Here is a 115,798-nt window from a genome sequence, read left to right as displayed (position 1 = left end):
TCCCCACAGGAGTTTTTTTAATATATATATATGCACACACACACACACATTTTTCCAAAAGTAATAGCTCCTATTTATTTCCAGGGAAATTACAACAGGTACAAAGAACACAGTAATACCATTTGATAGAGCAAATTCTCAGGTGCAAAACAATATTTTTCAAAACCATTAGCTATGCATTTTTACTAGCAGTGAACAAGAGGCTGCATGTAAACATTGGCACCAGCGCAGGTGACTCACTGTTACCACTGCTGAAATGCATCACCCACTGCTTCATGGTGATCACAGCCTCTGGTTGGTCTCCATCAACATCCAGCAAGCATCAGTGAATGTCAGTAGGTGCATTTTTTTCTGCATGGAGGAATTCAGTGACACACTTTTGCTTCATGTGTACTTCAGCGTCAGACACCGTTGTGTCAGACTGCCCCTCTGTTGCCATCTGTCACACAGCAACAAAGTGTAATGGGACATTGGTGGAAAGGTTCACCCTCTGTGGCCATACCAACAACATCTGCCTCTGATGTCAGGGGTCAAAATAATAAAATAAGAGGCACTGCTTTTCAAACATCCCTTGTAATGCCCCAGCATTACCTTGCTGCTGGCTCCTGGGCGGCTTTTGGGATGGAAGTGACTTACACACATCTAAATTTTTGTCTTTGCCACCAGAACAAGAAAGCTGACCTTATGGCAAATCTACTGATTTTTTTTTTTTTTTTTTTTTTTTTAGCTTTTGAAAACATCAAGCAGTTATGGTCTGGCTGCAAGCAAGTATAATGGAGAGGGTAGAGAGTGAAAGGAAATGAACTAAAGCGAATACATAAAAAGAAAAAAAAGCAAAAGACATCAAATGGTAGTACTTTTAGGGGCAGTAGGGGAGATGAAACAGTAGGAAGGCAGCAGGGATTTGCCTTGATGGAAGCTGGGAGCGAAACTCAGTAGAAACTGATTAATTCAGATTCCAAATGTCTCTGTTACAAGGGTACCTCTCAGTGTCAAGGGTACTTCTGGTGTCTGGTTTTTTGTTTTTTGTTTTTAATCAATCCTGTCTCCTATTGATAACTCCATGTCTGTTCTTACTTTGAGGTTTGGCCAAAGCCTTCACAAAACTCGCTTTGGTAGGAGAATGCTGTGGGGGAAGCCTGCTTTACCTTGCTTTACATTTTATGTGGGGAAACCCTGGGCCATTATAGGAATGTGCATGTTAAAATCAGTGGAAACTAAAATAGCAGCTTCAGTGATCTATCTTAAGCACTACTCCCTTTTCTTACAACCTGTGTTAAGTAAGTGCACAATTAATGACTCCTATGACTAATTCTTAGATCCTGTGATTTGTCTTGGCATGAATTAGATCCTGTACTCATGCTGGTAAAATTACTCCCCTGAAGTCACTTCCTCTGACGGTAGAATTCGCCTTGCAGATGTTAGTCATTAAGCATGAGCTTCATCTATGAGGATTGCATTTGTTTTCATGCAGTAGATGTTTCTGAATTGTCCTTTTTTCAGCATTTTGAGACCAAATAAACACCAACGGAGGTCAAACTGTTGCTGGAACTTGTCTCTTTTTAATTTATTTTTTTGAAAGCAGCATTTTGGAAGTGCCTGATATGACAACTAAGTGTAGTCCAAATTATAATATTCTGCTTTTTGTGGATTTAATGTGCTTCCAGGCATTATTGTTGTATAGTTTCAAGTCACCATAGGGAAGTAGACTGTTGAAATTGCCAATTCCTAGTATCTGTCCTGATGGGAAATGTTGAGAAGCATCAAGCAAAAATCATAATGGTAAATGTCAATTAGTAATACAAAACAATAAAAATGTAGGGGGAGGGTTGTGACATGCCTCTGTGCTCTTAGAAGTGGATTATGCCATTTCTGTTCTGTGACACTGAATGTGCTTGTGACAAAACAGGGTGCAGTGATGCTCCTCCCTGAGGAGAGCCCATGGACTATCATTGTCCATCTGTGTTCATGACCGCATTCTGCACAAGGAAGGGGCCAGGTGACTGTAGGATGGAAGGTGACCAAAGAACCTCCAAAGCAATTTTCTAAATTAATGCTAAATGCCAAAGTCAAAGAGTTATTAAAAACTGTAAATGAGTCTTAATTGTGATTCTGGTAGATTTTAAACTGGAGCAGCCCTTTCTGGAGTGTGGTTGGCAGTCTTTCAGTCACAGCATTGGAGGGGCTTAAAGTTACACTTGGGATGGCAGGCTGCTCCTGGGCAACTCTCTTTGCTTTTGGGCTTCTACCATAATTCTTTAGATGAGGAAGAATTTTTCTGTGCTGGGTCAGTCACTATTTCATTAGTGTGTTTTCTAGCTTTGAAGCCTGGAGCTACAGAGCTGGGCAAAGCAGTTCCCTCAGGATGCAGTCCTTGCCTCAGGAAATGTAACATCTGTGTTGGAAAAGAGCAGAGGGAGAGAGTGGTAGAAGGGAATATTATGTTAATGATACAAGCAGCTGCAGTGTAATGTAAGCACAGGCGTTTCAGCTTGCTGCTTGCTTAACAAATATCAATGATGATAATTTGTAGAAAGAAAAGATAATTTAAAAGTCAGAGTAAATCTTCTCTGCATAGATTAGCAGGAACCAGACGAGAGTAACCCTAAGAAGGCAGGATTTCAAAACAGGATGATTTTTGTTGTTTAAGCAACTCTCAAAGAGGATCATCCTTAGAATTCACTCATGTTTTCAGAAAGACACTTTGAATATCCCATGTGAGGTTTCTGACTGTAGAGTTTAAAAAAACGAATTATTATGGGATACGGGAGTACTCCCATTTTTGACAGTAAGCATTTACTCGTAAATATAATAGGAAAGATTTCAATTTTGTGTGTTTGTTTTGTTAGCCTCCATCTTGGGGAACAAAAAGCAGATGAGAATTTGAGCAGCACAAGGTGGTAGTGAGGGGCTGCCTCATGAACACCGCCATGAGCTCCCTTGTGCACTGAATAAGCTTTTCCCAGCACAGCGATGGCAGACTGACTGCTGTCTGCCTGTCCTGCTGTCAGGCTGCACACCAAGCCGCACAGTGCAGGCCATAAGATTCGGGGTCCATCTGAGGCCTGCCAGTGAGCAAAGGCCATGCTGCGGCCTGAGCTGGCTTTCTAAAGCGCAATGGTACTGAGGGGGGATAATGCTCTTGGCTCAGTTTTGTTTGCAAAAAAGTTGAGAGGGAATGAAGAAGGTGCTACAGCACAAAGGTACTGCTACCTTTGAAGGTACAGGAACAGCTGCGCATTGCAGAAAGGTCTCGGCGAGTTGCTGCATGACCTTAGGCATGTGCACTGTGGTGCTACAGTCTTCAGTCTGTCCATTTCTGTAGGAAAAGCAGGGTATCCAGGCCTTTCTGTAGAGGCATATACCTTTCTCCTGTTGAATATGTAAGAAGGATAAGGAAATTACTGTAGCAAAATGGTATAGCTAAACCTAGGAAGATGTTCACCTTGTTCACCTTTCCTATCACATGGATTCCTGCTGTAGTCTGGCAGGTCAGATCAGTTCAGGGCCCAGCAATCATCTCTGTTCCAGACTTGTACTGCAAAAAAATCTTAGTCAGAACAAATCCGGAAAAGGTCTCAAGGGTATCAGATGTTGTTATAATGCTTGCAAGATCAGCATGGACATGCCATCTTTTGCCACCAAGTATAGCAGCCAGTGTGACCAGCTTGCTCTGCACTCCAGGTGATGTATTCAAAGGACAAAGACTCAAGAAAAACTTGAAGCTTCACAACTTCCTTTCATTTTCCTTATACAGAGGCTGCTAACAGCCAGTGAGGCTGTTTCTGCCAAGACTTCTCTGCTTGAGCACAACCTTGCATGGCTCCATAGGCTTGCTGGCCCCTTGCCGCAGAGAAGTGCTGATGGTGCAACCAGTGGTGGATGCGGGATTCCCCATCTGGCTCTCTCCTTCCAAGAAAAGTAAAAGCCAAGTTTTTACAGGCTGCAAAAAGAAACCTGTGCCATCATCTCTAACTTTTGTGAGCAAGGCTGAAGTGCTAGTAGAGGAGATGCAGTGTTTATCTCTTGAGAATACTGTTCTGTTTCCATGGCAGTAGACAGCTCAGTCCAGATTTGGGCAATCTTGTCTGCAGAGTGGTATGAAAAAAAAGTCAGAGAGAAAAACTTGACTGCAACTGAATGGAAGCAGTCAAAATTAATCAAGCTTGCATACAGTGAGACTGGATCTGCTGTATGAGACTGCAGATGCTGAAGAAACCTCTGCTTCCTGCATAGCTAAGGCATCAGATTTAAAATCTGCCTGCCTCAGTCACTGAGACTCTGTGTGAGACTTCTGCCACTTGCACCCCAGGGATTTTCTTCTGACAGATAAACTGTAACTGCTCATGATGAGAGAACAAAACCATTGCAAAACAGAATTGTTACTCCTTGGATTAATAGTGAAGAATGAATCATTATTAAAAAAATGAGTGATCAGTGAAAATGGCTGTTCCTCCAAGGATGCCTGAAAGATCACCAGTGCACATATCCTTAGAAGATAAGTTGTTAAAGCAGATCCCTTGTCTTGTTGGAGTAGATAAAGTGAGGTCTCTTATTAAACATTAATGAAATTAATGGAGTTGGTTAGTCACAGAAAAGAGGTGGGTTTCTAGTTCAGCTGTGATGGAACAAAAAAAAAAACTGGGTGGAGCAATGCTGGAGCTGTCTGAAAACAGTTGCGGTTCTTTTGTGTGTTTCCATTGATTTTGATGTCATCTGAAGGAGAGTTTGTTGACTTCCTCAGATAAATCACCATCTTATGCTAGTTCTATATCAGATTTGAATTGATTTCAGGAGAAGATCCCTTAAAATTACCATTAAATGAAACATAAAACCTCTCCTAAATTACTTTAGTAAGTGGTTCTATTCTTTTGAAAACATGGGCTAGCTGTTCAATGACAGCTGGAATATTGATTGATGGTTAAGTGGAGTGTGCATTGTGATGGGAGCTGGGTGTGATGAAGATTTGGAGCTGCACGGCGTAGAATGTGCCAGTCCCAGCTCAGTGAGCATGTTGCTTCCCAACACCCCTCTTTTGGAAAGAGAAACCAAAAGCCTATTTTAACATATGGAAAGCTATGGACTTTACCACTCTCTCCCCACTCTACATCTGGCAGTGCAATTAGCACACACCTGTGTTTCCAACATGTGCTGTGGCTTCTCGGTAGACCCCAGTCTTGAGTCCTCTACTTTTTCTTTCTTTAATATATATAAGAAGAATTTTTCCAGTTTTTTGTTTTCCAGTGAGTGACACCCCATTCATCAGGGCAGCGCAAAAAGCTGAAGACCTGTGATGGCAGAAGGTGGGTGGAACACATCTGTGTACGTGCACTGGCCCATACAGGGGACTTCTGCCTGCTCCTGTGGGACTGTTGGAGAGCACGAACACTTTCACATTTTGCTCATCTCATCCAATCTTAGTGCTTTTTTTTTGCTCATTTTCTACAAGGAGACCTATTTTCACCAATTCTGTGGTATTGATCAAACCACATTTACATTTCTCCTGCGTTGACTGAAAATGCAGTTGTGCTCTAGAAATGAAAAATGATGACATCTTTCTGCTGGCTCTGCTTCTAGCCTTGTGCGGTTTAATTACCCCATGGCTTCTAACAGTTGTATTTTACAGACATTTACTTAATCCAAGACTCCTTTTTTGTCCCCAAATTCTGAGTAGTGATTCTGATTTATCACCAGTGTACTTCAGTATAATGTGGCTGTCACGTTGCACAAGTTCTGGAATGAATTAGTACATGTAAACAGTGAGAATGATTATAAATAATAGGGAGAATGGAAAAATAAGCAAAAGAAATAAGTGGAACCTTAATAACATGCTAATGATGGCAAATATTTAAAATGATTACTTGCTTATTTAATCATCAACTAACCTGATATAAATTGATCATATTTTGGCTGTTGCACTATCTTCATTGTAATTCTCAATTACAAAATTGATTTCTTCACTCTCCAATTAAAACATCGTATGAAAAATAAGAGATGGTGCCCACACCAGAGAAATTCAGAGGCTTCTGCCTTGTGTTTCACCCCAGAAGGCAGCTGGACAGGTTAGCCCCCTCTAGTCAACTGAGCTCCTATGGAGGGAGGGGGATCCAGAGTGTGGCTTTGTGACTGGAAGGAGCGGTCCTTGAGAGCAGCCCTGTGGAGAAGGACCTGGGAGTCTTGATAGATGAAAAACTTAACATGAGCCAGCAGTGTGCCCTTGTGGCTCAGAAGGCAAATGGTATCCTGGGCTCCATCAAAAGAGGGGTGGCCAGCAGGGACAGAGAGGTGATTGTTCCCCTCTACTCTGCTCTTGTGAGGCCCCATCTGGAGTACTACATCCACGTCTGGAGCCCCCAGTACAAGAAAGACAGGGAGCTGTTGGAGAGGGTCCAGAGGAGGGCCACGAAGATGATCAGGAGACTGGAGCACCTCCCCTATGAGGACAGGCTGAGGGAGCTGGGCTTGTTCAGCCTGGAGAAAAGAAGGCTGCGGGGTGACCTCATTGCAGCATTTCAATAACTAAAGGGAGCCTACAGAGAGGGGGGGAATCGATTCTTTGAAAGGGTAGATAACAACAGGACAAGGGGAAATGGTTTTAAGTTGAGGGAGGGGAGATTTAGGTTGGATGTCAGGGAAATTCTTTACAGAGAGAGTAGTGAGGTGCTGGAACAGGCTGCCCAGAGAGGTTGTGGATGCCCCGTCCCTGGAGGTGTTCAAGGCCAGGTTGGATGGGGCCCTGGGCAGCCTGGTCAAGCATTAAACGAGGAGGTTGGAGGCCCTGCATGTGGCAGGGGGGCTGGAGATTCATGATCCTTGAGGTCCCTTCCAACCCTGGCCGTTCTGTGATTCTGTGGCTTTCTCCATCAGATCTGCTTTTCTTTTCTGCCTTGTCCTTTCTCCCATTTATTCCATTTAGACAGCTGCTCATTCAATGACTTTGCACTGCAGTACTCAAGCTTGAAAGAAGAATGATAGCTTCTAGTAGCTAAAATGCTCATTTGGCTTGTGTTTCTAATAGCATCTGATGTCACTGCTTCTCAGTTAAAGCAATCCCATAGGAACCCTCCTACCCAGTAGGGAAAATTGGTTGTGTACTGCTCAGTATCACTCAGTTCTTCAAGGAAAGTTCACAGTCCTGAGCTGCAGAAATGTTCCCGCTAAACTTCTACCTGAAAATGTTTGACAGTTTGTGAATAGGTTTAATTTGTTTTGTTTGTTTGCAGACACGTTTCATGGTAAGTCTAACCTGGCAGGCACATTTCTCTCGTACTTATGTCTAATTTGTTTCTGCTTCTGTTGCAAAATGGTGGTGCCAAAATTCTGTGTCCTGTGGGGGATGAAATTAATTCATAACTGTTAATTCTCCCTCCTATGTTGAATACTGTTTGCGTGTTCTGTGGTATCACTTAATAAAACGCTGGCTCTGGGAAGTCAATGTCTGACATAATTTCATCCTTCATTGAGAAATGTGCCACATGCTGGAAACACAGGGAAGAGTGACACAGAGAAATGAAAAGCATTATATTTAGAAACAGAGATTGAAGGATACAGACGCTTTGACTTGACTGACGGAATGCTATGCTATAGAAGAGACCATTCTCGTCTTACCAGTTAGAAAAATTATTTTTGTGGCTTATTCTTCCCCACACAGTAAAAAAAAAAAACACCCTATCTTTAGGAAGTCTGAAGCATAAGCTAATTTCTCATAACATGGGCCTTTCTGATGGCATCTGCATTATGGGGTACAACAGTAAAACTCTGCTTGTGAGATGCCATCCCTGTTAGTCCCTGTAATGGTGGCTGGTCCTTGCGAAGGAGTCCTTGTGCTGTACCCCGACATGGACATGGGCTTTGGGTGGCAGTGGCAGCCCAGGGGCCGTCCCAGCACTTGCACTGATACAGCCTGCCTGGTGCTCTGGCAGCTGCTGCCACCCCATGGCTTTCCATAAGGGATGAATGCTGCAGTGCTCCAATGTGTTGCATTTCTCCAGAAACCTCTCCTAGGTCAGAGGGAAGACGATGAATATTCATTTTGCTCTGTCCTCCCCTACGTCACCTTTTCTCACAATCCCCTCTGCAAAGAGAAGCAAACACTGCAGGAGCAGTGCTGCTCTAGTTTAGGATGGGTGAGTGCTTTCCACCGGATTTCCAACTCTATAATTGAATATTAATTTTGGCTCCCAGGAGTTTTCACTGACTGACTTTATCTGCCTTGGCAGGAAATATTCCAGCTTTTTTTTTTTTTTTTTTTTTTTTTTTATTAAGAACATCAAAACGTACATCAGCAACATGCTTTTGAAACTCGTTTCTGAAAGTTGCTGCTGCTCTGGGGGGGCATATTTACATCATGGATGCCACACAGAGACAGATCTGGGTTAGAGCAATCTGGTCAAAGCACGGTGTCCTCCGAGCAGCGCTGCCAGCAGAGCTCTGCCCTCCTAAGGCAGCAGCGTCCAGCCAGAGGCTCCGACGTGGAGGGGACACTTCAGACAGCCTTATCCCGTTTGTTACCGCGCCTTGTGCCAGGACTGCCCTGCGTGTGGAGGAAGAACTTTTTCCTGAGGAAGCGCTATGAGGAATCGCCTCTCTTTGCCTGCGGGGCAGGTACAGCCTCTGGGGCTGAAAGCCTTCTTCCCTTCGGCTAACTTGAGTAGAGCAGAAAGGAATATGCTGTATAAAACAATTCAGCCTCCCTGGAGGCAGCGCGCTTGACATAGGCACGGACAGGGGTCCAACTCGCTCCCCTATACGTTACAGGAGCTCTCACCTTCGACTGTCCCTTCTCCCCCCGCCTCAGCACACGGAGGACGGGGCGTACCGAGGCGTACCGAGGCGTCCCCCCGCAGCCACCCGCCCATCCCTCCCCGCTGCTTTCCCGAAGCAGACCCGCACACCGCGGCGGCGGCGGGGCCGAAGGCTGCGGGGGGCGGCGCTGCCCCCGCCGCGGGCGGAGCTTCGGCCCCGGCCGGGGTTCGGCTCTCGCTCGGCTCCCCGCGCACGGTGCCGGAGCGGCGCGGCCTCAGGTGTCCGCTCGCGGTGCGCGATGGCCGCGGGGTTCCCACGAGGGCGGCCGGAGCCGCCTCTCCGTCCGCCGGAGTTGAGCGCGGGGGGAGGCGGCGCGGCCACCTGAACGCGGAGCAATACAACAAGTAGCTCTCGCTCAGCCGCCGACGCCCGAGACGAGGAGCCGCCGCCGGGCCGCTCGTCCAGGTACCGAGGGGCGGGGGCCGGGAGCGGCCCTTCCCCGGCTCTCCCCGCCGCGGGCGCGTCTGACAGGCAGCGACCCCCGCCCCGCCTGCTGCCGCCGCCGGGGGTCGCGTCCCTTCGCACACGGCATCCCCCTCTCAGGGTTGAGCCGGGGGGAAGAGACGCGGATCGCCCACCCCTCTTTGTGTGCTCAGACCGTAGGCGCCGTTCGGTACCGGCTGCCCGCGCTCCGTGCCATCGGCTCGAGGAGGAACGGAGCCATTGGGGGCGGCGGGAGGCAGAGCTCGGCGCGGGGACATCGCGCCGGGAAACGGGGTGGGACGGAGGCGGCCGGGATAGGCGGGGAATGGCGCGGGGATGCCGGGGGGGCTTCTCCTTCATTCCTTCTCTCTGTCCGCGCTGAAGGCAGAAGCTCGTCCCGCTCCTCCGCCCCGCGCCGCCCCAGTCATGTCCCACCCGGAGCGATGGGGAAGCTCGAGGACAACGAGAGGGTGATCCTCAACGTGGGGGGCACGCGGCACGAGACCTACCGCAGCACCCTGAAGACCCTGCCGGGCACCCGCCTGGCCCTGCTCGCCGCCGAGTCGCAGGGCGAGTCCCCGGGCGCCGAGGAGCCGCCGCCGCCGCCGCCGCCCCCCAACGCGGCCCCGCCGGCGGGCGGCTGCCCCGAACCCGGCAGCGGCTGCAGCCCGCGGGGCGGCGGCGGGGCCAGCGAGTTCTTCTTCGACCGTCACCCGGGGGTCTTCGCCTATGTGCTCAACTACTACCGCACCGGCAAGCTGCACTGCCCCGCCGACGTGTGCGGGCCGCTCTTCGAGGAGGAGCTGGCCTTCTGGGGCATCGACGAGACCGACGTGGAGCCCTGCTGCTGGATGACCTACCGGCAGCACCGCGACGCCGAGGAAGCGCTCGACATCTTCGAGGCGCCCGATCTGCTGACGGGCGAGCCGCCCCCCGACGGCGACGACGACGACATGGCGGCCAAGAGGCTGGGCATCGAGGACGTGGCGGCGGCCGCCGAGGGCAAGGGTGGGCGCTGGAGGCGGCTGCAGCCCCGCGTCTGGGCGCTCTTCGAGGACCCCTACTCCTCCCGGGCCGCCAGGGTAAGCGCCCACCGACGGCGCTCTCGGGAGATGCATCGTCACCCCCGGGTGATGGCGGTGGTGGTGCCCCGGGAGCCTCGGGGTGCTGGCAGCGTGGGGTGTCTAGGTGGAGCTCGGCCTGCGTGGGGTGGGCTGTGGAGTGGTGCCATGGTGGGATGCTGTGGGGTGTGACACCAGCTCCTATGGGCTGAATTGCACCAGCCATCCTGGTCTCAGTGGGGACGTGGGAGTGCTACTGACTGGGGGACCACGCTGTGTGCCAGTGGGCTCTATAGTGCCTTTTCTGGGGGCCTGCAGGGCTGTATATGCACCGTGTGCTCTGGCTTTCAGGGAGGTGTTGAGTTGTGTGAGGTGGTGGCTGCCCACAGCCCTTCCAGGAGGGCTCTGCTGGCAGTTCCTGCTTGGCTCTCCTGCTCCTGCCCTGAAGAGCTTAGCGGGATCCAGGGTGGCCCTCATGGCTCTGCAGCTGAGGGCTGTGAGGGAACACCGGTCCTCAGCGAGTTCTCGACAGATGGGATTTTAGATTTTGGCTCTTTCTTCTGTGTTGGAGCACGGTGCGAGTTTCAGCCCTGACTTGTAGTTACTGCTGTGTGTGGTGATGGGTTTTGCTTTCTAACCCATGGAACAGGCAAACGGTTGTAACACCTTTGGGAGAAGTGTGCAGTGATGCTTTGAACTCAGCTGTGGGAACAGCACCCAGCAGCGAGTCCTGCCTGCAGCACATGAGAAAGAGCTCGTGGTTGAAATGGGCTTAGATTTAAAGCAGCAGGAAGCATTTCACAGTGCTTTCACTGGGTGTCCCTGTGAAGAACCCAGACCTCATCCTGTGTCAGCGATCAGTACTGTCCCCAACAGTGCCACTGGGGTCACCACAGCCTGATGGAGAATGGGGTGTCAGGGGGTGCTGAGCTCCAGCTGGTGCCCCAATTGTCTCTAGAGCAGGTTGCGTTCAGAATACACATCGGTAGTGTTTGTATTGTTGCTCGTTAAGGACACACGCGCAGCTCACACCTTGGCTGCCTGAATTCAGCAGAGTTCAGCTGTCGGTTCCTGACCTAACAGCAGTGTGGTGGTCCCACCGCTGCTGGGGAAGCTGCTGACAGCAGCAGATCTGCAGCTTTTACGGCGCGGAGCCTTTCACTGAACTTTGTGGAGCGCTGGCAGTGATCATCTATTAGAGAAGATATTTATCTTTTTAAAGTTAGGAAGGGGTTTAAAGTAATATATTCTGATTTCAGCCATGGGCAGGCAGAGCGAGGCAGTGCCAGAGCTGCAGCTCCGAGTTCTGGTTCTGTTCAGCTCTGCTGCTCTGTGCAGTGATTCTCCCCCCGCAGACAGGCTGCTCGGATTGCTGCTGGCAACTTGGAAGCATGGGGCACTTCTGTGCCTCCGGGCCAGCATACACCTGCACCCACACCCCAGTGTGTGATAGCTTGGGTGGTGGTACATCCAGCTGGAAGCTGAAGTGCAAATGTCAGTTCAGTATTTCCCCACACCTGAGATAGACACTTTGTTTTGTGAGTATTCTGACAAACGCAGCGTTGTTGTGTATCAGCTGAAATGATGACTAACTCTAAAAATATTTGGGTGAGATCCTTACTGAGCGCAAGAAAAGCTCCGTGAGCATCAATTGTGCCTCGCAGTGCGAGCTCCTGACTCATGTGCTGCTGGGATGGTGGTGAGACAGCTTGCTGGTAAACTTTCTTAATAACGGTGGTAATCCGTAGCAGTGCTGCCTGATTGAACTTCTGCACTGTCTGTTCGGAGGAACGTGATGTTGAGAAAAACTGGATGTTGGTTATTAATGGGGTGGCACTTAATATTTCTGTTCTTCTTTATCTTAAACTGTGATCTCTAAAAATAGAAATTTATAGAAATTCAAATATAAGTTGCCATGGTAACCTATTGGGGGATAGTGCACACACAGATTATTCTAGCAAGACCATCCAGCGATGTTATATAAACAGTGGAACTCATCTGTTGACAAAAAGGTGTACTGCATTAGGGACTTGAAAAAATCAACTTTAATATATGCAGTTTGATAGTTAGTGACATCTGCTAGCCATACTTTTTATAAATACAAAATGTAATGCGTATCGTATGCATGCGATTGCTTTGAAACCTGCAATACTTTTCTTTGTATCTCAAGTTCAGGAGTTGCATCTGAATATCGTTTGTTTTCATTTCACCATTTCGGACTGCTCTTTATGTGAACTGTAAGGAAGGGTGCAGTGGCACTGCTTTTGCTCCGGGCTCCCCGGAGCTGCCTCTCACAGATTGCTCTCTGGCAGAGCAGTGCTGTGTGGATGGAGAGGTCCCAGTATAAGGAGCACGAGACGCATTGGGCAGCCAAATCCTCCTGTGTGATGCATTTCCGTACCCAACTCTTATTGCACTGTGTGCGCTGTGCGTGTGACTGGTTAACAACGGTGGGGTATTTTGGAGTCCTCTGATGGCTCTTGGCTCATGAGTACAAGGGACTATGCTTTAGTAAGGTGCAGAGAGACGTCCAAATAGTTTGTAAGGAAGTACGAGAGATGTGATTAGCACTGAGTTTGACAGAGTGTCTGCGGATGCCCGCGGGACCCGGAATGTCAGCGCCAGTCTCAGATACCATATTTCAAATTAATTAAGCTTTTAAGGCCTTTTATTTTTGAATAATAGTTGAAATACGATGCTGTTTAAAGAAATAATTAGTGTTCATCATTGATTTTTGTTAAGGATTGTGGATTATTCTTGCACTTAGCACAGGAACCTAGAAACTGCACAGGGACTCGCAGTGTTCACGGCTGTCTGTCTGTCCCCAGGAGCAGCTTGTCTGTCCATGCACAGAGCAGGGATGGGACAGGGATGCCTGGCTGCGTGCTGCTGGAAAAGAGAAGCTCCTGTGTGCAGCTGTACCTGCGATGCTGCTTTTGGAGGCTGCTTGCAGTGACACTTCTGCTGGCCTCAAGCACTCAGAGAGGTCGGCTGCGGGAAGGGTTGGCGAAATGAGGGAGGCAAGCAAGGGAGAGAACCAGGTTAATGGGTCCCCTCAAGGCTTAGAGCCTCAGAAATCATACGGGAGAGCATTCTTAGTGAAGTTAACTTGCATCTTTCTTTGGTGGCTTGTGCACAGTTTTCCAGGTAGGTGGATACATGCTGGGTTCCAGGGTGGTTTATGTGGGCCGCTCAGGATGCAAACGGCTTTTATTTTTGGTGGAAGCAGTGCTGCTGGGATAGTCTGACAGGCACACCATGAATGGAGTGGGGAGGATACGGCAGGCTCAGAGTGTACATTAATAGTGAACTGCAGGGCTTATTTGCTTTATTAAAAATAGAACTGGCATTTAATTTCTAAGTGCAAGTCTTAGAAATTTGTAACTTACAAAGATTTTTCTTCTATCTGAAAATGGTTATAGGAATGTACAAAGAAGCCAGTAGAGATTACAAAGAAATTGAATGAGTGGGCTTTCCTCTTGCCATCTTGCTAATCAGAGTGTGTTTATTCTCAAGTGGGAAAAGAATCCGTTCATTTACATTGGCTGCTTTTAAAGCAGCAGCACCTTTGTGCCTGGGACAAACACCGTGACGCATCACTGCTATGGGTATTCGCACATTCCGTGGCTTCACGGGTGCACAGGCTGACTAAATCATATTATAAGTACTTTTTATTAATTCATTTCTGGAATGCTGGCTGTTAAAAGTCTTAATTGCAAGCAGTTGCTTAAGAAGTTACCCGCTCAAGGTAAGCCACTTTGATCTGCATTAAATTTAGATGGTATCTGGTGGCACTGACATAGCGGTGAGGTAAAATCAGAAAGATTTCTGCCTCCCTAACTTCTGCCTTTTTCTCTACAGCTGTTCTGCCTGCTGCTGCTACTGTTTCCATGGAAACAAGCCAGCTCTTGGCTTCCTTTTTCCATTGGAAACAGCCTTCTCTCTGTCACTTATTAATCTCAGAAAAGCATTCTGTCATGGCTCTGACATGAGCGCCACAGAGCTGATCTGCCTGAGCATCTCAGGAATGGATGCTGGTCCGTATGCACCCATGCACGTAGCCAGATTTATCCTCTGACTTAAAATAATTCGATTGATGGACTTGCTCTGAATTAGCTTTGGTATAACTGGAAGTGGAAATTAGCTTACCACACACAGCCCAAGATAATAACAGTATTGAGAATTATTCTTGGCTGAGAAATCTGGCAGACAGCATCCCGTTCCTGTGTGCAGTTCAGACATAATGCCCTGCTGCTCTCTGTCACGTTTTGTTTACAGCAGTGAGGTGCTGAAACGATACACTTTGGGATTAGAACGTGTCTTCATACCCATTCATAACCATTCATGTGGTGGTAGAGGAGCAGCCCACAGCTCTGGGGAATACTGCATAGGTTTCAGTGTTTCCTTTTGGTCAGGTGTCACGGTATCGTGCCGTCAAGTGATGCTGTCAGGATAAGCAAGAAGTGAATTTAAAAAAAATGGTATCTTCATGGTCCTTCTTATTCAAAAGGTGCCTAATGCCAATACCTTCTGAAGAAGATGACATTTTTGCTTGGCTTTTTTTGAACTCATTTTGAATGGTAATGAAAAAAAATCAAAATTCAGTCACATCCTTGGTTAGTGTTCCTCATTATCAGAACATGAAGATTTTTAAAGGAACTTCGTCTAGAACTTGGCCTTTTCTCCCGCAGCAGTCATTGCTGGAAGGTGTCCTCTCCTCAGGAAGTTACCTGTCAATCAGGGCAGAAGCATCAGAGTGCAAGTGAGGCATCTCTGTATATTTTCTTAACATTTTGTATCATTTCTGGTGGAAGAGCTGCTTTGGTGCTGTTCATTTTTGCAGAAGCTGCTGATCTTCCTTCACTTTGGACTTGGCTCATCTTGGGGAAGCATATTTCCTTCAACCAGCACGGGAGAGAAAGGGTTTGTGTTCTCTGTATTTGGCACCTGAGGGATTGGAAGTTCCCTTTTTGTTCTCATTACTGAAGTCTTCTTCAGACCTTTATGCTGGCAGCTTATCACTTACATAAGCTTACTGATCCCATGTAGGAGCTTGTGGGGGTTTCTGCAGTATACTTTTTACCATGAGTAAAGTAGGTAGGCCAGTAGAAATACAGAGAGGATAAAATATGGAATATCAAGCTGTCGCTTATAATTCTACAAAGGATATTTTATAGCAATACATCTTTATGTCTACTGTTACTTCCCAAGAGCCCTTCTTCTGGTGTGAGGGCTGGAACAAGAGGATATTTCTTGCATCAAAACCAATTTGAACTGGTGAACTCAATATGCAACTGCAGAAATGTGTATGAACATACTGATGTAAAGTTAGCATTATCAGTGTGATAAAAGAGACCGTAAGATGGAGTGGTGGTCTGGTATGTTCACTGCCCTATCGTGACATACTCATGGACATATTGCTGTAACTGAGTGATAAGATTGTCAAAAAAACACCTAGATGTAGCTATAGAGGGAAAAAAAAAAAAGTGATTTCACATTCTTTTTAGTCCTACAAATGTGTTTAATTAACATCATTGTTAGTACTTTATAATGACTACAGCATTTTTGAAGGAAAGACTCCCATCTGTTAATCAGAAGTGTTAAAAATAGAATGCCATCTAATCATACAATTTCTTGTGATTTGCTTTACAGATTTTTTGACTGAAGTGGTGACATGAAACTTAAAAACCAAATTATCCAATTACATATTATAACTGTATTTTATCCCTTGCCTTTAAGTTGTCTGAGAATTTTGAGATGCTGCTGTGTTTTTGATCTTTATACTAGTAGGTTAATTATTGCAGGGGTGTAATAATTCAGTCCTTTCTTACTACAGGCATGTAGATCCTTAGTATTTCTAGGTGAATCTGGGGTATCAGGTCTTTGATATGCTCCAGAAAAAACTGTAAATAGAGAACAGTCTGTTATCTTGGTTCACAAGTATGTACTGGATATAAAACACAGTATTGTTTATTTCTGAGATAAGTATAGTTTCTTAAATTTTTACATTGCAGCATACAAACCTGTATTTTTAAGCGTGCCTTCTCTCTAAAGAAGGCAGAACATCTCTTGGAGCTTGTTGCTGGTTTTGATAATGGGTTGAGTACCAGCTGCATAGCAGTAATCTTCTTCTTAAATATTTAATCCTTATCCTAAGAGAGAGAATTCTTGAGGAACGACTACCTCCAGACTAAAATGCTTTGTTTGGTAAAAGCAGAAGGTGACTGTCATGATAGGGGAATTTAAAGCAACAGAAATCATACACAGAGATGCAGTTTTAATGGCTGAGAAAACTCTCAGTGAATCATTTTGGAGAACACAAAGTTTAGTATGATGACGCAGAGGGCTACAGAACGGTGCTGTGAAATGCTGCATCATGTGGTTGCAAAAAATAAGGACTGTGAGCTGCAATCCTGATGATTTTACCTGGGAACACTGCTGGTGCCCATCCCTGTGCAGGGCTGGAGTGGTCAGCTGTCACAGCTGGCATCCTGCTGCTGATGGTGCTCCTAAGTGGGAGCAAGAGTAATGTCTCAAGTTGTATTTTGGTTGGCTTGCTTAAATTCTCAGTACATAAATGTTCACAAAATACTTTTATATGCTATCTACTGTGAGATGCTATCTACTGTGAGATACTGTGAGATATCTACTGCCTATTGGTATTTAACAGCCTGTGCAACTGCAGGTATATACTGCAAAGTAGTGGTAGAAATTCTTGTGGGATCATATAAAGGATGTTTTAAAGTATGCAAACACATTGCTATGAAATTTCTTTATTTTTTAGACAATACCACGGAAGACATCCTTGTCTGTCCTTATTGGTAAACAGGCGTTAAAAAATTCATGGTCATTTTCAAGTGAGTGGTCTGTTTTATCTTGGTCATTGGCACCTTGTAATCCTATGCTCATATGAACCATAATTATTCATCATAATTGGTTTCAGAATTATTTTAATTTGTACAGAATTATGATGGTTAAGAGGAGAAAATGTTAGTTTGGTTTAGTTAGTTAATTTTTAAGATCTGCTTTCTTTTTTTTTTTTTTTTCCTTCTTTTTTCTAACCAGAACTTTGCAGTATTCTAAACTTAATCCAGGTATGGTTTGGAGAAGATCTTCATTTCTTTTTAATTTTAAATTCTAGGTCTAGTATCTGTCTTCAATTTTTCATTTGAATTTTAGGACATAATTGATCTTCAAACACATGTGGATTTCATCTTGAACATTCTTGCATTGGTCTGGGAAATTACTTAAATAAATTAGGTGCATATTTGATTTCTTGTGTGCTTAAACTTATGCTTGTGCTGAAATGTTTTGTTGGAGTAGGAGCTGAGTTTGGACCACGTACAGAGTTAAGTTCTCATATTTCAGACTTCCCTTACAGTAGGAAACAAAGTGCTTTCACTATCAATATTTCTGAGTTTCATGTTTTCATAGTTTAAGTAAAGTGTATACAGTAAATGACATCAGAGGCTTTTCACTGAGTAGAATTCAAGCAGGACTGCAGTTCAGCCCAAGTACTGAACATCTGCGCTGCTATGTAACTCATTACCTGTTCATTATCTCTTTAATAATTGATGTTAAACAGATTTATTTAAAAACGTTGGATATCTCCATCCCTTGGCTGGTAAGTATCATTACTGACTCTATTCTAGGCTAGGTTGAAACTTCTGACAGCTGTCGGGAGTTAGTTTCCTGCTTACTTATGTGATATTGTACCTGTAAGGTGGAAGAAATAAATGGTAATGCTTGTCATTTGTTGCCAAAAAAAAAAAGGCAGATGAAGCTGATGTTTCACTGACCCATGAATGGTCAACAAAATTGGTTTGATGCATTGCAGCTACAGGGTCTCCTTGGTTAGTCATTGTGTGCTTTAAATTGATGCCTCAGTAGCAGGACAAACGAACTGGGGAATTTAAAAAGCAGAGAATATTTGATATGAAGGAGAAATTACATCTTAGTGGAAAATGAATCATTACAGATTGAAACAAGGAATGTAATTTCATTATTTTAGTTTTTCACGATATAGTCTATGAGATCTTCTAACATAAAATACCGTCTTCTCCAGTTTTGTGTCTATTTCTCTAATGAATGATTTTCATTAAGTTAAGGATGGAAGTTGTCAGTTGTCTTTAAACTGCAGGTATATCTAACAGATTGATGTTTTTCATTGCAGTTGCCTCTTCCTTAAAGTGCAAGGGAGCTTTCAGAATTACTGCTATAATGACGGGGTTTATTCCATTTTGAAAAGGGCTATTGCAGCAATTATGGTCATGATGCAGGTTTCCGCCTTAATCCAGCTACTGAGAAAGGTACAAGTGTCTCCCCAAATGTCTTCAAAGGCCCTCAGAGCTGATTTCTTAGTTATTCATGTCCTCTTTCTTTGTCCCCACCCCGCTGCACTCAACACCTTGCACTGCCACTGAGCCAGTATCTGACCTGATGCTTTCCAAACAAGGACTTTTCCAATGCATTTGTAATAAAATTAACCATTCTACTTCAGGTTGAAGTACAATGATAGTTATACATGCCTCTCTACTTTCATTGCTACCTTCAGTAATATCTATGCTAGCAGCTTTTCTTTGCTGGCTTTTCATTTCAGTGATTTTGAATTCTCAAGAATTTAAAGCATTCAGTGGTAGAAATGCACCCATTAGTCTTTAGAGAAGTGCGGATTCATTTCAAATTGGGTTTGTATTTCATCAGAGGAGCCTATCTTGTTCTTGAGTTCTGACAGATTCATGAGATGGAGGCAGTTTTCTTGGGAAAAATGACTGCTTTTGTTAAAAAGTATCAATAGCTAAATTTCTAAAACAGAGCACGGAAAACTGTTCAACTCCCACCTTTTGCTGCTGTTCTTTGTGTACTCCTTGAAGACACAGATCAAGAGATGTGTATTAGTAATTAAGATCAACAAACGTTGCAAAATCTTATTTTGTTTGTTTACTGGCAAAGCTTTTTAGAAGTAATGAGGTAATTGTCATGGTTTGTAATCTTAATGTGAGCAAAATCCTTTCTCCAGAAACCCAAGCGTTGTGATATTGTGGGAAGGTCTTGCAGTAGTGGCGACTAAAGGAAAATGCTGTGTGCTATAAAACCTTGTGCTATAAATTTTTCATTGAAATTCTACTGCTCGGACAAGTACCATGTCAGTGCAACAGCAGTGTACCTTGCAAGACCAGCTGTGAAGTGTGAATCTAACGGAGGGGAGAATGTTTGTGGTTGTCATGCTTTCAGACTTCAGGTGGTGTTTTTATCCATATATTTATATATCTGTATATCTCTCTATAAATATGAATGCAAGTTGTAGAATCAAGGAATCACAGAATGGTTTGGGTTGGAAGGGACCTTGAGGACCATCTAGTTCCAGTTCCTCTGCTGCAGGCAGAATTGCCACCCACTGGATCAGGTTCCCCAGGGTCCCATCCAACCTGGTCCTGAATGCCTCCGGGAAGGGGGCACACACAGTTTTTCTGGGCAATCTGTTCCAGTGTCTCACCGGTCCTGAAGTGAAGAATTTTCTTCCTGATGTCTCATCTAACCCCATTCTCTTTTAGTTTAAAACCATTCCCCCTTGTGTCTACAAAGTCACTCCCCAGCTTTCCTTTAGGCTCTCTGTAGCCTTCTCTCCTTCACACTTAACAGCCCCAATTTTCTCAGAAGCTCTTCATAGGAAAGATGCTCCAGTCCTCTGATGATGCTCGTGGCCTCCTCTGGACCTGCATCAACAGCTCTGCATCCTTCCTTTGTTGGGGCCTCCAGGCCTGAACGAAGTACTGTGGGTGTGGCCTCACAAGGGCAGAGCAGAAAGGGACAGTCACTTCCCTTGCCTTGCTGGCCACCCCTCTTTTGATGCAGCCCAGATGGAGCTGGCCTTCTGGGCTGCAAGTACACACTGCTGGCTCATGTCGAGTTTTTCATCAACCAGCGCCCCCAAGTTATTCTCCTTGGGGCTGCTCTCGATCCGTTCTCAGTCCAGCCTGTATTTGGACCTGGGTTTGCCCCGACCCAGGTCCAAGAACTCGCACTTGGCCTCACTGAACATCCTGAGGATCTTATGGGCCCATCTGTCGAGCCTGTCAGGATCCCTGTGGATGGCATTCCTTCCCTCCAGTGTGTTGGCTGCACCACAGAGCTTTGCACCCGTCTGAAAATATTGCACACACACACATTTCTAAATGTGCATTTCAATATTCCTAACCAGTAATTATGGTAGACAAGAATATTTTTCTTTTCTCCACCCTTTTGTTTATTTATTTATTTGGGTTTTTTGCCATCTGTTTGTCCTTAAAGACTTTAATGAAGAAGGCTGCATCCCAGTCTTGTGACTTAATTCTTCCACTTGTTTAATAGAGATTCTAACTGTTCGTTCAAGTAGAGTTTTTGGGATTGTCTGAGTATCTTGCTTTATTAAAATATGATAATTATCTTAGTGATATACATTTGTATTACTATACTGACACAGTATTTTGTTAATCATATTCTCATTATATTTGATGATAGAACTAGTGCTTTTTTCTTTGCAGTTTTTTTTCTTACTAAAGAATGGGAAAAATTTTTGAAGCAGTTCTGTGAGCTCTGAAACTAAGGAAGTTTTGCTTTCTGTGAATGTGTACCTCAGCTGGTGAGGTGACTCTCAGCTCCATTTACAGTTTTTCCTTACCTTGCCGTATTATGAAGTCTTGAGTGCAGATTTGTTGCTGTCAGGAGATTATGAGCTCATATTACAGCTTTTTAGTTTGGAAGGATTTCTTTGTCTATACTGCACCTTATTTTTACAATCCCATACAGCTTCAGTTCTTTTTAAGACCTCTATCCCTTGGTCCAACTTCATTATGAATGGCCAGCTGCTGCAGAGTTCTTAGATGCGAGACAGGTAAGTTTTTTAATTTTTAAAAGGTAAATCTGCTTTTGCCTTAGAAGTTCCAATAACAGAAGACAGGAAAGCCCTCGCCTTTCCATTTGTTGCATTGTCAGGTAGTGCAACTCCACAGCAGACCTCAAAAAAAGGAGAAAAGAACAAGCAGGGACTCTTTTACCAGGAGTGGGTTTTGCTGATACAGGCAAATACATCTGCACTTGAGAGCTCTGTTTTTTGTTCAGTAAATAATAAATCAAGATGGAAATGGTTTTAGTATTTCATACAGTCACTTCTGCAATATGACATGCATGATGTTGTTTAAAACAAAAAAATTATTCCAAAGCAAACCAATATTTTGTGGTGTCCATATTTATGGACAGTATCTACAAAATGTAAATAAGATCATTCTTTCCACAGGTTTGTTTCAAATATCCTTCAACGTTTAAGAGAATTTATAGAGTTAGACAAAATGGCTCAAAAACCTATAGGATGGTCAAGTTCTTCTAGTAAGTTATAGAGTTTTGCAATAGAACCCTACTCCTTTTTATACTGCAAAATTATGCATATATTCATTACATGGTAAAACATTTTAAGAAAATCATCTCTCCCAGGGATGTAGCCTTCCTTTCTACAGCTATTGGTAACAGGGAAATATTAAGAAAACCTCAGATTTGGCAGTTGTTTTCTTCGGATGATGCTGATAAACACATATTATGATTTTTCATTTCGTTTAAGTAATCTGGCCTCTTTTATTATTCATTTACTAGGTTGTTTTTTTTAAAGAAATTATACATTTAGTTATATTTTGTAGAAGTGAAAGAGGACAGTTGTTTTCATCTTATGATCTATGTTTGTTTGTTTGTTTTTGATACCTTTGTCTCATTCACTTCACAGCATGGATCTGCGCTGGGAATAAACTGGGATTGTGTCATTTGGATATAGGCATTTACCCTTTAATATATCAATAATTTTGTTTGGAGAAAAGTTGGAGGAACATATTCAAATAGGGTGTGTGTCACCTCAACAATCTGGAAAAGAGGAAACACTGAATTAAGTAAGCACTATTCACTCTGTGAGCTTACTGAGGCAGGGTCTGCATGGGAAGGAACTTTTCAGTCACATTTATGAAGGTTGCTTTGTAGTGTATGAAAGCAAGCAGATCAAATTAAGGCAGGGATTGGCTCAGTTAGGCAGACTGACAGTTTTTCCTTCTGAAACTTCCTGTTAGAATTTCTGAAATAAAGACTTCCAGATTTTAGTACACTTGAAAACAATGTTATTTTCAGTCTTCTCACCACTTGTGTAATGTTTGCGAAGCCTTTGCAGTTGAACGCAGGTGCATCAGAGTAGAGACTCTTAAAATGAGAAATATTGGCCAATCTGTACAGTTGGCTCTGCTACCAGTTCGATCTGCAGTATATTATAAAAACTGTTCAATATTTCCATTGATTTCATGTTGTTATGTTCCTTCAGGTTCCTTAAATGGTCTCAAACCTGATCCTGTCCTACAGTGAGAGATTCTTCATACTCCCAGTTCCAGCTTTTGCCTTCTGTGACTTGGGCAGTATGACTAGAGCACTTGCTGGTGACGACTGTGACAAAAATGTGGAGTACTTCACCTTCTCCACATCCCAAATAGACATTTGGGATCTCCCAAATGGGATCTCCCATTTCCTTCTGGTGAGAGCCCACATTTTCTCTTCCTTCTATTGCAGATGTGCCTACAGAAGCTTTTCTCATTGCTCTGGATGTCTCTGGCCATTTTTAACTCACAGCATTCCAGCTGGTCACTAATATGCTGAGTGACACCCCCTCCTCGTGTCCCTTCCTTATCCTTCCTAAAAAGCCTGCATCCCCATTACAACGCTCCATAGGAGTCACAAGAGTCAACTCCAACAATCACAGGAACCATCCTATCATGTCTCTTTGATCCCAGTAATATATCCCTGAAGGCATGCATGTATCTTCAACTCCTCTTGTTTATTACTCTGGCTACATGTATATGCATAGCAGCATTTAAGGTGGGCTCCTAATGAAGCCGCCTTACTGTCTGGAGAGGCTGAAATTCCTTCATGCTCCTTTGGATGTTCTCCCCCTGACCTGTGATCCTTCTCTGAGCATCTATTGCTGGCACTGGCATCAAAGTAGTAGGAACTGGATAACCTGAGGTTCCCTTCCCCAAGCAGCTGTAGTTTAAAGCCCTCCTCACCAGCTTCTCGTTTGTTCTAATTTGATAAATCAATTGCTATGTAAGTAGTGGAAGCCAAAGCAAGTTGCCACAAGAATTGCTGAAGAGTTCTGAAAGGCAGTGTTGTTGGTTTGATATTTTCTTCCCACCTCAGCAAAGACATTTACATTACTTTTACAAGTCTTGGAAGCCATGCTGAATTATTACAGGAAATTCATTAATAATTTAGCTGCTATGCTTCTATGCCGGAAATGACTTCTAACTCTATTTGGCCAAGACTTGAGGATGTGTTTGAAGCACATAACAGTGTTGGCTGAACTCAGCTCAGAATATGGCAGCTGACAAGTGTTTAGTCTTGCTCTGTCAGTGGAATGGCAAGCAATTTCTTCATTCAGTTAATTGCAGGATAAATGAGTGAACTTGGTTTCTTTTTCCATCTGAAATGATTGCTGCCTGCAGTCCTGACAGTGAAGAACTACGTTTTTGGAACAACTTCTGTTGCTTCTGAAGTTTGAAAAGTTCTCTGGAGTGCTGACAATAGCCACATAAAGTAGGACTGGATTTCAGCATGGCTCCTCATGCAGAATAATAAAATATTCAAGTTTTTATGTAGAATTGAATGTTTACTTCTAAGCAATAAATCAACTGTAAAGTAATTAGAAACAGAAAACACGTAGAGTTACAGCTCTATATGTCTGCCACTTACACAGAGGAGAAAGCATGTGTATTGTGCTGATTTTGTGCAAGGTTCTGAATGTGCTAGGGTGAACCAGGAGTATAGCACTGATCTTGTTCTACATTCACTGTGTAACTCTAAAAAACTAAATCCTCCATTATGGAAGTTTAGCATGAAAAAATAGTTGTGCGTCGTTCCTAGTGGTAATGGCTAATTGTTGGCATGCACTGCTGGTTTGGCCCTAAAAAGGCTATAAGCTGGAGGCTGTGCTAATGAGCTGAAGTTGGCACTAGAGGTTGAAAAGGTCCTCCCTCGCTGAGTGTTATATAGACATCACAGAATGAAACAAAGTGAAAGCGTCCTAATATTATAAAATATTGAGTGCTATCCAGCTACATAGTTCTTTTTGTTGTTGTTTTAAAATAAAGATTGGAGTTCACTGCAGTGTTTTTTCCATTTGAGAATATTTGTGTTTGAAAGAATGACTCTGGACTTTTCTCATTAGCATGGCAATCTCTGAATCAGGAAAGGACTTCCTAGAACATGCAATGAATCCTGTACAAACTGTGCACTGTCAAATTGATAGGCATGCCTGAGGGTTTGAGTGTTCCTATAAATACCTATAAGTAGGAAACCAATCTGAAAAAAATTACACTAAGTCCTTGAGGAGTCAGAACCACAAAGGTAACATCTAATCAGGAGCTGCTGAAGAAGAATGATACATTTGAAATATCAATTAATTTAAAAGGCCAGATGAGAGGAAAAAAGAAAAAGACCTGATAAAGGGAGTGGAGGGATTTTTTTATTTATATTTTTTAAGACCACAAAGTCTTAGGCTTAGAAAATTTCTTGTGTTGCCTTGAAATATAGGTTGTGTTGGTTGCTTCCACATTTGTTTTATTCTGCAGCCTAGGGAAGAAAAAAATATATGCTAACAGTTTTGTAGGGTGAAAATATTTGCATTTATCACAGTCCTTGGGAATTCTTTAGCTGATTAGAATTAAGTATTGGTAGGGAGGCAGGCAGGGAGAAGCCTCAGTGCCCATTTGTACAGAGCTGTGCAGTTGTCTTAGGCGTAATTATACATTTGGCTCTTGAACTTCTGAAAGAAATATTTAAAATCTTGCAGTTTACCATGAATCTGTCTGAGGCTTTATCCGAATGACAAAATTCAGTTTACCTCTGTGTTTATGACTGTGGTCCTGAATGTGGATTTGTTCTGGACGTTACTCATGTACACACTCTGTGTCAAAACTGATGCTTATTCTGTAGTATTTGTAGCTTCTTAGATAGGAGATATTGAAAACAGGTAGCATGTGGCATTGAGATACAAGTGCATTAGACAAAGCACTTCATCTTTGAGTTGGTAAGGATATATTTATTTACTAATGTTATGGACATTGTAACATGGTGATTTTTCAAAAAAATTGAGTGCTATTTTTTTCCATTTCAAAGGAAAGTGAAAAATAGGTCATGCTAAAGAGACAGAAGAGGCTAATAAGATAAATTTTTAATATCTGAAATTCAGTAAGTAGCATAAAGATTTTTTTTCCTTCGTAGAAGTTAATGGGCTAGAAATAAAATAGTCTTGAATGAAATTATCCTATGACAGACTGTATCAGTATAAACTGACCTACTCAAGTCAAGGCTTTTTTTTTCCATCTCCAATACTTTTTTTGGCTGTTGGACACTGGTCCTGCAGCACGAAGAAAACATACTAGCAAGGTTTTAGAGAATCTCCAGGTAATTCTTCTAATTCCTTAAACAAAGAGCATTTCTGAAGCTTTTGAACACTAGGAAGGACATGCATCCTGTAGGTCACTATGGAGTACTCTTCTGAAAACAGAGCATTGAAGTGGTATAAGCTAGCAGTGGTTTTTATTCTGTTGGGAGAAAATCCCCAAATACGGTGGCAAGAATGGTTAACAATGTGCTCTGCAGAGAAAAGGTGAAGACAGCCATAAATGATGGGGCAGAACTTCTAAAAGAAGATATAAATTTTTTTTCTGCATTTTTCAACACAGGCATCCCTTTTCATTTAATAAGGAAAATTAGGAATGAATTGGAAGCTTAATAAATGTTGTTTCCAAAGCCCTTATTCCCCCTTGATCTCGTCTCATGCTTTTCTTTGGCCAAAGATAAAGTCTAGAATAACTGTTTTTGCAAATAACCTCTCTTTTTTTGGCTTGCTTGTTTTGATACTTTTCTCTGTAGAATGAAAAAGGCTGCATTTTCTCTCAGTCTTTGGAGAACAGAAATGTGATGGCCCCTGAAGTTTGTACTTGGGCTTATACAAATTCCTGACTTTTAGTGCTTAAGAGCTATTGGGAGCTCTGTAGTAGAGTCCCGTTGTTTTAAATTTTTTTTCTTCATGGTAAATTTGTATTATAAAAATACAATTTTTTGGTGAAAGTTTTATTATTATTTTATTATAATATTATTTTATTATTATTATTATTTATGTATTATTATTACTTGTAATGTACCTTTATGCTCATATCAGTGAAGAATGGGTGATTTGCTTCCTTGCTGATATAATGTGCCTCTCTGTATCTGATACTAGTTAAACCAGTCATATATGTATGTAATACATACATGAAAATCTTTTGCTTGGCTGTAGGATTCTTATTTTCAAGGAGAGTTTCACCAAGTACTTTTCCTGCTATTTATTAATACCATAAGAGAAGTGGCATAATTGCCCTTGACTGTCATCAGTTTTCTGTCTTCAAAGGTAACACTGTTAATGCCATTAGCTAATGTGAGTTTGATATTAAGAAAGAGAGACAACAATGAGCAGAAGACTGAATGACTTGCAATAACATAAAATGCTGTGTTGTCTGATCTATAGGCATTTTCATTACTGGGTCTAGGAGACTTATTCTGTATCCATTCAATTAAGATGAAGGCTTGGAAAAGGAAGTGCAGTAAAAGTTGAAAATGAAGCCTTAAGATTTGCAGTATTTTTTTTCATGAATTATAGATGATGTAAATTAAAGTGTCAGACAGTATTGAAAAACTGCTTTGTCTGTGACTGTAGTAAGACCATTTAGTGAAAATTGGAAATATTTTGGAACAAACAGGAAGAAACAGACCCACTCAACATATGAAAATCAGTGTCTGTGAATGATGCATTTGTGACACCTTTCATAAAAGATTTGCTTGGAAGGCCTTACTGATAATTGTGTGGAAAGGATAACCCTTCCTAGGCACAATCAGAGATGGCTACAGTTCTCCATTAAACTTAGATTTTTCTTCACCTTCTTTTATTCAACTATGCATATGTTACATCATCCGTATTTCATAAATTTGTTTGGAACAAATTATTTTCCTTTTGGCTATTTCCCATGTTATTCCTAATTAATCTGTTTACCTTTTTTTTTTTTTTTCCCATTCATTTTTCTTATTACTTGAGGACTTAATGTATTGAAGTAGCCTATTGTTTCTCTGTAGAAAGATTCATCAGCAAGGCTTCATTCCATAAGTGCAGGTCTTTCCATTTGTAGAGTTGGTGGTATATCTTGTGGCCTTAAATATCTGATCCTGCAAACAAAATTTGACATTGGAGTCTGAATTCTTTTCCCCCACTAAGCTAGTAGGTAGTGTAAAAACAAATAAATCTCTATAGACTTAGAACTCTGTGCTATTAATATTACAAACAATTCTCTGTTTTCAAACACAGCTACACCTGCAAACTTAAAAAAGAAGGAAGGACTGCCTCTACTTTTTAAAAAAATCCTACATGCTGATCCATTTTATTTCAATTACAGAATCCTCTACACAGTTTCTGCTTGAAAAGTTGCCATGTGTTGTGGTATGTAATGCTGCAACTGGGTGCAATTCAGAACACCTAAAATTAATAGGAGTTTTAAGTTCTTTGTCTTCTGTGTAGTTAGAGATACAGGCCCAAATGATTAGAAACAAGATAGATACATACATTCAGACAGCATAAATCCCCTTTTAAGTGTTATCAATGCAATTCTGCTGTGTATGACCATTTTTGCTCACTGCATTTCATTGGAATCTCCTTGATTTCAAATAAGTTGTACAATTGAGAAATAGGCACAGGAAAAGTGGAAAAAGAGTAAATTGTTGTCTTTGTGTATTACATACAGAATTGGCACTGTTATAACTAAATTGCTTGCTAGAGCTGATTTACCTAAATTAGTATAGCAGGCTTGTACAACCATGGTTCAATCAAGTTAAGAGTGTGTCATGTACTCATTTAGCTTAGTTTGGCTTCCAAGCCAGTTTTCCCACACTTTACAGAACATGCCAGAAGGTTGCTCTAATGTAAATAAGTCAGTTTCCAAAATAGTTTAACCAAGTTGGTGCAATTTCTTTGTAGACCACTGGCAATATTAGGATGTTTAGACCTTAATTAGATATTCTAGGAAATCTCTTTTTTACACCTTGTGTTCTGCATCTGAATGCTTGGTATATCTGAAGTTTAGTATGTGGTACTACTCTAGAAATTAAAATATTTGAAAAAAATCAGATTGAAGTGATTCAGCTGCTCAAAGGCTTGCTTTGGAGCCACTCACTGCCTGTACTTGTTTAGTACTTTATTGTTCCTGTTCTTTGCCTTTATCTCTTTCAGCTCTAAGTTCTGTGCGAGCACAGAACTTGTGCACATTTTGGACTGTGCAGCTGGAGTCCTGATAGCAGCTCTAGGTTTCTCTGATTGTTAATGGAGTAGACAGAGATAGGTTCCCAATGGAATCTGAAGTTGAGTTTATAAGCTTGAATGTGTACATATTCATATTTATTTTTAGGAAATTAGTAAAATCACCTCAATTTCATTCTAGTCTGTTTTATTAGTGTTAATGGGGAAGAACTGTGACAGCTGCTAGTGTACATTATTACAACTTATGACATCACATAACCACCAAGTGGTTGTTTTTATCATTCTTTATCTGTGTGCTGCATTCCCCTTTGCCATGTTGTCCAGGCGCACAACACTGCATTGCTCTCTGGATGGGCTGTGGCTTCATGAGCCCTGCAGGGATAGACCTCTAAAGCTGTTATTTCTGCATTAGTGATTTCTGTTCTTCCCCACCCCAAATTCTCCCCTTCCAAGCAAGGGAGCAGAGGCCCAGCTGGCTGCGCTGCACAGGACGGCTGGCACTTGGCTGGACTATGACCAGTCACCATGACCAGATTTCATGAATATTCTGAGTTGGAAGGCTCACAAGTATCACTGCATCTAACTCCAGGCTCCACACTGCACCACACAAAGTCAAGCACTATTTCTAAGAGCCTTGTCCAGGTGCACCTTGAACTCTGGCAGCTTAGGACCATGACCCTGGGCATCCCGTTCCATGCCCACCGCCCTCTGGTGCAGACCCTGTCCCCAGCCCCCAGCTGCCCTCCCCTGACACAGCTCCATGCCGTTCCCTCGGGCCCTGTTGCTGTCACACAGAGCAGAGCTCAGCGCTCCCCTCCGCTCCCTGTGAGGACTGCAGCTGCCATCAGGCCTTCCCTCAGCTCCTCTGCTCTGCGCTGAGCAAACAGGCACCTCAGCTGCTCCTTGTATGTCTTGCACTCTAAAATCAGAAATTCTCCCTGAAAACAGTGGCTTTGTGTTTTTGTGGGAGGTCACATGCAGGAGGGTTGAAGGGTAGCTCTGTTTGTTCTTTGCCACGTAAGGCAAGGAGAACAGCGCTGAAGCAGAGCTGCCTGGATGAAGCTGTGGAGGTCCATGCAGGTGCAGCCTCAGTCTTTCTTGGCAGGGTAAGATAAGAGAGAGTTCAGAGCATCATCAACTTCAGAAGCTGTTTTTCAACAGTCAGCAGTCAATCAAAACAGAGGCCAGCCATAACCCAGCACGCTTTTATTTTAAAAGGTATGCAAATAGTCTCTGCTCACAGGGGAGGTAAAACAAAGGCTTCAGCAGGAAACCTCACACTGGGCTACAGTAAGTAGGCACCTGCTCAGCGCTGTTCAAATGGGAAGCACTATTTACCTGTGCAGCACTGTGGTAGCTCTGTTTAAATTGGTTGGTGTTTGTTTGTTTGTTTGTTTTTAACGTTGTGAAGCTGTGCAAATTCACTAATTGAAATTCTAATTTTGCTATTTTAATTTTTGATAGCAGTAGAAACTATTGGGATTGAACTAAATTGAGCAGGATGTGTTTTCATATTTCATATTGTGTGTTTTAGAGAAAGAGATTCAGAGGTTAGACAAAAGGTAATGTAGTGATGATGTAATGATCTTAGTTTCATCGTTGCATGCTGAGCTAGCCTCTCAACATTGCTGTGAGCATCACTGGGATTTGCATCCATCTAGGCTGAATTTTGGGTCAGGATGACTGACAAATGGACTGGTGTGAACGGAGAGTTTACTACCCTATGGTGTTCAGTGCTGGCAAAGAGGCTAGAGAACAAATACAGACCTTTGTCAAACACCACAAACTCTCCCCTAATATTGCCATAAATAATGTTCTGTTCTGAAGGGTGCCTGACCACTTTTATTTTGTTTTTCTAGTAGATTTTGTTTGCACCTGGAATCTGACTCCATTTGCTTGACTGAAATGAATGGTTTCACCCATTTCAGAAGAAACTGTCTTGTAGTGCATCAGAGTGAGATTGATTGTTTGACTAAATGTCACTGCAAATGTCATAAACATTAAAACAACTTACTTTACATTTCAAGGCAACAGGTATTGACAGAGGGAATCCAACCCAGCCATGCAGTATGTGGCTGCTGGGTATCACTTGATTCATATTTGATTTATAGCTTGTGTAGAAAGGTTGTAAGAAATAAAAGTAGCTGTTGGATGCTTTTAGGGTGTGTTGCATCGTATTGCCTTGAATGAGATCATCCATATCTTATTAACATTTGTACTTATTTTATGTTCTGTTCTTAATTGCAGAGTTACTTTATAATTTTTTAAAGCAGTAGAAATTATTAATATTTAGGAGGTGGTATATTTTATAGTCACATACATTTTAGTAATGTGTCTTTACCCGTTGATTGTGATCATACACTTGTAGAACAAGAGAGTTGTCTCAGATTATAGACTAAGGTTGGTGTACTCCAGATTTTTTAAAATTATTTTTTTGTGTGTGTGGGGGGCCATTATTACTTTCTTACTCTGTATTGTTTCTATCTCCTAAAAGAATCAAGTAACGAAACTAGTTCCCTGGGACAGAACTGCTGAGAGTGAAAGGAATTGTGCAGTAAGGCAATGTGGACTGACACTATTTTCACTTCATATTGCAATTGCTGCATTATCAGTAATGGGATGGGTGCAGTTCAGATGATAGGTAGGATAAGTCCACCAGCAACAGCAGAATGGGGACTTGGAACATTTTTGCTGTACAGCCTTAATTTGTAATCTTAAATTTCTGCTTTACTACCTCCAGTTGGAGTTTTGAAGCAAGCTTCAGTTTTTTATAAGTGGATTTTGGAAGGTGATAAAAAAGGTGCCAGCTCCTATTGTCTTGATCACATCAAATCCAGAGTCATCACTTAGAATTTCTGTGACACAAATCAGGATTTACAAGCCTTCCCTACATAACAGCAGATGCTGGCCAATTTATACCTCTATAGGTACACTCCATGAAAATTTACAGTAGTTTAGAAATGATGTATTGATAGTCCAGTCACGTATTTGAAGAAATGCAGGGAAAATTTATAGTGCGTGCTTGTGCCAAAAATACTTGATTGTTTTTAAGGGACCTATCCCTTTCTTATGGGAAGTGGTAGCAACATTTTTTCCTTAAAAGAGGATCAGAAAGTAGGTTTACGAAGACTTGAAAATAATTACAAAAAAATTTCTGGAATACTCTCCAAAACCTTGAATTCAACTAGATTTTATCTTGAATATATTTTTATTCATTCAACAGTTTCTTCTTCCAGTTTTGGTGTGCCTCTGTTGTTCTGCCTTGTGCTTATGCAGATAATTGCCTATTGAATGTGCTCTCAAACATTTCTGAATCAGAGCTGTATATTTTTTGTGTGGTATGTATGTTTCATTCAGATTTGTGTAAAGTAGTGGAAGTTCTCAGCAGTAGTTACTTCTGACCAAAAATTAAAATCTGGTCAGTAATACATTTGTCCAAACTGAAGCTTAAAAGAAACAGAAAACATTCTCTTTTCAGTGGTGCATGTGTGGAAAAGGAGATTGTGGGAAGAGACAACATTTTAAAAGTTCCGAAATAGTTTTGTCAGCTTTTAATTTTGAAACAACATTTTCAGTAGAAATCTCATTGTAGGTTGGAAAGAATGGTAAAACAGATATATTTTAATTTTAAACAAAAAATAATAGGTTTTCCCTACAAAAAAAGAAAAACACATATTACGGACTCATCCATATTAACTTCCAGTATTTCAATGTGTTCTCCAAACTGAGAAGTCCATTATTTTCATTGCTCAAGTCACTGGGCATGGCTGGGCATTCAGGGCTGTCTGAGATAGACAGAAACAGGAGTGTTTAGTACCTAGAACTCTAAATTTAGTACTCTATTAGTACTGCTGCTGGATAGAGTATTAAATGGCAAATATTGGCAAAACACATGGACATCAGACACTCAAAGCAAAGCTTACTGCTTTCAGTCTGAACTGTGCTCCTGGTTGTCAGGGCCATGTGTGCTCTGCCAGTAGTTTTCTGGTGAACGTTCACTAATTCTAGAGAAATCATTGTCTCCTGAGAGGGCAAATTGAGCCCCAGCAGAACTTAGATGCATGCAAAGAGTTAAAAAATAAAGAATAATAATAAAGAAAAGGCTTTGTGGTCTTGATAAGTGAACTAAATCTCAAGCTCAAGTATATATAAATAAAAAAACAAACACAAAAAACCGCAGCAGATGAGATATGTAAATTTGAATATCTTTCAGTAAAAGCCTGTGTAGGTAAAGACAGTGAGTCTTTATGAACATTTATTGGCTTTTTAACAAAGTTCATTACACAGAAATATGTCTCTTCTGCTCATTTTAAAGTTTTGAGCATTAAACTTAATTGATTCATAAGAAGGCGGCATGGCTAATAGGCTGTTATTAATGTGCATAACTTACTAAGATGAGCTTTGTTCTGTGTAGTTAATAAGTGAATTGTAACAGAGATGGCCCAATTATCAGCAGAAATGGCGTGGATATTTTTTGGTAGATGAAATATAAATATTATCAATTTAGATGAATTTTGCATGTTATTAAAACAAATAAAAGAAGTGGAAAAGAACAGTTGAAGTTTCAGTGTAAGAAATCATAATGGTTAACTTCTCTATGCCAGCAGCAGTCTGACTGCATGTGGGCCAGGGAGGGGCATTGCTCTTAGAGGAATTAAAAACCAGCATACTTAGATGCACCACTGGAAAAAAAGAAAAACAAAAACTCTTTAAAAAAACTCCTCAATTTTTTTCCTTCAAGGGAAATCAGTTGCTTGATCGGATGGCTGGAGCCTCTTCTATGAGGAAAGGTTGAGGGAACTGGGCTTGTTTAGCTTGGAGAAGAGAAGGTCTGGGGAGACCTCATTGTGGCCTTCCATTACTTGAAGGGAGCATATAAACAGGAGGGAGAATGACTGTTTACAAGGGTGGATAGTGATAGGACAAGGGGGAATGGTTTTAAACTGAGGCAGAGCAGGTTTTGGTTAGATATTAGGAGGAAGTTTTTCACACAGAGGGTGGTGACGCACTGGAACAGGTTGCCCAAGGAGGTTGTGGATGCCCCATCCCTGGAGGCATTCAAGGCCAGGCTGGATGTGGCTCTGGGCAGCCTGGTCTGGTGGTTGGTGACCCTGCACATAGCAGAGGGATTGAAACTAAATGATCATTGTGGTTCTTTTTCAACCCAGGCCATTCTATGATTCTACGATTCTATGATTTAGAGTGCCTACTCAAAACTGCCAGTAAGATGTGTGTGCAAATGTTGTCCAGGTGCTGCTGAGCTGTTGTACCAGCACTTGTCATTGAGTATCTAGCGACAGTAGAGTTGGATCCCTCTGTCAAGTCCCAGCTGCCTGGTATGATGTCAGCTTGTGGACTTCAGGAATACCATGTAGTGGGGGGCTTTGCTTTTCTGGTACATGAGAGAGCTGGGCACTATGTCCCACATGCTCTCTCTCTGCACATAATACAAAACCTTCGGCACAGCACCCAGTGTTGACTTAGTTCAGCTGAACCCAATAAGTCCCACTCCTATTTTTAAGACTTACATGGCTTTGAAAACTCAAAGCAGGAGAAATGCTGTATCTATTAAATGAAAATGCTCACCAAGTTAAGAAGCTAGAAACTAGTCAGAAATTTTGAACAAAACTTCTTTTCAAGATTAGCCACCAAGATTACTAGTTAGAGAAAAAAAGAATATATATACATGTAAAAATAATTTTTCTGTGACTAGAAATGATTTGTAGAACTTGCTGCCTGAGGATTGTCACTGCTGTTGCTTGAGTTCCCTGCAGCTGTATGGGACTTGTGTAACTATGATACAATGGACGTGTTGTGCAAAGGAATATCCACCTACCAATTGGTCCTTAATTGTCTTAAAACATTATTCTGGTATTAATAGAAAATATTTTGCAGGCCGTGTAAGCACTAAGCTCCATGCTGTTTCCCAACCACCACTGCACAAATTGAAATATGAGTTAACTCAGTTCAGCAAGCTGTTTTATGTTGTAATGAAGATGGAAGGAGTCTGAGGTGAAGGCCCTTTAGACAGGAATGCCGGCAGACACATGCCCATAGCTCAGGCTGATTTCGTTATTAATATTTCTGCTTGCAGGACTGTCAAGGTTAACTGTCTCCAGCAGATGTTTTACCAGGAGTGCTGGGTTCCTGATGCTGCTGGAGGGTTTGCAGCTGAGAGATGCAGCACTGTCTTTCTGGCACTCAAAATGTGAGAGAATGATTTCCTTTCAGAGCATTGTTGCTGAAGGGAGAAAGAAATGCTGAACTAATGAAAATATGTATCTTGAATATTTGATGTTAAAAAATTCTTTGAATGACTGAAGCAGTGACTAATTCAATCAAAAAAGAGGAGAAAAAAGATCTCCCCATCTGAAAACCCCAGACCCACCCTAGTAACTAAATGACTAGATGTTCTGAGTTCTCAACTCAGTCCAGAGCTTGAACAGTACCTGCATTGCACAGGGCCTCTCTGCTTTGAAACCAACTTTCCAGAAATGTGCAGTGCAATGGGTTTTGTAGGGCAACCTCATGAGAAGTGAGCTTGCCCTACACCTCATTTCTGACAGTGAAATGTGGTGAGGAAAGAGGCATGAAAAGTATCAAGAAAATGCATGTGTGTGGAGTATCTCTGCTGTCTGTTCTGTCCTTCCCAGGAGAAACAAGTGGTTGTGAACTGGTTTGCTAGAACTGATAGACAACTCTGATGCCTCTGGCTTATCTGTGATAGAAAACAGAGCTTTAAGATGCAATTTTATGTCCATCTCTCTTACATACAAAATTTGCATGTCATACAACAATGGGAACTAGAAGAAAGTTTTTGCTTTTCTCATTTTACTATCATAACTGAGACAGATAGAGTAAGAGGAAGAAAACCCAAATGCATTTAAAAACATATTCTCTGAATTCTCACTGTGTGTATATCTGTTTGTCTTGCTGTAAATAAAATGTGTCTATCAATAACAGTTTTGTTACCCAGATTTTCAGCAACTTCAAAACAAACTGTCTACTAATAATGGGAGTAGAATTTGGCAAATGACAACCCCAGCTAGGCAGTAACATTTGTTACATCTGTTGGTTTTTTTCTTTTTGCTATAATATAATAGAGCTTGTAATCTGAATACATTTGCTATTCAACAGAGAGTGATAACTACTATAATTATTCATACAATGCCAGTCATTTAAACATGTGGTATTCAGTATGAATAATAGTCTTTCTTTTAAAACAATCTTCACTCCTATGGTAATAATTTCATTACTTCCTTCATGTCATGTTATTATTAAATGGAGTATACCTAAATGTACTTTAGAGAAGATATTGCTGACACTTTCAGTTTAGTATTAGGTCTAATTAGACTTCTGCCATAACAGAGAGGGCACTTGGGGCTTTCCAGATTCTTTATTTATTTTACATAGCAGGTGAAATGCGGCTGGAAAAAGAAAAAAGCGAGTTGTTGTGAGACAACGTATTTGATCAGTATCAGCAATCCTTCCCTCCTTGTGGATGTGCAAAATGTAGAGTTCCAAGTCTCTCAGGGGGCACAGTGGGACTCAGCATCAAAACTATGACACTGTAATGCATCGTTGGTCAGATGGGATACTGCAAATCTTCATCAGACAAAGTAAGGGCATCTGGTGTGTTGAAGCCTACAAGAGTGTTAGAATCCATAAGAGAGTAGGAAAAACCTTGGTTTGTAACTTTTATCACTGTCTTCAAGCCTGTTGTTTCTAACGTAGAGTTTAGATCCGGCCACAGCCGCACTGAATGCATCCTGCTGAGGTAAAGGCGAGTGATTTGATCCTGCTGATGAGCATTTTAAAGTTAGTCTCAGGGTCATGCTAAAGCATGCTAAAGGGGATACCATCTCCTGTGAATTTGCAGGAAGGGTCACTTCGATTTGCATGTTTAATTTTCTTATGTTCTGAATGCAGCATTACTTTCTCATTTGTGGCACTTGTATTTTTTAGCCCTGGATCAGATGTATATACTGAGGAGAACTCTGGTTTCTTTAACACTAAAATGTTTGTGCAGAACAACTGAGGAGTGAAATTATGCATCTGGCTGCATCACAGCATTGGAGTTAATAAGTGTCACTAATTGTCTTTATCCTACAAGCAGTGAATAAAATTGGTATCAAGTGAGACTTTCTTTATTCCAAAAGAAGAACTAAGTGATGGTTTGGCTCCTTGTTGCTGAAATTCTCTATGGCTCACAGCTCCCATTTTCAAAGGAGAAGAGCTGTGTGCCAAATGGCATAGCGTACCAATATTTCAGTGCCTAACTTGTTAAAACTGCTATGCAAATCCTGGCTGACAGATGTCAATAGTCAAATATATCACCCGTCTTGTAATCTCTGTGTAAGCCATGCTGGTGTAGATCAGCAGAGTAACCTTGGTTTATACCACAATAGGATCTTACTTTTTTTCTTGAACAGATACACTACAAAACTGTTGTTGATATTTCTTTGTTTATATCAGGACTTTTTCCCTCAATATTACTATCCTTTCATTAAGTAGGAAAAGAGCCTCCATTTTTTTCATGTGAGACTTCCAAGGCCTTGCTTTTAATAAATACTCAATTTTTTTGCTGTTGGATCAGAAACTCCATTGAAAAGTAGTTACTTCCTTTAGTTATTCAGTTCAAAATGGCCTTGAGAGAAAAGCTTAGTTCTGTGAGAGAAAACAACATTTTTATTTTATATTATATCAAAATATGTTGCATGAGAGGCAATTGCTTGAGAGTTTGGCATGAAGTGCTGATGGGCATATCTGCAGTGCTTTGGAAAGTAATATGGGGTGGAAGCCAAAAGGTAATCCTGTTCTGGGGCCTATGAACAATTCCAGGTTTACTATCAACTTACTGCTTAATGTCATTGTCACAGCTGAACAGAGTATTTCCCAGACATGACTAGGATATTGATTTCATGCTCACTCTTCTTAGCATGATAGTTCCTTGTATAATTTGATGATACATCTTTTGTCATACTATTTATTTACGTTTTCTCCTAACATCTGGTTAGAGACTGAAGTCGCGTTTCATTTCCCTCATTTAATGCAGTCCTATTTAGAATCCTGGCCCAGGGGAAAACATGAAGGTACTTCCAAGTCAGGCTCAAACTAAAAGGCTTATTCACTAGCTTTGTTATTTAGGCTGGAGCAAGAGCTGTACTGATGACATGTATATGGAATAATATAAATTAGATCGTCTGTGCTTCCAGGAAGTCCTGGCAGATTTAGAGAACGTCAGAGGTAGGAAAGGGCCACGGGAGACCTCCCAACCCAACACCCAGCTTGAAGCAAGGCGCTTGAGGATCTCTCAGGGTGGAGAAGCCTCAGTCTCTCAGGGCAGCCTGTGCCAGGGCATGGCCATCTGCACAGTGAACTGCCCTATCTCTGAGATCACCTGAGATGGGTCTTGCTTAGCCTTCTTTGGGAAGAGCCATGTTAGCATCTTCTTTTATCTTCACTGATGCACAGCTAAGCAGGGTCAGGCCTACACCCAAATCGTCACGATGTACCTGCAGCAAACTGTATGCATGGAGACTCTCAATGCACTGATACACAGATCTTCTAGATTATTCGAAGAATAATGAAAAAACAATATTTCTAGTATTCCATTTGATGCCAGTTATTATTGTTGCATTTTGATGTGGTGTTGGTAATCAAGTAAACTTGATTAAAAGAAGCAGCTTTAATTTTACTGGAAGAGGAGTAAATCTGTTTAAACTTTTTTTTTGTTGTTTCTGAGAAAACAAAATTCTTATGACACAGATTACCTTCAGCTATTAGAAGAAGTCTTTAGCTCAGTGAGTAGAACAAATACTAATTTTTAAAACAATGTATTTCCACACTGTCTCTTTTGCTGGCAGAAAAATTGATAGTGCAGAAAGGCTCCTTTATAATGAGAGTCTAAACAATTGCACTCTCATTCACATGAAAATCTACTGTAAGTTTAAATTTTACAATACAAACAGCTGGTTTTAATTTTAAGCCAGCAAAAGCAGGGTAGCTTTTGTGTGGGAGAGCGGATATCTTTCTTTTCAGAAAGGCAGAAATAACAGCACAGAAAACATCCAGATGTCTGCTTCACAACATGAGAAGGAATCCTATTAATATTAGCCTAACTTGCCATGCCAAAGGGCAAGATAGTTTTTCTCAGCTAAAAGTTCTGCAGCCTCTGGGAAATGCATGTGAAATCTCTTGTTTTGAAGCAGCAAGCATTTCAGTAAATCTCCTCGAACTATGAGGACTGTGCACTAGCAATAGAAACCCAGATTGAATTAATGAGAGTTGCCTCTGTTCTTCTTCAGTGTGGAGGCATTTCTCCAATGTGGAGAAGGTTTAAGCCAGGTTCTGGGGGGCGCTGGACTCATGCTGCACATAGCTGTTGCCATAGATAATGGTATCTTTCATCTGGTGTGGTCAGTTGCCTTCAGAGATAGTACTGCCTGGCCACCCTTTGTGTATGATAGTATTATGCATAGCTACCACTCTTGAAAATTGTCCCTAAACTACTGAAATGACGCTTGTGAGCATTCTGTTTAACCATCACAATGCTACTTGTGGCCTCAATTTAGGATGTGTGAGCATGCCTGTTCTAAGCCACGTTTTTCAGAATTTAACTACACTAAGTAAATTTTTTCTGCTCTAAACCATGATAGACAAGGTGTGTTAGCAACAAGATTTGATTTTAATTAATTCGTTTTAGTGGAAAGCTCTTGAGAGTGAAGGAAATTGCCTTTAGCTCTGGTAGCAAACTTATGTGCTTCCCACGGGCTGCTGTGTCGCCTTGCTCCAGCCTTCCTGCATGGGCTCTGCTTTATGGTGGAAGGATAAAAGGTTGTTAGGAGTGCTTTTCTCCTTCAGATGCTAAGGTTAAGAGCAACAGCCTTAGTTTGATCCTTACTAAATGTCAAACTTGAATCCAGTTTTGTGGAAAATAAACAGCTCTGTCGTTAAGACATTTAAATACAAGGCTTGCCAGTTTGGCCAATTCATGTTCTCTGTTAAAAGGAAGATATTTACTCATGAAATGGCTCTTCTATAGTCATTTAGTAATTTGTTTACAAATACAATATTTTATATATATATACACATAATAATGGAATTATTATTGCAAATAAAAATTCTGTTTTTTTTTTTTTTTAATAAATAGAATTTTTTGGCTTGTGTATTATGTAAAGAGAAAGAAAGAAGACTAAATAGAAGATCAGTTTTCAGTAGCCTAGGCCTGCAGGTTTGTGTAGGGGCATCAGGCTATGGACAAATAATTTTTTGCTGTCCTAATGAGACATGTGTGCCTTTAGATGATTACTAATTGAGAAGAACACATACAGTCAGACTGTCTGAGAATTAAAACAATGAGAAATCCACTTCTGCAGTTTCTGGCCTGCAAAAAGTCTGCAGATTTTGCCTGTGGAGGATAATTACAGATCTTTTGGGAAGTAAAAATCCCCTCTCTTCAGCAGCTGCTGAATATGTGATTAGACATCATGGAGCACTGCCTGATTGCTGAGCCTGAAAATGTGCCTGCCATTTGATTACGCCTCTCTGTCAGTACATCAGATTAAAGGAAAAGGCTCCTAAGGGCAGAAGTACCAGAAAGAAATTGAATGGTGCCCTGAGGCTTCAAGATACACTCCCTAGGAGCTGGTCGGGACTGTTTGTGCATGTGGGTATGTGTACGAGGGGAGAATGAAAATCTTCTCTTTACAAAGAAATGTAAACAAAGCTGAGCACTCTTTGAGCATCTGTGCACCTGGGAGCAGTTGGAGATCTTTCATGAAGAGGACAGCTATGGGGACAGGTGCTCCGGAGAGCGATGCTTGGAGAGTGCAAGTTCGAGGGAAAAATATATCTTACAGTTTTCTTCCATTTGACCAATGTTTTTATGCATTTCAGCTTCTGTGGGCTCTAATGGCAAATCAGACACTGGTGTAGAGTGATTGGACTTCCCTGGAATTAGTAAAACTCTTGCCATCTAACAACATAAGACTTAAAACTCCTTTAATGCAGAGCTTGCTAAGTTTATGGATGTAACTGGGTGACAAGGCTGTAAGAAACTAATGACTAGTATGAGTCCTTGGGCGTCCAGCTTGCTTCTTGGTATCCCCAAGATGTTACTGGTGCTGACAGGGTCCATTTGTAGCATTGTTGTATTAATCCCAGCCCTCAAGTCTTCTGGTGTTTGCTTACTGACGATCCCTGACCTTCCACTGTGTATCTTGTCTTAGGCGTTTTTCATTTACATTTGTAGCATACAAGAGTGGCTGCAAGTACATAGACAGGAGACACTGCTGGCATCTGCTGATACTGTAAGCAGTACCTGGGTGTCATCAGTCCCTCTGCGGTTTGTCATGCTTACATGCTCAGGGCTGCCACCAGGTCTTTCTGGCAGGGCCAGGGTTTCTCACCCAGGTTTGAACATCCGGGCTTGGTTGGTTGGCTGGTAATCACTATAATTGCATTGCAGAAAGGGGTCTGGGGTACTTCCTCAGAGCTTTAGGTCTCTTGTATGAAAGAATGGGAGATTTTTTTTTTTTCAATGGGTATTTTAAAGCCCTTGGTGGGGATACTACTTAAAAAATAATAATAATAATAATAAATATATACATATCACCCAGTTGCCTGCAGTTATGAGGAATTAGTGTTGATGGCACTGTCACTGTGCTCTGAGGACAGAACAAGTGAGTCTGGCATTTCCAGCTTTTGAATGTTTTGTTTTTAACACCTAATTAACATTTTTTTATGTACTTCTGTATGAGTAGAGTCTGTAATATAGAATATTGTTTTATGCAAGGTTGCTTTTGAAAAACACTAAAGAGGAAATGAAAATATCTTATTCTTTTTTCAGAACAACGAAAAAATCCCAACTTTCTCATGTAGGAAATAATTATAAATATGATACCCAAAATGCTTTTTTTTAAATCAGGGTGGAAGATTTCTATTTTTTCTCCTGCAGTGCTACTCTTTTTTAGCCATATATTCATCAGGCAGTAATAATTATGAAAGACAAAGCATTTACAAACCAGAAAAGCAACAGGCATCTGCTTCAGCAGCAGTTTCATTGGATGTATTCCAGTCAGTCATGAAATTTATCCCCCTGAAAATATTTTCTATTACAGAAGTAGAAGAATCTCATAAAAGGTAAATCTCTACAAATCAAACTGATTCAACGTTCAGTCCTTTTTAAACATTTGCAAATTTACTTTGTGCCAAGATAGTGCACAAATATTTCACCTTCTCATTCGGAAGATCTTTTGTTCAAACATATTAACAGATTTCTGTGTTTAATAAGGAATTTGGGACTGCTGTTGTCACTGCATAGCCTGCAGCTATTACAAAGCATTGACTAATGATTGCTCTTCTATGCACATTAATGAAGGAATTTTTTACCTGAATGGCATTATCAATTATCTGTGAGCTGTGGAGTGCTAATCATTGAAAACTACTTCAAAATATTCCGAATGGAGCATTGGTGTGGGCTGAGAAATAAAGCCAGAATATATTGGAATATTATCTAACTGTTTGGAGTATTATCTAATCACCTAGCATACTGTCTAATTTCTACCTGTAAGGCTGCTGAGAATGGGCATCTTTGAAGTTGTCTGAAGTATGGGAAGCAGCATCGCATAGCTCCAGGGCTGAGGAAGAAGCGCGCTGTGACCTGACCTGAATTCACGCAGGCTGCAGATATGAAGGTCTTGGGAGGAGGTCTTGAGGATGAGATGGGTCAGAGATGGATCTGGACAGTGCTAGGATGGGCAGTTTAATAAAAATAAGCACCAAGGGCTTTTATATATGGGTAGATACAGATGGTAAAGTGAGAATTACTTTACTACTGTGTTGCTTATACCACTGAAATGCTCATCAGAGATAAGAGAAAGATAATTTAATTCTATAATTTTTGCAGTCTAAAGGGTTTCTAAACTTCTCAGCCTAAATTTCTTTTTTTTTTTTTTTATTACTTTAAATATTTATTCTTTTTTAAAGAGATGCTTTCTTTAGTTGCATTTTGCCCTTCTGTCTGACATAAATTCTGCCTTTTTAGCAGTGTTCCTGGCTGAAAAGAGAAAATTCTCCAGTCTTCTTTGCCTGTTTTCCATGTGATATAGTGCCTTTTGTGAGAGGCACTGGCAAGGAACTTTGGTGCATAAAACTGTGAAATACACGAAAAACCTAAAAGCATCATATAAAAAATTGAATGTCTAAATGTATAAAGCTCACACAGCATATCATCCTACTACATATTTAACAGTTTCTCCTGAGCGGTAGACAGCTAGTGTTGGGAAGTTCATGAATATTTTATTCTGTGAGATGAAAAGTAACCATGTAGCAAACATGCCAGATCTGCATTTTTTATTTTGTTTATTTTGTTTATTCCTTTTTTTGGGGGGGGGGGGGCGGGTTATTTTCATGTGGATGAATCAGCCTTTTGTCTCCCACAAACCTGAAGTTACTCCCATTGATTTAGCAGTCCTTGCTGCTGCTGAGGGCAGACCTCATCAGCTGGGAGTTGCCCTAGTGCAGAACTGAGCTAAGCAGCAGACAGTGAGGGTATCTTTAGCCTTGGGGCAGTTCATGCAAGGGGGGAAAAAAAAAGTCCAAAAACAGGAATTCTGAAGTGGTAATGCTGAATGGTAGAAGCAAGATGCAGTTTGAGACCTTTTTGCTGCTGTGAACTGTAATCTTCTGTAATGTCCTAACTTGAGAACAGAAACACAAATACGGATTGTTGGCAAATGTTTGTTGTTGTGATGGCTGGCCATTCTCTATGAGATGTTCATCCTCGTTCTGGCAGTCAGGTTGTTTTAGTTAAAGGATGAAGAGAAATACAACTTATAGGTAGAAATAACAACTTATCTTGGATCAAAAGGCATAGATAGAAGAAATAAACAAGGCTTTAGCTGTATAAGCTCATCTTCAGATGAGAAACAGGAAAAACAGAGATAGGCTTTGAAAACAGTGACTGTAAATTTAAATTAATTATACAGACCAGCTAGGCGAAAGGAAGAAAAGGGTTCTTCCTACCTGTGGTGCAGAGAGAGCTGTTGTGATAGATCATAGTTTTGATCTGGAGGAGGCAAACCTTAGGTGGGTGAGATGTGCTGACGTACAGGTTTTCCTTCAAGGCTACAGGTATGTTACGGGGAACGTGTGATCATCTCTGTCTAGGCAATTATTTTGTCACCACACAGGAATTTATTTTACTGCATGTTGGCAGGCATCTGTTCAAATTATTCTACTGCAATTTAAAAATATTGTTTTACAGTTTTTTTTTTTTTTTTTTTCCAGGACTTTTGAGAGTTGCTTTTGTCTTCTGTCCTTGTTTTTTTTGTTTTTTTTTTTTCTTTTCTTAAAGGATCGTTTCTTTCCTTCCTATTATAAATGTGCTTAGCTTACGTCTTACTATTATTTTTATATGTTAATCAGAAAGTTCTCTTTTCTGTGGGAAGATGTCAGGAGAATTAACTGAACATGCCAGTACAAGTTCCGTAGATGTCATATCACATGCATGGTGTCTAGAACAGAATTAAAGGGGCAATCTGCACGTATTGCAGTTGGAGGCAGCAGACAGGAAAGCCTTCAGCAGCTGCCAACATTTATTTATTACAGATGCTAAAACTAGGCAATCATTCCGCAGCTGTAGTTCAGAGGTGATCAGGAGATCTTATGTAGAAGGGCCAACAGCTGAATTACTGCCTTAAAAAAAAAAAAAAAGGGAAATATCACTAACTAGTAATCAACTTCCAAAATTGTCCCTTGAAGCAGAGCATAGATGCCCTAGGACAGCCAGGAGGACCTGAGCAGCTTGTAGCTGGTGGAAGAGGACTAGAAGTGCACAGAAAGGAGACTGTTTACAGCAGCAGCAGATTTGCCAGAAGCCTGTGTTTTATTTCTGTAAATCCTAAAATGCATAATAGTATCCTAAGTTGTGTTTACCCTGTTAATCAGAAGAAAGGATAAGCCAAAATGTATTCAAGACATGTACAGTATGCATAGCTCTTTTGAAACTGAGGATTTGAAGCGCTATTTATTGTGTAGTTGGAGAAAAAAATCAAGCTACCCTGTGAATTGTTTAATAAAATCTGTATGCCCTCATATATAGCAGTTGGAGGAGAGAAGCCTCCAACACAGCCTCATGAAAGGATAAAGTGTTGCTGAAACTCAAGGGGAGCAGGATAAGCACAGAACCTTCGTCCAGTCCAGTGGGTCTGAAGAGAAGACTGAATAAATGGGTCTGGGTTTGCCTCCCTTTAAGAAAGGGACTTTTGCTTGGCAGATCTATCAATAAAAAAGGAAGATAAAACTTAGAGTGAGAATACTATTTATTCCCGTTTGCACTTGTTTTGCTTTTTTTATGCACACCTTTCTTGGACGGGTGGACGAATAGACGTGACAATTAAATGGGATGCTGGAATATACTGAATTCTTCTTCAGGTTTTCAAGTCCTGATCACTTTTCCTTTTGCATATAAGCTTGAAAGTATTGCAAGTCTTTGAAACCTTCAGGCACTTTTCTTAGCATATATTTATACCAGCAGAGCACCACTGAGCATTCGCTCCTTCAGTGTGTTCATGCCCCTAATCAGCTCTGACTCCGAAGGTAAAACAGATGGAAATTGTTTGCTTATGAATTATGCAAAATTAAAGTTTATTGAGTTTCTGCTTTTTAATGGGCAAATGAGCTAATAGCTATGTGGGTGGGCTGGGTACTACACAGTGTATAGCTGTGTAAAAGGACTTCAATTGCTTCAATTCACTGACTGCATTCAAGTACACCTGGGCTCCATTGTGATTTTCAGCTGGAAAATCTGGATTCAAATCAATATTTGAACGAAAAAAGAGAAAGACTATAAATTTAGGTTAAAACTTTTTTTTTTAATGGAAAGAATACATGTTTTCATGGAATTTGATAACAGAAGCAACTATTTCTTGGGAAATATGAGGATAATTAGAAAGTGAAGATTTTCATATTGCATACTAATGAATGATGAAAGCTGAAAATGAAGGCAATATGTGAAATATGTGTATTGGCACCGTTTTAAATTTTGCAGACTGAATTTAATCAGAAACTGATTTGGCTTGAAATGGATGTTGAAATTCCATTTTTTTATGTTTTGAGGGACAGAGTCTAAAGCTCCATTGGCTTTCTTTTGTTGATTTAAAGGGAGCGGACTGGAAAATACAAGCAGCAGCAGATGACAGGTATTTATCCAACTTTATTCACATTATTCAGGAGATGGCCTGCTTCTTTTACTTTATTTGATAGCTGGACAAAGTTTGATGGAATAACTTCCTCCTGTTTTGCTTTTCAAAGACACTGCAGCAACAAAGTTTCATAATATTAGCCCAAAAGCACAATATATTACAGAGTATCCAGTAGTGTAGGAAAAGGAAAAAATAACTGTAGGAAAAATAATATTTTATATTACTTTGAATTTTCTTGTAAGCATGAAGACTTCATGGCTATATAGCTGACATTAAAAAGAACCAATATGTAACAGATCATCTTGAGTGTGAAGATATGGCATCTGTGGGACAACTGAGGGATGAGGTCCATCCAGCAAGGGTTCATGAAAGGCAGGTACTGCTTGACCAACCTTCTTCTATGATCTTCTGTGATCCGCCTGGCGGATGAAGGAAAGACTGTTGATGTAGTCTACCTAGACTTCAGTAAAGCCTTTGACACTGTCTCCCACAGTGTTCTCCTGCAGAAGCTGGCAGCCTGTGGCTTGGACAGGTACACTCTTTGCTGTGTGAAGAACTGTCTGCAGGGCTGGGCCCAGAGAGTGGTGGTGAATGGAATTAAATCCAGCTGGTGACGGTCACAAGTGATGTTTCCCAGGTGTTGGTATTGGGGCCTGTCCTTGTCGTTATCTTTACTGATGACCTGGATGAGGGCACTGAGTGCATCCTCAGTAAGTTTGTAGATGACACCAAGTTGGGGGGAAGTGTTGATCTGCCTGGGAGTTGGAAGGCCCTATGGAGGGATTTGGACAATCTGGATTGATGGGCTGTGAAGGATCTGGAGCACAAGTCTTATGAGGAGCAGCTGAGGGAGACAGCTTATTGCTGTCTACAACTGCCTGAAATGAAGCTGTGGCAAGGTGAGGGTCGGCCTTTTCTCCCAGGTAACAGTGATACAACAAGAGGGGATGGCCTCCGTTTATACAAGGGGAAGTTCCGGTTGAGATAATAGGAAAAATTACTTCTCAGAATGAGTGGACTGGCACTGAAAGAATTTGCCCAGGGAAGTGCTGAACTCACCATCCCTGGAGGTGTTTAAGGAAAGGACAGATATAGTACTTAGGGACCTGGTTTGGTGGGCAGAATTGCTGGTAGGTGAGCGGTTGATCTAGATGATTTGAATGGTCTTTTTCAACCTCAAAGATTCTATGATTCTAAAATTAAATAGGAGTCCTACCTATTAGAAAATTAATGGCTAGTGGTTATTAACTGTATAGATTCACTTTTTTGTTGGCATGGGAGAGTGAAAAACTAAAAAGATGAGCTTAATTTACCTCAGTGCCCATGAATTGACCTGAGTGGGATTGCACAGCTGTAACCAATGCAGAAATGTGACCATTAACTGGAAACCTGAATGACATACAGTTTCCTCCTGCATTTGGAGCAAAGACAGATTACTCTTTATTGCACATATCAAAGATGTTGTTACAATCACCTGTGTTGCCATGGAGATAGAGGTTATGATGACCAGAAGAGGCTAGATGAAGAGAATAATTATTTATCTATTTGTCATTTTGGTCTTCCACAATGCTTTAGGAAGGTATTTTAGAGCTAAGATGAAAAGCTTTGCTTGAAATGAAGTAAGGATGCTTACATCTATTTTTTTTTCCTGTGGGACTGGTAAAGAGAGGACAAATAAGCAGTTTGGGATAGTGGTAATGCTGAGATTCCCCAGGAGCTTTCAGAATAGTCATAGATATCTCTTCCCATCTGTACTTTGTGTGATTACTGCATCATCACACTATTTATATACCAGATAGAATGATCTTAGGTGTTGATTTCAGTGGTTTGGAGATACTTTTTCCCTTTCATCAGAGGTGTGTCTGTATGCCAGTACTTCATAATACATCCATGACAGGTGCTGCTGACAGCTGCTCGCTTGCATTTCTCATAGTATGCAAACCATAATATCTGCCAGAGCAGGGCATGTTCCACTGAGAAGTAGGGGCTCTACTGAGCACAGGCTGCTGGACCAAGCTGCAGTGACAGGGCTGGAGAAAGGTTGGGCCCTGGGCTCAGTGCCTTTCAGCTACATTGTTATTGAGGTTGGCTTTGGCCTAGTCATTGTGCATTGGCTGGCTGAGGTGCAGGCCCACTTTCTGGCAGCTGTGCTCCTAAATCAGTATTCAGCAGCACAGAACTAAGCTAGTGGTGGAAATTGTTGTAAATGTTGCCACTGGCGCAGGATAGCTTTTATATCACGTGTGCTGTGATCTGCAGTGTTATGTCTGGGAGAAAAGTCAGCCTACCTAGCTATTGCCTTCTTGAGAAAACAGATCTAAAACTCTGCAACTCACCAACTTGGAAAGAAGTAATGAATGTGGGTAGAATAAAATGGACAGAATAATAATTAATCTGATACAAGACAATAAAGCATTTTAGCTTTACAGTATAGCATAGTTTAGAAGAACGTCCAGTAGGAGATGACGGTTGAGAAAGTTTCAGTTTAAGCTTTTTAAAAAAACTTATGTCAGCAACAATTTGCCCTACAACCTCTTTGCTGTTCAGGTGCTTCTTTTACAAGTTTTCCTCCATGTTTTTGTGTTAGTGATTGGATAGGACTAGTTTTAGCCCAACAGGGTAACGTTCCACATTGGCCAGTGTACAATTGTATGGTAGGATCTACTCCAACTGAGACAGCTCCTACAATAAAAGGGATTTGTTTTTTTCACAGGCATTATGTTGCCTTAATGCTCAATGAGATTGATTGTACTAATGTACAAAAAAACCCCAAACCAAAACCTTGAACATCTATATTTTTTTTTTTTTAAACTCAACACATGAGAGCAGTTCTGTGACACTGTGAGGGATAATATACATACCTGCATTTGTGTATATTTATTTCTAAATGAAGGCAGTACTACAAGCTGCCTGCACAAGCAGGGCTGTGTCATGCTGTTTGGCCAAGGCAGGAAGCAGTTAGGAACCAGACCCTGTGTACTTGAAATTTTGCTTCTCCACAGTGACAGCAACACAGTGCGCTACTGCCTGTTCTTATCACAGGCCATTCAAAATGTAATTAGTGTGTTTAGTCAAAGCTTAAATAGAAAAAGAAAATAAGCATCTGTATAAAAATATTTGTTGAGTGTAATTTTTCCCCTGGAGAAATAAATTAGCCAGTAAGAGATTTCATGTGGTTTTGTGATGTATTAGCTACTGTGCCAGACCATACTTTAGAAAATTTAACTGTCTGCAGTTTTAGTAAGCTGTAGAAAAACCTCTGAACGGTTTGTGGGCAGATATCCCAAATGACGTGTCCAGGAAACAATAATTTTAATTTTTAATGTGTTTTCAGCTTTACTCAACTAAACAGAACGAACACTTTTTTACTGTAGCTTCCCCTTGGTCTCAGTTATCTGAGACTACAGATTTTGCTTCAATGACTTTGGAAATAAGAGGGCAGGAGTGTAGATTTTGTAGAGTTGGCCCTCTGGAGTGGAACTGAGAGCATTCATACTTATGGTGTCCATAATGAAGTCACTTCCAGTGCTAACACACAGCACTCCTAGTTTGTTCACTGTGGTCAGATTCTGTGTTCCACACCAGCAAGCATTAGTGGGTTCTGCCCCAAATGTGGACTCCTGATTGTCCTTCTCCCTGCTATTTAAAGCAAGCTCAGAGGGGGTAAATTTAGGTTAGATATAAGGAAAAAATATTTTACAGTGAGAGTGGTGGGGTGCTGGAACAGGTTACCTAGTGATGTGGTTGATGCCCCGTCCCTGCTTCCAGCGCAAGGCTGGATAAGGCCCTGAGCAACCAGATCTAGCTTTGGTGTCTCTGTTCCTTGAAGGGGAGTTGGTCTAGGCGGCCCTCAGAAGTCTCTTCCAACTGTAAGGATTCTATGATTCTACTGCCAAAGAGATATGAAGCCTTATCACTGTACTCCTGTATATTTGCATATATATTTACATTTTGCTGCCAAACGTTTTTCTAGGTTCTTCATAACTACATGGCTGACCTATTTATTCCATCCTTTGCCTTTGTGGGAAGGTGGAAGGCTGGAGGGCAGCTGTGTGTTTCTAACAGTACTTTCTGCTAACCTCTTCTATTCCTTTCCAAACTCAGGAAATCAGCCTCAGGCATCAACAGACAAAAAGACAGGTAGCGTTGGTGTTGATTGACTGGTCTACAACATCACATTGGGTGTGATGCCCCCTTAAAGAGGTCTGTGGATACTGTGCCCACATTGTAGTGTGTACTTTGCAGTTTGTGCTACCTTGGGGCTTAGGTTCACGCTCAGGCTCATACTCTGTGTTGTCTTTGCCGATTCATTCTGTTTCAGTGGACATAGTTCTCTTATCTTGGCAGGAGAAAAGAAAAAAAATCAGCAACACAACAAGTGAACAACTCCTGGTGTTTTTTTTCCTGGCTGGCACTCTGGTACTGTCTGCTTTATGGAAAACCTTCAGCCAAATTATGAGCATGGTGATTCAGCCTGTAAAGGATCTGTAAAGTATCCAGAACATTTCTAGCCCATGCAATGCCTTTTTCACTTGCTGTTTGCAAAGGATTTAGGATAAAAATGTGGAAGTAACAGCTGAAATAGATGTGTGAACAATTTGTGAATGTGCTTATGTAGTTAGATGTACTTGTGCCAAATATATATGTACTTGTGTACCTTCACTCCAAGTGATTTTGTCACATTCATGGTTAGAAATAAATATTTCAAGTACTTTTCCAGTATTAAATAGATCAAGAGTGGCCTTTTTTTTTTTTACAACACTCACAGCGGAGCAGCTTCTTTTGTGATGATTTTTGGTGTTCTATATTTATTCCTTTCCCTCTTAATTTTCACCTGTGAACCAATTCATACGATTTGTTAAATCTTTCTGTAATCTGTCACTTCTGGTCCAGTTTTAAGAACTGTTTAATCTTGCACTTGCTCCTGAGATAAAATAAGCAAGGGGAAAAAAGAAAAACTGCTTTGCAAAAATGTATGTTATTACAGCTTTGAGGAAATGACTCCATGATTAATGCTGAGGCAGAGTTTTATTCAAATTGCTCCTCTTCAGCTGTTCATAGCATATTGAAAATAATATTGTGATAATGTATCATATTTTATTTAATTGGCAGTTGCGGAGACAGTCTGTACTTAATTCTGAGAGAGAAATGGAGCTATTTCTGCTTCCTATATACAGACAGCTCTGAACTTTTACACAGAAGAACTTAGAAACTGGCTTTAAACTTCTCTTGTGTGTACAGTCCACATGTGCTATTCTGGTGGATGTTCCCACACTAGAGAATTCTTTTCCCCTCTAAACTCAGAAAACAGGAATTTGATTTTTGATTTTAAGACATATGATGCTCTGTAATGATTAAGAATTTCTTTTTGCCAGACTAGAAGTAGAAAGCAGAGAAACAAACAAACAAAACTTCCAGTACAACAGATGATGTTCTTAGTTCTTGCATTGCACCTATGACTGCCATCTGGAGACTTTCCAGATTTTGGAATATAGATAATATATTGTAAATTTAACTTGTAACTTTATATATTATGTGTATATATATATATATATATGTATGTGCATGTGTGTATATATGCTCATATTTATATACATCAATCACATCTATATATTTATACAGATATATATATGCAAATGAATATTTCTCTCCTTTCCCCTGCTCAGTTATGATACTTCTGGGCTGGAAAAGTCATGAGATCAGGCATTTTTAGTGATTTTGCCAGTATGGGAATGCATGAAGAGTTGCTGTCTTCTTTCTGTCATTTGCAAGTCAGTTCCAGTTAAGCAAATTATATGTCGATGCTTTTGGCCCCTCTCTTAGAAACAGCTACATGTTTTCCAGCCTGAAAAAAATAAAGAACAGTCACCATAGATGTTCTATACTCTTCCCCTTGTTCTGGTCAAAAGTGGCTCAGATTTTCTCACTATGGTCTTTTTTATGCTTTCTTTTCATTTATCAGCAAAAACAGTAGTTTTTCTGAAGACAGAATCAGTTCAGTTTTTCTGAACACGGTGAGAATCAAAGCAATCCATAGTTGTAACCTGCAGTTATATCGCCTGCTATTTTTCATTACAAATCCCTTTTTTCAGCTGCTTTTATTTTTGCAAAATTAACTGCATAGTAGAATAGAGCTACTTTACAGTGCACAGAAGGGAAAGTTTATCAGTCATACCATTTTCCCGAGCAGAGAGGAACTATATTTTTAAAATTTTTATGTTTAAATGTAAAGCAACTTTTATGTATCAAATATATTTCATGTGTACACACAGAAATATACAATAGCTGCAGACATGCATATACTCTTGCACGAATACTGTCACAGATACTTTTCAAAGAGAACTTCCACGGGCTGTATGCTGTGCTGGAAGAGATGTGTGATGCCATACCTGATTGGCAGCTCTTGGTATTAATTATTATTATCTGTCAGATAAGCAAAAGGGTGAACTCTTATCATCATCCTGATCAGAATGACTTGGGTTGGAGGGGACGCCAAAGATCATGAAGCTCCAACCCTCTCCTGCCACATGCAGGGCTACCAACCTCCATATCTAATACTAGACCAGGCTGCCCAGGGACCCATCCAACCTGACCTTGAACACCTCCAGGGATGGGGCATCCACAACCTCTCCAGACAGCTTGTGCCATCACCTCACCACTCTCTCTGTATGATGAATTCACTGGAGCTCCACAAGTTGTTCTAACAAAGCCTGTGCGTAGCGGTAGGTAGCTTATTTTTAATTCCCTGTGTTGGAGATGTGCTAAGATAACTATTAATAGCACCGTGCAGAAAGGTCTGTAGTGCTTCAAAGGGATGTTAACAACCCCAAGGGGATGTTAAGGCTTGCTACAGTGTATGAGTGCAGAAGAAAGGTGGGAGATGGAAAAGTTCAACCACAGCACACAGCTTCACCTCCCTGCTTCTGCTTGTGGATTATATTGTGTATAATTGTTCAATCAGTTTCATTTCTTCAGAGTGTTTTCTTCTAGCAGTTATGAGATTTGATGATGTAAGCATGAATGAAGTTCTTAAATAATGTTAAATGGTACTGAGCTTTTCAGCTAAAAAGAATTGCTACTGCTGCTTCTTTGCCTTCACAACCCATCTCTTGTTTTACCATGTGAGATCTCTCTTCCCTATCAAAGCAAGCCTCTGTTCTGAAATGCCTATATGATACATAGCTTACTGGTGTTATAGTCAGTGTGTAACTTTTTTCACAGTGCTTTATTTGAAAGAAAAATCAGACATGAACAATACCCTGTCTACCAATATTTAAATATAATCTATTAAAATATTTGATTTCCCTATAGAAAAAAGTGTTTCTTTTCAGATGCAGGGCTATGCTGTGGGCAAGGAATCGTAGCTCTGTGTGTTATGGAGCTCCAGTCCAACCAAATGACTGGTGCAGTGCAGATACACGGATTTAAACTCTCCTAGAAGAATAGAAGATGGGATACCAGTATCATAGTCAGGGCTGTTACAGGTTTCAGTTCGTGAGTATCAGATTATTCTTAGGTTTTAGAGGCTAAGATATGCACAGGGGCAAAAGCAGCTGTTTTTGCAATGGCTCATGTAGCATGCACTTTACCTTGTGCATGTTAGGCTTGAGTAAGGCTGCAATTAAGCCTTTGTATTATTATGAAATAAGCTGTTATGTTCTTATTATTAAATAAGATTTGAAGACTGAACACCTCTTTTCTCTGACAAAATAAAATTTCAACTTATCAAATGTGACCTCAAAACGAAGGAGTGTACTACACTGCCTTTGTCCATGTAGAGACAGTTAGTTTTGATTTAATGGCTGCAAACAGGTGCTTTTTGTTGCTGGTACTAAGCATATGTTGCACGGTACTTTTTGTAACATGACTGGCAAAATAATGCTTAAAAAAAAAAAAGTATTACTGCAGAAGATCTTTATGATAAGATGAAATAGTCTGAATAAATTAATAGTGTTTGAGTACTTCTTAGGCATAAGTGGCAAGTAAAATTTTGTAGATTTGACATGTGTGCTACTAACTGCCTCAGCATTAGCTATCACTGACTAACCAGACAGTAAAGACATACAGTGATGGCAAATCTGTGAGTAGAAGCTATACTAAAATACTTAAATTTATGTTCATGAATTGTTCTTTTCCCCTACATACTGAGCCAGTTTGCTTCCAATGCCTTTACTGCTGAACTGCCATGTTCTGGTGAAACTACTGCACTTTCAGGCTAAATTTCTTTAATAGCACAGGTTTTCTTTTTTTCCTTCCTGTCTCCCAAGACGGAAATTCTAAACCTAGTGGCAAACTGAAATGTTAACAGGGAATGAGAGAAATTCTGAAAGTGATTATGTAGAAGAATTTTAGAGGATAAAATGACTCATAATTACAGCAAAGAAATAAAGTCAGGCATGGTCTATATTTCCAGTACTGGCAGAAGCTTTAGGAAACCAAACTGTTTGATCTTTTTACAAGTCCTTGTTTCTTTGTCTCTAAAATGGCACAGGAAAGGTGTATGGGGAGGCTGAGTGAATGCAAGGCTGCAAAGTATGTGGAGTCCTGTGGATGTGTTGGAGGGGAATAGCTGCAACTTACTGCAGTATGAAATTTACCTTATTTAAATCAAATTCATTACTATGCTAGTTAATTTTTATGTAGAGCATAAAGCGCACTACTGAATAACTTGTGTATCAGAGTAGTAACTTCTAGAAAATTATGGAAGAACTGGAAATGACTTTCATTTTCATGGTGTACAAGAAAGGCTAGTTTGATGGTCTTTGTTTAGTTTATTCAAACTCTGAGATAATTTTGAATTTCTAATAGGAATATGCAACAGCAAGAATACTCAGACGTTATCCAAAGGAAGTAAATGATCATAGAATTTCTAATAAAGCAAAATCCTGATCACTTGAACTCAAAAAGTTTAATGGAAAACCTCTGAATTCAGCTAACTTACGCAGGATTTTCGTGGATGGTTGTCTCTGTTCCTTCATGGCCATCAAATCTATTTGATTTTGGAATTGCTGTTAGAGTTCCCCAGAGGTCCTGTCATCGGGAGGAGCAGAGAATGGAAATTCTTTTCTTTGGAGCCACTTTGGTTGAGGAAGTTGAAGCAAGGGTTTGTGTCTGAAATTTGAATCACTTTGAATTTCACATCAATATGAAGTGGAAAGTAAATGTTCTTTAATAGAACTGTCCTCAAGTAAGTACTTTTTCTACGGTCAAACAGCTTCATGTTTTAAAATATTCCTCCCATTAAGACTGAGCATACTGTTGTTTTTGATTTACTCTGAATTAGAACATTTATTGTCCCATGGTGAAATACCGAAGAACCAGTCTGTGCAAATGAAACAAACAGCTAAAATAAGTGAATAGTAAATTAATGTGATGCATATTACTTGTTAAAGTGTCTCTGAGGGTTTATTGCCTCAATGAAAAGAGAATGAAATGGTCTGTATATTTTCCTGGTGATGATGTGGAAAATCAGCCAGTGGGAAGATATTTGCCATGACTAACCTCACAGGGAGCAAATACCGAAGGAGGAAAACTGAAACCAGATCTATTCATCTAGGAAAAATACTGAAAATACTGGAATTAATTTTCTTCTAAGTAAATAATGAAGTTTTATTGTTGAGTTTGTCAAATGCTGCATATTTGAAAATCTTATCCTTAACATAGTTTATCATAGCAGGTGTAAAGAAGGAAGCAGGTAAACCAGGTGAAAGGAGAAAGTAGTTCAGGATCCAGAAGGAAAAACTTTTAATGTTTCTTTCCATGTCTGCAAGCATCTGAGGCACTTGATTGCAAGGTACAAAATAAAATAGAGAAACACAATCATTTGAAAATGGAGGCCTTCTGAATCCAGGTGTCGATTTCAGGAAGAAGTAGTTACCTGTGTAAGTGGTGACACTTTTTTACAATCTGCCTTTGTATAAAAATGGAAGTTTCTCCCATCTCTGGCACTAGCTTTGAATGAGTCTTAGGTTATATGATCCTATTCTATACATTGTGAGGGATGCGGAATGAATCTGTACAGTGAATTGGCTCAGCCAGTGCACTGGTGATAAGCATGATGGACTGCAACAATATATTTTTTTTAGATTAGAAGATATGACTTTGAATGTCATATCTAAGATTTTGCAAGACATTCCTACACGTTTGGTTTACTGTGTTGTCAGCATTGTCAGCTTCTAAAGGAAAAATGATCAAGTGTATTTGAGGCTTTCTCCTAACCGCATATTTTATTAACATCCTACATGCTTTTTTTGTTGGTTCTTATTATAGTTCTCACATTCCAACTTCAAAATGTGTTTTGGTGTATTGGTCAGATAGAGGAATTGTTTAATAGATGGAAGAGCCCTGTCTTATCAGAGCTAAGTCACTAGCTGCAACTAATGTAGAATCAAATAAAGATTTACAGTGTAAGTAGTAGAATAAACGGTTTGTGTAGCTCTCTACCTTAATAAATGTTTATTGAGAATAAATAGCAGAGACATTTCACCGTCTCTGTTCCTTGAGCACTTAGAATTGTGTTCATTCATCTCAGTTCTGTGAAGAAGCTAATGCTAACTTGGCTATATGTTTTCCTTCCTTCTTTTTCTTACATCTTTAAGGCTAACTGCGCAAAAGAGAGAAGTGTCCTAAAAATTATAGTTCACTAATTCTAATTGCATGAACTCTAGCATTGAAATTATTTCTGTCTTGTTTAGCACTGACTTGAAAGTCATAGGTATTTAATTTGAGGCAGAATAAGAACAAACAAACTTCAATTTGGCTTTTCAAAATGAATTTGAAAAGCTGTAATTCTTGAAAGAAAAACAAGTGTCATTTGCACATAGAAGTCTTTATCTGACCAGGACAGTTTCTATTAGCTGGGAATATATGGTTTCTTACTCTGACCTTCTTTTGACAGCAGCAACTTACTGGGAAAAAACAGGAAAATTGAAATACTTGGCAGAAGCCCTGTCTTTAAAAATGATTGAGAGTTCTGAAGTATGGGTGAAACTGCACCGGTTGTATGTTGTCCTGCCTGGAACTGTAGAAGACTCTCCAGAGAGGAAGATTTGAAAAACCACGTGCACCATCTTAGTATGAAAATTGCACTGAAAATTGACTGAATGTGGAATCATAGGTAGTTGCCTGTAGCTGCATTTTTGTATGCATCTCTAGAGAAATTCAGAATTCCATGGAGGAAGATTATCAATTTTCTCAAAAAGTGCCACCTTACATTTAAACAGAGGCTTTTGGGAGGTACTTAGACCCCAGGCAGGCCAGAGGGGTGCCTCTCTTTTTCCATTGTCCATGCAAAAACTTGAGGAGAAAGTTTTCCTAACTAGGTACTTGAATGAAGGTATTTGGTGGCACTGAGGTGAACCCAAGGATTGTGGAGGAGTTGAAATCACTGTTCCAGAGGAAGAAGAGGTTCGGCATGCTGAGAGTGTGATAATTTCAGCTATTTAAATCATTCTTTCTGGGGAGCTGGATGGGTGCTTCACGCTGTGCTGAGGATGAACAATTTCTGCCTGCAGAGATCTGGGATCTGCCAGTTCCTCCCAGGACTCCCAGCTTCGTGTGTCTGGGTTTCCTTCCTGGGGAAAACTTCTGGAGTAGGGGAGAGAGGGAACTATCACATGCCTGGATCTTGGCCACAGCAGTGTCAGTGCAAGTCAGAACAAATTTTTGGATCCACGAGCTCAGAAGAACTCCCAGGTCCAAGCTCAGCCACAGCTTTGATATGCAGGAGCTTTGTAATCAGATGGAGAATTATTCTTTAACACACCTTTAAGGTTATCAAACAAGCTGGATTATTTTTTTCTTCTGATTTAAGTTTTAATTGGCATTTACTTTTATGAAACTTTTCTTAGTGCTGATCTTTAGCTGAACTACAGTCTGCCAAGAAGGGGAACAACTGAGTGCTTTCTTGAAGTCCCTTAAGCAAATGTTAATTGTCTACAGTTGATAAGGACAATGAGTGCTGGAGGAGAGATGCTGCCTGCAGCCCTCATGGTTGCAAACCTAAGATTGACTAGAACACAAGGAAGGTAACCCTCGGCTAAAGTTAGAGTCAAAGTGAGATGCTGCCTGTGAAAATCTGAGCTTAAAGCAAAAAACACATGATGGCTGGGGATTTCTGCTAGCTAGAAAATCTTCCTCCTAAGAAAACAAGGACTGGCAGTGTAGTGTTGCTTTAGCAGGAATTCTGCTCCAAGGCTCAGACTTGGGCTAAAGATGAGAGCTGTGACTTTCACTGTTTTCTGTAGATTTTATGTTATTGAACTGCAAATGTTACATGTGAATAACTGGTTTAATGTTTCTTTCTGCCATTCCTGATGTTAGTTCACCCTCAGATAATCCTACAGAATGTATAAGTTTCAGGGCACAGATCTACTGCATCTTGGTATCTAAACACTGAAATGAGAGGACTTGTTGAAAATATATGAATGCAGGCTTTATAAATTGCCGTTTTTCTCCCTTAAGAAAACACTTCAAAATTGGAGATTTATTTCTAGGAATTGTCTCATTGAAATTTATTAAGATCTGTGCCATTCTCTCTGCAGATTCAGAGACTTCAATCTCAAACCTTTTAAAAAGTGGAGAGAATTTGGAAAATTTCAGAGTGGAGTGCTAATACAAAATCAAGTACCAGTCAGCCTGAAGAAATGTAGGAGCTGATGCAGTAAGTGTATGCAGTCAACTTGGGAAAATACTTGAACGACAGCTTGACTCATGGCTCATGCACGTGATTGCTTAGGTTGTGTTGATGTTCCTTGCTAGAATATTCACAACATCACATTTCAGCAGATCAAGCTATTCACTGGCCAGGGAGAGAAATCACGAAGAAAATGCGTGGAGTCTAAGAAATCTTGATTGAATTTAGTGAGTTTTTCCACTCTTTGAACATAGTGGAAAAAATCCTGCAGGAACTAGCAAGAAAGTACCTTTCCATACTCCAGGCTAGAACATACTCTTGAGGAAAAAGAGAGGGCCTTGAGCACTTCCATGTGCTAATAACAAATATTTTCTATTTCTTTTGCAGCGGCCATGCAGTGCACTTATCCAGCAAGAAACTAACTGGGTCTTTGAGCTCCCAAATGTATTTCCTCTCTTTGGTATGGCATGAGAAAAGAATGAGTGGTCTTATGTCGTCACCTATGTGTAGATTAAAGCACAAATGAAGGTGGAAACTGTACCATGCTTATCTCTTGATTTTGAGTTTTTCACTCTGAAACTTAATGCACAGTGTCTCCAAGTATTCCTGTCTGCATTGGTCATGTAAAGTGAACAAAGAAGTTTCAGTAAATTCTTAAGACTACTGTGTAATTGAAATGTCTTTTTTTTTCTTTTTTAATGTTACATGGAGCAGAGAAACTTCTAGACAGAAGTTGGTTACCTTATTGGCTCTGGAGAAATTAAGAGTCAGCACTGAACCTTGTGATGTAGGCCTTGAGATAGGTGAGAACTTGAAGCAAATTCACATGATGGAAGAAAAGCAGCATAACAGTTACACGTGGGCATCTATTAGCAACACATAAAAGCTCCTAACATAAAAGTTAGGAATCTGATGTTAGTATCAGTACCCCAAATGCCTGTCACTATGTGTCACGGCTGAGTAGTCCCAAGGATGAATTTAAAAGGCAGAATGGTTCCTGCTCTTATTGCTTGTTCATGGGAGACTTGTGGAATTACCCTCCTTGTGCTTGCCGGATCTTGTATGGAACGGAGAGAACCTCAGAGGGTCCATCTACTAAAAAATGAAAGGAAGTGCTAATGTTTTTGTTTTCATTATCAACTTACATCCTCGGCTCCTTCTAGCAGCCACTTTGGTGGTGGTTATGGGTACTTGCATTAGATTTTCTTTTGAGGAGGTGGAGAACAGCTTCTGCAGCTGATGAAATCAAACCACCCAGGACCTAGATTATGCTTTGCCCTCTCCAGTGTTTCTGTGGGTGTGAGTTTTTACACTGGGGCCACTTGGTTTATTCCTTCATGTCTGCTTCTTTTTGCTCATCTTTATGTACCTTTTGTGCACATAAGAGGATGTCTCCAGCAAAACTTCTCACTTCTCCCATTTGATATTTTCCTTCTCTATAGAACTAAATATGTCAAACAGTGTATTTGTTTCCAGTCCGTGATATCACATCCACCTGGACTGCAGTGGGAAGAGAAAATCTCTTTGGGCATAGATGCAATGCCTGTTAAGAATGTCTGTTTCTCTCCACTGTCTATGAAGGAATGTGTATGTGTATGAGACAGGCACCTAAATTTGATCTTTAATGCCTACATAATCCTACCTGCGCTGTTTATCTTTTTGGTTCCATATAAAATAACCCAGGGACCTGGAGAACCTGGGGTATCAGCTATAAGAATACGGAGAAGAGCTGGTTTTGCAGATTCACTGTTCTTGTATCATTTGATGGGTGATGTCTAAGGATGAAAAGTAAGTAACTGGGTGACAGGACCTGCTGCTTATCTGCTGTACTAGAGCCCTGTGCAAAGCCTTGCTTTCACTTTGTGCAGCTGGAACAAAAGCAGATGTCCATGTATATCTGTTTTAGAGAAAGAGTGAACTAGTGGATGTTTTATTTTCACCTGATCATTGCAATCTACTTCCATTCTGCATGAGTTATAAATACTATGTACCTTTTAAGCACACAGCTACAGGTCTTAACAGATTAATGGCTGCAATGTAAAATGACTCTACAGTCCCTGAAGATTATGGTCTGTCAGAACTGCAGCTAATTAAGGCACATTGACTATCCAAGTTGATATAAGTAGAAATAATAACTATACACCATGCCATATTTTATAATGAAGTAATCAGTTCGTATTTTCAGTTATCTTACTTAGAAATTTTGTTTGTGCTTTCATCAAATAGATATTTATATTCTTCCTCAAAAATTCTGAAGCAGTTTAGCTGTTACTGATTGCATAAATTCAAATGTTGTTTCTCTGGAGCAGGGAATTGTCACTTCGGTGTTTGCAAAATTCTGCTCTAATTGCAATTGAAGGTTCTGGTATCACAGTTGAATTAATAGCAGAAGATAGGAATATTTTAATTTCATATATTAGGGATTTGCATTAAATCATTTATTTAGGGCTCTGCTTTGCTTCTTCTGAATCTGACAAATGTTATTGGTGCTTTTTTAAAAATGAGACTTTTTTTTCTTTATTTCAACATGTGCTTCATTAACTTTCAATGTTAATGTGCATTTTCCCGTGTAATAGAAGGGACTGTAGAACTGTGACATTCATAAATTGGCTCATTTATGAATGCATCACTTTTGTATATGCTTATTTTTCTTCCATATATAAAATATTTCATATTTCTCAGAGAAATAAAAAGCCCTTTTAGATGCAAGTACAATAAAAATAAAAACGAAACTAAAGGTTAAAGCTTAGAAGACATTTGGGTCACAATCTAGCTTTACACGTCTTTGTATTTGAATTAGTCGTGGTAGTTACGGAGAGAAGGAACTTGATCTTTAGATGGTTGAATGGTTGGTTCTGAAGTTTTTCATATTTAGTTCGTGGCACTTCGTAACTGTATTTAAAGGAACTGGCAAATGCAGTATTTATGAGTATTTACAGGCTCTTATTGTCTGCTTAGCAGCAGTCAAATAACAAAATGAACAGATGTCTCCCAAGCCTCTTAAAAAGTGCTGAATAAGAGGGGGAAATGACTTCTTAAGCATAACTAATGCTGTAGAAGCTACTTCTGTCTTCAGCGTAGATTCACATTTGCACAGTGAGGTGATGTTTCTGTTATGAATAAAGCAAACCTGTTCTTGATTACATCCTGACTGTGGCATTTTCTAGCTCTTGCTCTTGCTCTAATCTCCATGGTGTAGGCATGTCTCAGAGCTGCTCACATTTTTCATTTACAGACTTCCAGGTAGCATTTCAGGTTATTTGGAGTTATAAGAAGGGGAGGCAAAACCAACTCCAGACCAATTGCTGTGAGGCTGCAGAGCATCAGGAACCTTGCAGAAATGAATTGCTGCTGACATCAGCAAGTAGACCATTTTTAAGGAACTCAGGCTCAGGGAAGGTTTGCCCACTCTCAGCTTCTGCAATCTAAGAGGCAAGGTGACATTTGGGAACCAAACTTCCTGACACGTACCCCATTTCCATCAGCAGGGTGACTTTTCTAGTTGCTGATGCAGGTCTGTGATTAAAAGGCATTAGCTCGGAACATATCGTTTGTTCTAGAGGTTTGCCTAATGCAATTTGTATAATGCATAATCATCCCTGCTTCAGTTATCTAATATGGGCGGAAAATAACTCAGGTTATGAAACTTGCAAGAGAGACTTGTGGTCACAACATTTTGAAAATAAAAAACCCTGATGATTGTTTATGTTTTTGTTCTCCTTTATGCAAATTGGCTGATGATAAGTGAATGCAGTGACTTTTTTTGTAAGCAGACTGAAAATGTATAAGACGCAAAGTCCTTTACCTTGCATAACTTGAGCTCATCAGTAAACCTGACTGAATGTTTATGTCTTTGGTTTCTTTTCTGCAGACTAGCAAGGAGAATGACAGTAATTGTTACTGCTGAAATAAATTTGTCACTACTTAATCATACTGTGTCAAATATACTGCTAAAGTGATGTTAGAAGTTCTTTGGATGTGGTTGCTAATGTGGAAATTCCCACCTCTACTTCTCACATCCAAAAAGCTCCGTCTCTGCAGTTCCTCTCTGAATAGTGCCATGACAGTGTCTTCCTCTTTTGGTGTTTTTTCTTTTTTTTTCCTGCCTTTGTTTTTTTCTGGCACGTCATGCCCTCCTCCGTAGCTGAACAAACCTTTAAGTTTTGTGCTGGAAATCACAAAAGTGATTCTGTTTCTGTAGCTCACACCTGGCTATGTTTTGATGTGTGTTGTGGCATGTACGTCTGGCACTTACAGTGTCACACATGGACTGCAGCTTCTTGTGTGTCTATCTCACTTCATAAAGAGCAGTACTTCTGCGTCCCTGTGATTCAGAAATAGGCTTAATACATACAGCTTCTTTTGCCAGATTTGCTGTCATCTGTTGATTAGGGTCTTTTTTTATAACAACTTTTGATTCTGTCAAGCAAACAATAGCAACACTTTACTGATCTATCTGGCACAATGTAGGCAGATCATCAGTAGGAATTCCAAATGCAACCAGTTTAAAAATGATGTGTAGTATCAGGTATCAAACATTTCTATTCACCTAGAATAATGATTAGGTTAAATGTGGTCAATGCCATATAATCTTATGAATCTGTATATAATCTCTGTCTTCATTTCCACTGACAGTAATAAGAACAGTGAAAACAAAGATGTTTAATACATTTATCATCTATGCCATTCAGTGTTATTGAAAAGCGTGTTTCATACAGACCCACCTTGACTGAATATGGAAAGATCTTCCAAACATTTTATCTCTGTATATGTAGTAATGTAAGATAGAAGCAAAGTATTTTTAAAGAGCTTCCTCCAGGTTTTCAACCACTGAGAAAAACCCAATATTTCTTTCAGAAAGACTAGTTCATTTATTTTCAAATGCCATAAGGATTTTCTGTTTATTAGGGTGGATAGCGATAGGACAAGGGGGAATGGTCTGAAATTGAGACAGGGGAGGTTTAGGTTAGATATTTGGAGGAAGTTTTTCACACACAGGGTGGTGACGCACTGGAACAGGTTGCCCAAGGAGGTTGTGGATGCCCCATCCCTGGAGGCATTCAAGGCCAGGCTGGATGTGGCTCTGGGCAGCCTGGTTGGTGACCCTGCACATAGCAGAGGGATTGAAACTAGATGATCACTGTGGTCCTTTTCAACCCAGGCCATTCTATGATTCTATGATGATTCTGTGAAGGAGAGTGAAAGAAGGTAAAGATGTTTTTTTCCACCAAGGTTTCGGTGATTCCATTGAAGAAATCAGGCAGTGACACATGGAAAGAGAGCATTGTATACAAATAAATCATTCTTGACATATCCCTTGGGCAGTTGGCTTTCTCATGCTATGCAGTACACTGGGATGTACTATTATTATTTCCCATGTGATTATATGTGTGCATATGCTGTCACTTTCCATTGCTTGAGCTGGATTGTTTCTGTGTTTAAATATTTGCTCTTTATTTATCAATGAAAAGTTGTTTTGATGCTAATTAAGGGCTTGCTGGATTTGATCAGCAAGGAAATATGCAGTCCTTTCCTCTGTCCAGCTAATGGACAACAACAGCAGTCAATACCTTAGATGCTTGAGAAGATGTGAAGTGAACAAGGTGTACCTTTAGCTGTCTATTTCCAATTTGAAAGACTCCAATTTGAACTTGTTGAGTATTGGCAGCTAGCACTGAAGCTCAAAGCAGCAGTGTAAGTGTTCATTATCTCCATATATCTAGACTTGAAGAAAGATATTTTGTATGAAGCAGTGGGAAGGATAATTGTCTTTTGAAAATTACCACTTCTAGCCCTTTGTGGCTTTCAAAGCAATTTCATTGTGTCTTTCTGTCCCTTCCATTTCTCCTGCCCAGAGCCTGACAAAATGATTATATTAAACCAAGACTAATACCTCAGTGACTCCTGATCACAATCACATTTGGTTTGTCTTGGAGGGAGGAATAGTCTTGTTGTGTTTGTTTATTCATGTGCCTTCCTCTCTCATATTACTTTTGACAATTACTGTTTCTCATTGGCTGCTTGTTGGCGGGGCAAGTACAGTGTTTAGCATCTCTGCCAGCGTAGGAAGAGTAACACACTCTGTATTTTGCACAAGAAGTACTAATCATCCTGTGGTAGATTGATTATTCCAGTAAATAGCACTGAAATATGACTGTTAGTGTTCTGCTGTTTACTGACTGTAGAAAGTCATGGGGATTGTATGAAGAAGGTTCCTAATGCAAGAGTTCCTTTTAGCCATTAGGCTTGCTGTGTTATTTTTCACCCTTAAACACTAAGGTGTGGGTTGAGAGAAGACAGAAGATTTCATGACCCAAATTTCTTATCTAACTACAGCCAAGATGCTGTAAGACGAAGACAGTATTGTATGGACAATATTGGCCTGTGGTATTCCTACTCTGTCACCACAGGGTAATTTCCCCTCCTGTTACTCCATACATTGCTCCCTTTGCTGTTTCACCACAAAGCTTTGTGCAGCTGTGCAGCAAATTGGATTTGGAAATGGAAGGCATAAGAAGTTTATGAGCTGGGAAAAACTGAAATCAGAGTGGTGGAGCTTCTTGTGAAACCACAGCTAGATTTAGAGGACAGTCTTCTGAGGAACCTTCTATAGTAAGTGGAGAGAAAATGTGATTCCTGGACAGTGCTCACTTCACTATGTGGAAGGGAGCTGGAATTAGCATAGTGTGGAATGGCCTTCTAGAGCGATGTTTTTGGAGGAACCCTGAGATGATTCTGTGAAGTGCCCTTCTTTGCATATGTAAATATGTATGTGTTTTTTTAAAAAAGCCTTCCTATGCTCACAGGATATGTAGGGTCATGTATTTTGTGGAAACCGAGTTGCCTCCAAATCACATCCAGTGCTTGGTGTCAGACTTCAGTCATGCTCCCTTCAAAGCCTCTCTGACTGGTATTTGAGCTGTACAGACAGTGTGAACGCTCGGGCTGTCAGATGTGCACACTGGATCCGTCCCACGCAAACCTCAGAAGGTTATTTCAGCCTTCTATTATTAAAACGTTTAAAAATAAACTGTGGCTTTGAGCTGCTCTCCAAGGTTAGAGGATTGTGAATGTGCCCTTCTTGGCTGGAAGCGCAGCGGAGAGCCCTTGGATTCAGCCCTTCCAAGGCTGTCAGAGGGAGCTGAAGGAATCTGCTTTTCTTATCTTCTCTCTTTTATTCCTCATAATCAGTTATCAGACTCCTTTGACATATTTTGACATCAGTTGCTAGGAAAGAAAACTGCTTTTGACTTCATGTGTTGCAAAGGTTGTGTGGGATCTCCCCAGTGGGTGGAATTACAGGTCTGCCCTAGTCAGTATTCTTCAGGAACTTTGAGTCAGCTAGCAGCATTCCCTCTGCTTTGCTTTGCTTTCTCTTCTTTCTAACATGGTATCAGTGCTAATACAATGGAAGGAGAGAGAGAAAATTGTTTATTGTAGAAAGAAACAATGTTCTAGAATTTCAAACACTATTATAACAGAACGTATAGCAAGTTTTTTTGGAAGTGTAAATTTTAGATGTATACATACACCTATGTATACACATAAAATAATTTGAAATGATTTGTCATAGGTTGGTATGCGTGCTGTCACTTCAAATACTGTTACAGAATTTTCTGCAGAGGGGACATGAGGAAAGAGCAGAGACATACCAGGACTTCTAAGTTGTTACGTTGGTAGCTGTGTTCCTATTCTAACCCTTCTGATTTTGTGTCTATCAGTGCAGTAACAAGCAATGCATTCACATTTTTTAGAAGAACTTAAAATATAATTCTACCAAAGTCTTCTAAGCAGAAAGGTACTTTATTTATTTTAGCTTCAAGTGTGTGCCCTAAAGAATGGTTGCAGAAATACATGTTTTGTGTAACTCTTTACTTCACAGTTTTATAATTTTATTATATTTCATGACTTTCACAATGAGTCATCCAGAGTATCAAATTATGAAAAGCAACCATTTCAACACCAGACAGAAAATGCATGATCAAAATGAGTGTCTAAACTTCTTCCTTTAATCTTTGTTTATATGGCAAATGGAGCAATAGATAAGTGATATATCCATAAAAGAGTCAAGTAGGATTGAAATCATGTAAACACCATCTGTTGTAATTTGAAGCTCTCTCTAAGGGGCATCTTGTATGTAACTTTCAAATCAATGGCAGAAATGTTTCCCTGTCTCCTCTTAAAACACAGGTTTGGGTAATCTACTCATGGCCATCTCTGGCAGTGATCAGCTCACAGGGATTTCCCTTGAATGATGCATTCAAGCATTTGAACAAACAGCATTGACTGAAAAGCTTTCTGCAAATGTGAGACACCAAATGGGAATGCATTTGATCATGATAGTTCTTGAATCATGAGATGATAGGTTTTTCAGCCATGCCACTTAGAAGATAAAATGGATATTAATGATTTTGGATAATCAAAAACAAATTACACAAGACTTTAAAATGAGACCAGTACCACAAATCAGCAGGATGCCTTTGCTGTTCTAGTTTTCTGTTTTTTTTTTTTTTTTTATTTGCATTGTTCATCCAAGCTGTGCAGTTTCAGCTCCTCACTGCAGTTTCTTCTTCAAGAACGGAGACATCCCTGTCAGTATGGTCCCCTATGCAGGGGGTTACAGTTGGTGTCACAATATCATGCCTGTGTTGCGTCTGTGCTGTGAAGCACCTATGTGTAGTATAAACCTTCCTGCTGAAGGTTTATACCACCTGTAGTAATGTACTTTTGGGGCTATGGTAGCATATTATTGGGCATCCATGCAGGTATTTCACAGGCTGAAGCGTGCCCCACATCCTGTATGCTTACTCCATGGGACATGCTTTTCACTGCTCATGCCTCCAGACTGCATGCTGCTTGTTCTTTCTATGTAAGATGCTCTCCCGAATGGCTTATGCTGTCATTCAGATCCTGCTGCTCCCTGGAAGTGCTCTCTTTGTTGCATTTTTCTTTGTTCCTGGCTTCTCTGAACTTTGCTGCCCCACAGCCCACCAACCATCACTGGTTCATCGAGAAGCTCTGCTAGGAGCATGTAGTTCTGGAGAAGACTGTATAAAAAACAGACATTTGCTGAATGCTGAGGGAAGTTACTTTTTCTTTCTTTCTTCTATATTTTAAGAAGATGTCTGAAGTTGAGGAGAACTAACTGCTCTGACAACAGATGAATTTGCTCTCTGCCTCGCAGAGAACTGAGAAGGTTCATCTAGGGCTTTCTCTTGATCATCTTCATAGCTTTGAACAGTGAAGTACAGAGACTCTTCAGCCCTTTACTGAGACGTGCCAGGTGATAGAAAGGGAGGAATGCTCTTTTAGCATTACAAGATGAGTGTGAGAGGCTTAATTGAATCTTCTTTCTATTGGCTCGCTTCTGGTTTCAGTGGCAAGTGAAAAATGCCAACTTCAACCCCACAAACCCCGAGAAAGATGAGAGTACAATAATAAGAGGTGTTGCAAATGTAATAGCTCTTAATGGGCTTTTTTAGAGCTGAATATGTCTGATTTTCTTAGTTCACTGAGCATGATCAAAAAGCCTTCTTGGCCTATAGTGTCTCAAAGGGCAAGAACACGTTTTGCATATTTTCTGTTCTGCAGGTAGGAAGACAGTTAGTGTTCTGTTCTCTGTTGATTACTGTTACAGATTTGTAAGCAGGTAGAGACAGGGGAGGCAAGGGACGTAAAGTAGAATTTCCCTTGAAGGAGAAAAATCACAGAATTACGATGTGAGTATGAGAATATGACTTCACAGGTAAAATGAAAAATTAGTACAATTGAACGTAAGATCTTTTCAAAGCAAGTTTAAAAATCAAACTAAACAATGTTGCACTGCTGCAAAAATCAGTCTGAAAAATAAAGTCCCTTCTAGGTCACTATAGCAAGTGCTTTTGTGTGCAAAACTGAAAAGCATTCCAGCTGTTATTTTCTGCCTGATTTTTCAGATATTTCTAAGCACAACTTGGCAATACTGAAGATGTAGAGAAGTAAGCTCATTTGCAATGTGAAAAGCAAGAAGTGAATTTGTCATAGCAGTTTACCTCACACGTGAATCTGCCTGTTAAGACTCAGGATGTTTTTTAACCTTATTACCTGAAGCTGAAAGATGAAGGACAAGGAGAGTAAAGCAACTAAATACTTCAGGAATTGTAAGAACTCCTGAGGCAGTGGTTTGCAAGTCAGACATTGTTTCCCCTTCTGAGGCTTTCCAGCTGAATTAAATGAGAAATCAAAGTTCTTTTTTTTTTTTTTTTTTTTTTTTAACATGGTGTGCTCTTTCTTTTACAACAGTAGGGAATGGAATACATCAGGTACTGATTTTTTCTTTAGTTTTCTTCCTTTAATGAAGGCAGCATTTATTGTGTTTTGTTTTGCTTTGTCTTGTATTGTCCATGGGAAGATGTGATCTTTGCATGTGTAGAGTGAGGGTATAATACTATCTTTCATCAGGGTGTAAATAATTTTTCTAATTGTATGAAAAACCAGTTTAAGTCTTAGAGAAGGAAATTGTGTGATATCTTTAAAGATTTGCATAAAATATATGATTTCTCCATGCATTTTATTATTTAAATGGTATTATGTTGATTCTTAATTGCTAATAATTTCTTAGCCTTGGAAATTTAAGAGCTATCTGGAGTGCCGTGTTGACTTCTTTTAAACTTCTGTTATTATTATTTTCTTTCATTTATTCTAGAAAAAAAAAACAACAAGAATAGAGAGTCCAGAGGTGAAAGTCCAAGTATTCCTTCATATGATGCAAACTGAGAGGTATAAATACAGGTAGATATCAGCAAAACTGTAGGTCAGCCATTTGAAAAATGATTTTTTTTACTCCATAGGGACAATATTTCACATAATGTCTACAGTTAGTGGTTATAAATCTGCTCATTGGTTTATATTATTAATTTCATAAGAAGAGTTTACCAAGCGACACAACAATCATCCATCTGTTCTGCCTGTAGTAAGAAGGTGGTAATCTTCCCCCTAAGTATTTTTTTGCTATGAGTAGATCCATATAAATGTCTGCTTAACTAAAACAAGAAATGCAAAATATTTCTTGTAAATATAAAATATATGTGTCTTAAGAAAATGTAGCATTGGTAACACATCAAGGAAATAGGGGTTTGATTGTGAATATTCCTGACTCATTTATCAGATATTATGAAAGGGAATGTTGATGTACTGCTTGAATTGCCCTCTGTGTATCACAGTAATGCATATGTAGTTTGTGAAACCAGTTCACAGGAAACATTCAAGAATGTATTTCTATGTGACTAGAGTACTGGGATTTAGTTTTTTTCCTGAATGAGTATTTCTATGAAAGATTGATAAGCTTGTGTTTAGATACAGTAATTGTAATAGCATCTGTGTAGTGCTGTATGTTTTCAAAGCATTGGTATGATGGAGAAAAAATGAATAATCACTTTGAAAAGGAGATTTTTTAACTTTTTTTTTTCTCTCACACAAACAAATTGCTTGGGCTGTTGTTCCTTTTCTCATCTTTGAATTCATTGGTGTTTCATCTGGGAACACATGGGAAGATTAGACTTTACTGGCTGCTCAGGTAGTCAGCCTAAGGGGGAAGCAACAAGATTAAACTGGTTTTGGGTAAGCCAGAGAATGTGATAGCAGTATCAGCAATTTAGTGACATTCTTCAGAGAAATGACATAAAATACTAGAGAGGCTACTACGTCAATCTGTGGAGCCACAGCGTAGGAAGGGAGCAAAGTATTACTCTGTCCTCTTCTAACTAATCCCATTTGACTGCATTAAGCCTTAGTTTCTTTTAAAACCAGTTTTGTTGATAGTCTATGGGAAGACCCTCAAAACTCGAGTTCTCTGAGTCATAATGCCTAGCTTGAACTGTAGCAAATGAATCCAGCTCTGCTTCCTTTACATAAAAATGTGCCAGTGTCAAAGGCAATATCACTTGTCCCAAGGGCTGTAAGCACTCTTTAAATGAAACTATGGGGAAAAATATTTTTCTCTCAAACTTTCCTGTGTGCAGTTTCTTTAGAGAAAAATATTCCTTAATTTGCATTTAAAATGAGAGGCTTTGTTTGTTAACAGTACTTTGTCACTTACATGGAAGTTCATTTGTAGATTTCCTGTTATTCCTTTGCTGATTGTTTTTTGACCCCAGGCTGTATATCTGTGTTTTAGGAGTAAATGGCCAGTCATTCAACCAAATAGGATGTTTTTTGAAGGTCACATTAAGAAAGCACATTTGTTTCATGACCTGATAAAATTGCAGTGTTATTCTTTTGATAAAAATTTATTCTGATCTGGCTTTAACAATACATTGGAAAAAATTCTTTTAAAACCTGTCCTTCTATTCCAGTTCCCTTTACTGCCCCACTTAACAGAAATCTTTCTTTTGACACAATTTTACAGCTACAAATGGCCTGTGATTCAACAAGCAGAAACTATTCTATTGTGCTTCAGGGTCTGAAACAAACATTTTGACTTGAAAGTGAAAAAATTTAAAGGGCATTCAAGAATTTAATAGGGCATAAAGAATTTAATACTATTTATTCATAATAAAATACATGAGAGGGAAAATTAATCACCTTAGTTTGCTATTTTTTGAGTCAAGTTTCAGAATTCCATAAATATTGAATAAGTTTGAGTTTCCTCTGCAATGTAAAATCTCAAATTTAATATATCAGATGGTTCTCACGTTATATGAATTTTATATCTGTGCCTCTCTTTTCCTTCTCCTCAAAATGTAGCTGAAGCCTAGCAGATCTAATTAGACTGTCTGTCATTATCAAACTCTTGTCTCGAGGAATCTTCTCTCTGTGTAGGAAGTTTCTACAAGTTGTTCCACAGTATTAGCATCCTGAGTGCGTTAGATACAAAGATGGGAGTCATCTGCTCGAATTCTGGTCTCCAACCTTAATGATTCTATGATCTCACTGTATCATTCAGTCACACTGGGCTTCTTTCATGATTCACACAGGGAAATGCATACTTTCATGTCCTTGATTCAGTTCTACAGGAGATTTCTTTGTGGTTCAGATGAGTTGTACTTTAAGTTTGCCCGACTCTCCACTGACTGTAAAAAGAGACTAGATGGTAGGAATTTGGTGAGAACATGCTGTAAATATGAGAGAACATCTATTGTCTGGAGCCTCAGTCAGCTTAATGGAGTCCTTGAAATCTATGGTGAAATGCCCCAAAGGGGGATGCTGTGAGTAAGAAGGATATACAGATCTCATGATGCTCAGAAAATTTTAAGGAAGCAATGAGGAGTCAGCCGTTAAATTGGAGCACCTCCAAACTCTGGTGATATAGATGGAGGCTTTTTTAAACCTCAGTTTTGGTGTTTTCACAGAATTGCAGGGGTTGGAAGGGACCTGAAGAGTCCCAGCTTCCCTGCTAAAACATGGTGTCGTGTGTGTTGTCTAGGACCTCTGGACGTGGCCTCATGAATCTGGGAATACAATAGAAGTTTTGTTTATTAGGTAAAGAGAAATAAAAAACACATAGGTGTTAATTCAGGAAAATAAGAGCAAGTGCTAGATTTTCAACCCAAGCCTAATTCCCACTAACTTTGATGAGATTTATTAGTCCTACAATAACAGGAAATTACAGGATGTTAGAAAACATCCTTCAGTAAGACCTCTTTGAGATAACTTCCTGCCTGGTCAAAGATTCTAATAACACTTTCCATTCAAAGTAAATGTGTGCATGACATTTACATTAAAAAGCACATTTTCATGGTGTTTTATGTGGTTTCAACTGCCCTATCTCAGCACTTAAGAAACATACATCAAAGAGTTTTAAATCCTACCAATCCTACCGTCTTTGCTTCCTTCTTTCAACATAATTAAGTTAATCTTTCAAGGCAAGTTGACACATGTAGTCCATTGGTTACAGGGATTTTTAAAATCATATTTCAAATTCTTTCAAGAGGCTAGCAACTACGGTGAAATCTAACTTGGGATATTTCCTACCTGTGCTGGCAGTTCCTTATTATTCAGTACAAAATGCATGCATCTTGACTGATTTTCTTTTTTTTTTTTCTTTCTTCTGAAATGTTCCTGCTGAATTATATAGATAGTTTCTTTTGCAGTCACTTATTACGAGGGAATAATTCACTGTTATATGCAATTATTTGCAATAATAGTGATTTGATCAGTAATATTTCCAGGATTCTAGACACTGGCATAAATGGTAATAAAAAGCTGTTATAGTTCAGTTTGTTGCAATTTTCCTCACATTTAGCTGCATTATTAGTTGAACTGTGAAATTTACAGGCAGTTTGAGAAAATAACAGCTAACTAGAATGGAGCATAAAATCTTCTTGTAGTGACTGCTGTCATTTTCATTTTGACTTATATGCTGTTATGCTAAGGGTGGTATATAAACATGATGAGATGAGAGAATCCTTAATTGGGAATTTCACCAAGGCCAACTGGAGATTAAGAAGATGGCCATTGTGCAGAAAATTCATTCTCAGATAAGTAGAATGATCATCTGCTAAATTAAATCAGGGACTTTGTGTGACTGATTGCCAGAAGGATGAATGCAGTGTGGTCTACAGGATCATGATTTATTCTAGCTCATTGAGATGGTGGTGTGTTGGGTGCTGCTTGACATATTACTTTGAATCTGGACAAACTTCTGAAATTGCTGAACCAGCCTGAGTTTCTGCTCCCTCTGCTTTCTCCTCTCTGTTGTAGAGCTACTTCTGCTCTCTGTTCTGTCTGGAGAACACGTAGCTATCTGTGTGTTTAATGCCACTAGTTCCTGCATCATTGTGGAAAAAGCATCCAACTAAGATGTGCCAGAGGAGGTGGGTGGGACTTTGACTAGGATTATTTATCGACCTTTGGCTCACAGAACCACCATGAGCTATCCTTTCCAGCTGGCACCAGGCAAACAGCTAGAATGAAGGACAGATGTAGTACTGTTATGTTCCATGGAATTACTCCAGGGTTGCTGTAATGCAAGAGGCCCGCTGTTGAAAATGGCATGGCTGTTGTTGCTATGAGAAACCAACCACGTACTGGCAAGAAGGAAGCGCTGCGGATTAAATATTTATGCCGTGTTTGTTTAACCTTTCATTTGGAAAGAAAACAAATTAATTGCTTATGGCATGGTCGGGTTAAAGATGAGATGATGTATTATTTTTGTTGTTGCTAGTGAAAATATGTCTTATTTCAGATGTACTCTTAAAACATCCTAAACAGAGCGACTAGCATGATGTGGAGGTTGCAGAGAAGCAAGTAGCAAGGGCATGTTTTCAGCTATGTATATTTATCAGCGAGAGTTCCTATCTGCTAACCAGTAGCTCTTTCTCTCCATCCTCTGTTGCTGAGAGTACAAGAGTAATTCATAAAGCTGTTGCCCTTAGAGTTTTTCAGTTATTTTCATGGAAAGCTATGCTGACTGTGGTAAGGTACTGCCTCACAAATTTTCAGTATTGATTCATCAGCTGTGGACACGTGAAGCGGAACAAGCCTCTGATCTGCTATGTATATGGTCAGTGGGCTGACATCTCCCGGTCTTTCTGTGAGAGACAGTAGAAATTTATGGAAAACTTCTTTTTGACTGTGGCACAAGTGACTGGTGGCTATTCTGTTTAACTGGTACCAATGATCAAAACAAAATTCTGCCCATACCCCACTTTGCCCAGCCAGGCTTCCTACTTGAGGAATCAGGATTCTTCTCCTGGGGTAAACATCATAAATAACCTTCTGACTGAAGATCGGTTGAGCTAAGAGCTCAGTTTGACTCGATGGCTGGAGCTCATGAGCTGCTTGTAATACCTGAGTTGAGCCATTAAATGGTGGGCTGTACCTGTATGCGAGCCTTCCTCTTCCTCCTTTCTAGCCTGCAAATTCCTCTGTCTGCTCAGTGAGCTCCTTAGAACACATTGAATAAGCAGCTCTCAAGTCTAGCCTGAGGTTTAAAGCTGAAGACTAAAACAAAGCTTCTGATCAAATGAATGCCATTAATTCAAAGCATTTCTGCTGGCATTTCATCAATGTGGGTTGCTGTTGAGATAAGAATAGTAACCAAGAGGTTGAATAAGGCCATGTTTACTTTTTCTCTTTTACTCAGCTAATTATTTGGCATAATAATTAGTACTATTCTTAGAACTTAGGAGTCCCTTTATGAGACTAGTTTGGAAATAGCAGCAGCTGCTTACTGTTTCCTGTAAGTCATTCTGGCTGATAATCTTAAAAATGGTAAGGTCATGATTATCTGTGAACTGCCACATGGAGAACTGGAAAGCTTTATTTTGGTGGTCTTTAGAGACCTTCTCCTTACCCCAACCTCTCTGCATGTCCCTAGTTAGTAGTGACAGTGGAATATTTTCCATTTGGCTGGTTTGGCCGAATAACTTGATGTGTTTATACCATCCAGATTTAGTTTAATCCATGCTTCTATCATGCTTGTAGCTTCATGGAGAAATTGAGCAGGGAGATGGAGCTTCCTCTCTTATATTCTCACTGTATTAATCTTCAGTTCAAGCTTACTTCTGAGGTAAGCCTGTAAGAGATTTTAATTGATGATTCATGACCAACATCTCACTGCAAGTCTGCATATCTTACAAGCCTGCATTGAATATTTTATTGTGCACTTCTAAATCATGTGAGCTTATCCAGATTTACTTCAAAGAAGAGAAGGATATTAAAGTGCCTGTCATGAACCAAATCTTGGACCATTTAACAATGAATTTCACTGTTTTATTGTTTCTATAAATTTACTACACCTACTAGCTATAGAGCAGTACAGCAGAAGTCTGTGCACATTGAGTGAGCTTACACACACACAGGGAGCACAGTCAGCATCACATTACCAAAATCAATGTGTTTATTCTTGAGTCAGCAAGGTATTTAAATGCTGCCCTATTGAAACCTCTGTGTCATCATGTTGACTTCAGGAGAATTGCACAGTCACTGTCTTTGATTCTTTGATGATTTGATATTGTCAGGCATTGTCTAGGTTACTTTTTTTGGCATACTCTCCCACTTTCCCTATTCTTTGACATTGGGTTTATTTCTGGTCACAGTTCCAGCAACATGAAGCTCCACAGAGCCATACCAAGCTATTCTGTTATAATACCGGCGTAGCTGCATTCATCATTAGGTCTTTTATGGTGATGATCAGGCACTGAAGGAGTTCAAGACAGAAACAGCTTACACTTTTTGGAAGATTGGCATTGTTACCAGCTAGCATTGCAGTCAATCTAAATCTGAATGAAGTGAGGAAAAGATGTCCTGTCCAAAAAGATACCCAGTAGCCTACTGCCTCTCCAGTATCTTCAGTATGCACAAATCCAACTGATTTATGTTCTCCCTTTCTCTTGAATGTTGCTCTCCTTACACTTTCTGTTATTTTTCATGGCCCAAATGTTTAGTTGGGCTGCTTTTGCTCTCCATGTGTATCCACTTACAATTTTATATGAACATATTTTGCATGAGTTGGTGTCATTCATTGCCATTTCTGCATGCAAGAAAACATCAAAACACTTTGATATCAAGCTCAATTTTCACAAAATTTTTGGCTTATTTTACTTTTGTAGGATAGGCAAACTTTCTTGGGAAGTGCAAGAACCTCACGCACTAAACCAGTTAGGGCCTTTCAGCTTCTTGCAATATGGGTATCTCAATCACGCAGAACTCCAGAAAACAAATGTAGTAATGTTTTCATGTATTACTATTAACAGATAAGTAAAATAAAATATGATAAACACTTTTGCTTGGGTAGTATAGGTAGTGACTTTTTATTTTGCTGTTCTGGTTATCTGATGTGGTCATGGATTTGTAAGTTTAATGAGTACTGTTTTAATTTAACAGTAGACCTACGCCCACCCCAGAAGGACAGACTATCAACAGATGTATACAAACCTTCCCAGACCATCTTTGTTCTTTATTATACTCATTGTTTGACATCTGAGTATGTGAATCATTAGCTATCACTAGATAAAAAGCATTTTAATAACAATCTTTTGTGGGTTTTTTTTTTTTTTTGCTCATATCCAGCATAACTTTTTATATATCAGAAACAAACTGATAATGAATTTGAAGCTGTGAAACTGAATATGAAAAGTGTTGCTCATCACTTCCTATTGAAAGCATTACATCAGTTGATAACTTTCTAATGGTCATAATGTTTAATGAAATCCCTACAAGTAAGATGGGGAATAAAACTTTTTTATCTTTTAAACATTGGCCTGTACCTAGTGAGCAAAACTCCATCTCATCTGACCTGACAGATGCTTCAACTGGGAATATGCATAACCCACTTTTTTACAGAAGTATTTCCAAAAGCCACAGGATATAAGTAGTGTTTTGGAGAAGCAATAATTAACTTCTTGCTACTCATATTTTCAGAAGATAGCTCTTACCTTGTATTCCAAAATTGTAAAGTATTTCTGTAGCCCTGGTTGCCTGGTGAGATTCAACTGAACTTTTGTGTTTGAAATCTAAAAAGAATAATAATGCATAAATAAAATATTGTTTATTTTAGAGAACCTTCCATCCCAGTACTGCATTTATCTGTACCCTGGAGGATTATCTATTTTCTACTCATTTACCTTAGGAATAACCTACCATGAACTTATGAACAAGAAAGGCCCCAGGGTAAGGATACTTACATAATGGCAGCTGTTCAACAAGCCCTCAGCATTCGTACCGATTTAACCCCATATAACTTAGAGAATTTTCTGACTCCTAGGTAATTTTTAAAGACTAGGCCAGGAAAATGCAACTATAAGTGGCAGGGTGATTAATTGTCAGAACCACGCTAAGACATTGCATTTTCAAAGCAACTGTAGATGAGGCATTAACAGAGTGGGAAAAAAATTCTGGAAAGCTATGACAGCAAAATGTGGACTCTGAAAGCACTTAGTATAAATCCTATACGGAAACAGATAAAATCTCAAGAGAGTCAGATGATACAGTGTGTACACACTGAGATTTGCACTGTTTTTCTTTTCCATAAAGCTGAAGAGTTTTGTCAGATTCCCACATCTGTATGTTTTCAACAGGGATCCTGGGCAAACAGCCTTCATCACACTGTTCCCATGTTGTGCTTATGTCCCACTGCATCAAGCTTTCACTGCAGGAGAGGCTTATGATTTCCCAGGACTGAATCCTTAAAGCTCCATATATTTGGCTCTGATTGAGCTCCAGCCATTCATTGTATTACTTTTTTTTTCTTCTTTTTTTTTTTTTCCTGATAGTATTGGTGCCAGCTGTACAAAATGGAAATAAATCTTTGCTTTGTCTCATCTTGTGTCTGACTTCTTCTGGGGAGAAGCTGTTGTGTTCAGTGAGTGCACGGCCAGCTCGTCTGTCTGAGGGCCAGGTTTTGTTCTGGGTTGGCAGCACAATGTTTTTGTAAGCTTCCCCCCCGCTATCGCTGCAGCTGCACCTGGCAAGAGGAAGCAACCCACAATCTAAAAAGCTCATCAGAACAATAATGTCTGCTTCTCTCTTGACAGGTTAATTAATTGCATGCCATTATATTTTGTGTGTGGTTTTGGATGGGTTTAGTACTTTTCTTTCAAGTGTGTTTCCCAGTAGAGCTTGAAAAGGCTGATGCATTGTCTGCCTGTCTGTTAATTCAGATGGTGTTTGATGCAGAAAAAGAGATGGAAAGGAAAAGCAAGAGGCAGAGTATGTTTGGGGCATTGCAGCTGGAAGATCTTGCCTACTTGAAACTGGGATAAAATCATTAGGGATGAAGGAAAACAAGAACTTTGTTTCATGAAACTTCAGGGTTTTGAAGTTTGCTATAATTTTGCATGGCTTTTAGAAGGCAAGGAAAGGTCTTCACATCAATCCAAGGCTTTTGTTTGGGGCATCGACTGCCACTTGAGTATCCTAGCCCCTAGCTTCTGGCTGTTTTGTGCAGGGAGGAGGAAGAGAACAGAAATTAAATTCTGACCTGGATAAGCTGGAATTCCTGATGGAACTTCTGTGAGCAGTTTTTCTTTGAATAACTGGAGCTTTTCTTGTCTTGGATTTCATTATTTTAGAAATCAAAGTAGCAGCATGCAAATGATGTGTTAAGACTAAGAGAGCTGACCAGACATTATGATTTTTCGTACTGGAACATTTCCAGAGGTTGTGTGGCACCTCTCTATGTCCTCCCACCTAAAAATGTATTGACGTCATTGGGATGAAGAAGCTTGACAGAATGCTTGGATGATCCACTGCCACAGTAAGCTTTAAAAAGCAGAAGTGCTACATTTGTATATTAAGACTATCTTGATAAAAAGGGTGATAAATCATTGGCCACATTCAGTATAAAAGAAAAGTATTGCTGGAAACATGCTATTCATATGCAAGTGTGCAGGTTTGGAGAGCATGTGGCTAGTAGCCTGAAATAGGAGCTTTGTCTCCACGCAGGAATTTGCCAATAAAAGACAAGACTGTCTGTCATGCACTGTGCAGTCCTTCCAGATCCTTTCATGCAGTGTTCATGTAAAGGAGCTGCTGATTGCTGTTACCGATTGCTGCATTTGGGTACTGCTGCAAGCTCTGGCGTCCAGGGTTCAACTTCATTTGAATGAAACAGATGCCAGCAAGCATATTTGGACCTACAGAAAATAAACCAAAGCAGAACAGAGCCCAGAAGGACTTTATGACTGAATGCCATTTTCTATATGGAAATTTTTCACTATATTTAGATGTGATAGATAAATGGGAGGACTTTAAGGTTTAGGAACCAAACAGTCTCCCTGAGATATGTGGGAGAAAGGTTAGTTCTGTCAAAACTTCAATTATTGTCATCTCTTTTGTATATGACAAAGCTAGAGATAGTATCTTTATGGCACTGAGGCATCTGGAGCAGCCCTGTGCCTGGGAGCGGGATGCCCTTGCTGTGGTGAGATGGAACTGGCACTGGAGGCACCTGGGACCCAAAACCCCAGCCCACACAGTCCAGTTGGTGTCTCAGACCATTTTACAGGATTTGAACAGGGTTTATGAAAGATGTTCTTAAGAGATGGGTTTCTCTATTATCAGTTTCAATTTAGCAAGTAAAGTCTCCTTTCATTGTTTTCCTCTGGAGAATAGAGAAAATGGATTTGCAGTCAGTAGTCACTACTCCTGCTGTGAAATAAGACCATCACAATTTTCTGCAGAACTCAAAATTCCTTCAGTGGCAAGATTCTTTCACTTGTTGGGTGGACGTGCTGCTGTTCCTGACTGGCTTCTCCTGCAAGTACTGCAGCACATCTCTGCCACCAGTCATTCCCTGGGTACCAAACTCATAACTGCATTGAGACATGCAGCAAAATTGCCTGTAACAAATCTGGAGGTAAAATAGAATGGATTATAAGCAGTATTTGAATGTGGAAATGCAAAGCTGAATGTGACATAACATGCATGATTAATGTAATACATATGGTAAACAAAACACACATAGTAAGTCTTGTTCAGGAGTTATATTTTTTGAGCTGTGCATGTGTTTAGGTCAGCTGGTGCAACATTTATGGTGTAGAGTATCCTTCAGTAAAGAAAGGAACGGTCTTTTATTCCTAAAAGAAATACTTCTTGTTGCATTTAAGTTAGCTTGTTTTCTCTCACTCTTCCAGGGTTGTCACATACAGTCTCTTAATATGTCTCTGCTTGGCAAGTTCATCTTGCACACTGTAAATGATAACTTTTTATCAGACTGCTTTACTGAGCATCACCTCTTCTAGTGGCTTCAGTCACAAACAAAAAAACCTGGGAAAACGGAAAAGAAATTCCTATAAAACTGTTTACGTAAAGGGTGATCCTTTGATGTTCTTAGTATGATATTGAACATATTAATGTACAGATAGTCTTAGTATGTAAGAATCTTTTGCGAGCAATAGTATTTTTGTTAGAATTTAGGCTGTAAAGAATGCAGTTGCCACTAGCATCCTGCGAATGTTTTGGTTCTGTTTTCTGATTCCTGAAGAGTTACCAGGGCAAATTTCATTAGACATCAGGGAAATAGGCTCTCATTCAAATCCTGAAGAAGCAAACTGTCTGAAAAATTTGTGATAAGGTGGCTTATCTTCCTTTTCTGCATCTTGAACTGCAGGATGGTAAAAGAGTGAATATAGGAGAACTGATGAGAGAGAGTAGGAGGAACAAGGCTGATCCTACCTCTAGACTTCTCTGCTTGTGTGCTGTTAAGTAAAATTGTTTTTTGTGGTGTGTATCAAGATGTTGCACGGCTGTCAGTGATATGTAAACAAAGAGAATATATTACCCTTCAAGTCAGAACAGTGAAGTCTTAAATAAAAGCAGAGCATTCCCCAAAGCACAGTTTGCTCCTCCATAACCACCACCAGTGACCAGCCTCTGTTGGTGTCGCATGCATATTTCAGCAGTGACAACACTTGTAAATCCATGTACAAGTAACCTGCTCCTTATTTAAGAGTATACAGGCAGCCGTAACCAGTCTTGAAACGAATGTGCCAGGACTAAATGTCCCACGTAGACCTCACACTGCAGAGTGTGCCTCTGAGCAATGTTGTGTGCCGCTCCTTTTGCAGGTTGCATTTGCATCCAGTCCCTAATGAGCACAGCCTGCTTAGGAGTGACTGTGATGGCACTTCGCTCTGCCAGAGAGCCCATCCTGTGTGTCATCATCAGGAAGACCCCAAGTCTGGACAAGGAATCGGTTCACTGAGTGACTGCCTGGCTCTTGTCTTTGCAGAAACTCTCTCTGGAGAATTTTGGTCTCTCAGTGCAAAGCTTACATTACATGCTAAAAAAAAATGCATCCATTGCTATGAGGAGTATTTTAAAGACGCAGGTATATACTATAAGCAGTGCAGAATTACTTTCCTTCCTGAAGTCGTACTTACATGGAGGAAGAACTGCCCCAGCTGACTCAATGGCCTTTTGACTCTGACATATAAATGATAATATAAGTATTCATAATATAAGTATTCACATTGCTGGCTGCCTTACTGCAGATGAGTTTTAGCCATCTGAGGAATCCAAATGTTTATTCTATGTTTGTATTTCTACCCACATCCCCTTTGTGTGGAGAATTTAATAAAAAAGATCCACTGTATATTCTATTATTTATTTTCCACAAAGAAGCTATTAATGCAAGTAAAGGAAATAAATAAGTGGGGTTTAGAATCACATGAGAAAGGATAAAGATAAGTATTTTTTTTTGAATAACTGTTACACGTTTTAAGGAGGTGGAGTCAGCTTCTACTGCAAAGTAGAAGCAGTCAGTGCCTTTTGGCAACTTGGGAAGCCTTCTGGTTCTGAAGAAATATGTGCTGTGCTGTACTGATGATTAATTTCTTGGTTCTCTTGGGGTTATGGGGCAAGATGCGCACGGTCCCCTCTGCTCCTAGCAGCTCCCTCTTATTGCTAACAGGCTCCCATGTAAAGAAATCTTCAGTAGCATGATGGCCTGTGCACAACACCGGGGGTACTTGTCACTGCTTTAATTAGTCCAGCCCTGAGTATAAGGATTAGTGTCAGCCTCTAGGGCAAACTGGTGACAAAGCTCTAAGACAATGTTTAAGCTAAATAAAGTTGGCAATGCAGATGCGTTTTAATAACAGGAATTCCTTTGAAATGGTGCTGTGTACAGCTTCAGTGCTAATGCTTGCAAGGGCAATGGCTTAGAACATAATCTGTGTATTAAATAAATGTGTAAATTGGATTTGGAAATATTCATGTGGACAGAGGGCTGGAGGAACCTCTTGGTCATTCAATCCAGTTTTCCATTATCACAGTTCTGAAGTCATAAAATCCCTCTCATAGACTTGTGTAATCCTTTTCATTCACTTCAGCATGCTTCTGCCAGGGTCGAGAGATGGACTTGAACCATTGTTATCTCAGTTCAAGTGTCTGCTTTGAACAGGACTTTGAACGTCACAGTTGTCTGAGTGTCCTAATAGTTGTACTGGTGGCTTTTCTTTTTCTTGTTCTCTTTCTTATTTCAGTTGAATGGACACAGCTGCATTCTTGGAGGTGGAGGTAAATGGAAATGTATGATTGAAAGATGCAAGTAAGCTACATATATTTTTAACTCATCTATTTTAAAAATATGTAACTCTTTACAGGATTCTGACTGTCTTGTTGATCAATGGTTTTTTCTTTTTTTTTTTTCTTTTTTTTTTCCCCCCCCACAATCAATCAAATTGATCAAATCAAATCTGAAAAAAAGTGTGTATATATGAACTACTGTTGTCTGGGATGATGGTCTGAGTTCCTGAGAGTCTGCATAAGCCAGGCTGACTACTGTTGCAATGAATAATTCACTGTCTCTAAATTTAGCTTGGGTCTATGGGATTGTGTTGTGAGCCTGGAACATATTCACATACATCATGCACAGGAGCTTTCACTGCCTTGCCCTTCCCCCCCTCATAAAAACACCCTTCTGACCTCAAACTGTTCTCCAAATGCATCACTTGTTTTACTGTGCTAGTGTTAGAGTGCACAGTTCATTAATTTAGGCATCTCAAAGATTTTTTTGAAAACCTTGAATGACTTTTTTGAAGTTTTTATGACATTGGAGAGGAATTCCAAGGGCACTGCCTCATATGGCCGAGGAAAAGGTTAAAGCTGACATACTGTTTGCATTTTATAGACTATCCAGTGACTTCACTATAGAAAGGCATAAATCCTCATCTGAAGAACTGTTTTAATTTTATTTAATGGTAGATCTGTTTAATTAGCTCAGCATTTCTCCTGTGCTCCCTTCGTCTTTCCTGGCATCTAGCTGAAGTAGAGGAGGAAGCCATCAGATTCATAGCGAGGCCAAGTTTGCAAGAAGAAATGGTATCTTTCATTAGACCAGTTGTTCAGCAAATGAGTTTGCAGGCATATGTCCCTTGCAAGTTAAAATAGAAAAGTCACAGAACTGACACAGGGAGAGTACACTGCCACAACCAACCAACCTGCAACAAGGAGCCAGGGCAGCAAGTGAAGTAAGGGCTGTGGCTGGAGGAAGATTCAGGAAGAAGAGAGACATCAGCTCTTGAGTGAGGGCTGTGTGTGGAAATAAGTAGAGGTTGGAGATCTGGGAAATGGATGTGCAAAAAAGGTAAGAACCCACTGCTCAGAAGAAGAGAGGAAAAAAGCTTGGGATCCAACTGTAAAGCTGGGACAAGAAGTGAAGGAGAAGGCAGAAAAAGGAGCAAGGCATAGACAAATGTGGAGAAAAAAAGAAAAAACAGAAAAAGAAGAAAAAAAGAAAAAACAGAAAAAGAAGAAAAAAAGAAAACCATCTGTGCTTTCTAGAGGCTTTTCATATTAGTAACAGGGACATTGAGATTCCTGAGTATTGGCATAGAGTGTTCCACCATGAGTCAGTTCAGACTACTCCAGTTGTTGGCTGCCCTGCTAGTGCAAATGGCAGAGTGGTTTTGTCTGCTGAATTGTGATGATGACAGTTTCCCTAAGAGGCTGTACAAGGAAGTTTCTGGGCTCACTGTTTACTTTTATCAAACTAAGGTTATACCGCAAAATCTGCTGCCCTGGAAGCTCATCATTAAGACTGCTATACCAAACAAATTAAGATTATGCTTTTGCATAATTAATTTGCAATCATTAAATAAGTATGGTATCCAAACCCAAGTGCCCAAGGGAGCAGAATGAAGGTTGCTCGGCCAACCTTGCTTTTGACATTTTCTTACTTTCAAGTGCTTGCAAGACTTTGCAATTTCATAATGTTCTTTTAATGAAACCTTTCTGTATGCATTTAATTAAATATAGATAGCATTAATCTGCTTTAGAAAACTGCTTGGTCCCTTGATGTTTTGATCTGGGACTCTTCAGAATATCTCAGTTTTCTGACTCTGGACTTGTCTTTGGCTAGATTTTAACCTCCATATCCATTCATTCTCTTATTGCCTTCTAAGTGCCAAGATGGATACCACTTAATATCAACTGTATTGCATTTTCTTTGGTGACAGTATGAAGAATTATACTGATGCTGCTTAATTAGTATAAGGAAGAGCTTCGAGTCAGATGAGACCTTGTAATCAGCTGTTTGAAGGCTCTGTGTACACTTTTGAACATCTTGGCAATGGTTCAATCCCATTAATTAAAAAAAAAAAAAACATGGTAATTTCTATTCTAGTGTTTGAAGTTTTACTGTGTTGTACAGGAAAGATACAGGCCTGGAAAAATTTTAAATAATTCCAGTGTGTTTCAATTGTCAAAAAGGGGTTGTCAAAAAGGTTGTATAATACGGCTATATGGCTTCTGTGGTAAAGTCTAAGTTAGTTTCTTGTAAAAATCTTAATGGATATCAAGCCTTAAAATGTTAAAGTTTTCAAAATTTGCTCGAGTGTAATTTTAATTAGACTGTCAGAGTTGTTTTGAATCAGAGAAAAAATAAACATAAGTGAGCCTGAGTGCTTAAATGAGGGAGAGGGAGATGGTAGTGTTCAAAATGTTTCTGTAATTTTAATGGACATGAGGTTTATGTACTAGGGGAAACTCCGGTGTAATAGAATTTTCATCATTTTTTCTTAAGACTTTCTTTCTCTTCTCCATTTATCTGCATGGATATGAATGTCTGTTATATAGTACAACACTGAAGGGATTTTTCTACTTTTGGCCCATTGAACCAAATAAAACTTTTTCATAAGAAATCACAGCAGGAAAAGAAGATACTGCCTGTGCAGTATTTCAGGTTGCCAAGTCCCAGAGCCTAATCTCTGCTGTGATGCTGCAGGCAGTAGGTAGTCTGGGGAAGGGAAATCAAGCATGCAGAAAGGCTAATTCAACTCTGCGCATAAATCTGGGATTGGTTGAAATGGGTCCTTCATAATCTGCCTCCTTCATCCATCCAGTGAATTTCAGCTTCCTTTTGGAAGATGCCTTCTTAGTAAGAAGAAGCCACTGAATATCTGACACTAAACCCAGAATATGGATTGAGAATTTGTTTTCTCACTTTTGCCTTGACTCCAGGAACAACATCCATTACTTTTTTGCAGCTGCTGGAAATAGTTTTGTAGTGCACAGGTATATAGTGATGTTTAATGAATGAGTGTCTTATCAGTTCATGTAACCACACAGGCATTTTCATTAAAGCAAAGTCATAGTGAGCCTTACTGGTTCCTTTTTTAAAAGATGATTCCTAGAATATAAGTGCAAAGTCTAGTTAAAAAAATAAGCACAGCTAGCGGTAAGATCTAGGATAGTGCTGGGATAGTCACAGCTCAGAAAAACACTAAGTAAAACAAGCTTGATAAATTGAAATGGATGGGTAAGGAAAGCTTCTGGAGGGAGCATAATTGCTTTTTGATGAGTTCTATTGAGGCTGCAGGAGCAAAAATCAGCTGGTGGGAGGTAGACTGTGTGTCAGTGTGAAATGTTTGACTTAACTGCTCAATGGAACAACGAAATCAGATAATTTTTGGTTTGCCTAGCATAAAACTGCTCTGGTCATTTAGGAAACTGGTGATTCTGTGGAAAGCAAGCTGACTAGGTCTGTAGTGAAACCAAATGATGTGGGCAGCCGGTCAGTCCTGTCCGAGGACCTCCCACCACATGCTGTGTGGCCCCACCACTGAAATGTACTGTTGTGTCTCCTCTCCGGTTGCTCAGCAGAGGTGAAGTGTTCTGTGCTGAGTGGCACAGCGCATGTATGTATCACATTAGGTTTGTAGATCAGTTTAGAAACCTTTGGAAGATCTATGTCACTTAAATGCAATTAAAATGCAGCCGAATTTGTAACTCTGGTTTTCTTTATGATGAGCTTTAAAATGTAGATGTGTGTAAGATTTGTTGAGTATGTATCTGTATGTATCTGTAGTGTCAAACTGCTGATTTACCTGACAGCTGAGAAAGACTTAATTGTGGAACTGGGTTTCTGAATAGGATGAAAGGCATTCATAACCTTTTTATTTGTGCTCCGGCTGGTAATGAAAGACAGCTTCTTTGTAAGACTTCAATAAATGGGGAAAGAACAAGCAAGCAAAGGCACGTTTGTGTTCCCACTACCTACAGATGGTAGGCAGTCTTAACTGTAAGTACTCCTATACTATAAATCTACTCGTAGCATATTACTGTCTATCTTACAGACTGTTCTTACACACTATAACAATAGAAGTACATTGATATATAGATTTTTTCATTGAAATGTGACTGTATAGAATTGTAGCGGCAGAATGTTAACTGTTAAATTGAATGCCAAGTAAGAAGGGAGTACAAATTAGGAAGAACTGTGCTAGGGATTTGAAAACAGGAGAGAGCATTCACAGAATAAAACCTGAAATGTTGGCAAGAGCTCTACCAACCATGGTGTGATGTTGGTTGAGAAATTATTCTCAGTGAGGAGTTTCTCAGGGAGGTTTGTGCTGCTAAATCTTTTTGTTTATATATAAAAACATTTTAATGCTGATACTGTAGTCCATTGCCCCAAAAAGGATAAGTTGTAGATTTTTACAGACATTAGATTAGCCTTCTCTCAGTGCCTAATGCTTTATGTGTCAAGTTTTTTGTTTTTCCCTTGAAGATTTATTTAAAATGCTTTGTCTATATACATTGTTTAATGTGTGAAGAATGACAATATGAGAGATTATAAGTGATGATGGAAAATGCTTGTTTATTTGCCTTGACTTTATATATTAAATACCAGCGGCTTGGTAAGTAGCTACTTGGTAGTAGCTATGTGGTTTCTTACTCAGTAGACCCAGATGTAATGGACTGAAAATACATCACAGCATAAAAGTGTTTGTAACTTTTCCATATCTATCTATCTATCTATCTATCTATCTATTTGTTCATTTGAGAGTAATAGTAATTTTCCAAGGGGATCTTGTAACTACAGAGGAATAGCACCTTTAAGGAATAAAGAGGTGAAGACAGTGATGATCTGTTTGCTTAGGTATTGGAATAGCCTCTATCTGTGATGAGGTTTGTGGAGACTGAGCCTCAGTGTTCAAATTTTGCTCCTTAGAACATTAAATTATACAAGGAGGTAAGGTCATCACAGGAGTTCGTTCTGAAATCACATTATGATTTTAGCAGTCTTCTCACACCCAGATGAATTTAAACAGAGGAAAAAAATCATTTGTGTTAAGAACAGAAATAAGAACAATCTGTCCAATCTAAATCTAGAGACAACTCTCTTTAAAGCTGAAAGTTATATCTAATACTGTGATTTCATTCCAATCTTAATTACTGCTCATTGGAGTGAAGCATATCATGTACCTTATGAATACAGTTTCTTTTTCTGCTTGTATAATATCCACAACTGAGTCACAGTTTCCTTGAACATCCAAATTACCCAAATTTACTGGAATCTTTATGGGTTGTTTTTTTTCCCAAGACTGGTTTTATATGACTAAACTTCTATAAAGCTTGATTAAAAAGTCAGTGCTACAGACCAATTGTGACTGATTGGCATCTGTGACGTTGAACTTCTTTCATGTTTGACTGGGACCCACTCCTATAGCCCTTAGAAGGATTTGGAAAGGAGCTGGAGATTTGAGTTCTTGAAAAAGAGACTGATGGAGGATGTTATGTGATGAATACATGGAAAATGTACAGGAACAATTATTTTCTCTCTTGGGCTCTTGAGAGAGAGAGAAAAAAAAAAAAAAAGTAAATGCCAGATTATAAATTTTTAAGATGGGAATGATAAATTTTGATATAACTAGTTATAACTGCCTTATTCGAGGGTTATTTTTAATCAAGATGTAGCACTGATCAATTAATCTTAAAAGTACAGATGAAGAAAAATTGTAAAATACAGTCTTGTAGTTAATATATCTGATTAAATTGTTGCAGTTAGTGAAATTAGATGCGTTTAATGCATAGATTACTTCTATGGCCTGGGGATCAGAAGGAAGAATAAACCCAATGAATTATTTTTTCAAATAAGCTGTATTATTTTCTGAAATATAAAGTGTAGAGGCTTAATCAATTGGCATCACTGGAAATAATGATTGTATCGCCCAATATGGAATTTTTTTTATTACTATACTCATTTTTTTCAAAATGAATATGATATAAAGAAAAAAAAACCTGCTTCTCTTTTGGGTATTTTCTTCCCTAACAGAAAAGTTGCTCTGCTTTCAGAGTTTTGTTTAGCATGAAAGTGCTGGTAGGAAGGTGAAGAACTGTCTGTGGAAAATTCCCAATGCTTTTTATGTTCAGAAAAAGTTAAGATTTGTTTACAGAACTCTTTATCTTTTGTAGAGAAAGCACGATTTTGGTTCCAATAGAGGGTGGTATTCAAAACTGGTTTCTTCAAGAAATAAAATGCAAACTCTTGTCCTTCTTTGTTTTCCTATTATTGTATTTTTAGTTTAATTGTGATACAGACTCTTCTTATTTATTATTATTATCATTATTATTATTGTTGCTATTATTATTTTAAATTTTAGCAACATGCAGGTATCAAGTTTCATAATGTATTTAATGTGAAGATGTTTAATGCAACTCGATTTTTTTTAAAGGCAGTTCTCTACCTGCACTAGAGAATATTAAATGTTGTATTTCCAAGGGCTTATTAAATTTTCATTAGCTTTCTTTTTCTGTAGTCAAGTGTGTGAAGGACAAGCTTTTTAAATCCTGGAATGCAACTCATACTAAGCAAACCTTAAAAGTTGCTACTGAATACTTAAATTAGAAAATACACACTGCACACTGATGGGAAATGATGGAGAAGTTAAGATCCAGCCCAGAACAAGTTGGATCTAGACAGAAGATAGACTCTTACTTGCAAAATACTGGCAGGTTATGAGAGATTTTATTCAAAACTTAATTATGAAACAAGTAAGGCAACTGTGACTACCAGTCTGCATATTGGCCTCATCACTGATGTTGACCTACTCATTCTGCAATACTTAGATAATGTAGAAATAGCTTGTTTTAGGGATGGGAGAGGATGAACAAAGCATATGTCCAGTATTGAGTAGTAAATATGAATCTCTTTTTAATGAATATAAATAATATGCCTGAGTGTAAGGACCGATTTCCAGCACTGTTTCTGATTTATTTACAACTTGACAAACCTTACACTAGTCAATAAGCCTCAGAATGTCTAATTGTTGCTGACAGACTTTAGAATAACTGATGCCAGGTGCTGGCTCTATCACATTGGAGTGTGCACCAATTCCATCTCTAGGTCTGTGTTGGAAGGGAAAATTGGGCCAGTGAGCCAGATGTGCAGCCATGAGATGCTCAGTTCAAAACAGTAATCATGGATACTTCCAACAAGTTATCCATGGGATCTGCCACTCATTCTGGATTTAAAAACAGAGTTGTAGATGGTTGATCTAGTTTCTGTGAACATTAGTGGGACTCAGTAGCAGAACTTGGCTGGTGATCCTACTGACTAGGGAAGGTGGGAGCTAGAATCTGTACCAGTGTTGTCTGAAGTGTGATTCTGATGCACAGGAACAAAATTGGGTGCAGATTGTCTTCAAAATGTGACTGGGGGGAATCAGAAACCTACTGAGACCTTTAACTACTAAATGAGTGTTCTGCATGCTTTGTTTTACATACTAATTACATACTGATTACATACATTGCTTCTAACTGCTCTTTTCTGGCCTAAATGCATTGAACCATTATTAATTCAATTAATTTCAAAAAGGGCTAGTTTTAGTGGCTCTGGAATGTCTGTACCACCATTGTCTCATCTTGAAAACTGGTTTTCTCAGGGGGGAAAAGAAAAGAAAACCTAAAAGAATAAAGATAATTTTATCACATTCACTAAAGCAAACAAGAAACAATTATTTATGAAAATTTTTTAGAAATAAAAACAAAAATTCTAATTATTTGGATCTCATTTTTTTTCAACTTTTTTTTTTTTTCTAATGAATCTCCAGCCATGTACTTGGGCAACAGGGTTAATGAAATTATTTTGCTACGTGTCAAGGCTGAATTTGTCTTACAACTCATGAAAAAAGTTTTCAGAACTTTTCAAGGTGAAGGTTTGCTTATGTGTCAAACAAAAAACTCATCCTGTGGCTTTTCTGAGATGATGATCAAGCTAATTCCTTTTAAATTTGTTTGCTTTACTTAAGGAAAACAAACAAATGTTGAGCGTGGTATCCCAGTTATTGTGAGTGTCACTGAAGAACAGAACCTGTTTGGTCACGTTCACCAGAGAAGATGGGAGTTTGAATCTGTACCAGTTATGTCTGGTATGTGGTCCCTACTCACATGAACAAAAATGGATGTGTCTCGATTCATTCAAAATGAGAGAAGGTGGAATGAATTAAGAAGAAGCAGAAGATTAACAATAAGTGAGGATAGTATGTGACTTTTTGTTTCTATCATTACAACTGTTTGTAAAAAACATGGCAGATTCTTTTCAACTTAATATTGCTTAATATTATTTAATACTCTAAGAAGAAAATACTGAAGTAAATATACAAGGTTTCTTCTTTCACTGACAATATTTTCCTTCTCATATTGGACACCACTGTCATTTTCTCTGAAGCCTCTGATTATAGTACACTATAATTGTGTAAAAGCATCTTCTCATGAATGGGGTTTCATTGCTTTCGGTGCTCTGCAAGATCTGTCCAAAATGTCCAAGTATGCAATTTAAAACAAAACACAGCATGAGATATAAAGTGCAGCAAAAGAATGAGTGTACTTGCTCAAAATGAGATGTATATGCTCTTCTGTGCACAGCCAGATATGTACATGTCTTATTTACATTGTTATGAATTGAAATTGTGACATTATGTAACACATGTAATAATGTTTTCTTGCCTTTCTTCACAATCACTTATGATTTCCTCTAGGATAAGAGAATGGATTACTCAACTGATTTTGGAAATTCTTGAAAGTCTTCTTCCTTCAGAGATAACAAAGCGTCATTGAATATAATTTTACACTTAAAAATTCCTAGCTGCTTTGCCAAGTGCCAAGTGTACTGTGGCCTTTCACAGTGTCAGTGTTGTGCAAAACAGTAACAAATAGCCAGTCAGGTAGTTCTACCTGTAGTTAATCCCTTACTGTTTGGCATTTTTTAGAAAGAATCTGAACCATGATGGAGTCTTTTTCTGAAATACAGCCCCAAGATAGATGTTAATTATTTACCTGCTTCTAGATGTAGGGTCTTGCTGAATGCACGTTTAATCCCTATTATAACCAAGTTCTTGGTAAATTTGAATTTGGTTAGCCTGAATGTAATTTTTTGTTCTTTCCAGACAAAAAACATTCATAGCTGCCTGCAGACACCAAAGTGTTGCCGCTGAAAGAGGTTTCCCAGTATTTTATCTATTAAAACTCCCCACTCAAATTGCAAACTACAGTACTGACATAACTTAAGTGATGCTCAAATTCCACACATTTGTTTGCTTTGTATCCTGCTGCTGTGTAGAAAGATGCTGGAGGATGCTGAAGTAGCATCTCAAGGGTCATTCTTAACCCACCACTGGCTTAGAGTCTGATAAATTTTCTGACCCTGTTAAGGAGAGGCTTTGCAAAGATCTGCTGAGATTAATTCATTTAGGCTATATAGATCTGGTTGTATTTGCTGACTGTAACTGTTTCACAGAAACTGTATGGGTGTGGAGGTGTGTGTTGGTGTGCGTGCTAGTGTGCTGGTGCCTTGGTATAAGGTGAGGAAGAAGTGAGCTATGAATGTGTAGAAATTTTGTAGTTTGAGCAGAAAAACGTCACTGGTAAAAATTGGCCAGACAGTATAAGATTGCTTGCCTAGCATGTGCCTAGAAGCTCAGACTGGATGATAAGTGGTCATTTCAGTCCCTGAGTCAGTCCTTTTTGAGAGAGAACAGATTTAGAGTGTTTGTAATTGAGAGGCTTGGTATAATCACTTTATTTCATTGATTGAGGAAGGTAAGCCATAACCAAGCTGCTAGTCTCTGTTATTGATGTATTAAGTATGTGAGTTTTGGATAGATGTATCTTGTCACTCTGAATATAATATATTTAACTAGACCTGCATTGCAAATTTAAACTTATTTTCTAGAATCAAAGCAGTTCTGTCTACCAGCTGTAGAGACAACATTCTGTTTTCTAATTAACATTCTGTGTTAGGAAAATGGAACCACTCAATATTAGACCAGCCTGAAGGAATTCCTTTACTGCACACTGGTAAATCTGTGGGCTAATACTACATTCAGTGATTGATACCTGAAGTACACAAAATCAGTTTTACCACAGTATTGCATTCTGGATTAAAGAGAAAGAATGGAGACGTATTTGCTTATGGCTTGCATTTCTGTATCCACTATTATATATATATATATTTCAAATAGGATTTGAGATTGAATTGTAATGTGTGGTAACATACCATTTTTTTGTGTTGCTTTCCTGATATCACACAATGGTAGGCTTTCAGGATGCTAGATTTGTAGGGAAGCTCAGAGAGTGAGATATATTTTTAAACCTGTTTGAGCATCATTTTGTCTCTTTGGGTCCTTACCACTTTTGAAAATATTCAGGTCTTCAGTAAGGTGTTTTTTTTTCCCCAAGTAATAATACTGGATATAAAACATCTGTTAATTGGAAAATACAGAATAACACACATGTTCGCAGCGTGTTAAAAACAGTGACTCAGAGAAGAAGCATTTAAATACACTGCTTATTCAAGTACCGTACCTACTTGTGGAGCACTAACAAGGTGGTAAAAAGATGACATTAAAAAGAAGATAGCCTTTGTAGCAGTGGAGCAACTACCCTGGAAACACATTTTCATTCGGTGCATTTTACTAGGTGTAACTAAATTTATCTCACCTTCCAGCTGTTTTTCTGTGAGATCCTGTGCTGGAAGTTCCGTTTGCTTCAATGACTGGATGACTTGACTGTGATAACTGAGTTGAACATCAGCAATGCATTTTTAAAGTCCTTAACAATCCATGTTATATAACTGCATTTTATGTTTATGTGCCACTACCAGAACTGAATTTGTGTTTCCATATTTGTTCAACTTATCCTGGATTTGCAATTTTGATAACATGAGTTAGGTCGAGCAGTGATAAGGCACTGCCATGACAGTGAGAGAGACTCTGCTTTTGTCTGAAAGCGTTGTGTATGCTGCACTCCCCATTAAATACTGCTAAGTGCCTTTTCAGGGAATGGAACAAGACACGGTTCAGGGCTGCCACTCAAGATCTTAGTATGAAAATCTGATGCATCGACACAAGAGTCAGCCAGCTCTTCTGATCCACTTGCTTGTCTATATTACAAGGATCGTTTTACTGCTGGGTGATCCCCAAGTACTTAACTAGGTCATTAGTCTTAATAGCTTAGATAAATTAATAGGTGTCTTTCCTTCCTCAGAGAAGCAAGATAATAAATATATGTCAGTAGAGGGCTGGAAGGGTGTCTAACATGTTGCATTTTGCATTTTGGATTTTTCAGACTTTCTGTATAGGTACAATAAACGGTAATGCTCAAGTCTGTGCCCAAATTCTGAGATTTTGAACGTTCCTGAATGTAACCAGATGTTTCCCATTAAATGATTGTGTGTATTCCTGAGAATGGATAAAATATGTATTCTTCTAAATTTGATTTCAGAAACAAATTGGAGGGCTGAGTAGTTGTCAACCTCATGAAATTTAATGAGTAAGTGCTGCACTGGGATTAGGCAACTCTGTACAGACTTGGGGATGAGAGACTGGAGAGCAGCCCTGCAGAAAGGGATCTGGAGGTTCTGATTGATATCAAGTTGAACGTGATCCAGCAGTGTACTCTGCAGCCAAAGAGCCAACTGTACTCTGGGGTGCACCAGGCCCAGCACTGCCAGCTGAGTGAGGGAAGGGGTTGTCCTGCTTTACTCTGAGCTGTGTGACCTCATCTCGAGCAGTTTGTGTGCCACAATATTGGAAGGACATAAAATTATTTGAGTGTCCAAAGGAGGGTGAAGGGTTTGGAGGGCAAGACGTATGAGGAGCAGCTGAGGTAACTGGCTGTGCCCAGCACAGAGCAGAGGAGCTGAGGGGAGGCCTGATGGCGGCTGCAGCTCCTCACAGGGAGCGGAGGGGCAGCGCTGAGCTCTGCTCTGTGTGACAGTGACAGGGCCCGAGGGAACGGCATGGAGCTGTGTCAGGGGAAGGCAGCTGGGGGCTGGGGACAGGGTCTGCACCAGAGGGCGGTGGGCATGGAACGGGATGCCCAGGGCAGTGGGCATGACCCCAAGTGCTGGAGTTCAAGGTGCATGTGGACAATGCTCTCAGATACAGGGTTTGATTTTGGGTGGTACTGTGTGGAGCCAGGAGTTGGACTCAGTGATCCTTGTGGATCCCTTCCAGCGATTCCATGAATCTACAATTCTGTACTATGCTGTGGTTGTGGATCATTGAAATCCAAAAGAAGCCTACCTTTGGAACGTGTTCCTAAGACATTCTGAAATGTTTGTCAGACTAGATAGGAACTCCTGAACCATAATCTCAAAACTGGTAGAGTCAGCCCAGTTTTCCCCTCTTCTTCAACAGCCTTAAATATTGCTGCATCTGGCATGTATGTGAGCTGTTGATAAGAGGCCTTGATAGGCTTAGCATGGATTTGAGATTTTTTTTTTAACCACTTTTTGGAAGAGTTGCACCATGTTATTATAGTGTCCATCACAAAGACTTCTCTTGCAGCCAGATTCCTAAGGTATGTTTAAGAGCTATCTGCCACTCCTCTGTCCTGGATGCAAAGTTTTGTATGTTTGAAGTTGTAAATCACTTGGGTGTGAACCAGTAAAAGATTGATAATGAGCACTGATCTGTTGTTATTATTGTGAAAAGCCGTGTGATTTTGATATCTCTTTTTCCTTTTTCTTTCAGTTCATCGCCTTTGCCTCCTTATTCTTCATCCTAGTTTCAATCACAACCTTTTGCCTGGAAACGCATGAGGCTTTCAATACTATTATAAATAAAACTGAGCATGTTGTCAATGGAACAGAAACTGTACCACAGTATGAAATTGAGACAGATCCAGCCCTAACCTATGTGGAAGGAGTCTGCGTAGTATGGTTTACATTTGAATTTTTAGTGCGTGTTATTTTTTCCCCCAACAAACTTGAATTCATCAAAAACCTCTTGAATATCATTGACTTTGTGGCCATCCTCCCCTTTTACTTAGAAGTGGGCCTGAGCGGGCTCTCCTCCAAAGCTGCTAAGGATGTACTTGGTTTCCTCAGGGTAGTAAGGTTTGTGAGGATCCTGCGAATCTTCAAGCTCACACGGCACTTTGTGGGCCTCAGGGTGCTGGGCCACACTCTGAGAGCCAGCACCAATGAATTTTTGCTGCTGATAATATTCTTGGCACTCGGTGTTTTGATATTTGCCACCATGATTTACTACGCAGAGCGTGTGGGAGCTCAGCCCAATGATCCATCAGCAAGCGAGCACACGCAGTTCAAAAATATCCCTATTGGCTTCTGGTGGGCTGTAGTCACCATGACCACCCTGGGATACGGGGACATGTATCCACGGACTTGGTCAGGTATGCTGGTGGGAGCCCTGTGTGCGTTAGCAGGGGTGCTCACCATAGCCATGCCTGTACCTGTGATTGTTAACAACTTTGGGATGTACTACTCCCTGGCCATGGCAAAGCAGAAACTGCCGAGGAAGAGGAAGAAGCACATCCCTCCTGCTCCTCAAGCTAGCTCTCCCACCTTCTGCAAGACAGACTTGAACATGGCCTGCAATAGCACACAAGGGGACATCTGCCTGGGCAAGGACAACCAGTTGATGGAGCACAACAGATCATCAGGTAGGACCCCACTGGAGATGCATGTCCTCTGAGAACGCTTTATAGACCAGTATGTTTGGTAGGGGTCAGAAAGCAGCCAGTCTTTCTGCCAGGAGAAGACGTAGCTCCCACCCTTCTCCCCTCCAGTGTTTGCGTGTGTCAGTCTCATAGAGGACAAAATAGTTATAGTGACATTCTCAAACCTCTATGTAGCTGGTCTATACAGTTTTGCTTGCTCTGTTGAGAATGCTTTCCTGCTGATGATATCAACCTTTTCTTTTGCCTGTTGTTTGTTGTGTTATATGGATGTTTCTTGTTTTTCTGCATGACTGTGACTATTTGAGCAGCCACTGTGTCCCACTCTGTTGGACTCCATGGTGTTTTGCCTCAGTGTTTGTCTCTTGTGTCAGCTTTGCCTGTGCCACATCGTGGCCTGTTAAGCAAGATCCTACAAAGAAGCAGTCATTTAAAAGGAGCAGGTGCTTTACATCAAAAGCCCAGCACTCAAAGGAGATAAAGAGAAATTCTCTCTCTAGTTTTCTTTCTATTTATTTGGCATTCTGCTTCCCTGGCTAGAAAAAAAAATCTTTCATCTGTGTTAGATGAGACATTGCACGACGTTTACTATTAATTGGATGATAACAGTAAAACTGATGTTGAGTTTTTCAAGAAAAATGAAAATGGCAGCCCCTGACAACATCCATGCTATTAGTGTTCATTTTCATAATTTTTAATACCTTACTCCTCAGAGTTTCATGGAAGAGAATACTTTGTGCTAATTGCTGTGAAAACATGTATCAAATGACAGTCTCTGCCCCTCTGAGCCACTGCCCCATATTCCATATTTCTTCAAATTAAAGAGGAATTTTTCTCAGTATAATTAAAACATTATTTTTAATAGCAGGGATTTTTTTTTGTTTGTTTCTTGAATGCATTCTTTCTTAAGCAAAATGCAATTTGATTACAAAGCTTGCCAGTCATTAGGTGCCTGTTGGAAAGCTGATAATTGCTAATATGAGAAAAACAAAACAAAACAGTACATGCCTAGTGTAATTCAGTAACTGAAGTTTATTTTTTCTAAAGAAGAGTCTGGAAAATCAGTTTCTGAACAATATCTTTCTTGGTTCTGTTGCTTTGTTGCTGCATAGCATTTATCTTCAAAGAAATTCAGTTTCAGTCTCTGAGTAAGTGTTCACAAAGTTAACACAGCTTTTTGAACATCCTAAATATATTTAGGAGGATTGAAACCTTTGAAAGAACTCACATTGAGGGTGAAATATAGTTACTTTTCCAGTGCTTTGACTGATACACACTTTCAGATGACATCTCTAAAGTAATAATGATAACAGCTTTTTCATGCCATCAGGTCCTGCCAAAGGTATTCCAGAGTGTAGGAGGCTCAATGTGATCAGAGCAAAGAGACACTTTTCTGTATCTGCAGTTTTATTTACAAGGTGGTGTAATCATTTAGTTAGATAAAAAGCACATACACAAAAAAGAAGTAATATTAAAATGTTAACTTTTTGGCAGTGCCAGCACTCACACTATATGTTCTGACTTTATTTCTGGTAGAAGATGCTGTTAAAGTAATTAGGAATCTTGTGCAAAAATTTTAGGCTGAATATAGCCAGTGGCACTAAAAGTTCACAAAAGCACATGCTCAGATTTAAATGCAGAGGTAAAGCAGAAGCCAAAATCATGCCATTACCTGTTATGTGCTGTACTAGCAGAGATTTATTTCTTGAAGTGTGGCCTGAATCTGAATCAGTAGATTTTTTTTTTCAAATAGTCCTTTGGGAGACCCAAATCAAGAGAGGTAAGAGTTTCAGTGTTTGACAAAATAAACCACTCAGTCAACATTCAATGTTGGGTACTTAAAGTGACAAGCTGTGCAAACATCATAGCAAGTACAGAAATGAAAACTAAGTGTGCATAGTGAAACAGGCTTTAGTGTCAAATATTGATAATTGAACCCTTCTGGGGGAGGGGTTATCTTTACAAAATGCTAAGTAACATATTCTAAGTAAAAATGACTAGCATGACCTCTTATTAAAAAGGATATAAAAAATAGTAAAATACATCTTTAGATATCTGAAACTGACTATTTACAGTCTTTAACAGGCAACTAACCGAGCCTTGTTTTGCTTCTTTCTTATTTCATAGTCTAGTGGAAGCTTATGTGAGACTTAAAAGAAAAACAGGAAAGTCAAAAGATAATTTACTCTTGAATTAAAAAACAAACAAACAACTTTTTGCCATTTTGTACTGATTACTGATGAACTGCAATGTTGTTTTCTAATGATTTACCTTATAACTATTTTTTGAGTGATGGGAATATCTGGTGTTCTACATAAGCTCTTTGTGATGTCTCATTTCCTCATTCATTCTTGTCTGTAAATGGGCATGGTGCTTTAACCAGTGTTATCAGGTGAAGACAGTGCAGGAAGTGAGCAGCCACTCTCACCTGGTGAAAGGCTCCCTCCCATCAGACGCTCTAGTACCAGAGACAAAAACAGAAGAGGGGGAACATGTTTCCTACTGACAACAGGGGATTACACGTGTGCTACTGATGGAGGGATCAGGAAAGGTATGGACTTCTTTCATTAGATCATAAAGATCACTCAGCAATGTGCGTGTGAAAAGCAAACTTAGAGTAAAATGATGTGCACAATGCTCTTAGAGGAAAGACTGTACCACAGTGTATCTTTTTTTCTTTATTCCTAGTCGTTCTTTTCCTGCTTTTCTTTTAAAAACTCATTTCCTTTAGTCTTCACGAAAAGTGCTTGATGTTGGACCTTCATTTCACTTGTGTCTTCATTTGTCTGTTACTTTTTATGGACAAGCCTGCAATTCAGACTTTACTCATTCCACTACTCGTCACTTGATACCATTTGTCACTTTGAAAGACAAATTAATTATTTAGTAACTTTGATCCACACTTAATAACTTAGTAAAAATTACAGCTGAATAAATTATATTTTAAAAGTTGAAGTACCAGAAGTCAATAACATTTTTATTTCTGAACACAACAAAGTGTATCAATGAGATGCTATTTAGATTTATTTCAAAGAAAAGTTTGAATTTATAGTGCCACAAAACATTCCCTCTTTGTAATATGCTACCTAATGCTAAATGGTGACTGCCTCCCCCAGTCAGAATTCAACTACAGTAAACTGCTCTTGATCTTGCAAGGTGCTGCTGTCTTACAAGTTGTTCAACTTCTTCAAGCCTAATTGCTCCCTGTTCCACAAGTTTGGGTTTTCCTGGTGCAGCCGTAAAAACCTTTTGGCATTATGAATCAGCCATGATGTGGCCACCCAATCAGGCCACAGTTGGGCATAACCCAGGGCAGAACCTCAAAATCAGCAATGCCAGTGGTAGTCTTGCTTTTCCTTAAAAGAGAATTACTTTTTTTTTTTTTTTTTTTCCTGTTAAACTGCAGCATTCTTCAAAGTTTACAATTTTTCTGTTCTGTTGTTTTTTTGGACAGATTTTTTTGTTTGTTTGCTTGTTGTTGTTGGTTTGTTTTTTTGTTTTTTTTTTTCACTAGCTGTGTCTACTGCAAATGTAGCTGTCCAAGCCAGCAGCAGATCCTAAAGCAATTCTCTTGGTTATTCTGCAGATGCTCTTTATGTTTCAAAAGCTCAGTAGATTTAGCTTGTGAAGGCAGATATGTAACCAGAAATTGATGTGTATGGTGTTTGTAAAGGTTATCTCTGTGCACCTACATTTTACATATTCCTGTAAATAATGTTTAGATTAAATGGAGCTTTTTGGTTTTTCTGCACATGGATTGAGGATTCTTGTCTACTGAGTGTGTGTCTTGCACTGTCGCTTGGCAACTAAGATTATTTGCAGTATCTTTAAGAGTAAGGCTCCAGTCTCTTGAGGAGGTCAGAAGCACCTGAATAATGCAGATTAGATTGCCATGGCATCCTGCAGGACAGGGTTCTTGACTTATTTTAGAAATTACAGAATAAACATTTGAGTGTTGCTCACTTGGTGGTAACTGTTAATTAGAGCAGATAAAAAAATCATGGGAGAAGTTACCAATTAACTAGTAATGACATATTCATGTGACAATAAAACAGCATATTTTGTATGGGGAATGCATGAATGTTTTCATTTCAAAATCTAGATTCAAGAGAAAAGTCATTGTTTTATAGTTTGCACTGGAAAACCAGGGCTTGAGTTCACAACTGACATTATCTCAATGAGAAATGTGCTTTTTGACTGACTCTAATGATAACCTTAAACTAAGTTGAAATGTTTTAGCCACTAGCTTTGAAATTTATTGTAGACAGAGTAGGGAAGCTAGCTGATGAACAGAAAATATTTTCAAGTAGCATATTTGAATTCTTAAATTCTTGAATTTAGCTTACACATCAAGTCTACTAGTTTTTCATTTAATTTTTTTTCCCTTTCTTTCTTTTGGTATATTCTTTCTGTTTGGTTGCTTCCTTGATTGGTTCTTGGTTTTGTTCAGTGATCATTTGTTCTGAGCTTTTCTGCCTTGGCACCTTATCTCCATTTCTCAGAGTATACTGATTCAGTGCTGATCCAAACCCCACCGAACTATCTGGACATCCCTGATTTTTGGTTTATGCCTCTATCTCTATTCATCTTGTATTTCTGGTTTTCATTTTTTAGAAGTCCTTGTTTTCTTCGTCATCTTTACTATCTTCCTCTGTCAGTTCTTTGCTTTTATCATTAGAAAGGTAGCAGAAAAAATATTAAAATAATTATAAAAAGGTTTCCCAGTTTCTGTGTGAAAAAGTTAACTATTTCTTTTGATTTTTTTTTTTTTTTTTTTTTTTTGTAAAGCATTAAGTTTACACAGGAGGTTAAATATATACATAAGCAGTGTGCATCCCTTCTGTGCCCCTTTCAAACACGATTCTCTCAAATCTGGGTAAATACTGACAGAAAATCAGAAGCAGGAAACTGGATTTTAAATGTATCAGCAGTCTGTGAAGCATCACAGTTCAGCCTGCCCTTGCAATCTGGAGATAACACTGCACAATGGTTTAGCAGACATGAAGGCTGTACATGTGTTTTAAGTACAGGTTTACAGCATGCAATTTTCAGTAGCTAAGAAATATGATAATTGTTATCATTATATATGTTTTCGTCTCTCAATTGCTCAGGACCTGTACAGACACAAACAGAATTACAGTGCTTCCCAAAAAATACCTTGTTCTGAGGAGAACCTCAAGTGTGATTTTTTTCTTGAAGAACATTATTGCTTGTGGTCTATCGTCTGGAACCAGAAACTGTTTCAATTAGAAAACACCGCTTACCTGCCATGATGTTAAGATAGATGTATTGTTACTGACACTCTATTACATTCTCTGAGTAAAAGTCTCAGTACTTCACAGCAGGCAGTTTACTTAAGCATCTTCACATGGCACATGGCATTATACTTTTTGAGGAAGTTAGGTAGCACCAACTGAAATCAATGGACTTCTCCTGCTTGCAGTGAAGCATGTATCAGTGTCCTTTAGGAGCAGCATCCCACCCAGCTTGATCTTCATTTCAATCTCCTAGCTGATATCTCTCTCTAGACCAATCTGCTGATCCTTTCCTTCATAAGTAGAATTATTCAGATGCTCTTGCGAATACTTAATTATGACGATTGTGAGGCAGAGAGAGCATAGCACTGCTTTTCAAGCATAGCCCTCTAGAAGGTGAAAACAATCGGTGTGCAGCTAAAAGTAGGTAGCTGGAGCTCATGGTGTGAACAGAAATGTCTGCCGGTGCAGTGTTCTCTCCAAATTGTGAAGCATTATGTGATTTCCTCATTTAATGACTAATTCTTCACTGTTTGCTTATGCAGATTAATATCATTTATTTCATCTCAGTCAGCTGGAGAAGCAATACAAATTTAGTGATTTAAATTGGCCAGTCAGGAAGAATTTGAAAATATGTCAAACTCTGCTATCATATTATAATTTAATAGTAGACACAAAGTCGTAAGTTTAAATTTGTGCAGATGGAGCTTCTTTCCATAGTATCATTCAGTACTCTGCAGAAATTACTTACAAACATTGATGCAATTTTGTCTTTTTTTTTTTTTTTAATTTCATTTTTTAAAGAAAAATATTTCTTTATTAGGAATTGGTTTTAACAGAGGTCATATCATTCTAACAGTTTTTATGGTCTGTCTTAATGGGATTATGCTTAGTCACATAATTCACCCGAAAACCCTGTTGTGATCTTTGATCTTACACTCTGCACAACCCTGTTGAAGCCAACAGAGTGGCACAGAGTGGAAGAACAGGCCAGACCTCTGACGTGGTTCTGTGTTTAATTTCCTGGGAAAGAATAACTGCAGTATTTCATAAATTGTTTTATTCATTGATGTCTTTTGACAGCACTGCGTCTAAGTATTCAGTTCTTTCGCAGGCAAATTCCCCGAGTCCCAGATAGCTCCTTGGATTACATGACATTGTATTGTTTGTCTTTGTCTATTTTTTTGGCTGAATTCAACTGATGTCTGTGCATTTTCTCATACAAGGCTACGAAAAATCTCGAAGCTTAAACAACATAGCTGGCTTGACAGGCAATGCTCTGCGACTGTCTCCAGTAACATCACCCTACAGCTCACCTTGTCCTCTAAGGCGTTCTCGGTCTCCCATCCCTTCTATCTTGTAAACCAGATGGCATCAACCGGCTACATAATATTAATTCAAATACTGTTTACCAAATATTGGACATAAATGTAGCTTAAACCATAGGCTCCAGAAATATGGTATAACTCCTGCATGATATAACTGTCAGTAGTTATAGAAGTGCCACCTGGCTAGCTGAAGAATTTTATCTTGGCTTTTGAAGATTATCTAAGGTAGTGCTTCTTCTTTGATCTACTATATTGTCCTACATTCCTGTGGCAATAAAAGGGCAGTTAGTGGATGCCATTGGACAGTACATACAATAAATAAGCAGTTTTTCAGGGAGATTTATTTAAAATAATGTGCTTCCAACTAATTATCCGTCACTCCATTGAACCTCCATTTCTTGTGACTCTAATCCATTCCGAAGATGTCTGGAATTGTGTCTTGGTTGCACACAGTGTGACTTGGGTCTGCTCATTTGCATGGACCATCCTGTCCCCATCACCCGACAAGCCGTGTTGCCGATCGCGGAGACCACAGAGGGCTCTGGATGTGTGTTCTCGCATTGTAACATCCTGCTGAAATGAAAGCACTGATAAACTGGTCTGCATGTGGGATTGTTTTTCTTTGTTTAACCTTTTCCTTTAGTTTTTAATGATCTACTTGTTTATAAATTGTTTTATTTTGTGATTAACTTACTTGGTACTGGATTACTGTATCAGAGTTCTGAATGTCTCCGGTTGTTTGCACACAGATAACTGCAAAGAGGTTGTCATTACTGGTTACACGCAAGCAGAAGCCAGATCTCTTTCTTAATGGCTTGGGGAAGGCACAAAACATGCAAGAAAGGTAAACGCCATCCAGACTTGCAATGTTAAGCTAGCAAGTGCTGCTTGGTACTGTAGTCATTTCTCTACTCCAGGGTTCTTCAACATTTTCAGAGACTGAGTACCAAGTAAAATTGAGAAGATTACTGGGGGCTTTTTTTTGTACCACTGTAAGAGAGTCATAGTTCTCAAGTGGGTTTTTTTTGACCAGACTAATACCTCTGGCTCATGCGCTTTGAAAAATTCTTCAATGTTTTTTGAGGTGCTTTGTCCTGTGTGTTGTTTGTCTGTCTGTTTTGCGACCTGTCTAATGTATTCTCCATCTGTCTCCATAAAGCACAGAGATACTCTTAAAATGCCCCCTTCTTTTAAGGCTAACTAAGGACATTTTTCTCCTTTTCTCTCTCCTTTTTTTTTTTTTTTTCATATGTGTATAGATACATAAATATATTTTTCAAGTGCAAGTTAATATTATATAGACTAACTAACTCAGAGTGAGCACTCTCACGATTTTTAGAGTGAGATTTAGTAACAACTTTACAATGCTGACCAGTTGCCTATTGCATCAGTCCTCCTCCTAGCAACCAGCATTCCCTACAGTTCTGAAACTGTATCTCCTCTAGTGGCTTTTTCATTCAATATTAATCTGTGTTTATGCAACGGGACAAATGCAATAGCACATTTGATGTTGTGGGCTGGTGAGGAACAATTACCCTAAAATACAGAATTTTAGAATTACACAGGGGAGACTGTAGCTACTCATATCACAAGAGATCCTTGAGATTGTTGAATAATCCCTGACTGTCATGTTTATTTTTTGTTAGGACAAGAACTAAAAAGTATTGTTAATCATGTAACATGTTCTTCTGTATATAGCCTAGCCCAACAGCATGACCTGCATGACAAAATTCTTGTACAATAATATATTTATCAGAGAATACATTTCTGATATTTAGAGATGTACATTGATTTAGTTTTGGTAAAATATTGTCAATAGAGAGATAATTGCAAACAGCTTTTAGCAAAGGAATTAATATAATATTTGGTGCTGCTGTTATATTAACTACAGTGTTGTACAGAATTTATCATGGATTTTTGACTGCTGAAAAAGGGACAATGGAATTTAGCCATACCAAGGACTGTACTGGAAAGAGACTGCTGCTGCTGAATGGGCCCTGATAAACAGCTCACGCCTTGAGGAGGTCACTGAGGCTTTACATGAGAAGTAGAGCTTGTTAAAGAAGATTAAAGACTGCTCATAATTACTGCTGCCAGAGGAGGGGGTGATTAGTCACTGTTGATGAGTCAGCTGTAAATAAAACGTGTGTGCATGGAATATCAGTTTTTATCTATATCAAGGAAAGCTGAATTAAAGTCATCATTGCTAAGGCTCCATGCAAAGACCCACACCCCTGTGCGTATTATTCCTGGTTCCTGCAGTAAGTTGTGCTGTGGATCATACAAAGACACACACTTAATAATGATAGTGATGTAAACTACATCTGTCTTGATTTCTGTCACAACAATGGTATTATTTGCAAAGGTCACAAATATGATCAGAGTAGGTTTGCATAAATTCTTGCTTTCTCAGTTTGCCATAAGCTATATTTGTATGAATTCTAGTGTACATGCCAAGTCCTAACTTTACTTTTCACTTTAATAAGTGAAATGTGACTGCAGATAAACATCACCAACTTTGTACACAGCACACAGTCTTCTTTCATTGTTACCTCAGACTATAAGTATTATGAGAAATAAAATTCTGGCAGCAAGAGTATTTTGTTTTTTTTTTTTCTTTTTCTTTTTAATTCAAAATGTTTCAAGCCCAACATCAATAAATATAAAAGATGTATTAAAATTATATCTTAAAAATGTATATTTTACATAAAAGAGATATTCTTTGATCAGCTACTTTCTGTGATTTTTGTGGTAAATGGATCTAGTCTATTCTATGTTTATGAGGCTTTGTAGTGCTACGATGTGGTAATTATGTTCTCTCCACCCTATTCAGTGAGAAATTCTCCAGAATCTGTTTTGTCACCCTGGTGTCCCAATTGTAGGGACCTGTCCCAGTTGTGAAACTCTGTATTGTGGAACTTCTGTGAACATGTCAAGGTGCATGCACAACCCTGGTGGAAACCAGTGGCAATGTAATACCTGAATTGGAGAATAAAAGGCAAAAAACCTGGGGAGGAACTTGGAACATATCATCTGAAGTGGCTCATGCGCTTTCTTTAGCTGTATCTGTCCCTTGCCTGCCACTGGCCATCCCAATTCTCAGAGAGTTTCCTGGGGCACATGAGGTTTAATTCAAAGACTAGCATGAGTTGGCTTCTAAACCAATTTAAAATCAACCTTCCTGATAACGTCCCCATGCCTTCTTTGGACGTTGTAATTGGTCTAGGTATTATTGATCTCAAAACAGTTTTATTGCATCCTGGTGCGAAATGAAACTAAAAAAGTGATAAATGATTACTTAAAGCTTCTAATCAAATACCATATCTGGGGCAGTCCATGAATACAGAAGCAGAAAATCAGAGAATGATGAAGGTGTTAGTACACCTGCACACATGATCTGAGATGCTGTTACTTAAGTATTTTGAATGGGGTGTCAGAATGTAAGGAAGATTCCAGAAAGCAAGCTCAAAAAGTGTTCAAATTTGGAAAATGTGATATGCCACCAAAGCTCAAAGTACTGAGTTGGCCCAAAGGTTAAAGGTTGTCTAGCTACTCTGTTCTGTAAGCAGTACCCACATGAAGAAGATGTGCAGTGGTCAACCAGGACAAGGCTCACAGCCAGCTCCAGTTGAGCAGGTTCGATATCTGTCCCAAGTACCCAAAAAGAGAGGTGATTGCAATTGCCTCTCCTCAGTGCTACAGGGGGACAGAGGGAAGCCCCAGATGAGATGCAGACTAAGTTGTGCATTTGACCAAGACAGTAGAAAACACTAATGGCCAGAGGGTGTTTGACATCTGCTGCCCCTGGAGGGTTGGAATGGACCTCTACCAACACAGGACCTTGAGTCCAGAATATTCTGGTTGCAGCCACTTATCTGCCCCCATAGAAACAAGCCAGTGTTTAGATGTTTTCTATTAAAACTGACCATCAGGACAAGGGGTTGATGAGTCCATTAACAATTCATGTGTCTATGGACTATAACTCAAATCTGACTTTTCTAAGAAGAGAAGTTTGCTTAATGACCATCACACAAATACCATCCTTCTTCTGGTTTCCATCCACCTCTGGGCCCAAAAAGGGCATTTCTATGGGTGGTGCACCAGCAAGTCTTAATTTGTTCAGATGGAGGAAGGCTTTGAACCTTCGCTTCCCTCTTCAGGGCACTGCAGTACTTCCATCTCAGATACTGCGTAAAGGATGGGCAGCACATTTACATCCGTTTCTTCTCTTGGGCACCCTTTAAAATAGGTGGGTCAATACAATGATCTTATGTGGAGGGAGGCTCACTCTGCCAGTGTGGTGTGCCTGTACAGGGCAGATCTACAAAGGCGCCCAGGGGCCATCAGTCCTGCAGCAGAACTGCACTTGGAAGAAGGACTCTTGGGTCAAGCAGGAAGATACTGTGTGAAAGCAGGTATCTGATGGATCATTAACCACTGAAGGGTGGCTGTGACAGTTTATGGGCATGAAGAGTCTGAATGTCATTTAAGCCTTTTATAAATAAAACTTGAAGATTAAAAGTCAAAACTGGATACATGTAAACTGGAAGTAAGGTCAGAAACAATGCATCCATTAAAGCAATTTACTAAGGGCTGTTGTTTGTTTGCCTTTTAAAGTTGTAACCTTGTCGTGTCAAAAATGTCCATCCCTTTGAAAGATGAACTAGTGCAACAACAGGATTGATGCAGAGATCAAAATCTGATATATTGCAGAGATGAGCAGATTATGAGCGGTTTGGACCTTAAACAGAGTTACTGTTCTTATGAGATCCTATTCAGCATTGAGAAAACTTTGCTGGCCTGTCTAATTTGAGATGCTCTATTAAAAGTGTTATAAATAGGTACTACAAACTGGCACTGGAATTGCTAAGGAACTTGCAGCTAATGACAATTAAAAGCTGCTGTGCGTTGGCAGCTTTTTCGTGTGTGAAAAAAGTTATCATTCCTAAATATTTTCTTACAAAATGTCTGGATTAAATTAAAACTTCCAAAGGAGAAAGAATTGTAAGGAAACCTCTGTTCTGACTGGTTCCTGAAAACCTGAGGGGGACCGATCTGACACGATGAACTTGCCCACGTATTTTATGTGAAGATACAAAATTAAAAAGTCGTGAATGAATTAAACTATATGAAAGAGAAGGGTATTTTATCATCAGAATAAATCATGCAGAAGTCAGATTAAGGAAATTGGAATGGACAACTGCTACTAGAAAGAGAAAATGAGTACATTAATATGCTGTATTACAAGCAGTGCCTTGAACGATTTCATAATAGAGCCTTTGAATACTAACTGAGTGAGAAGAAATTGCAAAAAGCAAAGGTTTCTATCAAGTCAAAATGATCACAAATATTAATATTTTTATAAGACATTATTTTCCCCTTTGTAATGCTTATTATTTATTTAATTAAGTTATTTTAAGAAAGGTGATTTCTACAGCAGAGAAATGGCTTGTGAACAAATACTGAGATCTTGGTGTATGTGTCCTCATGGAATTAACCGCTCTGCCAATACCAACATTTCTCTCCTCTTTAACTGAATATCCTTAACACTGAAATTGTGGAGATGTCCGATTCCTGGCCCTAGAGATGTGGGTATGAAACACTGTGGCTCCATGGTAAGAAAATCCATGCATATTGGCTACTTGGCATCAGTGTGCATGCCAACTTCCCATGTGAAAGCACCCCAGTGCAGAAGCACCTCAATCTATGATCTATGTATGACTTCTCATTGCCTGCTGGCAACAACTGTGTGCTTTCCCTGCTGCCTCATCACTTCTTTCCCAGAATCTACCTTTCTGTTGCATTTTTTTCTCACGAGCATGTTGATGAACAGCTGACAGATTTCAGATTTGTGCTTTCACAGCTTCACATTCCCAGATGGCAGTATTCTAGCAGATTTGGAAAACAAGAAAAGGAGGTGGACACTTTGAAAATTTGAAACTGAAACGCAATATATTTCATTTAACATCTCTGTTATCTGCAGGTAGAAGTCTGGAGATCATGAAGACCACAGCCAGACTATCCTGAAAATTGGAAGAGGAGTTCATTTTATCCTCTGCACCTGTTTTGAGCTTTACTGTATGGTGCTATTATATGAAGCTCTTTGCTTTCTCCCAAACAGGATTTGGAGATAAGCTGCTAGGGCAAGCCAGAGAGTACTGTTTTATGATATGTGCTCTTGCTACAGAATGTCTGTGACCCCCTATAGGACTGTAAACATGAATTGCAGTATGAAGAGAGATATTGTTTAGGAAATACTGAGGCTGTCGTATATGGTTGTAATCCATTTTTGACTAGCAGAATGGTACAGACAACCTTTCTTCAAAGCACAGAAAGCAGATGATTTCCTGTCAGGCTCCTCAGAGCAGCATTAGACCTGCATAAAATAATGAAAGTGGAAATTGTTTCCCTTGACCTTAAGACTACTTATTTGCAAAAGCAGCAAGATTAAACTTATTTAGGAATCTTGGTCTTTGCAGTGAAACACTGCAAAACTCCATCAATAGGAAGAATAATAAACCATAGCCACGTTATCCTATTAGACTGGTTCTAAATATAGAATGGATTTTAAGTTTCTTACATGGATTTCCTTGCTTTGTGATTAAATTCACAACCAGGGTTTTATGAAAATTATATTTGCTACACAATTATAAATGTTGGTACCGTGCAGTGTTTGACATTCTGAAAGCCTTCGAACTATCTCATTGTTTGCCAGTAGTTTTTTGTATTTTGCCAGCATGAAATTCACATTTCTTCTGAAGTGCAGCACTGGAGAAGAGGGTAAAGGAGGCACTGATGGACACAGTTTTCTTGTGTTGTTGTGTAATCTGCTGCATGTAACTACATCTACACAGAAATAAATATACAGTCAGTATCTCATCACTGACTTTTTAAGTTCTGGAACCTCCCCTTCTCAGTCTTGGTTGGAAATCACAGCAACAGTATTTAGTTACTGCTGTTTATAACCTCAATTTCACCCTTGGTAAGCCTGCTTTAACAATACAGAGCCTAACAACACCATGTTTGAGCTCAGAGGAAAATTCACAAACTTGGTGGATTTATCTGTAATTAAGAATTAATTAAGAATTAAGAATTACAGGCATTATCTGAGCAAGTTCCCATAGTGAAACAGCCTCAGTGAAAGGAATGGCAAAACTGTCCTTAGCTTACTCAAGAGAAATTAGGTTTTGGTAAGCAATTTGTCTGTATCATGGATATTTTCAGAACATTTATCATCAGTATCTTAGCGTTGAAACATATTTCAGCTGACGTGATAATGATGAATGTTGCCTGTGATTTATTGCAGTGGTCACAATTTCTGCTTTGAGTACGGCAGCCATAAATACACTCAGCCTCAGCTTTCATCTGTGCCCTGCTCCCCTTTCTCCACCCTCCACTGCCTACTGTGGCTGCAGCAGAGTGGCTCAGGCCAGTGCCTGGGGGTCTGCACTGAATTTGAGAGGTCTGAACCGTGTCATGGTGCAGGACAGAGGAAATGGGGATTATCACCTCTGCACCCAGCTCACCTGCATGCAGCAGCACTCACGTGTGCCTAGTGCATATTGCACACATCTGAAGTATCTGGTTCAGGATGGGACAAACTGATCTCTGTGAATATCTACTGACTTCCCCCCCAACACCAAAAAAAAAAAAAAAAAAAAAGTAGGAATTAGAATCACAGAACCATAGAATATCGAGTTGGAAGGGACCCACAAGGATCATCCAGACCAACACCTTGCTCCACACAGCACCACCCAAAATCAAACCCTGTATCTGAGAGCATTGTCCACATGCACCTTGAACTCCAGCACTTGGGGTCATGCCCACTGCCCTGGGCATCCCGTTCCATGCCCACCGCCCTCTGGTGCAGACCCTGTCCCCAGCCCCCAGCTGCCCTCCCCTGACACAGCTCCATGCCGTTCCCTCGGGCCCTGTCGCTGTCACACAGAGCAGAGCTCAGCGCTGCCCCTCCGCTCCCTGTGAGGAGCTGCAGCCGCCATCAGGCCTCCCCTCAGCTCCTCTGCTCTGAGCTGAGCAAACCCAGTGACCTCAGCTGCTCCTTGTCTTGCCCTCCAGACCCTTCACCATCTCCATAGCCCGCCTTTGGACAATGCACTCCAATAGCTTCATGTCCTTCTGGTACTGTGGCACCCAGACTGCATGCAGTGCTCAAGGTGAGGCCACACATCTCAGAGTGCAGTAGGACAACCCCTTTCCTCACTTGGTTGACAGTGCTGGCACCCTAGGGGTCTGCAGGGCTGCATCCCAGGTGCAGAATCTGACAAATCTGACATTTGCTATTGTTAAATGTCTTGTGGTTGGTGACTGCCCACACCTCCAGTGTGTCAGGGTCTCTCTGCAAGGTCTCTCTGCACTGCAGGGAGTCAACAGCTCTTCCAATTTAGTATCATCTCCAAACTCACTAAGTATATCCTCAAGTCCTGTATCCAAGTTGTTTAGGGAAATATTGAAGAGATAGCTCAAAAAGGGAGCCCTGTGGAACCCCACATTGTCTGGCCAGCAGGCTGATGTAACTCTAGTAGCTGAAGCTGGGCAATTAACTGGAAGACATCAAATCTCAGTGTGGTGAGCTGCAGCCCCAGAATTTGTCTAGATGAGGGTATCGAGGGAATTGAAGTCACATCAATTAAAGTTCTGCATTCAATGTGCCTGAATTAAATATCTTTTAATGCCCCAAAGGAGGCTTTCTCTCACGTAAGAGCATCTGAGAAATTAGGGCATTCCTAAATAATAACATTGTTCTCTCGTGTCTTTGCATCAACTGCCATAAAACAACTTGATGGATGTGACTAAAACTGTTTCTTAAGTATTTTAGGGTTAAATTCTTTATGGAATTGATCACTGTTGATGCTCTGAGTCGAGTGTTACCTTTGCTGTCACATTTGCATCTTTATCACTTACCTTATGACTGTTGCTGGAGAAAATCCTAATGCATAGATAGATACAAAAAAAAAGTGGCTGTGTGGGTGACCCACCTCTGGAAGGAGGAGGGTGGGGGGAATTAAACTTGTTTAGGTGAATTTCTTTCTTACTCTTCTCTCTAAATTCTGAAAAAGTGTCCTTGCTTCCTCTCTTCCATATGTTGTGAGTACCTTTTAAGTTCTAGCAGTGAAGCAAGGATGAGATTCCCTGGATCATGCAGGTGGTGCATCACCTTCTACCTGCTTCCATCCCTGCAGAGGTGTTGTGCCACTGCTTCACCACCTACTCTTCTCTGTGTTTTACTCATAATACACCACGGCTGCTTCATAATAATTTCCACTTGCCCTAGACAGAGCCCCTGTTTCCTGCTCTTCTTAGAAGAGAAAGGCTGTGTGCATCAGAGCCTGTTCAGGAGGCATGGAGTTGACATGTCCTCTCTGGCTGCCAAGCTTTCTTCTCTTCTTGATGCAAGAAATAAATCCCCAACTGGAACCAGCCTACTGTGTGAGCTTCAGACAGACTTCAGAAATACTTTCTGGAAAATAATTTATCTGTTCAAGAAACTTTAAGCAGAGTTCAGGTTTGTTCCTTGCTTTTTATCCTTCTCGAGTCTCCCAATCCTGCTATGTAGATTATTCCACCTGGGTTTAATTTTGCATGTATCATTACTTCTCTCTACCTTCTGCAGCTTCCCTAGCTTCAGCTCAGTCCATCCTGTATTCAAGATTCATCCAGGTGCCTCCTTTGCCTCCCACCTCATTACAGTGCAGCTGTGCTGTGCATGAGAACTGCTGGGAGGGCTCAGTGGGGGAAAAGATAAATGAATTTGGATCCTAACCGCAAGCATAGAGGAGTACTTGATTGAGTTTCCTTGTAAAGATGACTAAAACTTGCTAGAGCTGCCACCCTTGAATCGAGCAGTTGGATCCAACCCAGCTTGGAATGAATTTGCAGCCTTGTGCAGCTCCTTTTTGTGGCCACCACGGTAGGGAACATCAAATTTTGGAACAACAAAGTATTGTCTAAAAGCACCCCAGCTGTGAATGAGGAACAATTTGCAACTGGAATACAGCCAGTGCCAGGGACACTGTTGAGGCCCATGACAAAAAATGATGAAAAAGATTGCTTAGAAACCAAATTTATAAATTAGATTTTCCAACCACATATTCACTGGACTATTGATTTGCCAATCAATATAACAGTACTGAGCACACTGACTGGAGTGCTGAATATATCATAATTTATCAAAAATAATGACAAATACTGACATGATTCTTTCTGCCTTTGTTTAAGGCTTTACTGTAATACTGAATTTCCTTCAGACCTGAAAATAAATATAATGAAAATAAGTGCCTCATCTAAATAAATGTCATAGAATAAACATCTCCCAAGAGTAACTATAAGAATTTACTTTAGGAAACATTTTTATATGCTAGTCTTAGATGAAAGTTTTCTTCACAGTCCTCCCTACCCTTCAAGTACAGCCTAATTTTAGATTTCTACTGTGGGGAGCCTGTTTCACTTATCTGTATTTGCATCTCTAGGCAGTAAATGGTCAGATTTTAATTCATTTCTGTGTCCATTGAAAAGCACTAAGTAAAGTTCAGGGAGAGGCACAACCTCTGCCTGTGCATCTTTAGGCAGCTGGACAGGCTTCCCCCCCTTGTGTTATGTGCTTTCTCCAAGTTTTTTGGTGAGCCTGAAAGTGCTTCTAGAGATGTGTTGTATGTGATTGGCAAGCAAACAGAGCAGGGATATATGGGGTAGCACCAGGTTAATGGTCTGTAGCTTGCATCTGGTCCTTGTGATTTTTGGGCTGGCTTTGCCTCAGTGGGGCTGTTGCTACCATGTCCAGGGGAAAGGAAGGGGCTAGGACTGCATCCATCTGCCTCCCCATAAAGATTTCAGCATGTAGAGCTGAGAAGTGCCAGCATTTGCCCAAAGCCGGCACCAGGATTTAATTCCCTTTCTCCCTAAAAAGCCCATCCAAGCTCACTATACAGTGCAGACAACCTCCAGGACACAGCCCTTTGGAGGCCTGGATCTGTTATTGTGGGATAGGGTAAAATTTCTTCACTGTTGCTGCTATGATGCTGTGTTTGAATTTAGGAGAACAACTATGTTGATAACTCATATTTGCAGGCAAACACCTGGTTTGGTGGTGGTATGCAAGGTAAGTACAACAGCATCTGTGCAATCCCTAACAGAAGTTTTAGCAAGTCATCCAGTGTGTGCTGCTTGCCTGAGAAGCAGCCACTGAAGTAGGGTTTCTGTCTCCTCGTATCTGGAGAAATTATTTAGCATGTTTTCCTTTGCACACAAGCTTCTTGCAACAGAGCTGTGTGGTGGGCACTGAATGTGTCAGAGCCCTCTTGTTATAAATTTACATCATCATAAAATATTTGAATAATTCTACATTTCAGTGTTTTATCAATCATGTATGCTGCTGTAGGTAGAATAGTGTGGCACAAGGAGTCTGGGTTCTGCCCTAAATCTCTCAGCAGGAGTTTGCCTCTGGGAGCTCAGCTGTAAGTGGTAATGGCATGGAATATTTTTTTGGAGATTGAAAGGAGTTCAGGTCACCATGAAGGCTGGCACCATGTGCATTTTGTCAGTGCAACCAGCCCAAAACAATGTGGTCAAAGGCAAGGTTCATTAATTGGCTCTGTGGGCTGGATGTGGGCTCCCTGCCTCTACAGAAATGGCTATTAGCATGCATTTTCAATACAGAATGTACATACGCTTCCAGAACGTACATACTCTTCCAGAACCTGCTTTTGGTTGTGTTTGAAATGACAGCAGGGCTTGTTTGTTTCTGGAGATATTTATTCCTTCAGTCAGGCAGGCTTGAATATCCAATTTAGCTTCTACATAGGAAATTCCTTCTTTTCCTTCTTTGTTCAACACCACTTTCTCTTTCAAGAGTAACTCATGGCATTTCGAAGGAGACATCAAAAGCATGGCAGCTGACATTGAAATGCAGGCCCTGGCTCACAGTTCCATTGCTACATGTGGGCTTTAGCCTCACCAGAATTACAAGGCTATCAGTGTTTCCAAATTAATTTTACATAACTTCAAATGAACAGGAGTGTCTGTTAGAAGGCATATCTATGGCTGGCCTCCTCATCTTCATGAAGGATTCAATCTAGGAATAAACAAGGGAGAAATTCTGCCCTTTCGTTCACTCTGTGGATCTCAGGTAATAGATTTAAAGAATGCTGTACTTACTATCAAACGTTCAAGGAAGGATCTCAGGAACTCTCCTTCTTATCAGTGTTTTACTTCACCTTTCTCCTGCTCCAGAAGTCCCAGGGAAGGCAGAGCATGGCTCAGCAAGGGGTTTCCAACTTGAGCACTCCAGTCTAACTAGTTTCTGCCCTGCTATTGTCCCACACCTGCTCACATGGGTGGAAGTGTCAGGCTACTCTGCTCATTAGCCAGGGAAAAAGAAACAATGGGGACCAATGGATAAAGTTGACAGCCTGCCATTGGGAGCTCAAGCATTCACTGAAATGTATGGGGTTTAAGATTGTAAGTGCTTCTGGATATGGCAGATGGAGTGGATCTGCTCCAGATGTGGCAGCCGGAGCCTTGGTATTCCAACCTTCATCTTTAGATTGTGTTGTTGTGCCTTAAATGCCAAGTGTTTGGGCTTCTGTTTCGTTTTTTGAAAATGAACAAAGAAAAAAAAATAAAAATCAAAGACCAAAACAACAGATAATTCTAGGCATAAACTCTTGAAAGGTGTTCTGCTTGTAATGCACTCTGCAGGGGGAGGCTAGAACCAAGCTAAATGGTACCTTTGGCCTGGCACTGGCCCTGGGGCAAATGAGGATGCAATGCAGTTGGAAAGAAGCATCTCCCTGTCTGCATGTCAGACACAGCTGCTGTAAGGGTGCTGGTGGTGATCTGGTTACAGGTGACTTGGGAAGCACTGGGACTCCAGGAGGGCTGGGACCTCAGGAGAATGCTAATTCCTCAGCCACACTGCACTAGCATACAATACAAAAACACTCTGATACTCCTGAAAAGGAATTTCAGACACTGTAAGTTCTGCTTGTGAATGTGAATGCAGTGAGCAAATGAAATGCACATTTCAGACCTAGGCACTGCATTTTTTGAGCAACATGGACTGCCATGACTTGCCAGGGTTTTCTATCGCTCTGCATG

At 39.9% G+C, this 115,798-nt stretch overlaps 1 protein-coding gene across 9 annotated transcripts; it reads left to right on the top strand.

The window, feature by feature from the left end:
- The first annotated feature begins 8,945 nt into the window (after positions 1 to 8,945).
- KCNC2 (potassium voltage-gated channel subfamily C member 2) lies at positions 8,946 to 105,277 on the top strand. Of its 9 annotated transcripts, XM_090138849.1 has the most exons (6): positions 8,948 to 9,210; positions 9,613 to 10,310; positions 95,157 to 96,087; positions 98,486 to 98,653; positions 103,435 to 103,529; positions 104,577 to 105,271. In XM_090138849.1, the coding sequence occupies exons 2-5, from the start codon at positions 9,672 to 9,674 to the stop codon at positions 103,494 to 103,496; spliced, it is 1,800 nt and encodes a 599-aa protein (XP_089994975.1). In that variant the 5' UTR covers positions 8,948 to 9,210; positions 9,613 to 9,671; the 3' UTR covers positions 103,497 to 103,529; positions 104,577 to 105,271. The 9 variants fall into 9 exon arrangements, with proteins under 9 accessions (XP_089994994.1, XP_089995000.1, XP_089994991.1 ...); XM_090138868.1 differs by lacking the exon at positions 98,486 to 98,653 and having other exon boundaries at positions 8,946 to 9,210; positions 104,577 to 105,277; XM_090138841.1 differs by lacking the exon at positions 103,435 to 103,529 and having other exon boundaries at positions 8,947 to 9,210; positions 104,577 to 105,269.
- Positions 105,278 to 115,798: the final 10,521 nt, after the last annotated feature.

Source organism: Phasianus colchicus, chromosome 1, assembly GCF_987193195.1.
Source record: "Phasianus colchicus chromosome 1, bPhaCol1.hap1.1, whole genome shotgun sequence".
In the NCBI taxonomy this organism is placed as follows: domain Eukaryota; kingdom Metazoa; phylum Chordata; class Aves; order Galliformes; family Phasianidae; genus Phasianus; species Phasianus colchicus.
Note: the sequence above shows the minus strand (reverse complement) of the source record. Positions and strands in the feature narration are given on the sequence as shown.

Coding starts and splice junctions, on each gene's coding strand:
- KCNC2 (XM_090138836.1), top strand. CDS start 9,672: ATGGGGAAGCTCGAGGACAACGAGAGGGTGATCCTCAACGTGGGGGGC. Junction 10,311..95,156: donor ACTCCTCCCGGGCCGCCAGG/GTAAGCGCCCAC, acceptor TTTTTCTTTCAG/TTCATCGCCTTTGCCTCCTT. Junction 98,654..102,583: donor TGATGGAGGGATCAGGAAAG/GTATGGACTTCT, acceptor TTCTCATACAAG/GCTACGAAAAATCTCGAAGC.